The 143,774-nt window shown below is 47.3% G+C and overlaps 1 protein-coding gene across 1 annotated transcript; it reads left to right on the top strand.

The window, feature by feature from the left end:
• Positions 1–49,531: 49,531 nt before the first annotated feature.
• Positions 49,532–122,829, top strand: RTN4R (reticulon 4 receptor; the record flags this gene model as incomplete). Its single annotated transcript, XM_084297443.1, has 3 exons — positions 49,532–49,769; positions 50,185–50,265; positions 121,403–122,829. The coding sequence occupies 3 exons, from the start codon at positions 49,532–49,534 to the stop codon at positions 122,827–122,829; spliced, it is 1,746 nt and encodes a 581-aa protein (XP_084153569.1).
• Positions 122,830–143,774: the final 20,945 nt, after the last annotated feature.

Here is a 143,774-nt window from a genome sequence, read left to right as displayed (position 1 = left end):
TAGCAACATCAAATGTTCCCAGTGCATGTTCACCCCAGATATATCTGGGACACTCTGCACAGCCCAGACACACTGATCACAAGCCAGCTGGTGATTCTCCTCCTGAATGCATCAGCTGCTGCTTCTTTGGTGACTACATCTGTCTCTGTGTGTATTTCTCCCTGCAGCCTTCACTGTTTGGCCAACCACTGCACAGCACCAAGTCAGTGCAAGTCTTGTAAACAACCCTGAATGTATTAAAACAAGGACAATGCCCCATTATTTCCTGTCCCTGCAACTGCTGCATAATTACACCTGAACTTCTGAAGTTTCTCCAATTTCTCCAAAATTAATGAGATAACAGCCACCCCACAGATTATAATAAACCTTTAGGCTGTGAAATAACTTATTCCTGGCTAATTACTGTAGGACTGATTAGATGGAAACTTGCCGTAGCCGGGCTATTCATGGGGCAAGCTCTGCTGCAGGATGGCTCATCACTAAGCAGCATTTCTCCATCTTCTCCCTGTGGCCTGCTTGTCCCCTGCCTGTCCCACCCTGCTTGGTTTTCTTTCTGAGCAAAGGCAAGGCAGAATCTGGGCATGGGATTAGGAAGAGCCCCGTCTAACAGCATCCACAGCATCATGAGGTCCAAATATTTTTTTTCAAAGCAAGCATGATTCAGTCACTAGAGCCCACAGTTGCTGGAAGACAGCAAGCCCCATGAAGAAAACTCTCCTGTGACAGCAGAAATGAGGACACTGGGCGTGCCTGTGGCTCTGCCCGCTCCCCTGCAGCAGTGACAGTGACACTGCTGGCTGTTGATCTGCAGTGTTATAGGGATTAAAATTTCCAGGTGTTCTTGGCATGTATTTCTGACCCATGGTGTGGAAGTACATCGTTGGCACTAAACCTGCACAATTGGAGTGGTCCGGGTGGCACAGGACAAGGATGTTCTGGAAAAAAAAAAGAAAAAAGCACAAAGCAGGAGAATTAGAGAGGAAATGAAAAAAGGAAGAATTGTAGATGAACAGCAGATAAAAGCCCTTGAGCTGAGTAGGGTGCAGTGGGCTATGGAAGAACCCTGTGGAGAAGAAGCCTGCTAGCTCTGCTAGCCAGGAAGATGCTTATTTTAGATGATACAGCATTGCCAGGGAAATGCCTGCTCTTCCCTAGGCAGCAGGAGGAGCTGCTCCATCCTCACTGTTTCACAAAGGTCCTGAATACCTTCAAAGAGCTGTGTCCCCAGGTGCAGCAACTTATATATTGGAGCAGGAGAATCTAGGGTAATTTAGGAGCTCTCTGCCACTGCCCTCAACAGCAATGCCAGCAAAAGATGGGAAAGTCAGTATTTGTGGGCTGAAAAGCTCTTTCCAAATCTAATGAGGATTTTTGAGATTTTTTTAATGTTCAAGCATTTCCTCAGTGAAAACATTCCTAGTTGAAAATAACATTCAGTGCTCTGGCAGCTCTATCTCCTCTAGCACTCAGGCAGCTGGAAAGGCAAGATGAGCAACACCAGCCTGCTCAGGGGCCTGGAGCAGGAGACACGCAGCTTGGCTCCCTTGTCCCTACTCCATTTCCTCCAGTCATTGCTCTTCTAAGGCAGCTGGGCTGGCTGTGATCACCAGGCTCCATGGCTTGGGGTGGGAACAAGCATTTTAATGTTTTGTTGCAGTAAGAGAATATAGACCTTTTTATTTACCTGTAGGAAATTTATCTTGTATTTATGTTTTAGGAAATGACAGTTCTGATTCACATTGGGCTGGGAACATCCCTGATGACCCTGGCTCTGCATGGACAGTCTCAAATTGTTTGCCTGTTGTGCTCAGGGTCACAATGAGAAATTACGGAACAGGGGTTTGGTTCATTTGTAATATTAGCTCATATTGGAACCTCTTCAGGACAATGCTTTCTGTTAAACCAAGGTGATTCACTGAGCCAAGCCTGAAGATGGCCTGAAGAATGAAGCCAGACAAAAATGAATCTCTCAAGACCCCTAGACTAAGAGAGGCTTCTTAATTTGAAAGACCAAAGCCAAGGGCTGATGCAGATACTGCAGAAGGTAAAGGAATAAATAAGGAAACACAGAGCTGAGAAGCAATGTCTTTGTATCAGCCATCCTGGTGGAAATTTGTGTGTCCCTGTGGGATAAGACCTCACTTGCAGTGGTTACTCATACATGTAGTTCAAGGACTCCTATCCTGCTCCCCAGTTCCTGTGTGGCCCTATGGCTGACCACTACAATTTTAAATTTGTCCTTCTTGGGTTTGGTCTAACCAGCCTGTCAAGAGTATTTCTAAAAGGGAATGTAAAAGTCATCATAGAATAGCTTGGCATGGAAGGGACCTTAAAAATCACCCAGTTCCAATGCCCCTGCCATGGGCAGGATGCCACCCACTAGATCAGGTTGCCCAGGGCCTCCTCCAAACAGTCCCTGAACACCTCCAGGAATGGGGCATCCACAGCCTCTCTGGACAACCTGTTCCAGTGCCTCACACCCCCTGAGGGAAGAATTTCCTCTGAACCTCTAACCTATATCTCCCCCCTTTTGGTTTAAAATCGCTCCCCCTTTTCCTGTCATAGGTCCTGGCTGTACTGTGCTGTCCTACTTCCAAGTTGTTTGCAGACACTCATAACAAGGGCACTGGGGTTCCTCTGATCTCCCTTCTTTTGACCCTGTTCATGTGCAGGCATTTTTAGGACGGCTGCTCCTTTTCCAGGCAGGTTCTTGCAGCTCAGCGGCACACTTGGCTGTTAATTGCTTAAGATGAGGAGCAACGATTTTAGAGCTGTGAAACTGTCATGTTTGCAGGAAATTGGGATGTGCTAGATATGAGTGGAGAAATTGTCTTCAGGGTCTTACCTCAGAGGAAGTGTCCCATTTCTCCAAGAAGGGGATTGAACTGGCCCCAGCCATTCAAAACCCAGTTGTGCATGTTTCTTTCTTTTACCAGCCTAGGAGGGTGTATTGAAGACTGGTAACTGAGGTGTTGAAGGATCCCACTCTGGTCAGTAGTTCTCAGTGTCAGGACTTCTGCAGCAGGGGATAGAAGGCCCCACAGGAGTCTGCTCGTCTTGGTAATCTCACCCTAGAAACTACCCAGCAGACCTGCTAGCCTCATGGGCTTACAGGAATTCAGACAAGAACCAAATTGATAATCATTTAAGGTTTCAGGTTCAGTGACACTGAACAAACTTTCTGAATGATATTTTCATTTGAAAAATGGCAATTAAGCAGTAGATCAGCAAACACTACTCCTGCTTCAAATTGTTTGCCATTGTTTTTGTGACTGTTCTTATGGAGATGCATATCAGAGTGGTGTTCAAGTGAATTTTTTGGTAAATATTCTGAAAATTTTTGGTAAGGCATTTATTACAAATATCATCATATCATCAGATATCTTTGTAGACTGGTAAGTTTTAAAAACCTACACCAAATCAGCATTTCATTTTTTTCATAACTTAATTTTTTCCGTGTTTTTAGCGAGTACCAAAGATGAAAGCTGAAGGTCAAGTAGTGACAGGAAGTTTTTTGTTGGGCTGTCTTGCTCAGCTGTCTTCTCGTTGTTGCTTGTACAGAAGTTTGTGCTGGAAGGAGATGCACCAGAGGCAGGTCAGGGCCCTGAGTGCACTGATGGGCTGTCATCACAACGACCAGGCTGCAACCAGCTTTCTGCAACCCCTTCTGCAACCTCATCCCTCTGCCCCAGGGGGTTAGATGCCACCCCATCACCACACTGCTCTGCATGTCAGACGTGAAAAGTTCCTGAGGAATCCTTGCAAAGAAAAAAGCAACTGAAGGCATCTCCTGAAACTGCAGCATGAGATAATTGTGCCAGGCTGGTGTGTTGTGCTTGGCATTAGGGCACCCTGCCTGGGAACATGTGAAGCTTGGGGATTTTTTTTTTTTTTCTGAAGAGAAGGAGAGTTTAACAACAACAACATCTTCCCAGAGTGCTATTGGATATGTTTCAATGTTGTTAGGGACACCTGACCTGCAAAAGAAATTTAAGAAAGAACTGTCATACATGTGTTTGCAAAGTGTAGGATGCTGAAGTGGCTGAAGTCAGTGTAGGAAATCCCCCTGTGGGAGGGCATTGGAAGCCCCGAATTTCAGAATGCCATGGTAGAACAAGTAGACCCAAAGGGCCCATTCCAGAAAGGAAAACAAGCTCCTGATAGCTGGACACAGTGTTCATACTCCAGTTCTCATTACAGGAGCAGTGCTTGCAGCCTGCTGTGACTACAATTACATGACCTATGCTTTGCAGAGCTTTTGCATGGTTGCATCCTGCTTAGACTTCTCCTGGGGAATCAGCCACAGCTACTGCTGCTTCTCTGATTCACCAGGGCCCTCTGGACTTTCCCTAGTACAATGAGAAGCTGTGTTTTGCCTGAAGTCTTATTTTCGCTGTATCAGCTTAATAAAAGGCAGAAACCACTTCTTTATGTGAAGGCCTGAAAACTTTATTTGATCCTTTCCTACCTGACTCTCAGGGTAAGGCTATCTGATTGTCTGGCTTTTCATTATGTTATCTCCCTGGATTTTATTTCTCATTCCAGCAAGAATGTCTAAACTATACTCTTTGGACAATAAATGCTAGTGGAATTAGTCCTCTCTTCACAGTGCTTATTTTGGAGCACTTTTTAAGGGGAGTTTGTCCTTGTTGTTTGAAGCTCCTTCTTTTCCTTGTCATTTTCAGGACGATCCCTGAAAAGAACACATGCAGCCTTATTTCAGAAACTTAATCTGAAACCTTGGCAAGAACATTTTCACCAGGTGCTTTGCTCTTGAAGCTCCACAGTTTTCACTTCACTCCACATCAGCAACACCTTTGCCTTCACTGGGACTCGTGGCAAAGGGCCCAAAGCTTGTGTTCCTCAAGACAGGAGCAGTTTCCTTCCACTCACCAAACTGCAGTGAGATTTTCCTCTCACTCCCAAAATGACAGTTGAAATAGGCAGGAGAGACTGTACCAAGAAGAAAGCCATATTACAGAAAAGCAATGAGTGCAGCAGTCCTCAGACAGGTGGCTGATGGGTTTGGGCAGTTTTTTGTTGTTTGTTTATTTGTTTGTTTTTTCTCCTTTTTTTTTTTTTAGTTATAGCTTACAAAAAGGTGGTAGAAAACTAAAGGCATTTGTACAGGTGGAATATCTTTTGTAGCATATGGATAAAACACCATGCTTTTAGGATTTATATCTTCTGTATAAATTTGGCATCATTATGCTCTAGGAGTTAAATTGGCATTTAAAAGTGCTCCTCAGATCCAGTACTCTCAAGACAAGGACTTCTTCTCTGGGACACTTTGTGTCCCCCACAGCTGTCAGAACCTCCCTGTGCTCCCGCTCCAGCCTCCCAGCAAAACAGTGGGTATGCGGGATTATCCAGTTTCCCTGTGTTTGTTCTCACAGCCTTGAAGGGGAAAGGATGGATTTTACTTTCTGTGTTGTGCCCTGCACGGTAACAGGCCTCCTTGCAAAGGAGGTACTCACCTGGGTAACTCAGGAATACAGACCCAGGGAAGTTCCCAGACTTGTTAGGTGGGATCCAGGAGGTGACACAGCATGCTTTAAATCATACCTTTATTCAGGACATGAAAAGCTCTTGGCAGGAGGTAGGATTCTTCTTACTCCATGGCTTTAGTATAGGGCTGCTTCACATCTTTTAAGCTCCACCTCAAATGTTACCATGACCAAATGGTGCCAGAGGGCACTTGGACCCCAGGAGCCTAAGGATGGACCTTGCCAATTACCCCTGACAGAGCAGTGAGGGGCTCAAGCCTGAGGAAAGTGATGAAGATTCTCCATTTTAGCAGCTGTCTCCCACAGCATCACTCATGATGTGTCAGGGTGCAATGTGGCAGAGGAGCAGTACTAGCTCTCCCTGCCACCACATGCATATAAAGAACAGAGGAGCAATGAGGCTGTACTCTCCCAAGGTGGAAAACTGACTTCCCCCTGGGCTGTGGCTTCAATTTCAGGCCACCTTTTAGTTTTCCTTTTTGGAAAAAACAAACAAACAAACAAACAAACAAAAAAACCTTTGATTTATGTGCTAGACCTCAACTTTAATCACAGGCTGTGGGCATGGATCCTGAGCAATGCACTGATGCTCTACCATGCTGCCATCCTGCTCAGCAGAGAGCCACTCTGTCCTGTGGGAACACGTGCTAAGCCATGGAGTTATTACCATGCTCCCTCTGCCCAGGCTGAGAAATACAGAAATAACATGTGATTCTGGTCATTTGTTCAGAGAGCCGCCTTGTGCAGCAGCTATCCCCCTACTCAACAATGCTCAGGTTTCCTGAGGTGGATGGAGACCCCGTGCTCCCTGCTGAGTGCAAATCCATCTCCCTGTGGGAGGCTTGACTGACACATTACTTGCTTTGCCACCATCTTCTCCTGTGGAAAATGGGACCTCCACAGGGAAGTGCCCCCATTTATCCCCAGGGTGAAACCAGGGAGGGGCTGGGCAAACCAAGCACAGGATCCAGTCAGCACTTCATCTGACCAGCTGGGTGGGGGATGTCTGCTAAATAGAGCCACAAAACTTTTGCACTTTATTTATTTATTTATTTATTTATTTATTTATTTATTTATTTATTTATTTTATTTAAGAGTGTCCCAGGGAGTTCCAGGGAGTCCTACAGCCATCACTGTTTTTTCTTTGGAAACATCTTCAGTCACAGCACGGATGAGCAGGGTCACATCCCTTTTGGGGCAGAAGGCTCATCTCTGCTGGGTTAGTTTTTTGCCAGATCCATTCCCTGCTCAGGTTCCTGCCACAAACAAATGAGTATATGTGCCACAGGGAAGGTGAAAGTAGGATCTGCCCACATAGGAGAATGGCAGGCATCCAGAAGTGCATGCCTACACTGGCTTAAAGTGCACGTGGATCCATTCCTAGGAAGGACCAACTGCCCTTTGCAAGAAGATTAACAGGCCTGCTCAGCCCAGGTCAGACCCTGGTCCTGCTACTGCAGGCACAGAAGGCTTTATCCCATCGTCAGGGTGAACCAGTGCTCTCTCCTGTGCCAGGGTCCCAGACAGGCCCAGGAGGGATGTCAGGAAGCACAGTCCACTCCAATTCCACTCAATGCTGACTCCCTCTATAGGGGTCACCAGGTGGTGTTTTTCCTTGGAAGTCACAAAGCCATTACATTTAACAAAGTGATAATGAATGTCTGAGTCTTGGAAAGCCTTAGGAGGGCAGCCCTGCAGGACACAGCATCAAGAGAGATGACACACCTCAGTGCATGTGAAGGACTTTCTGTGCTGCTTGTTACTGACAATTCAGACTTCAGGAGGGACCACTACAACCACTAGCCCAACCTCTTGCTGAATACAGGCCAGAGGAGCCCAGCCCACGTTGCTGCAACTGGGTCTTACCCAAGCTGACGAGAAAGTGCAGACTTTTCTGAGATGTGCAAACTTAATTTATGAATGCCAATTAATGGGAATTTTAATGTGACCATTGGCAACCAGTCCCAAATCGTCCACTTTCCTCATTGTTATAAATTTTCTCCTTGTGTTCAACTTGTTCTTTCAAGCTCCATGCTACAGCCATCAGATCTTGTTCCGACTTTTCCTTTTGATTTAAAGCAGGAAATCTCCTTTTTTTACTTCTCTCAGAGCTTCTCAGTTAAAAGACTTAATCGAATTAGCAGGTGGCTTCTTCTGAGCTCAACATACTTTGAAATAGCAATTAAAGAATTGGTGGCCGGGTATGCAACCGCACTGCCCTCCTCACCAAGCGTGGTGCCCCAGCCCATTGTGAGGGCTGTGAGCCCTTTGTCATACTTGCTGGGTTCCCAGTGCAGCTTTACTTTGTTCACCATCACTTTCTGGGTCCAGATGTCCAGTCCATTTTTAATCCAGCAGAGTATACCTCTCCAGGCCATGGGCTGCCAACTTCTTCAGGAGAATGAGCAACACCTTGTGCCAGGCACCAGCAGATGGGCTGTGTCAATCCTCTTTCAACCTGACCCTGCAAATTTAAGCTGCTTTACCTGGGGACATGCAGCCCTGGGACATCCAGTGGTCCTCCTGACTTCTTTTACCTTTGGAAATGAGTGATGATGTTCCTGTCTAGAGCTCATCAGCACTTGCTACTCCGCAGATGTGCATCTTCTTGGTGACCAGAGCACTATGCTGACCAGAGCCAGTGCCCAGGTACCTTTCTCTTTCTTGGTGCAAGAAACATTACATGGGCTCAGCTATGTGAGTATTGCTTCTATGCTTCTTCGTGGATGTTCAGACTTGAATTTGCATTTTCAAGCACTTAAGTTCCACACCTCTGCCTCTTATGTGGTAAGTGCATGCCCATGGATGAAAGCATGTGGGATAACAACTGTGCACATTTCATGCTGGGAGAAAGGCAGCATGTTCATCATCTTAAGTGCTGCTTAGTATTTGTGAGATGCTCTGACCTGCCAAGAGAAAATCCTACTGCTTGGGGAGAATGTGGATAAATCCCTGTGGCTTATGCATCATCGCTGGAGGTTATCCAGCAGTCCTAGCAAGCACAACAAGCAAGTCAGTAAAAGGGCTTCCTGGTGAGTTCCCAGGTGTATTTCCACGAAATCAATTATATCCTCTGTTTGAGAGAGGGAAGAAAAGCAAGGAAGAGCCCCTTCCCCCTGCATGTCAACTGTAAGCTATATCACCCTCAGAGCAACATGGTAGGTCTTGTTCTTTTCAAGTCACTGTCCTCATCCTGCACAATGAGATATTCCATGCAGTGGGTGGGCATTTTCTCAGCTGGCACAAGTGTTTTGATAATGCGACAGAAAGGAAATGTTTTGGGGACCAGAAAGGACACAGTAAAAGTATGTTGCAACTCAGAAAGCCACCAAGTTAAGTATAACCAAGCCAGAAGTAAAGACCCACCCATGGGGACACACTGGGAAGGGAAAGAATTGTTTATATGATTTTTTATTTCTGTTCCATCTGGCCTAGCAACTCCGAGTTCCTCCTCTTTTAGAAATGCATTATTCAAGTTTATATTCTAATAAAACCTGGATTTGAAGTTTAAAAGCCCTCTCTGTCTTTGAAGAGAGTTCCCTGGAAGGAAAAGATGTGGGCAGATTTAATTCCTTGCTCCAGCTGGCTCATGGCTCCAATTTGAGGAGTCCATGTGCTCTGCAGAAGCAGGGAAGCACAACACTGTTCCAATGCGGCCACGTTTCAGGTTCCTGCAAGGCTCCCTTGAGAAGGGAAGGCTGGAGCAGGAGTGTGGGGTGGAAGCAATGTACAGATGTATCTGCCTGGCACAGATTGAGGAGAGAGAGGGTAAGGAAGCAGCTGCCGGGAGTGTGATACTCAGGGTTATGAGGGGTCTGCGAGGCTGCGCTGGCTCAGATTAGCTTCTTGATTACTGCACTGTGTTCTCATCAGGAGAGAAGAGGGTTTGATCAAAGGAAGATTACCTCCAAAGGGGAAGAGGAGGTTTCATTAGAGGGGCTTAGATGATGTGAAGTAACTTAACTCATCTTCTGAACAGCTCAGCTTAACTCTCTGGGAAGGGCTGCTCTCCACCCCTGCCTGTCGCAGCCAGCAGCTCTCTGTGCAGGCAGATCCCTGAAGGAGGTCCTGAAACTCAGAGTTGCTCCAGGACTGACACTTGTCCCCACGTCTGGCCTCCCCTTGCAATATGCACAGACTCTGTATCTTCCTACAGTGATTTACCTGGGCAAGAAACCTCTTCTGAATCTAACTCCAAATGTTAGAGGTAGAATGGGAAAAGGGGAATTAAAAGAAAGATGGAGAGAGATTTTTACCAGGGTCTGTAGTGATAGGATAAGACGGAATGGTTTTAAACTAAGAGGGTAGATTTACATTAGACATAAGGAAGAAAATCTTTACTTAGTGGGTGGTGAGGCATTGGACCAGGTTGGAAGCAGTGGGTGCCCCATCCCTGGCAGTGCCCAAGGCCAGGTTAGATGGAGCTTTGAGCAACTTCATCTGGTGGGAGGTGTCCCTGCCCATGGCAGGGGGTTGGAACTGGGTGACCTTTAAGGTTCCTTCCACCCTAAACATTTCTATGATTCTATGATCCTGTGCACTTACCAGTCCAAAACCTGCACAAAGACAGTGTGTGCAGTGCACATCTGACTGCTGCTGAGGTTTGACTGAAGTGGTGAGGCATCTCTCTGGAGAAGGATATATTATTCTCTTACTTCTTGTCCTCTTGGTACATAAGCCTGAAGTATGCCTGCACAAATTGTTCATTTTTAAGCCATCATTTCCAAGAAGATCCAATAACTCTCGTTGGCTTTGACTCTGCAGCCTATCATGTTTAAAAATGTAAATAGTTGGCTAGGTTTCACCTGTCCAAACATAGCTGTGTGCAAAGTAGACGCATCCTATCTTCTCTTGCTCCCCAGAGCTTGTTGTATTGGATGCTTTTGCATTTGTTGGAGACAAATTGGCACGTCTAGGGAACAGGGAATCTCCTACTATGAGAGGTGTCTGAAGTAATGCAGCCGGGCTGCTCCCAGGAGCACCATCTCTCCCTGCTGACAACTGGAGTCCAAACAAGTTGCTCTGAGGAGACAGGAAAGAGGATAGTCTGGTGTTTGCTCTGGGCATCATGTCAAGTTTGCAATTGCAAAGTGCAAGTTATGAAGCCATAGAAAAATGTGAAGCAGTCCTAGACTAGGCCTGACAGCAAAACTTCTCTGTCTCCTCTGAGATTGCTCACTCGGGGTCCCTGAGGTATGTACCAGGCACGAGGGCTGGGCAGCACCCTGCATGACCTTCATCCTTCTGAGCAATATGTCCAGAGTGGGATCCACAGTGAACCAGGGGGGCAGGGATTTGGCTTCCCTGAGCAGCTCAGCCCCTTCACCTTTCCTCTCCATTCAGAGCAGACCCTGTCTCCTCCTCCATGATTTCTTTTATTTATAAACCTGGGTCAAATTGCTGCACAGACAAAAACATACCAATACCTCATCTTGTGGAAGCAATAACTTTGCTGTTCAGAGGGCTCTTAGCCCGTTTCCTTACACTGCAAGCCATAAAAGTACCTGCTGTGAACATGTCCTGTGAAGCAAACAGCTTTAATTTGACTGTACAGAGTATCTTTTGCAGTACTGTCAGCACTGGGGCAGATTTGGTAATAAAAACCTTTGTCCAGGCCACCTCTGGCTTTAAGCATGCAGATCTTTTATGTTCTGCTTTGGAAGAGATCTCAAGGCTACATCCTCATGCATATACACAGGTGAGATGAGGAAAGGGCTCAGGACATGCTGAATTATCGTATTCCTTAGTATCTGAGGTTTTCACTCTGTGGTGTGAATAACACCCTCTGTGATGTCCTATATGGAGAATTCCATGGCTCCATATACGTTTGGCTGACTTTTATTCCTCTGCAGATGCATGGTAAGCAGTCAAGACAAGACAAGGATTTTCCTGGGAAAGGCAGGCTGTGTGAAGATCTGAGCTGCCAAAAGTTGTGATCTCTGCTCTGAGATCACAGAGGGCAAAGTAAGAAAATTGTCAATGGAAACCAATGCACAGACTGACATGTCATAAGGAAGGCATGCCACAAGGTGAATTGCTGGACAAAACGTGGATGTTTGTTGGATGTTTGAAGGGTTCTTTTAAAAGAGACATAATGAAAGATCCTGGTGCCAAGATAATTGACACAGGTGTTACCAGTTTGGCCTTCCACTGCTGGGGTGAAGGAATCCATCCTTCCATCAAACAGCTCCTGAGAAACCTTGCCAGAAATAATAAGTTCAGTCTTCCCCAGTGTACCCTTACGACCCTGGGAGGGTGCACCCTTGTGCCCGTCTTCTCCCCTTTCTCTTCTCTGTGTTTTTCTTTCACTGCTCTGATTCCTCACACTATTATCTTTTCCTTATTTCCTTCTGTGTAGCAAGAGGCTGTCTTACCTTGTAATTACATCCTTTGCAGGACTGCTGGAAGCACTCAACTGACAAGGCAGCTGAAAGGGTTAAGAAACTTCATGGGTGATGTAAGACTGCCAGGTCTCTGAAGAATGGGTTGTTTTAGGTACTGAAGTTGTGTTCCTCCAGCACTGACTTGCAATATGATCTCTCACCAGAGACATATTTTCCCTTTTGCTGTTCTTTTTGGCCATGTTAATGTATTTTGAGCCTTGTTTTTCCCTACAGAAAGCAGTATTAACTTCCAGCAATGACAGCACCTTAACCTAGCATCATTCAATTGATTTATTCCTGCACCCCAGAAAGCACAGTTATTACTTTCCTTAGTAACATCAAAGAGGCTCTCAGACAAGAGACCTTTCTCTATTAAGGTTTTCCTATTGCTAAAGAAAAGTGAGTAAGGGATGCTGTTAAAATGCAAGTCTTACACTACAAATGATTTAAATCCTCTCCCGCTCTCCCCCCCCCCAAATTCCTACCTAAAGTTTACAGTCTCGTGAGTGAGCTCATTGCCCTAAAAATGAGTATACTAAGAATTTTGGTTCAGAGAGCCCCAACCAAAGCCAAACCATCAGATCAGCTGAGAAAGGGACAAGACCCATACAAAACATTGCATGGAAGATCGCTGGATGAAGTTAAGGGACCGGGGCTCATTGGGCTTCCCACCACTGAGCTCCAGCTGCCTTCTGCACCAAGCCTTTCCATTTTTGTACAGAGCAGCCCTTGAACAGACAACAAAGCTCACTCCTAGCACTGGCTTCTGTCTTCTTCACCCTAGCCTGGGCTAGCAGGACTGTTTGATTGCTCTCATACTGGGTGCTTATTGAGTCCTGCAAACATATCCTCTAGAAATTGTAATGTATGAGCAGCCCTGCCAGAGATCAGTTACTGCATTCACATTGGTAATCTCACAGACCGAGTGCAGCGCTGGTGTCTTTTGTGTGCGAATCTCCTCGAAAGATGAAAAGCCAGAGGACGGGGATTTATTAAACGAGCAACGGATAAGGGCTTCAGATTGATCTGTCACCAGCAGGAGTGAAATTGATAGAAGTGGCCGTGCTGTACCAGGGAGAGGATTGCGCTGCCTTTTCTGCATCCTCTGGTTCTGCTGCAGCTCTTTCCCTCAGGCACCTCCTGTCTCATCCAGCAAGGCCAGGACCAATCCCCCTGTTTAGTGGGGACTACGGGAAAGAAGGAGCCCAAAGAGAGGGTAGAGCCTTCTGATAAACACCTTGGCTTTCCTTTCATCCCCACAAATACATAACTATGAAGTGAATGGTTCATGCCTCCTGTCTTGGGACGAATGTGATGATCACAGACCACAGAAGAGCAGCCTGTTATTGCAACATGCCCAAACTCTGACATGCTGCCACTACTGCCTTCTGCTTGTACCTTTGACTCTGCCACTACAGGGACTGGATCTTCAGTTCTCCACAGACAGCACACAAGTCTCAGCGGGTCGCTGTGTGGCCAGATACACAGAGATAAGAAACCTGCAGCTTGATTCCTTTCTGAGGGGTTGCCCATTTTTTTAAGGAAATGATGCTGTCACACACATTTATCACACTGGATAGGTGCCTGGCCTTGGAGGTCTTTGGTACAGCTCAGTTGTTTCCTTTCCTTCAGTAGGTCTCCTGCCTCCTTCCACAGCAATTCCACCATCAGGCACTCTCCAGACTGGATATCATCTCTCTTGTGTCCATTAGTGGCAGGAAAATACAGAGCCCTAAAAAAAGCCCTGGGAAGAGACAGATGGATTTTGTATCTCACTTTGGCATGCTCACATGCTAAAGGCACATGGGACTGCTCTGAAATGCCCAAGGAACCCTTCATGGGACCATGCCTGGGAAAGGCCTTTGCCTTTTTTGTCTTCTTTGGCCTTAACATCCTCTATAGCAGAGGAATGGTTGGGATTTCCTACAGGCTTTTCAGGCAGGAGGATGAGCAGCTACATCTCTATCACTCCACAAGGCGGAGAAAAAAAATCAGAGCACTGTGCATGCATACACCAGAGACCTGGCACAGTCAGGAGTCAAACATCGTTAGCATTACTGCACATTAGAGACAGTCATTGTCTACAAGAAAAGGTATTGCACCCAACATGAGGTAATTTATTTTGGATCTCACTATGATGGATAAAGATGAATTAATCACCATGTTGGAAGTTAGTGGTTGCCTAGGGACCCATGATCATGACCCGATTATCTTTAATATAGGAAAAGAGAGATCAGTCCCAACTAATTCCCTGTATCTATAGACACACACACGTACATTTGGTGCTTTAAAAAGACTTATGTCCCAAAGCTGAGGAGAAGTATGAGTGGATTTAATTTGGAGGGAAATTGTAATCAGAAAAATGTGAATGAAGATGGAAAGTTCTTTAATGAGAACTTATTAGGTCATAATTTCACCTTAAAGAAAAAAGACAATTTTGGCTCAAAGGCCACACTGATTCAGTGGCAAAATTATGTCTGATAAAAATAAAAACACAACATGGAAGGAATGGAGAAAGGAAAAGAAGCCACAGTTAGTGCTAGAAGCAAGAAGAAGCAGGATATTGATAAGGAAAAATGAAGATAATAAAAAAGACCATGGGTGACAAGTCAGAGAAGCATAAGGAGCTTTTGAAGTAGTTTGGAAACAGGAATAAACAAGTAAAAGTAGTCTCCTTCCTATAAGGAGCCATTCAACCTGTAGCAGGTAAAATGGCAAAGCAGAGCTCAGCAAGGAGGATGCCTCTCCCCACACCAGCTGTTTTGCGAGATCTCATCTCTGGCTCTAGCAAAGGAGAGCATCCTGGAGATGTGGTGAGTGTTAATGCCGGACAGCTATGAGAGCTAAGCAAAGTGACAAGGCAGGCTCTAGGCTGGTGACTTCACTTCCAGTGGAAGCAATGGAAATAACCACATAGCTAAAGGAATATGGATAAAACAATATTCACACCTTAGTGAAGATACGAGCTCATTTCCTAAGTAGGGCTTCACTTGAAGATGGCATGAACCAACATTTCTGCTAAAAGAGGTGGTCCTGGCTACCCTGCACCAGCTTCTGGGTTTCAGCCTTGTAGCCTTGTGCCTTCCTTTCTCTGTTGGCACCAGGGTTTGAAACAAACTAGGTCAGTGAGCTGATCCTGTGTGAAGTTCACCTGGGAGTTTGTGTTAAGCCTGTTCAATAGTTCAATTCCCCAGCCCAGGGAACTGCCTTTTTTTTTTTTTTTTTTGGGGGGGGGAGGGCTGGTGTGAGCAGGATGATGCACTTACATGAGCTTAATCTGCTTCTCAAAGTGAAAAGCTTTAATATTTTCTTGGGTGTTTGATTTACTGTCACAGAGTATTCTCTTTTAAAAAACAGCTCCACAGGCAGCAGAAATGATAATGCTTGGTTTCCTGTGGCTGCCTCCTGTGCGTTTCCTCATGTGTCTAGCAATTTGGTTGATCTCAGAAGGAAGCCTTTCTCAGCAGAGCACTAATTTGAGGCTGTTTCCTCTAGCCTGGTTATATACTTTCATGATATTTGTAAGAACACAGTATCTCTGAGCACTCTACCTTTCAGCAGAACTTGAATGAAGGTGGTAACAGCAGGACTGACAAGCAAGTAATAGCACATAATTCCTGCTTCCTTAGGAAACGTGGCTAAAATTAACACTGAACTGCATCAGTTATGCACTTGACAAATGGATTAAGCACTGGCTAACAGATGTCAAGAAAAGAGGTCCTGGAAAATCAGGTTTTCTGCAGATCAGTATATGGATCAGCTTAATAAGTATTTTTCCTCAGGACTGTTGGCAAATAAAAATCACTTCCAGGTAAGTTGATGACAAAATCTGGCCAAGCAATAGGTCATGACAGGATCAGTACAGGCTGATGGGAACTCCTTATTGTTTGTACCCTATTAAGCAAAAATGTGTTTTATTAAGGCCAAGCTCTGCACTCATTGGGAAGGGTGGTGATGTGGTGCTGAGAAAACTGCCATGCAAGAAGAGCTCACATGTTCAAGGTCGTGATGGGGGAAGCTCGAGAGAAGCAGGGAGGAAATTTCCTCTGACAGGGCAGACTAACCCTGAAATACCCCTCTTCTGGCGTGATGTTCTGGAAAACACGCGCCTTTCTGTGGGCTGCAGAGCACACGAATCTGCCCTGAGCAGACCATCAGTCCTCAAAGAGTTTATTAACACTTCTCATTCCCCCTTGCCGACCTTGGTTGTCACAATGACTTAGACATCATCTACATTTCCATGTCTGTCAGACTGTCTGGACTATTTGTACCAGGGCCATCTTCCAGCTGTAGTACCAGAGGGCCACTGCTGTGTAAGGCATCATACTCTGTGTTTGTTCCAATAACACCAATCAATCCATCACAATGTCTCCTATCAATTTCATCTCCTATCTTCTGTGTTGAGGCAAACTTTTCATGTTCCCATTCTGCCAATCTGCAAGTTTCTAACAACTCCAGACCCGTAAGACCACGTGTCCTTTCCAATGTGCCCTTCAAAGTAACAGAACTCCTGCCTACAGTCAAATGACCATAATCTGTGGCCACACTTGTATCGGGGACATGATAGAAGCATGGTTATTGAACCATTTTTGGTTCTTACATTTACTGATCCTTACAGCTTTTCAGCAGAGCCATGCTTCCTGCTGAAGTGACAGCAAGATTTTACTGTGGGAAACTCATGGAGTTCATGCACACAACCAACTCTAGGCCTGTCCCACAGACACCAGTGTTTCCTTGCTCCACAAGCAGCAACCCCAGGATGTTTCAACACAAGCAGTGTTTTGTTCAGCCAAAAGCTTTCCCTTTCCACCAGCTGCAGCGTGGGCTCTGCTGCCAGCCCTGGGCACAGGACCCAGCTCAGTCACTCCAAGCCAAGTTACTCTAGAAATGGCAGAAAGGCACAGCAGGAGTTAGGCTGTAGCACGGAGAGCTGCAAAATGCCTGAGCTGAGCCTGTTGCCAGCTCATGCTGTGGGCTGAGTGGGAAAGGGGCAAGGGTGTGCCGAGGGAGATTTCCCAAGCACACTGGCAGACTGTTGAGTAGAGGTGGTGGAAAAAGTCCTTGCCACCAAAGCATGAAGCTGCCAAGTCCAGGTTGAGACATGGGAGTTCCTGGAAGATATGAGAGCCCTGGGTCATGCTTGTCTTGGCTGATACATTCACACACACAGCTGGGTGCTCGGGGACTGAACACACAAGATTCTCCTGTCCAATCTGGACCGGGTCACTTTCAAATGTGGGAGTATGGGATGACCCAGAGGAGCTAAATCCCAAAACTGGTTGGGACTAATCCTGAAGACCATCTGCAAGCTGCCAGGCTCATTCAGCAGATGGTGTTCATAGCTGCTGCCTAAGCAGGAGCAGGCGAGCTGGTCGGGTTGGGGTTGTTCCTGGCAGCTCTGCAATATTATCTTAGTCAACAGCTGACAAGCATTGGGGGCTGTGAGTTGCCAATACAACATTAATGAGTATGTCAAAAAACACAGGGCTGAATTATTCAAAGTGTGTAGCTGGAGAGACAGCACCCAGGACATGCAGACAGGTACCTGTACCAGCACAGCTCAGGAGCTGTGTGTCTGAGTGCTGGGGGCTGGAGAACAGACCTAGGGGGAGAAACCCTCAAATTCCCCCAGGGCTTAGACTCTGCATCTTCTCTAGGCTACTCTTAGGCCTAAAGAGTAGGGGAAAATAGGACGCTCTAACAGGATGTCCACCACGGCTAGGCTCTGTGATCAGGTGGGGACTCAATTGTTCTTGTGCACACCGAGACATATCAGCTGCACATTTGCTACCCTGAGCCAACGACCTGTCATGTTTTTGACAAAATGCTGTACTCAAGTGAACTTCTGCTCATTATAATATCATTATAATACCAAAACACACCTCCATCCCAAAAGCTCCTTTCCTATAAGATGTGACCACCCGTCACTGAGCATGTGCTCTTCAGAGAATTCATTTCTCAGAGCCTACACTTTTAAACAAAGGTGAGAAAACTTTTCACCAATCATAACTAAGATATGCTCATTTCAAAACCTTTTTGGAACTGTACAATGTTCCACATCTCTCATGTGATAACCTCCAGTTCATTTTCACACGTCACTGAAGACCATTCTCCTGTCCTTTTGACACATTAGAAAGATTGTTTGATGTGAGCTCTGGGATCCAGCATGGCACAGGAGAACTCAGTTTTGTGGGTAACACCTACTGAAGAGGCCTCTCATCCTCCTGCTTGCCCATACATGATATTCAGACAGGAGATGGAGGTTGTGGAATAAGCTCATTTCATGTCAGCATGGCAATCTCTGAGTCATCCCGCTAATTTCTGTCATCTGAGGACATTTACGTGAAGACCTACTAGCTCCAGAGCTACCAGGGATACTCTGGATGTAGTTTCATATTTTCAATGGCATTGGAAAAATTTTCAGTTGTTTCTGCACAGTTTCACATCTGCATTTCTGAATATTATAAATTCCAAGTAACAGGACTTTGAAAGTCCACATGATGTTCAGCCATGCAGGAGGTGGGAGAAGCAATATCAGATATATCTGAGGCATTTCTATTAGAACTAATGTCAGAACTGAGTGGTTAACAGATGTGACTATGCTAATAAATGAGGTGAAGACTTACAGGTATCTTATGATGTCTATATAAATATATGCATTGCCTGTAATCCAGGAATTATGTTGAGCTGGATTATTATATAAAATACATTTTTTGAATATATGAAATCTTATTTTAAGCCTGTTACAGTCAATAGAATGACTTGGCTTTTGTTCAAGCTTTCAAGCCAGAGAAAATCTTGTGGGAACTGTATAGTTGTGAAAAACTGAGGTAAGAGAAGGGCTGCACTTCCTTTTCTATGAACAGGATGCAGTGCCTCATCTGCACAGCTGCTCCTTTGAGATTCTTATGGTCTACTCCAGATGTTCAGTTTGTCCACCACACATCCTAGAAGACAGAGTTGGGACAGATCTGGGGCAGGAGGTGGAATCCTACTGCATCTCTTTGTGAACTAGCTGCAGGTGGGGAGCACACCAGCTCATGACTAAGCAGCTCTTCTCCAGCTCTGCCAGCTCCTGACATGTTCCTCCATGATGTGGAGGGGCAGATGGGGCACTGCACAATGGCCACTCAGTGAGCTTGGCTGAGAGCCAACATATTTATTTCCCCAGACTTAATTTCAGCTTCTGGAATGTCGAGGTGCCACACTTCTTGATTCAACTCCTTCCACAACCTCTTTTTTGGAGATCAAGCAAAAAATCACACTAAGATAAAATAATATGCACTGGCAACATACCAGAAACACTGTCAGGGAACAGGCACTGTGGATGGTGGCTTTGAGACAAGCCTGTCTATAGCTCATTATCTGATTACAATGAATGTGGGCAGCAGAGCACTGAGACACTCCTCATCTCCCTCACCAACTCTGGCATTCAAAACACTTGACTCAGGTCTCTGAAAATATTATGCTGTCCAAAAATAATGAGATTTTAAAAATTAATACACTCCAGCTCTGTTTATTTGCCTTTTTTTTTTTTTTTTTTTTTTGAGCTGTTAGGAATCATGTTTCCAGCTTTTCTGTGCAGTCACAAGTTTGGCTCTGATATGATTTCCATTCAAGACCGAGCATCTCATGTAATCCCCTGACTCTTGCAGCTGGGGCTGTAAGAAAAATAACAGCTCTCTGAGGACTGAATCATCATAGCCGCCAACCCTGGTGAACCTTTTCAGGTTGGTGAAGAAGGGATGGGGATGCTCTTAAGAGCGCTGCTGAATTTGTGTTGGAAACTAGTGTTACTTTACCTGTAAATGCTTCACCTGTGGGATTTATGACCTTTCCTGATATAGGGGTCTTGTTCTGCCCCTCAGCAAAATCCCAAGGCATACCTCCCCGTGCTGGGAGTTGATCAGAACATGGGCACCATCCTGACTTGTTGAGAATAATTTGAAGCTCTCACAGGGGTGTCAGGGAGACCTGTCTGATTGTACCAACCTGCTGTTGCCAGAGAGGGAATGTGCTTTGGGTTATTTGCCATGACACAGCTTGGGTTGGGTAGGTGCTTGGAAACAACCAAAACGACAGATACCCAAAAGATACCCCATCTGCCCAGTGAATCACATCAAATTCATCTTTGTTGCTTGTCCTTTGCACTTTGTCTAATGATAATTCATTTTCTTATCTTGCCAATAATACTACTCTGAAAGCCCTGTGTTTTTCCAAAGAAGTAGGGCAGGACTGGGTCCATAGCTGTCCTGGTTGCCCTTATGCCATGTGTTGTGTCCCAGGTCCACTGTGCTCTAGAGTGCACACCAGCCCAAATGACATTATTCAGTCAAGCATTTCTCTTTCAGCCCCATGTAAGGCAGGTTTGCTGAAGAGCTCAATAAGATAATTGATAGTTTTTTCCTGAAGATTTTTGAAAGTGAGATCAAGGGCTCTGCATTCTTCAGTGATAAAGTGGTGCATGTTGACACTTCCCAGTGCCCATTGTACTTTGCTTGTAATCAAGAAACAAACAGGCTTGGATGGATGAGAGAGTCTGCTTCCTTCACTGAGAGCAGTATTCCTCTAAGGGATAAACAAAGCAGTTCAGTGAAGCCTCAGGGCTCCTGTCCAGTGAGAGGACCACTGCAGACATGCACATTCCCCAGAGCAGGTCTGACTCTCTGGTGTGGATCAGCTCCATGATCTGTCTGCAGTTACTAGAGGAGAGACCTTAAAGAAAATGATCTTCAGTAAGTGTGAACTTTCTGGCACACATTTGTTTCCTGCTTCATATCCCTGTTTGACAAACTAGGCTTGATCCATACTTTGATAGATTAAAGCACTTTATTCATCTTTTACCTGGTGAGAATAATTTCCAGGTAATGTAGATTCCCATATGGCAGCCTGTTCCTTTCAGAGAAGCAAACCCCAACTTCAGAAAGACTGTCTGACTTCTAAGATGCCTGCCAACCCATCACAAGAAAGGCAGCTTTCCAGAGCTGAAGTGCTCAGTCTGGGGTCTTCCAACAAGCAGTACTGGTAAAGTGAGAGTTAATAACTCCCTAAATCTTGCTGCTGTGTGCTGGGGCCAGCTGTGGTGGATGAGCCTCTCGGGTGCTCATGGGAACCTCGCAGAAGGATGCATTTGCATAGGAAGCACTCATTTAAAAGCAGATGAATGTTCAGTGGGTGCATCTCTGGGTATCAGTACGTTGCAGGGCAGGATACAGGTGGGTGACTACTCTGCAGCATGCAGTGCAGGAACAAGTAAACATTTTTTTTAAGATTAATGCTGAATGAGAAAAAAAATGCAAGTTCTGTCATTGTTCAAGTCACAGTCTTAGATGTCATAAACATATGTCTATATGTTTATATAGATGCTTTGGATGAATGACTTGAATGACTGAGAGTCAAGGAGCAGACAGTGAACTTAAAGGGTGGATGAACACAGGAGTCACAGGGTCTTTGCACGAATCCTGCAGAGAGCCTGAAAAAAGGGGTATAAACCCTATGAATGGAGGTTTTAGACAGGCCTGAAGATGGCACTAACACAAGCTGGTGCTGGCCATCACAGGTTGTCTCCTCTGGAGGATGGAGGCATACATCTTCTGACCTGAGCTATGTCACAGCAAGTTTGTAAATTGCTAGTCACCTGGATCTTGGATGTTGTGGGGATGCTGCTGAGGATTTTTTGGCCTTCAGACTGTTATGCCTTATTTTTAATCGACATGTGCACAATGCTGCTGCCAAGGGAAACCTGTAACAAATCAAGAATGACTGTAGAGCTGCGGAGAGGAGAGAGAAGGATCCAGGTGTCCAGATATTGTTCTCTTCAATTCTGCAAAGGAAACAAGAGTGACTTGGGCACAGAAGACTGACCCTGTGAGTTAATGCTTGGTTGCATAGCTGGTGACATAGACAACACTTTGGCTGCTGTTACATGCCCATCTCTTCTGAGCAAGGATTGCTAGGGAAGGATGGGATGACAAACTGAACAGGAGCATCTTTACCAACAGGCTTACCAAGCTGGTGAGGAAAGTTGAGTAAAGGAATGGAGGCTGAGGTAGTTAATACCTGAGATAGATTGATGGGTATGTGAAAGCCCTTGAAGCCCTTCAGAAGTAGGGCCAGAGGAGACCTATATCGTGTGACAAAGGAGGTCTTTGTTACACAAGCACATGAACCCTGGGAAGAAAAAAGCCATAGATTCATGTGTGGACACCGAACTGTGATATTACTGAAATAACTGGTATGTTGTGAGAAAGCTTGCTGTGGAGGACAGGTATGGACAATTAAGGAAAGAGAGTAAGAGAAAAGGAGGGGGAAGTGCTTTGAAGGTCTCCTTCAAACAACTTCAACAGATCTCCAGACTGCGTATGCTCATTCTTAGAGATTTTAGTCTATCAGAAAGGCAATGGAGCAGGGCACAAGCACTCCAGATTTATGGGACAATTCTTAACACAGCTGCTTGGATGGAGAAGCCAGAGATAATGCCCTCCTGGACCTCCTACTCAGACAAGGAACAGTTGATTGGAGATATGATAATTTACGTTGATGTTGCCTGTGGTGACCATGAGACAGGGTTACTATAGGGAGAACAGACTTCTGTATAGGGAACTGGTAAGTGGGATCCCACTGGTGGCAGCTCTGAAGGATAGAGGAACTCAGGAAAACAGGCAGATATTTAAGGACAGTTTCCCCTAAGCATGAGAACAATGAGTACCAATGTAAGAAGGACACACAAGGAGGTGGAAGTGGTGGAGAAGTTACAAAGGTGAAGGAGGAATACAGAAACATTGATCCAGCATGCAAGTAGTGCACCAGAAAAGCCAAAGCTCTTCTTGAATTGAAAGGAACAAGGGATGTCAATTGTTACCATTAAAAGGAAAAGAATAAGCATGGAGAGTGTGGGTAAGCTGTTGAATGGGGTGGATAATTTAGTGTCAGATATGATGGAAATCAATATCTTCTTTGCATTTGTCTCCATTGACTAGGCCTCCCAGGCCTTTGTGTTTAGGGAAGATGTTTGAGGAGAACAACTAGCAGTAGCAGAGGAGGATCAAGTCAGGGATCTCTTGAGAAATCTCAACATACCTGAGTCTATGGGACAAAGCAGAATATATCCAGGGTGCTCAGAGAGATGGTAATGGCAATGTCAGACTACTCTCTACCTTTTTTAAAAGATCATAAAAGTCAAATGAGGTCCCCAATAACTGCAGAAAACCTAGTGTCACACCCAATTTCATAAGAGAGCAAGAAGGAGGACCTGGGAACTGTAGGCTGGTCAGACTCACTTTATTCCCTGGGAAGAGTGAAACAGGACACATACACAGTGGTAGGGCATGGTGAGTTTTGCACAAGCTTTCATCTCTGAGTCAATCCATATCTTTCAGAACTCAAAGAGGTGGGGGAGAACTGAAGAGGGCAGTGTGGAGACAGCAATGAGATGGGGTGAGTGACATCATTGGCTCAGCCTAGCTTTGATGTCAGAAAGAAGAAAGAACGAAGTACAAAGCCTTCAATTTTAAGTACATATGATATCTGTAGGTGATGAAAAAGAACCATCTGGGATTTGTCAGAAACAAATCATTTCAAATCAGACCAATTTTTTTGACAGTAACTGGCCTAGTGGATAAAGAGAAGCAATAGATGAGAAATATATTGGCTTCAAGGCTTTTAACACAGTGCAGCAGGATGTTCTCTGAGTAAACTAGGGAAATAAGCTCTAGATTTCCTAAGAAGACAGGGGTGCGAGTAGGTGAAGGACAATTATCAGAGAGCTCCTCTGTGTCAAAACAGGAGGGGTATTCAGATAGGTCTTTGACAAGGCTGACCTTATTTGAGTTTTGATTCCTGATTTATAGGACAGAATTGAGAGGATGCTTCCACCTCTGTAAATAATGCCCAGCTAGAACAACCTACAGAATCAAAACTATGCTGGCCTTGATAAAAATGCAGAAATGGTCTGAAAACAGGATGGTGAAGTTCACCAAGTGCAACATCCTGGGAAGAGGTACATGAATCTAGTGGATTGAGGGTCCTAGATGTCTCCTTCTCCCTGGCCTGCCAGGGCTAACTTTTCTGGTATCTAAGAACTCTAGTTCCTGCTATCCCAGTCCAACAGTTGAAGGTGGCAGCTGCAGTTGTCATGTCCAGCTGGAAAAGAGGCTGAGCACACAGGCACCCATACCCTGCACACACAGTCACACACAAAGCCAAACAGATCAATATCTTTAAACAATTTTTCCTTTTAGCTTGAAAGATGTTTTTGGGAGCATCCTTTATGAGTTGTTTCAGTGGGTTTCTCAGTACTTTCCCTGGGCGCTCCTAGGGACTAGCTCCATTTTCACTGATTAGGTTACTGGGGTTCCTCTGCATGCCATTGCTCCTCATGTGGATGAGATCTCTGTGGTGGTTTTTGTTTTTTTTTTCTTGCTTGGTTTGTTTGTTTGTTTTTCCAGTCTTCAGTTAACTTTAAAGGGAGAGGATGGAGCCAAACTATTCCCAGAGGTGCATAACGAGGACAATGAGCATGAGCTGCAACTGCAAAAATTCCCACTGAACTTATTGAAAATATTATTCAACTTTAGGACCAGTGAGGTCCTCCATCTCTGAAAATTTTCAAAACGCATCTGTGTGAGGCACTGAGAAAGCTGGTCCAAGCTTGGAGTTAGTCCTGCTTGGAGCAGAATGGGCAAGCAGAGACTTCCAGAGGCCCTGTTCAATGAGTCTGTGAGTCTTTCTAAATCTTTCTGTGATTGTGATTTGTGTCTTTCTATGTTCTTATCCATGTCTGTGACAATGGCTTAGCTCATCATTTGCCAATATCAGCCATTCTGAGCCAAAGTAATGACTTAAATTACGAGAAGCTCAGGGGAGAAAGAGATGGAATACGTAAAAGCCAAAGACACTTCAGAGAAGATAAGAGAGGAAACACCAGTGCACCTTAGAAAGGGCAATCTTTCAGCCCAAGCAGATTTGCTGCAGGTTTTACTTTGCCCTCCAATGGTAATGACCCTGATCATTGCTCTTTAATCAACCTTATACAATATACCTAATGGCACCCTTCATTTAAAAGGCAATGGGTCACTGTAAATGAATTTGTTAACCCAGTAGGAGATATTTTCTAGGGCACTGATTCCTCACTTTCACACTAATTAGTATTTGAAGCTCTTTTACCTGTTTGCATGACAAATATCATAAAGCTTTTTGGAGATGCCCAGCTGTAGTCCTAGATTCCTATTCTCAGGCTGTACATGGCTGGATAGAAAAAATTATCTCCACAGTCCTGCTTCTCCCTGGGGATAAGCAAAGACATTATCAGTAATGGCCAGGTATTGTTCAAGTTTCTTTCTTTCTTTCTTTCTTTCTTTCTTTCTTTCTTTCTTTCTTTCTTTCTTTCTTTCTTTCTTTCTTTCTTTCTTTCTTTCTTTCTTTCCTTTCCTTTCCTTTCCTTTCCTTTCCTTTCCTTTCCTTTCCTTTCCTTTCCTTTCCTTTCCTTTCCTTTCCTTTCCTTTCCTTTCCTTTCCTTTCCTTTCCTTTCCTTTCCTTTCCTTTCCTTTCCTTTCCTTTCCTTTCCTTTCCTTTCCTTTCCTTTCCTTTCCTTTCCTTTCCTTTCCTTTCCTTTCCTTTCCTTTCCTTTCCTTTCCTTTCCTTTCCTTTCCTTTCCTTTCCTTTCCTTCTTTTCTTCATTTCTTTTTTTTTCTTTCCCCCCTCAGCATCTAGGATTGTCCACATGGACCATGTAGGAGGATAGAGGGTTTCTCAATGGGCAGGACCCGCAGGCTACAGCCAGGGTGGCAGAAGCCTCCTGGAAAGCTCTTTTGGACACAGGACCCTGTGAGATGGGCCCTCTGCAACGTGCCCTCAGCAGGTAGGTTAGATAAACATAGATTCAACCATCTGTATTTGACTTTGGGCTATGGAACGTGAGAGAAGCCCTGGAGATGGCCTGAGTGGTAGGAGGTGATGGGTGAGAGCTGTGCTCAGTGCCTCAGGCATAGCAGATCTGGGTGGGCAGCCAGACCTGCCCCTCCAGTGCTCTCCCTTCCACTATCTGATTGTTAATATTTGCCAAGGGGAAAAAGCAGATAAGCTTCTGGTCAGCTGTCATTAAAGTAATCCACATTAGATAATCAGTTTTTTTAGTGGCAGGTTTGGACAGCAATGCCTGAGTCTATGGGATCTATGAGCTGAAGTCAGAGTGATGTCATTGACCCCCAATGCAGAGGGCAGATACATGGGGTAAATCCTCTGATGTGCTCTCAAAAGGCTAATATCCTTGATCCTTTCAGGAATCCATCCCTCCTTCCCACCCTACAGATAGGCTCCAGGTAACCACTGAAGACCTCCTGCCCCATAAATTAACAAACCCCAATTGAATAGTTTTGTTGTTTTTCACTTTCTCTCTTGCATTTGGCTAAATGGACAAATGGCAGTGAGTTCTTCACAGTTCCAAGTCAAGTCTTGGCTGATAGCTTATCTCTATTTCCTTTCCCCATTTAGTAGTGGGGGGCTAAATCCCAGTATCTGCCGTATTCACCAGCAGTAGAAGAGATGTAGCACTGCTCCATCACCAGGCCTGGTCCAAGGGAAGCTTGGGCAACATGTCCCTTGCTAAGGCTTTTAAAGACAGCTCATCCAGGCCAGAGAACACCGGCCCTTGTTTCTGAACTAGAGATTACAAAGGAATCTTGGGAAGGTTTTGCTACAGAAGTTTTTCTAAAGCTTTTGTATTCTGCTCAAATGGTACTTTTCATAGAGCAGAGCAAGTTTCCCCCCCCCCCCCAAAAAAAAAAAAAAAAAAAGGAAAAAAAATGGAAGGAAAAGAAACGAAAGGTCAGGCCAAGCCTCTGCGCGGATGAAATCCCTGAAAGAGCCTGTTTCTTTGTGCAGCTCAAATGCTGCATTTGCTTGACTAAGACACAGCCTTTCCTGCCTGCTTTTTACACTGGTCCCAGGAGCTTACAGTGGTTCGCCACTAACAGCAGGTGCAGTTAGAGAGCCCAAAGTCCTTGAAGGGAGTGTTTCACTAGGGCTGCAGACCAGAGGACACCTCCTTTGCCTTAATTGCTTAATTAATACTCTGCACAGGCATCCAGCAGCATGAAAGCAAGCAGGTGTGAGGTTGTGAGCCGCCCTACGGAGCGACTTCCCATTAACATTCACTTGGCTTTCTGCAGCGGGAAGTGAAAGAGCAGGGCAGATAAAGCGTAATTAAAGGACCATTCATTCAAATGTTACATTTCCATCTCCTCGAGTGCTATCAGGAAGACTCCGGCCAGGCACAGGATGCCAATGATTTGATTAAATTTTCAGTTGTGCCTGTGTGGATAACTCGGCGTGTCTCTGTGTGTTGGGTTGTGCCTCCTCCTGTGTGGACGTGTGGGTCCAGGAATGATGCTGACCCACATGGCCAGGGGTATCCCAGGCAGCACAGGGACAGGGACAATGTGGGAGCAGCCTCCTCCAAACCATCCACAGAGAGGGAATTAGGGGGACAGGAAAGGAAATGTGTGTTCGCAGGGGGGAGTTTTATTTTATTTCATCAGCTCATTAAATCAGTGCTGGTGACAGGAATCGGAGCAGCAGCATGGCCATGCAGGGGTTCCTCTGCTGAGCCGCAGTGGTGATGGACAGCATGGGTTCCCCAGTGCTCCCATCCTTTGTGGTGCTCCCTCTGCATGGAGCCCCACAGTGATGCCCGAGGGGGCTGATTAAAAAGGGAGCACACAGTGGGGGAGGTTATGGGTTTTGCTTTCTCATGCTGTAACCTTACAAGCCTGGCAAATGGAGAGGGACACAACCCCACCATCCTCCATGGGGCAGAAACGGGGCTCGGGCTGGTTCATGCTGTCTTCCCGCTGTTGTCCATTCCTGCTGGCTGCTGGCCCAATTTCAACTCCTGTGAGCACATTCCAGAAACGTCTGCTGATTGCTGTGGTTGCAATAACTGTGTGCAATGCAGTGTCCTGGTGGCATCAGGCTCTGGGTTGCTGAAGAGTAAGTCTGAATTTCTCTTGAGCTGATCTGTCAGGGCATGTGTGCACTGACTGCGTGCCTCATCTTTTTTCAGCTGTGATGGCTCTGCCTGCTCAGGGTCATGGCCTAAAAGATGTCTTTGTGGACGCAGCTGGCAACTGCCAGAGAATCTCCCCAGCTATCAAATCTGAAAGAGGTCCAAAACCAAGAAAGCACCTGCCTGCCTATGTCAGGAGGTGGATTTGTTGATGTTTTCTGCTGAATAAAAGACATTGTGGGAGTTTTCCTACCTAGAGAACATGTTTTCCCACCTACAGGCTATACTGCAGAAATGTAGGCAATGACACATTGCTCCCTTGAGCCTCCGTTGCTCCAAGAAAAGCAGCCCCATGCAGAGCTGGATTAGTGGGAAGTCACCTGTTGGCTTCTACCCTGCTGTCATCAGAGACACTTTCTGATCAGAAGTGGCAACTAGGCATTGGGTCTCTTCCCTGGAGAAATCTGCCATGGGCAAATGCTGCCTGTCCTTTCCCTTCCCCACCTCCTTGGGACCAAAGCACCCCAGAACAGGCACAGAAGTGTGTCCGTGTACAAACTTTCTGGAGGACAGAGGCAGCTTTATTCTCCCTGTCCATGGATGTCACTCCTTGAAAACCAGAACCCCACCTAAAACGGATGGCACTGGGGCTCCACTACCAGCATCAAGGAAAATCAGCCTCTTTCTTGTCAGGAGCCAGGACATTGTGGTACTTGCCCTAACACTCTCGAAAGGGGCTAATAATGGGGCAGATTAGAGAAGCATATGAGAAACAAACAAACAAACTGCCCCCAGCTGCCCCTCAGCCTGTGTGCCTTGTCCTCAAAGCTGGGAGAGGCCTCATTACCCCAGTGATGAACATACACCGTTCCCCTTCCTGTAACACTTGGAGCAAAGAAGTGCCACATCTTTACAAATGCCCTATTTTCGGGAAGGTGAGAGAACTGGCTGCATGTCATGTCATAAGTCCATCTGCAACATATTGATTGAAGCCACAACCCTCCTGCCCCGAACACCACTTAAAATAAATGCAGAAGTGCTTCAAGTGTAAGCACATTCCCTCAAGGACTAAAGCTCTCAACTTGCTCAAGTGATCCCCAAATAAAAAGCAGAGCAATAATGGGATGGATGAGTTTGCATCAGACCCAGTCAGCTTTTTAATGAATACCTAGGGAAGCATGAGAATGTTAAACAGGGCTCGCTTATGCTATATGAGGTCACTATTACATGCCCTTCATTATCGAAAACTTGTAACAGGCAGATGCCTCTACCTAGTGTGAATTTAAAAAAAAAAAAAAAAGAAAAGACATTCATGCTTCTCATGGAACTATCTTTTGCTACCTAAAGAAGCAATCTTTCAGCAAAAACCTACAAAAATAATGAGCAGGTGACTCTCCTTGCAATTTCTTGACTTTTGTTCTGAATGTCCTTAACTACTTCATTTCCCTTTGCTGACAGTAGCTCTCAGCTACTCCAAATGGGTGTATTTCCAAAGCTTTTCTTCCCAGGATCAGACATCCCAGAGAAACCCTCCAAGAATCAGCCTGAATGGGACAAAGATTTCTGTTTTACATGTAGGCAGCTGGACAAGTGCTGTGGCTCTGAGCTGCTCTGCAGAGACACTGGTAGGTAATGCATGCAGCCCAAGGCAGAGCTTGGCTAAGAAAAGCTCAGCCCCAAACTCTGGCAAGTGCTTCAGGTGCTTGGATATCCTCAAGCTCAGCATTATAAAATTTCTGTGGGCATCCAATATATGGAGCCTATATAAGAGAGAAAAGTTAATATGAGAGACACATAAGGCATTTAATTGTGAAAACTTTCTTTGTTTTAAAAGCCATTTTTCTGGCAATATTTAAGTATGGTATTGCACAACTTCATAATGTAAATGGCCGAGAGAGAGCCTCCAGCTCCATCCAGCTCTTTCTTCACCTGTTACTGACACTCAACACAGGCTGTACAATGTATGGCCTCCAGACCCACGTCTTTTCTCAAATATTCTGGCGGTCATTGGCACAAGAGCTTAACTCTCAGCAGTGCACTATTGTTCTGCCCACAGTGTCCCTAGGGCCCTCCTCTTTCCTGTAAATGGATGTAGATATCACCCAGTTTATGCAGCTGGCTGACAGGGAGCTCTCAGCTGGGACATTCCTCCTTGGCCACCCTACCACCCTGCTCACCAGGGTTCAGTCAGTCCCCTCCCCACAGGGACACACCCTGGACTGCTGTCTTGGTGGATCACACACTGGACCTCCTCTCCAAACTCACAGACAATTGCTCCCCATGTTGTGACGATGAATGGTTTGGATTCCTGATGCCTAATTTATTTTAAGAAGGTGGTTGGTGGTGGAATCAGCCCATATCTCTGCTGAGGCCACAGAGTCCCCATTGCTGTTATACAGAGGTGTCACCCTAAAACATAGCCACACAGTGACCACCTCAGCCCCAGTATGTGCAAACTCTAAACTACTTTCCAGCCTGCAGGGCTCCCAAGGCTCTCTGTCAGGTGGGTGCATTAAAATTTCCAACCCAAGAAGTCACCCCAAGTCCTCATGAAGCAAGAGATGACTGACCATCAACTACTCCCACCCTACACCACCCTCCTGTGAAAGCCTGGGCCACCCTCATCACAGACCAGTTGAGGTTAGCAGGGGCCTCTGGAGGTGATGTGCTCCAACCTCCCTGCACAAGCAGGGCCACCTACAGCAGGTTGCCCAGTACCATGTCCATGTCATCCTTGCTTCAAGCTCTTTAAAACACACTCCACCATGATGGTTTGCCCTAAACCACATTGCTCTCCAAATTCAGTCCCCAATGTTTCCCCATCTTGTTGTATGCTTGTAAAAATAAAATGGTCCTCTAGTACTTACAGAACTGTTTTCTGTCAAACTGAAAATGATACTAAAGACTTTGTTCTTATTTAGGCTAGCATTTGTAGAATCACTTTGATGCTAGCTGTGGAATCCACCATTGTGTGCTTGCAAAGATATGGAAGAAGCATAGATTTTGAGAGATAAATCCCATTTTTCTTTGTTACATACAAAATATTTTTCTGTTTCCTCTGTGAAACAACCTGAGAGTTCAAAAATTATAAATTGGCCTTCAGGAATGAGGAAAATGACTTAAAAATTCTTAGGTATTTTTCAGAGACTGTGCCAACTCTCCGTGAGCTTTACAGATATATTTTATCTCTTCTGCCCACTTTTCATCCTTCTTTTCCTGTGATAGAGCTCTGCTAGACAGAAGATAAAGCAACATCCCAGTAGCCACAAACATTTGTAAATTTAACTCCAGGCTGTTTGGACTATTCGTAGGCCTTGTGTTGACCCTCCTGATGGCAGCATCCAGAGCCCTGAAACAGAAAATGAGCAGTGTGTCTGCACCACGCACCAGCTGGGGACTAGCTTCTGTGTAAGCCTGTAGAGGTCCTAAGTCCATCTGGGAAAATGAGGCCAGTAAGTAAAAGCTGCCTATTTGGAGACCATCCTGGATGCTACTCATCTCCTCTCTTGCCAGACTACTTGTTGCTTCTTCTCAAATCAAGATGTCCCCTAAGAGCTGGAGCTTATATTCACACATTAATTTCAATTAATACTGGTTCAATTAGCTTTAAACACAAAGTTGTTATGTTATTGTTGTTGTTTGTTTGTTTATTTTCTGTCCTTATCTGAATTTTCAGAGATGCTTCCAATGGTATAATTTGCTCACAACTCTCTAACTACTGGAAGACATCTGGGGCAATGTAGTCAGTTCTTCCGTCTCCTGAATTGCACAGTAAAAAGGCCATGGTAGTCAGAGTTGACACCGGTACAAGGGAAAATCCTACCAAAGCTTGCTCTGGTAGGCTTGGGCATTTGTTCAGGTGACAGCAGGCAGATGATGCCTGTTGGCAGCAGGGGTGCCAGCTACTGAGTGGAGCTATTTCATAGGAGCCTGGGGTTCACCCAGAGGAGTGGGACACCCCAGTGAGGAGGACATGTCCCCACTGCTGACTTCTTGGCTCTCAGCTGCTGTCTAAACCCAGCCAGGTGCTCCCCTCTTTTGGCCACATGGTCTTCTGAGCCAGAGGGACACACATGTCCATGTCTGACAAATGATGGTAGCAACACCTCCAGCTTTTCTTGGCTTTGACTCTTCTTGCAGGTCTCTGCTCCTAGCACCAGCCCATCAGATGCCAGCAGTCCATAGGGCCTCAAAATCATGTGCTCAGGTGGAGGCAATGCTTGTTTCCACTCACTTGGGTCTCTGCCTTTGCCTCCTGCCATTAGGACATCTGGCAGTTGGGTCTTCAGGGTTTTAATCCCTGTGCTACAGACCAAAACTGTAGAAGCTTAAAAAAAGTGGTGAGATAGCTGACATCCTTTATCTCCAGATGCTGTAACTGCTGTCCAACTGCTGTTCTGGTTCTGTGCTCTTGATGATGCTAGAGGTGTTGGGTGATCTCAGCAGGTTTCAGGTTGGCTGGGTTGTTTACTCTCAGTGCCAGTCTGCTCCTTCCTTTTCTGCCACTCAGAATGTTGAAGCTGGTTGGATTGGCAATGCAGAATTGATTGCCAGTGCAGGGCTGCTGCCTGGCAAAGAGGGGGAGCCAAGAAGAGAAAAGGGAGATGCTCTCGCACCTAGGAATCCAGTCTCACATGGCTTCCGTGGGATGCAGAAGGGAAAATGCAGTCATCAAATCCACTGCTGATGGACATCACAACAAAACAAAGAGTGTCAATGGAGTGTGAGGGCACCACGGGAAAAGACAAGTCTGTGGTTGCTGTAGGTTCAAAAAAGACAGGCCTAGAGAACCCAGAGCTGTTTCTGACCTCTTTCCAATTCACCAAAGGCAATATCTATTTGGCAATATCTGAGATCTTTCATGTGATCAGAGGTGGTTCCTGGACATGCAAACCCATGTGGAGATCTACAAGGAAGAAGGCACATCCCTCAGGTGCAAGGATTGCCCTGTCCAGCTCTCTGCTGCGTTGCAGATCACAAAATGCAGCCTGTTCCTGATGGAGTTGGGGTTACTTTTCTTGCAGGATCACAGGAAATTCATAAAACATTTTTGGTCAGAGGGGCAAAAATTCAGCTTGCAAGAACAGATATGGCCAGAATAAAGCAGTGGCCAAGGTGAAAGGAGAGAGCCATGCAGGATGGAAGAATAAGGGGAGCTTGGCAGGAACTTTGCTTACAAAGCAAGGGGACAACGTATTTTCCTCTCCCTGAGACCTACTCAGCAGAAAGTTCTTCGTGTTCAGCCAGTGACCCACTGGTGACAGTGGGGTGTTTGCTGCAGACCAGCTGCTCTCTGCCATGTCTTGGCTCCTCAGGGCAGAACTGCCTGACCCCATTAGTGGTGTGTGACAGATTGTTTATGGTGCCAGAGGCACTGCTGCTGCTGTGTGCCCATGCACTGTGCCTGAGAGAATCCAGGCGGTCTTCACCACAACAGCTTTCTGTGTTGGAGATATCTGGAGAAACACCAGCTGTGTGGACATGTGGATCGGGCCAGAAGGCAGGTGGCTGGGACCTTCTTCTTGTCCCTGGCAACAGAGATGTCTCCAGTGCTTCTACTGCCTGTGCTTTCTGGTGCTGTCAGTCTGTTGCTGCTCCAGCACTACCTGCAGACTAAGAAATACGGTCTCAGATGCCTCCCTTTTCCTCCCTCATATCAAAGGGGGTCCATAGCAGTCCTGAACCACTAGAGACCTGGTAGGTGAAGGACTGGGAAGGGGGGGAGCTGATCTTATAAACAGTTTAGGATGCAAAGAGGGACAGACAGAAGGCTGAACATGGGGAAGAGGTGAGTGAGCTGGATGGGATCACTTTGGCCTAAGCATCAGATTTCCAGCTGTGCAGGAGATGCTCAGTGCCCAGGAATAGGGTGAAACTATTTTCAGCAGGAGAGAAGGTGGACAAGGAGTAAGACGATGCTCTGCAAACCATGATGCACATGTGGACATGCCCCTCGTACAGGGGTGATGCTGCCCACAAGTCATGCTCACTGCTTTGCTGCTGCCCCACCACCACAGCACCTGGCCCAGTTGCTTAGATCCAGAGAGCAAACGGTGTGGCACACGCCTGCACAAAAACAGCACATGGCCCTGGACACACCATGCATCACTGCTTGTGGCATGGTTGTGGTTAAATGTAGTGAGCTCGTAGCTACAGATTATATTAAGATTATTTGTAAAGACTTTTTTTTTCTTTTTTCCATATGTTTTCCCTTGTGCTGGACAGCTGTGGGCAAAAGCTTTGCTAAGTCTGCTTATCCTCTGCACAGCTGTTTTACTGATGTGCTGTTTCTGCCAGTCAGTTTATCAGTGGCTATTCATTTTCTCTGTTCAAGCCTTCATGCTCTCATCACAGCAGCTCAGAGCATCCTCTTTGCTGCAGTTCACCTCCAGTGAAATGAGCAGAGCTGCCCCCTGAGCCTTCTCTGTTTCCATGCCCTTAGTACAATCCCGTGGGATGAACTCCAGGTGTGTTCTTGGCACATTCTCTCTGGGGTGCATTCTGCAACATGACTGAGAGGAGTTGGAAGGAGACATCCTGTGCTGGGTGCAGATGCTCACATTGAGCTGGATAAACTCTAGTCTCACATTGGTGACTGTCATCTCTTCAGTTAAGTTAGCCATGATTTCTTAGTGATGCTCTGTTAGTTCATAAAGGGCTGTTTCAAATGAAACAGTTATTGCATGCTTAGGATTACGCCTGCCAGCTTTTGGATGGGGTGGTGGTGGGGAGTTGTGTTCTGGTTTAAAAATCAGATGGAAGAAGCCAAGAGTAATTATGATAGAGAAAAAATAAATAAGACTACTTTCCCTAGCCTAATTCCTGTACTTGTTTCCCTTTTCTGAAGCAACTAAGAACACTCCAGAGAAATGATGAGCTCTTTTTAAACTAAATAGGTGATCTTGGTTATTTCTTGCCCAAACATGTGAAGTGTCCTGAGCCTGGAGTCCCTCTTAGGCAGCACAGCCTTGCAGGAAAGCTGTTTTCTGCCTCACAGCTTCTAACATGGGCTGTCTTTGGGGATCAAAAGAGAAGCAGAAACATGGATGATGGTTCCATGCTGGGAACAGGATGCCATTGGGAGCCTGGGAGTGCTACCACCAAAAACCAGCAAGGCTTCTGGCAGGCCAGCACAGGGCCAAACCGCCTCCTTGATTCTATTATCCCAGTCTGCTTTTTATTTATTTATTTTTATCCTTTTTATGGACTGATGCACAGGAAATGTATCTTTTAATAGCTGAAAAGCCATGTTGACACTCTGCCCAAAACTTCAATGAAAGAGGCTCCATCTTTTCACTGTACCATCTTTGACAAATCAATATTGTCTGAGCATTGGAGATCCCAGGTAAATGAAGATGCACTTATTAATAGAATGAAAATCTCTCAGGGTCATAAAGGCCACTCCCCCTCATGGGCAACTACAGCAGTAAGCAGAAAGATAGGCTGACAGAGTTAACATATCATCAAAGAGCTATATCTTAACAGAGTTTTCTGAAAAGGTTGACGGTACCTCTCCATCCTTCTGTGCTTTGGGTGCCGTCTGCATTTGGTTTCTTAGATCCAAAACCTTTCTTGTGAAGCAAAAATTAATTGTGAGGGAGAATGTTAATAGCAAGAATTCAAGTGTGATCTTAAAAATCTGTTTCCTCTCTTCTTGGAAACTCTGTGCAAAAAAATAAAAAAATAAAAAAAAATGAAAAAAAATTGCATCTAGTTGTAGAAACAAAGCTAAGAAATACATTGCTGGGAGTCAGGAAACGAAAGCTAAAAGCTGTGGTATCTTTGTATCTTAATCCAGATGCCCTGGATAAAGTTTCCTTTTCCATTAGTGCATTATTTAGCAGCTAAATTTTAATAGAGGATGTAAGCTGCAATGCCTTATACAGCCTGAGAGAGGCCTGTTCTGGCAGCAGTTACAGCACTGTGTATGCAGACCTGCTATGTGGAAAGCTTTCTCCAGATTTACTGAATCACCAAGAAATAAGGGCATGCCTGAGCATGCAGTTAGAGATTTTGAACACATGGATGGGCTGGGAAGAGAAAGCCCAAGTCTACATATGTATTTAGGCTGGGTAAGTTCTTGGCTATGGATGGTAATGAAACACACAGTGGAATCCCAGCAGCGTTGTCTGTCCTTCCTGCATCCCACACTGCCTGCAGAAGAAACTCTTCCCGGTGATGTTTAAGGTCCTCCTGTGCATGCTGCACTTCTTTTAGGAGTTCTCCTATGAGGTCACCTATGAGATCTGCTGGAAAATCATCCCAGAGCAAAGTACTACCTACCAAACAGAACAGATACCAGTGCTCTGACATGCCTCAGCCATGCTCATCTGGAAGCACCACTGAACAGCCTCCATCCCCACCCATTTCACCTAGCAGGGGCTGTGCAGCCACGTCAGGGTCTAAATGAAGACTAGAGCTCCTCTGCATGGTGTTTATGGCACTTGGCAGCTTCCCAGCTAGCCCAAGTACAATGTTGAGGTTGCCATCAGTGTCTCGATGTGCTAGTAAACTGAGTCACCTGTGCCAAGTAAGAATGTCTGCACTGTAGTGAGGAGACATTGCTGGATTCTACACCCAGCTAGGTAAAAGGAACCAGGATCTCTTTCTTTGTGTATTTATCCTCTGAAATCTCTCTTCCCTATCCTCTGGTCTTCCTATGGGGCTCAGCGTTGCCTGGGTTCTCCCAGAACTGTCAGGCAAATGAGACAGAAGTGGCTGCAGTTGTGGATATTGATGTGTGCCTATATTCATAGCTCCATAAAGCTATTTTATGGTGATATAATAACCCTAAATATGGGACGTATTGGCAACAGAGAGTTAGCAATTCTAAGTGGTCTATCCATAGTGAAATAAATGCCTCCCAGATATCAATAGAGGAGCTTGATGGAGTCAGGTAAACAGCCGCTTTTCAATATCTCTTTCTGCTGCAGATTCACAAGGTATCAATATATCTATTGGAGCCTTTTGTGAACAAGACATAAATCTGGGCATTTGTTTCCTGGGAACAAATGCTTTATTATTAGCAAATTGCAAAGCAGGGTCTAGGCACTTTGCTAACAAGTGCACAATCTGCAATTCTAATGGCAGTTCATCTCCCTTCACACATACAAACGCACACATATACACCCCTCCGGTAAGCACCTCTGTGGGAGTGATTAGTATCTCTTGATGACTGATAGCCAAGCCTTCTCCTCCTGCTTATCCTGCCAGTTCCACTGCTGAAAATAAGCACTGCAATTGCTCCAGGCCTGGCAAGGGAGCACGAAGAGCTGGGCACCGCGCTCTACAGAGAGTGGCAATGCAGCATTTTGACATCTTGCCAGGTTTCCTGAAAAAGGAAAGGGAAAAGAAAATAAAATTCATCAGTCCTGCTCTGCTCATTGTTATTAAAACTGAATGGGGAGCTCTGTTTGACAGGAGCGAGGGCAGCTGTGAGCCAGAAAAGCTGCTCAACATCAATGCCGTGCACAGAACAGACAATAACTGGCTGGGAGATGGCTGCAGATGTCCCTCAGGGATCTCCAATTGTCCAGACAATCGCAGCCCACCTGCCTTCATGTCACCTGCCTGCTGTCTAGACATCCACTGGGAGAACCCACTGGATGATACTTCACACCTGGGTGGTGCTCACCATGAGCTGTCAGCAGTTTCATGGACCTGCCCCTGCCTGACTCTAACTTTACACAAGATCTCAGCTCTGCCTGAGCTTGGTGTCAGAAGGGATCATCACGGAGCAGCAGGGAAACCCACCTGGTCCTTTCTACCCCCCTGACGAGCAGGAGCCAGCCCAGGAGGCTGACACAAGGTCCTGACAGTGGCTGCTGAGAGGGCCCTTCTCTTGGTTTGATGTTTTCCCAAGGAGTCACTGTCCCTGCACTGAGAGGCAACCCAGCCACAAGCTCTGCAGCAGCTCAGCAGATACTCAACGCAATCCAACAAGGAAAAAATGCTGTTGTCACTATGAGTTGGAGGGCTGGTGGGATGATACACAGTCTGGCTTAAAAAAAAATTTCCTTCCTCCTGGAGCTCATCTTCCCTCTCTAGAGGCATGCAGGCTGCAGGGCTGTCGTTTCAGGGATACTTCAGAAGTGTGGTTTGCAAAGCTCTGATATCTACAGCAGCTCCCTGGGAGCACTGGAGAAAGGCACCGACCACTCATTCCTCTAAGAAAAAAAAGCAAATACTCACAGATGTTTGCAAGCTACATTTGTAATGCTCTGATATAGGCTTTCAAGTAAATTTTGTTAAACCTACTGGTGAAGTTCCTCAATCTGAAGCTATTACATATATTTCAGAGCACGTTATCACGCAAGGCCAGAGATTGTTTCTCTGTTGCTCTAACATGACATTAGGTTGTCTGTGTGATTCCCATACCCTCTGTGGCCTGAAGAAGAGAGCAGCACAAAGGTCCTCCAGGCACTGAAGGTCCTTCCACATCCAAGCAGTGATGCAAGAGCTCCCCAGCCAGCAGTTACCTAGTGCATGTGCCTGGCAGCTTTTATCTAGAAAGCATCTGTTGGACCAGATCAAGAAGTTTGCCATGACAACAGCAGTGGAAGTATGAGGGGTGTTTCCCTGAGGCCTTCCCATGCTGCTTTAGTGGGAACTCAGCTGGGATTAGGGTAGGCAAGACAACCAACAGACAAGTAGCCCAACTGCTGGGGAACCTGGTTAGTCCCATGGATTTTTCCTCTTCTAGCTTTGAAGTGATTAATTCACAAGAGGAGTTAAAAGTCAGTGGGGTGCATTCCTGTATGGACTCCTTCACAGCTACACACAGCTATGGGACTGTTGTGGAGCTGGAAAATGGATCCAAATGCCACCAAAGAAAGAAGAGACGGGACTGGGAATGGTGGGACAGCTGTTAAAGTGGGTGCATTAGCCAAAGAGGCAAGATGGACCGCAGTCTTTGGACAGCCCTGAGGAGGAGGACCAAGGAGTCAGCACTGAGTCCCAAGCACTGGGCAGTAGCACAGGACAGAAGTCCACCTCTGTGGTCCCTTGTGTATCCAGCACAAGAAATTCTCCCAGGACAGTTCCTCTCACCAGCAGTGATGTGTGGAAGCAGAGTTAGGCCCTCTCCACAGTGATCAGGGCAGGAGCTTTCTCCTGCTTTGAAATGCTGAGGCTTTTCACAGTGCAATGCTGCACTTTGAGGGAACAGAGGCAAAGAGTGAAGAAAGCAATGTTCTCCTGCCTTTTCTGCGGCTCTGGAAGACCTCATGCAATTCCTGTTTTCACCACATAGATGGCCCTAAGCTTTACTCTGCTGTTTGCTGTGTATCTGTGCACTTCGCAGCACACCCATGTGTGCATGGGTTTGTGAGACCGGATATAAATATATATATACACATATTTGAAAATGTTAAGTTTTAATAGGGAATGTCTGGTGGTGACTTGAACGATTTCTCTCTGCCTCTTGATCAGCTGTGCAGTGTTTAAGATCTACTTCACTGCTGTCACTCAGGATCTTGTTCTGCTGCTTTATGTCTTTCATTTACAGCCCCTAATAAAGGGACTATCATTTGTACCTCCATCCCCTGCTTGAGATGAGTGCAGTGATGCACCTCGCCTTTGTGCTGCCCAAAAGTCATGCCCATACTGATGCTCTCTTTCTCTGGGGCAGCATGGTTGGATCACCAACACCCTGCCAGGATCGATTTTCTCTGCCAGCTCCCCAAGGTCTGCCCTGCTGTTTCCTTGAAACTTGTCCTGTACTTTACTTTGAATGCAGCAGGGAGTCAGAATTACGCCCACTGTTCCCTTCTATTCTTGGCCCTCCGCTTCCCTCACCTCCCAACCAAAATCTGTTCGCCTTCTGAAAATGGCTTGTATTTTCTGTGTGCTAGAAAGCCTCTCTCCCACGGGGTTGCAGTACTGTTGGTTGTCACACTTCAGAGCGGAGCAGTCTGGGGCAGGGCTCTGCCCCCTGCCCCCTTCAATGACCCCTCTCTCCAGCCCTGCCTATGTGGCAAGTGTCTGAGCTGCCTTGTGGCAGCAGGTTTTGTGGATCCTCCAATTGCTGTTTCTTTCATTTATTGCTTGCTTTATGCCAGAGAAGCTAAATTTTGGGGAGTTGTCGCTAGGAATTATCAGTGTGTCCATATTTATCTCCTTTAATGCCTGTGATTGTTGGGTGAGGCAGCACATGCTATTTGTCCCCCTTCCAAACAATCTCTCTGTCAAATCAACAAGAACAGATTATTCATCTGCTGCAGGAGGCTAATTGCAAACAATTGTAAAACAAAATATTATTTCATTGTGAAGTAATGGACAGCACTGTCTCTGCACCATATGGCACTCTGGTTTGAACAGAGCCTGGTTTGGCCACCTGAACGTAGTCCCTGTGCTAGCGCTCTTCCATTTGCTTAAGGGCTATCTATCTAACAGAATGCTTTCTTCAGCAAGGCAGCAGCAGGGCACAGACATTCCCACTCCAAGGAGAGCACTAGCAATGCCAGAGCAGGGTGACTTGACCCAGGGAGATGTAACAAGCCACAAGCTCACATTAAGGCACATCTAGCATCTAGGTCCCCAGAATTTCTCTGGAAACTACAGCAAGGGAAACTGAGGCTCTCTCTAGTGCTTTGAGATCTCTGGGGAAAAATAAATAAATAGAGAGAAGAAAAGAAAAAAAGAAAAAAAAAGAAAAAAAAAAAAAGGAAAGAAAGAAAGGCAAATCAAGATCCTTGAGTAACCCATTACAACATACTTAGGTAGATGCTGGGCACAAACATCAGCACCCAGGAGGATGGATGGATAAGGGGAAAATCACGGAGACAACCATGGAGACCCTTTAGTTTGGAAATACTGCTGCAGTATTTTGCTGGTGAAGAGGTTGGTGTTTTTCATTCTCATGGTTTCCTCCAGTGTTTATGGTCAGACTGCACCTCTGATGACACACTGTGGCACTTGCCCTTGATGAGTGGCTAGCAAGGTGTGAGCATCCTGGTGTGTCTTCGCCTGCTCTATAACTGGTCAGCATGACCTCAAGGAGTCCTGATTTTAAAAGATATGGGAACAAGAGATAAGATACTGGGCTTACTCTTACTGCTGCTGCTAGGTCTCTAAATCGAGCAGCTGGTTTTCAGATAGTCAAATTTTCAATGAAAAGAACTAATTTCCATGGGATGCTGAGTCTTCCCACAGAGAAGCATTATGTTTACCTCCAGCCTTCTGTCTTTTCCTGAAAACCACTTTCTTTAGGAAACTACGTGGGCACTTTATTTTTTCCTGGGGATGCACTAAGCAAGAACAGGCTTTTAGTCATCTCTTCAGCCTCTTAACTGTAACATAAAAAGACCGATGACCGAGTAGTCACTTACGAACTGGTGTGATTTATGAGGTGGCCTAACCACATGAGGTCTGCTAAGGTCAGGCCATTGCTAAGACTACCATCTCTCTCTCACCAAATGTGGCAGCATTTTTTGCTCAAACGCTCAGTTCTATGAGTTCTACTTGCCATTTGCCAGTTTACATCTGTGAATCAGGTGTCCAAACGTTCACCTGCCTTTTGTCAACATAGCAAAGAAATTGTCTTGAATGAAATACTTGTAAAGTCTTTGTTAAGAGCTGATTGAACAACTTGGACAGTATTTTCTTGGTGTTACTTCTTAAAGGTAAAATGTTGCCTGGGAGCCTCAATATTTTCAGTACACATCTTCCTGAAAAAAACATTGTGGTCCAGAGTGGCAATAATGCAACATGTAGCCTGGTGATTAGTGTTGGTGGCTGTGAGACGGTCAGCTCCAAAAGGCCAAACATTGGCATTTGGGGAGATCACAGGAGCTTGGGACAATAATTGTCAAAATAGATAAGAACAAATCCAAAAGATCTGAGCTCACTGTTTGAGTATTACTTTACTCCCCTGAATAAAGAGCAACCTCTAGGACAGAAAATAAGGTTTGAAAAAGTCCAACTATCCAAAAACTTTCTCCAGGTGATGGCTGGAGTCATTGTAAAACCTTCTTATATTGTGACCAATACCTTGTTCCTCAAAACTTATGCCTGGTTTGGCATGATAAAGGATGGAAAACTCTGCTCCAAACCTGACATTTCCATAGTTCAGCTCAATGTCTCCCATGTTATGCTTTCAGGAAAACATGCACAAGAATCTTGTTTAGTTCAAATGGAGGGAAGACAATAGTTCCCAGCTTTCTGTGAAAAAATCTTAACATGCTCCAGTCCAGTCTGCTGTTTTGCAAAAGGTTGTTGTTAAGACTTTGAGCGCAGTTCAGTTTCTAAAAAACAAAGAGCCATACTGTGAAATTTGGAGAGCTGTGGGACATCGACAGTCAAAGTGGTCAAGCTACTCAAACCTGGTCTGTCCCAGCTGGAGGTACTGCACAGGGGGAACCATAAACTGCTTAAGACACTTGAGAGGGAGCAGTCTTTTCAGATGACTGAACAAATAGTCACTGCAAAATACTGGCTTCCTATTTTGCACCTTCCTCCGGCTCCATATGTTTCTTTTTACCATGTATAGTTTCTCTGCTCTTTAGCCAGTTTCTCACGTATCAAGCCATGCCAAGTCCTAAACTCGTCAGAAAGATTACATTGGAGTGACTGAATCACTCACATCATTCAAACACAGCCTGATCATAGTCCTCATCTCCTGGACAGTCATCCCAAGGTCAGTAGCATTTGTCAGGTCAAATGTGCCTTCAGGAAGCCTGAAGTTACTCTTAAGGAACTCGCTTTTCTTAGGGGCCAACTTCTTCTCCTAAGGCTGCTTAGAAAGTTTCCAAAGGATGGCTGGGTGCAGTTCCTGGTTCATCACACTGGTGGGCTACAGCATCTAGCACTGCCATGCCATCGTGCCTTACAACTTGCCTCCATCTGTCCTGTTCCTCTGCCCCTGAGCTGTGTACTCTCCTTCCCTCCCCTTTCCTCATCTCACCTGTTTCAGTTCCTGCTCCAGGGTGGTTCCCTTTCATCCATCTCCCGCTAATGATGGCAGCAGAGAGAGGGGAAGAGTCCCCAGTTTTTGGCTTTCAATAGCTTTACCTTCACCATCTATGGACAATCCTTGGAGTTGGTTCATGCTTGGTAGCAAATCAACGTCATTTGGGAGGGATAAGTCTTGGCCAAGGAGTGACAAGACAGCTATCGCGTCTGAACCCCCTCCCCCCCAGCTGCACTGCATAAGATATAGGAGCATCCCTGGAAATATCTGCAGGCCCTGGAGGGTTTCAAGTTAAGACATGAGCTAAGAGAGTAATCTAAAATGAATAATTTATTTTGGTGAATTTTGCTTCCCTCTGTTTACAGATTGTCTAGGAGCAGATTGCAGCTTTCGCACCTCAATTCATTATTGGAAACTATTTGCAGATAGTTCCCGGTCTGCAACTCATTTGCTAACTCTGTTGGGAGTACTGCAGATCTGAAATCAGAGCTGTTTTGAATGGTCATGTGGTACTGCTATGCTCTCATTCCTCCATGAAATATATGTGACGTTTAGAATCAGGCTTTAAGGGCAGATGCTCCTAATCACGAATTAGGTGTTCATTTTCTGCCAGTGCTCTCTGGTGGCCCTTCTGCATGTCCCTACAACTGCCTCTGCCTGGACATCCATCAATATCAAGGGAGTAGGAGTCAGTCTCAAAAAAAAAAAAGAAAAGTAAAAAAAAAAAAAAAAAGTAAACTGGAAACAAAACAAACAACCAAACAACAACAACAACAAAAACACTGGAAGAAAGCATATCTCACTATCTCAAGGCAGAGAAACAATATGCAGCAAGCTTGAAGGAAAAACAAAAGGCTGACCCACTTACTGAACATATGAGCTACAGCCCACACTGTCAACATTGTGGAGTTGGGAACAGCAGAGCTCCTGAAATTCTGACTTGCGAGCAGTTACAGGACCTGGGGGCTGACCCCAGCTGAATCATACTGGAGTGGCTGTGATGGAGCTGCTATATTTCAATTACTGCTCTCAGGAATGCTCCTACACCCTGGCACTGTGTCCAGCACAGGTCCTGGTGGTTCAGGTATGGCCATGGAGTATGTACAGGATCTGGTTACCAGGCCTGATTGAAGAGGCATGGAGATAGGTTTCCATGCACCACAACTTGCTTGTTTTGGAAGCTTTGTCCTCTGGAGATTTGGCATTCATATGGCTGTGGGTAAGAATCTCCACAGAGCAACAGTGCAGAAATGGGGAAGCTAATGCTCTGCTGGGCTCCCATGGATGAGGACACCGTGTGGGCCTGTGGGAAAAAGAGCCACACCAGTAAAACTCAGCCCTCCTTCACTCTGCAGTCAAGATGCATGGAGTGCACAGGACTGCCTTGGCTCAGCTCCACTTATCCTTCATCCATGTTTGGAATTTGGTTGCTCTTCTCTCTGCTCCCCTTGGCTCACTTTGTACACGATGATGAGCGTCTCTTCCCTTTTTTTGGTCCCTGCAGTCATGAATTGTATCCAGTCCAGTATTTTGAAGGAAAAGAAACTACACCCTGCCCAGAAATCCAGGGGAGCGATCTACCCCTCAAGTAATTGATAAGGCCATCAGCACGGGATGTGGAGCCTTACTCAGCAGAGCACACAAGTACCCAGATGGAGGCCCTGCTCGAAATCAAGAGTCTGGCCAGAAAGTCACTGGATGACACCTCTTAGGGCTTTGTGTTTCCCCTTCTCCAAAGTCTTCCACTGTTCTCTGTTGTTTCACAGTCAGGACATAGCAAGCTTAGGGCAGCTCCAAGCCATGTGCAAACTCTCGGCTAAAGTTCCCCTAACACCTTAAACCAAGCAGCTTTCTATGAGAGATGCCTGGATGAATCTCCCTTCATTGTCCTAAAGATGCTCTGAAGGGTTCCAGTCTTTGCAGTGCTGCCAGGACCAGGTAGGAACTGTTTGCTGCATGACAAGAAGGGATTGAAGTGTCAGGCTGAAGCGAGTGCTGAGATGATTTACAGGAGTGACTCGTCCAACCTGACCCTATTGCTCACGCAGAAGAGGCCTGAAATCTGAGAGAAATCACGAAGCAGAAGCTATGAGGCTAATAATTCACCTTCCTGGGAGAGGCAGCATCCGTGGGGAATCACTGGCTATGCAGGGGTTGGATGCACTGAGAGAAGGGAAGGTTTTTTCACTCTGCTTTGCCCATCCAGGCACTCCAAGGCTCTAGTGCATTTTCTCATGGCAATAGGAAAAAAAAACAAAAACAAAAACAACAACAACAACAACAACAACAACAACAAAAAACAGCACATAAGAACAATACAGATATTCAGTGCTTTTTTCTGAACTAACATGATACACTGCTGGGCTGAGATAACTGACACAGACAGTCTCCTGCCTGCAGTAGGAGGTTGGTCTGAGCCAAGTGAAGCTCACACCAGGGCCCAGGACCCAGGAAGCTGGTCTTAAGCCACGTCTGGGTGCCTGAGGAATGGCAGAGGGGGTCAGAAGAAAGAACAATAGGATGAGTTTCTACCCATCCCAAAAGGGATGAGCAGGACGTGGAACTTCACAGTTCTTCTCCTGTTGGGAGGTCAGAGCATCCTTGCTCCACCTGAGACACTGGTCCTGCTCCCACACAAGCGAATGTGGCAATCAGTGCTCACTGCAAAGGCAAAACTCACCTGCTGCTGCCTGTATTGTTCCCTCACAGAGGACACACAGCCGACCAGAGAGCTGCCTGCCTGAATGGTTCCCTGTTGCACATGAGTACAGGGCCCAGTGCTAGGGACCTCTTGGGATGTAGATGACTTCACTGCACAGGCGGCAACATGCATGTACTGTATAGGTCCCACACTCCCCTAGTGCATGTGTGAAGCTGTGATTCTCCCTTTCTGTCTCCCCTCTGCCTTCTCCTTAGCATTCTTAGACCCAGAAATGTGCCCCAAACGTGTCAGAGCCACTCTGCTCACAAAAAAGGACAAAGAAAACAAATGAGCAGTTGAAGCCTTGCAAACAAGAGCCACAATCTAAAGGAAGAGAATTGATCTAAGTGTGATTAAGACTTAGGTAGAGACGATCATGTAATTATCCAGTCAAAGCAAGGTGTCTCTTGATCTCAGTGAATGTTGGCTCCTCTCCAAGCTGCAAATGAGCTGCACAGAACTACTCATGCTGTAATTGCAAGCCACCTCAGGTCTCCCAGGAGATCTCCTGCTTGGGAGAATCTTTCTCCTTGCCAGACAATGCTTAGTTAGCCATGCTGGGAAATGGACAGTGCAAATGTCCCACATACAGGCACGGGGGAGAACCAGTCTCTTCTAACATGAGCTTGGAGAGCCAGCTCGCATTAGGGTTGGGACCAGCACAGACACCACCATACTGTGGTGCACCGCTTTGCATGCCAGGGTCACAGCCACCTTGTTACTTCACAGTGACCTCTGTGCTGCAAAACGCTGGGTCTCAAACCTGCCCAAAGTGGTGCAGGAATCTGCAAGAAAAGTCAGGCCCAGCCCTCTGCGGATGTGCTCTCTCCATTTCGAGATTAACCTTTCAGAAATGTCAGCCAAACAGCCACACACAGGCTGCTGCCTCTGTGGTAGAACCTGTAATTTTTGGCCTTGTGACTACAGCTTCAGTTAACTCCTTCAGTGCTCTTATTCACCTTCCCATCCTCTCCCAGATGATCCCAGCTCCAAGGTCCTTTTATCTACAGTGCTCTTCATGCTCTGCATGTAGGTGACCTCTCTTTCCTAATGCACCACTTGGGATGGCAATGTCAGAGAGCACTACTCAAACATCAGTGCTTGAAGGTATGTTCAAAAGTGAGGAGTGGCACATTCGTAACGTGCAGTAGCTAGGCTGTCACAGCAGACAGAGCAGGGCAGGATAGGATCATCCTCCCTCCCTTCCCCAGAAGATGTCCAAAAACCAACAAAGCGTGCTACCAGCAGATTGTACAGGAACACTCCTTGTCTATCCCCAGACCTCACCTTTCCTTCACACGTTAAACTCCCAGACATCTCTCCTGCTTTTTCAGAGCAGAGCTGTAACCTGTCACAGACTGGCCTGAGCACCCAAAGGAGACAGCAAATAGCATTGAAACCATGGTCCCATCCAGCCAGGAGAGCTTGACCTTGTGAGGGCATAGTTCTCCCTTGGCAGTTCTCTCCTTCATTTAATGTTTTGGGCAGTGTGTGCAGGACCAGCAGAGAAGAGAGGGGATGTATGGTGCCAAGCTGCACGCAGTATGTGAAGGGTAGGGTAGGACAGCACCCACTGGATGGGGTGCAGGTTGAAATAAAGGATGGGCAGAGGTACGGCTGGAGGTTGCCCTTGCACAGAATGAGTAGAGGGAACTGAGAACACAAAGACAAGTGTGCCCTGCCATCGGTCCCCAGGGAGCAGAGGTTGGTGCCTCGCTCTGTACTTCCCCTCCCCAGGGAGCTGCAGGGAGCAGTGAGGCTGCCTCTGTGCCTCCTCTTCTCCAGCTTGGACAATCCAGGTGTCCTCAGCCTCCCCTCACAGGACGTGCCTTCAGCCCTTCTGCCAGCTTCGTTGCCCTCCTCTGGATGCTTTCAAGGATCCAGACAATGAAAAGACAATGCTCAGAGCAACAGGCATCCCCTACCTTCCCCAGCTGTCATCTCCCATCTCCAGGGAAGAGAGAATGGGGTCTCAAGGCACTGGGCTATACCTTCACATTTGGACCATGCTAGCGGGTGTCTGGGTGGTTACAGTTCTCCTGGCTCATCTTTTGGTGGGTTTTCAAAGGTGAACTGGAAGTGAAAATTGCAGCTGGGAAAGAAAGAGCTGGTGGCTCAGGAGACTGATGTAGGGGAAGGTTCTCTGACTGACAGATGAGAAAATGTTAATAAGGTTTGTAAGGCAAGGTAGCTATGTATGTGAGACATATTGGACAGGGTTATTTGCACCTTTCTTAGTTATCTGAACCCACGTATCTTAACTGAATAGAAGACAACACCTCACAGTCCTCCTGTCTCACCCTTCATGCTTCTTCCCCAGCCTGGCTCCTGGTACCACAGTGCCCTGCCTCTGAGCCAGGCTCTGAAGGTAGATGTCCCCAGTCTCCCCCCACACCCAGTCCTGACACAACTGCTTGTGCAGAGATTTCACAAGGGCAACACATCCCTTAAAACACATCCTGCTTCCAGATGTTCCCAGAAAGTCCCCAAAACATAGGTCTCCAACAATGAGTGTTACTGCATGAGAACGTGGCTGCATTTACATGTGGCAGGCTTTGCTCTGTCCTGAGAAAAGCCAAGTTCATCTCTGTTCTGGTGCCACTGAAAGTCCTGTGATGACACAGTGCAAAAAAACCCCAAACACCATGGGACAAAAACCTACATTCAGCCAGGTCAGCCAAGACACTGCTGCTGTGCTCAGCAGTTCCTGATCCCACCTGAGGGCCCCTTCCAGAGCTCTGCCAGCTGCAGCCCTCCTGGTCTGGTCCCGCTTCTGATGATCCTCCCCTATATCCCAAAGAAAGCCATTCCCCAGCTCTGTATTTACACTTTGGTTGTGGATGATGGGTAAAACATCAGCAAAGGGGATCTGGAGGCCATCCAGAAGACATACCTCCCAGGAATCTTTGGACAGATTAGGTTGTTTGCATAGTTAAAGCCCACACTTGATAAACTACCTCCATCTGGCTCAAGTGCACAGCTGGGCCTTCCTTTGGTTGCATTTTTTTCTCCTTTTTTTTTTTTTTTTTTTTTTTTTAAGATGACTGTGCACATTGAAGTACCCACAGGTCTTTGGTTGTGATGAGATGAGGCATTGTACAAAGGAGAACCAGCTTCCTGGCTCATTTTGGGGCCATCTCTACGCAGATACTGTAGGGCTATGGGTGCTATGGTCACAACACAAACACTGCATGCAAGCAGCTCTGGAGGTGGTCAAGATAAGGGTGAGAAATCGTAAGAGAGCAGTGAATACTCAATAGCATGTATACCTATATGTACATGCACACATATGTATATACATATCTGGTAGTTTGAAACCTCTCACTAGCAGGGCCAGAGCCACTGTATCGTCATGCTCAAAATGTCTTGCTTTTTCTGGCACCATCCTTCTCTCTTCCTTTGCCCACTGAGCAAATGAGTTCAACTTCATGAGACGTGTCTTTCTGCTACCCTGGACTACTGCAGATGGGAGCTGCCCATGCAGTAAGCGTTTGTATGTTCCAGGACAGGGAAGCTAGGAGGAGGGATGAGGATGGAAAAGCCAGCTTCACCCTGCCTTGTCTACAACCAGTGTAAACATCATGCTTTGTAGGTAAACTGAGGTAAGCTGCTGTCCCGGCTGCACATGGGAGAACGGTCCCACAAACACGGGGGTGGGACGGGATGAGAGGGGAAGAGCTCTCCCTTTCGGATGGGATCTGTGCCCACGGGCTCTGCCTCTACCGGGCCTCTCCGGGGAACGCAGCGGCCCCGCACCAGCAGCAGCAACGCCCGGCCACGGGGCCCTGCAGCGCAGCGGGTGCGGGCGCTGCGGTTTCCGCCGTCTCTTGGAGCCTCCCCAGAGCGGAGCCCGGTTGCAGAAAAAGCCCCCGCCGGGGCTTCCAGCAGCCGGGGCTCCGCCTGCCACGAGCTTTCAGTGCGAGCCGAGCCGAGCCGAGCGGCTGCGGGCGGCTCCCAGCGCCGCTCCGGAGGCTGCCTGCGGGCGGCGAGGGGGGGAAGCTCAGGGAAGGGGGGCAGCGGGCCGGCCCGATGCCGGCATCCTCCCGACCGGCCCTATCCGCGGCCTCCTTTAGGGGGCACCTCTCCTCCAGGAATGAGCCGCCGGCCGCCCTGCCCGGCCCGCGGCCGCGCACCGCGGGCACCCGTGGCGGAGCCGCCGCCGCCGCCGCCGTCGGAGCGGGCCCTGCGCGCTCCGGCTGCCCCCGGCGCGGCCCCTCCCTCCATCCCGTGCCCGTCTCCCCCGTCCTCCCTCTCACTCCTCCAGCCAGTAAATCCGATCTAGGCTGATTCCTCTCACGTCAAACCACATGATCCCATAAAACATTCATCGCCTCTCCAGCCCCGCGCCCCGCTCGCTCGCTCGCTCCCGGGATACAGTGCAGCAGGCTCCGCGCTCCCCGCCGCCGCCGCCGCCGCCGGCTCTGCCTCCGCGGGATCCGCCGCAGCCCCGGCCCCGTGCGTGCGGCGGGCGGGAGGGAGGACGGAGGGAGGAGGCAGGCAGGCAGGCAGGCAGGCAGGGAGGGAGGGAGGGGGAGCCTCGCCTGGATGCTGACTCCAGCTCGGGGGCTGCTCATTCCCCCGATGAGCGAGGGCAGCGGCACAGGGAGAGCCCCCTCCCCGCGCGCCGCCGCTCCGCGCTCGGGCTGAAGTTTTTGCACGAGGATCTGCCCCGCTCTCGCAAGGATTGTACCGGCTGCCGCTCGACTTTGCGCCTCCAGACGTGCCTTCCCCGACCCCTAAGATGAAGAGGGCGATAGCTGAAGGTAGGTGCGTCCCCTCGTATCCCTCCCTCCCCCCACCCTCCCCTTCCCCTCCCGCCGCCGGGGCTCCCCCGTTCCCCGGGGGGGTGGCAGGGCAGTGCAGGGCGAGGCGGGCGCGTCCCCAACTTCGCACCGCACCGGGAACTTCCCTCCTTGCAACTTTCTTCGGCGGAGCGTTCAGGTCCCGCCGCGGGGGAGAGGGGCCGGACCCCGGGGGCCCGGCGACGCTTCTACCCCTAGCAGCGCTGCCCGAGCCCGGCCGGGGAGAGGCGGCGGGGGGAGCGGAGGAGAGACCGGGGCTGGATGGGGGACACGGCTGGCTCCATCCCCGGAGCGGGGCTACAGGCTGAGGTCCCTCCTGCCCCGGACTCCCCCCTCTTCCCCCTCCTCGGCCCGGCCCTGGGGTGGCCAGGCTCCCCCCGAGGTTGGGGTAGGCAAAGTGTTAAGGAGGCCGGGCCGGGGGAAGCGGCGACCTGCGCTCTCAAGGCTGCCTCCCAGAGGGGCACAGCCCGTGCTGGGGGAGGTGGCCGGAACCGCGGCGCCTGCGAGGAGGGCGGGGGCAGCCCGGCTTTCCCTCCGCTCCCCTCCCGGCCGACGAGGAGCGGGGCTCCGCTCCCGAACCTCCAGCGGAGGCTGAGCGCCGGCCCCGGCCTCCTGCGGGTGCCTCCGGCCGGGGAAGTTCGCGGAGGCTCCGGGAGCCCCGGCACCGGCAGCGCGGCGGAGGACGGCGATTACCGGGGCTCGGCAGGGATGCGCTCAGGGCCCCTCCCTCAGGGCCCCCCCGCCCTGCTCCGTCTCAGCTCGGTGCCCACTAGCGAGAGGAGCTCGGGGTGCAGCGGGGGACCCCACGTCGGGGGGGTGGGGGAGAGGCCTGGCAGAACCTCCTCCTCCCGCAGAAAATCGCCCTTTTTCATCTGCTCGGGCAGCCCTGGAGACAGCTTTTCCGTTCCATCTCCTGGTGTGGACGGATGGGGCTGGGGCTCTGCCGGCAGCAGCAGCCGGGGGCTGCGGCTGCTCTTGGGGGTGCCCCGCTGTGCACTCGTGGCTTTGCCCATTCGCAGTCTCTCCGGGCAGAACCCGAAATAAAGACCTATGTCTGGAGGAACACACGCTCTCACTCTGCAGGTTCGGGCCGCTTGGAGAAGCGTGTGCCAGCCAGGTGTGCTTTTGGAAAGCCAGTCCTCCAGGGGTTGCAATTTTTTAACTAGAGCGATCAGCCTCGCATAGGAGCTCCACTGCTGTCCAAGCTGCTGGACAAGGGAGTGTTTGACATGCAGAGCCTCTTGCTGTGTGGAGTCTCTTCCCGTGTGTGCCATCTTCTGCTTGCTTCCTTTTTCCATCACTGACACAAATAGATTTTTTTTTTTTTGAGAGCTTTCTGGCTAATATATTTGTGATGATCAAGGGATATCCCCAAGCGCTGATCCAAATGGCACCCTATCTCTTTCGGATAATTGCAATCATTTTTAGTTCTGAAACTGTCAATTTATTTCTGTTTCGAAAACACCCTGGGGGCAGGCTGCAGTGATGGCTTCTCCTGTGGGCCCTTAGCGGATACTGGTATTTCAGCATCCATTTGCTGTGCGCTGTGCCATAGGTGTATGGGTTACCCGTTAGATTTGCACGCAGTGGTTTTGTGAGTGTACACGAAGTACCAAGCTGGGGGTGTGGGCTGATTGCCTGCCGTGATGCTGTAGGGAGGTTGTCAGCCATGCAGAGTGGTACCCAGGTGATGGGTGTGGTACGGGTGCCCAGGACAGCCTCCTGCCTCACACCGTTTGTGATCCTGCTGCAGCACAGCCCTTCCTCTGCGCTGTGACTTTCCCTGTGCTTCCGGCTGCTACCAGCATAATGTGAAAAAAACACTGAAGATAATGAAATACAGAAACTGTGTTACAATGGTTTTATTTATAGAACAAGGCTTTGAGGGTTTGGGTTTGAGTTTGAGTTTTTTTTTTTCCTCTGTTGTTTTTGAGTTGCTTGGGTTGCCTGGATTTCTGAGTTGTGACTGTAAAGTCCTTGTGAACCTTGGAAGATTATGTTTAGGTGAATGACCACTATGGCATCTGGACTACATTTCCCACCGTGGGCTGCCTGGATGCTTCAAGTGCACTGTAAGCCAGAAATAGCCACCAGGGGCAGTTAGAGGCAGAGCTTTCACCTGGTGTTCTCAGCACTTACTGCTTTATTAACACAATTTATTTATATTGAAAGAGGTTTTTCCATGCTTATTCTTTATACAATTTCTTATAAAAATAAAAGCCTATAATATGAGAACCTACACCCAACTCAGAGAATATCTATTCACTGATGTGAGAACAGCTTTCTTTTTATTGAGAGAAGACACCATTCATCAGGGTATTATTTCATGTTTCCTTTCTGTACAATATTCATTCATATCAAGGATACTCATTATTTTGGGAGCTTTGTCCCCTCATTCCCCACTGGACAGAACAATACCTTAGTCCTATATTCTGTGGGACCATCCAAGGATATGTTTGGAGAGGCTTTTTAAAGAGAAGTATCGAGGCAAAAAGGCTGAGGTGCCATTGTGTTGCTCCATGCGGTAGGGTTGTATCAGTGCAGATGTGGTTGTGTCCCTGCTGTTTTTGTGATGTCTAAGATATTTTTTTTGTGACCTCTAAGAGCACCAGAGAAAGATGATCCAGAAAATAAGTAAATTAGGCTGCCATCTCCACTGCTGTGACTTGTGGGCAGCAGGTGCCCAAGCTGCTGACCACCAGCATAGGGAATAGGGCAGTTCTGTCCTTACAAGCCACGTCCTTCATTAATGACCTGCTTCCTGTGCTCAGATTCTTTGAGCATAACCAGAGCGAAATCCTACTGGGAACCTGTGCAGGAGACTGTTTATAAAGTGCAAAGGTGACAGCAGTGGGAAGGAGCATGGGGAAGAAGGGAGCAATTTGCTGCACCACCGAGGTGCCTCCCTCTGTTTTGGTCTGCTACCTGCCCTGCTCAGAAGCAGGTGCTCAGAAGGGGCAGTGGGAATGGTTGTGTGTCCAGATGCTCAGCCTGGTGGCTCACCATTGAGCTGGAAGCTGGTTGGAGGTCTGTGTGGGTCCACAATTCACATCCCCACAAACGTCTCCCATAACACTTCAGTGCACTAGCGATGATGGTCTCATTCCTCTGTAAGCATCTACTGACACCAATGATAATTTCAGCCATTTAGCCTTTGAAAACAATAAGCAAAATCTGCGAATCCAGCAGCACCTCTGTGAATTTTCCGCCTTTTCTGGCTCAGAAGCAGCACAGGAAAATAAAATAGGGGCAGGGAAGGGGAAGGATGTTCCAAAGCCCGGCTCTCAGGCTCGCTGCCACACACCCTGCAGGCATGGTAATACTGCTGTGGGAGCCCTGAACAGCACAGCGTCCTCCTCCCCTTTCCACCCTGAGCCTTGAAGGAGAGGAGGAGGGAAAGGGAAAATCAGTTGAGCCAGAGCCTGAGCACAAAGCAGGACAAGGAAGATTGCAAAGAGCTGAGCTCTAATCTCCATGCTGAGCCTTCCTGTGGCTGCTGTGCCCATTGCTTGTGTACCTCAGCCCTGCCGTGCCGTATGGTGCATCCTGGAGGAGAGGCTGAAGCTGCAGCCCGAGTGCAGGATTCACCCTGCACAACCAGCCGGAGGCGGAACTGAAGGGAGAAGAAAGGAGATGCTCTAATTAGGTGTGCGTTCTCTTCCCCTTGGATTTGCAATGCTTTCTGCTGCTGTCACCTTCATTAAGACATATCTCTGAGTGCCAAGTGCTTCTTTTGATGTTTGTAAAGGGGTTTATTTATCCAAGAGACATGTGTACAGTGGAGCAGGAGTATCCTGTGCCACTGCAAAGAGGAGCCGTAAGAGGCAGCATCACAGTATGGTGCCTGCAAGGGCTGGGAATTGCACTAGGGCTTCTCCTTCCTGTCCACATGAAAGCTCCGTGCTGTGTCCTGGAGCCACTTGGATCTGTCTGGGATTTGTGAGTAACTGGGCTTCAGGGCAAACACGTTACAGACACACACAAGTGTGGGAGGGAGGAGGGAGCTTGTGATGTGCAGAGCCCGGCCTCTCCTTCCCTTTCATGCTTATGGTTGCAACTCCTGGAGGTTTCCAGAGACTGAAGGAAAAGAGAGGCAATTGTGCTGAAAAGTCACAGTCAGCAAAAAGAAGCAAAGGGTGGATCCTCCCATGTTTGCATAGAGATGCCCAGCCAACTCATACTGACTTTGCTAAAATGTGCAAACTCACCTCAGCTTGCGCTGGTGTCTTCTTATGGTGACAGGGACATGCAGCAGCATGAGTTTTGTGTGGCTGATTATCCATGATGGTGGTGTACAGGGATGATACATGGACTCAGAGCAGGGTGGCATCAAAGTGACAGATATTTCATTTGGTGTGTGCACAGCATGCATAGAAACGTCCCACCCGGGTTTAAGGCACAAAGCGTTGTCATGTGGTGTGCATGGGTTTTGTCCCTATTCACTTTGCCTTTAGAAAGCTCCTGGAAATCCGGGCTTCTGGCGTCTGCTTTTGACTTCCCTGTATCCTTGAGCAGGTCAGCCAGATTTTCTGTAATTTAGTTTCTGTTTTTCCAGCTCTAACACTGGGAGAGTGATGCTGAGTTATCTCCCAGTGGACCCAGAATGTGCGTAAAGGTCAGCCCAGAGCTAAAACGTGCAGGTCTGTGCTGTTGCCAGTCGCTTCTTCAGCAGTGACACAGTGGCAGGCAACAAGACTGATGATGTTCTCCTTAGGGGTGTTGCTGCATCAACAGCAGGTTTGTCTCTCTGGTCTGGGCTGCCTTCCCCACAACCTTTGCATTGCAGCTTGGAGCTGAACAATAGCGCCAGCAGATTTTATGGTATTTACTCTCTCTCTTAGGTCTCTGCTCCTGGAATCAAGGGATTAGAAAAGTACTTCAGTTTTATTTTGCAGCCTTCCTGCTTGTCAAGAAAAGCCAAATCATTACACAAGCATGTGCAAAACACTCAGAATTTTGAAAGCAAGAAAATACTTGCATACTGTGATTTTTAGTATAGTTTCTTGGGAGCTCAACAGTATGGGGCTGACATCAGCCTGAAAACTGGCAAGCAGCAGGCTGCAGCCTTTCCCCCCAGCAGTGATAGGGTCTTTTCTACATGGGTCAGGCAGGGTGGGGGTTACAGGAGATATGCTTTCAAAAAATTTGTAGAACACTTTGAAAGAGGTGTCTGAAGGTCTCTAATTAGCCTGCTCCTACAACAGCTAATGTCAAAGCTTGATCAGGTTGCTCAAGGGCTTGTCCTGTCAACTTCTGAGTACCACCAAGGATGGAGTTGTCCTCTTCTCACCCATAGCTCAGACTTGTTCAACTTCTGGGCTAAGGCTGCTCAAACCCTTCTCCACCCGGCCTGCATCAGGACTATGTCCCATGTCCCTTTGGCATGGTCAAGGTATTTCTTTGACTGTCACTGGATACAGCAGTGGTGGAGCTGTCAGAGCAGGAGTGATGGTGCATGTAGTGCTTGGGACCATGCTTGATGGGAGTGAGTGATTGTCCTTGTGGTGTCAGGAGAAGGCATGGAGCTTGATCACAGAATAACAGAATGGCTCAGGTTAGAAGGAACCACAAAGATCACCCAGTTCCAACCCCTTGCCATAGGCAGGGATGCCACCCACTAGATCAGGTTACCCAGGGCCTCATCTAACCTGGTCTTGAACACCTGCAGGGATGGAGCACCCACAATCTTTCTGGGCAACCTGTTCCAGTGCCTCACCACCCTCTGAGGGAAGAACTTCCTCCTAAACTCTAATCTAAATCTTCCTGTTTTGAGTTTAAAACCATTACCCTTGTCCTGTTGTTATCTGATTGAGCAAAGAGTTGCTCTCCATCTTTTTTATAAGTCCTCTAAATTGATACTAAGAAGGAGCTGAGAGTGGGGTCGCAGTCTGGGCAAGACAGAAGGCATTTCCTTACATTTTGGTCTCGGATGTGTCCACTTTTCTGGCTGCATTTTGGAGGTGGAGCACTTGGAGGTATTTTTTATGAACTAGTTACAGCTCTCCCAGCATGGTCTCCCACACCGATGTTAGTTAAAGCAATTTCTCAGATTTCATTTGCTAAAAGCCTCAAAAATGCAACAATACCCTCTGTTACTCCATCCGGTTTTATGCAGTAGAGAACAAAAGAAAAAAAAATAGTGCAATTTCCCATTTTCTGGAGCTGGCAGTGCCTCCCTCTCAGACTGGGCAGCACTCAAGTACTCCAGGCTGCTGCACTGTTTTCTAGTATAAAGCAAAAATAGTATTTTCTCACCTCGTGTAGGCACACGTTGTTGATCTTGTCTAGCAATGGGGACTAGGCAGCACCATGTCTGCTGCCAGTCCTCCCTATAGACCTCAAACCCAGTGTTTGCTGGAAACCTTTCCTGGATGTTGTGCAGTGGCAGTAACCTCTCTGAGGACAAACCTCACATTCCTGGAGGTGCAGGTGGGAAGGGCTCTCTGGTGCTTGTAGCACAGCCTCCCCGTCTGAGCACGGCTGTTGCCAGTGGCAGCTTCAGTCAGCGGGGTCTTTCCCTACCTGAGTCTTTGAAATCTCCAACGACAGAGGCTTTCTGGCCTTTCCCAGTGCAGGAGTGGATTAAGAAGCTTTTCCTGATGTCCAAACTGAATCTCCCAAACTGCAGTTCTTGGCCACGGCTCCTTGCTGTGTCACCTGGCCTCACAAGGGAGTGTTCAGCTCCAACATTACTGCTTCCTCAGTAGTTGTAGGCCACTATATGATTATCCCTTCACATCCTCTTTGCCTGACTCAGCCACCTTGACTCCCTCTACCTGACCTTGCAGGATGTGTGCTATAGGCTCCTGACCACCTAAGTAAGCCTCCACTAGATCACTTTGGTTTCTCCATGTCTGTTTTGGGCTCAGCAGCCCACAGCTGGACACAGGGTTCAAGCTGCAGCTCCCCAGTCCTGAACAGAGTGGGACAATAACTGCCCTCACTCTGCTGTCCACACACCCATTGACACAGCCCGGGATGTAGTTGCTGTATTCACAGTTAGAACCACCATTTGCTCATATTCATCTTGGGAAGCACCACAGCCCCCAGGCCTCCCCTCTGCTGGTTGGTTCCCCTTGTTTCTGCCCAAATTCCAGCATAGATAGCTAAGAAACCAACCCTTGACATGGCATCCCTTCTTCCTTCCCCCCCCCACCATCCTTAGATGGTCAAAGTCCTTTTGCTAAATGATCCTTGTTTTGCTGTTTGCTTCCTTGCAGAAAAGCTTACTTGCACTGCATGTTTCTGTACGTTATCTACAGAGGTCTCCACGAAAGTCTGGAGTATCTTTATTGTTAGCTATGTTTTGATACCCATCTACAGCTATCATTCCACATGGAGATAAAAAAAAAGAGAAAGCAAACACATCACACCAGTGTAGTGAGGTTCACCGCCTGCATGGAAGTTTCCAGCCAGTCACAGCTTTGCTCCATCTCGGGAGAATTCAACCTTCCCTCGGATGGCTCTTTGAATCTTGATGCCTTTTTAACAATTGTGGTTTCTTTCATCTCTTTGTGTTACACCTTCCTTTGGAAACTAAGGAATGTTTGCATTCAAATTTGATGCTGTCTTTCCTTTCCTGAGTGCACAGGATAATTATAGTGCCTAGCATGGATGTGTACTAACTGATCAGTTATTAGTAATAATTATAATTTACATGATGGTCTAGGAAGACAGGGCACTAATACAGTAGAAGTGATGCTCTGAGATAGCAGCTCAGAATTGCTTACTGATTTGTCAGATCCTCTCCCGTGTGCTGCTCATTGGGGAAACTAGTTAACTTTTTTGTTGTTGTTGTTAAGAACAAATCTTTTGCAGGAACCATCTGGCTGCTAAATTCTTCTCCTGAAGCTGTGCAGTTTGCTGGGAGTTCATTTGCGTCTTTAGCTACTAAAGAGAAAGTAAAAGTGACTGATTAGTCTAAGACTGGGACCATTCACATCAAAGTGACAGATTTTGTGAGCTGGATTTGGGAAAGTGCTTAAAAATGGTGTGTTTTCATTAAATTTTGAAGACTGTGGGCAGAACTGTGCTCTCGGCACTCCAGCACAGCTCTCGACTCTGCACCCTGCGTCGTTATGTCAGAGTGAATTGTGTGGCTGTTAAAATTTGTGTGTGCTTGTTTGATGACTTTAAATATTGATTTTAATTGTGCGTCTTTCTTAAGGCCGTGAGTGATGATCAGAGCCACGTACAATACACCACGCGCATAACACAGCAACGTGCGCAGTAAAGATGCGAACCCAGCCTGACTCTCAAATAGATGGGAGGAGGGAGAGGAAAGGAAAAATCTTTGGAGGCCCAAGATCCAGTTTTCTTTGCTTCCAGGCACCACAGGGGGCTTTGTCAGAGACATGCCATCGGCTGCCACGCAAGCCAGGATTTCAGAAGCCTTTTGCAAGTGCTGGTGTCAGGCTATGAAGGCTCCTCTGTCAGAAGGTGTCTTTTGAAATCATAATAACAAATGCATAGTTTGTTAACATTGTCTGCAGAGCAAAATGATCGCTTGAAAGCCAGCAGCACATCTCCATGGCAGCATCCTGCTTTTAGGGGTGATGGAAGAAGCAGTGATGGGGAGCAAAGCCCCCTCCCTGGCACAGATTCCTTCCCAAGTGTGCGTGTCCGGCACGGGGCTGGCCATGATTGATGCTTGACGGTTCCCATGCTTGTACAAACATGGTTAGCATTGGCTTTACACTAGAGGGCTGTCTGTCCCTTTCCCTTCAGAGGAAAGGCATTAGTCTGTGCGCTGTGAATGCTCTTGTTGTTCACAGTCTCCAAACAATTTGACAGCGGCCTGTTTTGTCAGGAGGGTAATGTGAAGCGGGCTTTTACTTACTGTTCCCCGCCTCCCTTTGTGCTGCATAAGAACATCCAAGTCCTGGTCTGGAGCGTGCTGTGGAGCTGTTTGTCTGGAGTGACATGAAACCTCTCTGGTTATATTGCAAGGCACTCTCGCCTCCTCCACCGAGCGAGTGCAGCCACAGGTCAGCAGCCTCGCTGCAGAACCAGCAGGCTTCAAACAGGTGGGGACTTTCCCCTTTGTTCTTTCAGGCCATTTCTGCTCTCAGCAGTGAGGTCTCCAAATGTTAGCACAGGGGCTCACTCTGCTCTTCCAGTCATATCCTACGGCTGCCTTGTGCTTGTGAGGGGATGAAGCCCTGGACGTCACCAGATGCACTCTGCAAGTTGTGGGGTGCACCAGGTTTGAGATGCTTTGGAAATGGCTGTCCTGGGGGCTGGCAAGGGTCTTCAGGGCCCCTCAGTCTGAGAGACGTTTGGCAGCCTTCTTTCCATAACCTCAGGTGGGACAGCTTCCTCTGACTGCTGGCAGTGGGGCTGGGACCTCTGTGGAACCACTAGACCTTGGCCACTACCAAGGACAATTGCTTTGGGTCCGTGCAGGCACTCGTATCACTAATTTGTTTAATTCTGTTCCCAGTCACTTTCATCCAACCTGGCTTTAATTTGGGCGAAGGTGAAACCACATGAGGTTTGGAATAGCTTAACAGATCCGGTTTGAATTCAGGACTTTTCCACAGAGTGGTGTGACACAAACACAAGCCCCTCAGTGCCTTCCAAGCGCATTGTACCAACTGCCTTTGACACCTTTGTTTCTGTTCCTGCATGCCTCTGCAGGTAACGTTTGGCTCGCTCAGGGCAAACGTGGTGTTAATTGAGAGCAGCCAAATCCCTCGGCCCTGGCTAACGAGGGTCTGCTTCAGCGAGCAGGGCTGGAGCTGGGGCCCTGGGTGGGCTGGGAGCCAGTGGGGGGAGGCGCTGGGCTGCGGGCTGGGGCTGCACCATGCGTGCACCAAGGTGCAGGCATCGCTTCTCCACCAGCAGCTGATTTATCAAGTCCAGGGACTCCTGTCGCTCCCTCCCTTCCTCCCTCCCCCGTTTCTCAATTTGCAGTTAATACATCCTGAAGGGAGGGGAGAATTAATAATGGTAATTACAGCAGCTCACGGTCCTGAGTGCTGGCGATGGATGGTGGCAGAGCGCTGTGCCATGGGGGAGCTGGGTGCTGCCTGCTGGGACCTGCTCTCCACCACCACCACCCCACGGCAGGGGGCTGCCAGAAGGTGGATTGGGAGCAGGCTGAGCTTTGCCATCACCTCAGCCTGGGACAAGGCTGCTCCTGGGCTGGGCATGCAGGATTTTGACACCCGTTGGCTGTCTGTGTGTCAGCTGCTGCAGGCAGGCATTGCTTTGCTGTCTCTGCTCCTGGCCTAGTTGCCTGCTGCAGGAGGGAATCGCCTGACTTCTGATGTTGCACTTCTGCCTTGCCTCTTGGCTTTGGCTTTGCTCCTTTGGCTAACACCGCCCTGCAGACCTGGCCCTGGGGCACATAAAGGTCTGCAAAGTAGCCCGTTTTGCTGTGGGGAAGGCAGCCTGCCCGTGGTGTGGGATGTTCCCTGCCCAAGCACCCAGAGCTCTGGCAAAGCACTGGGGCCACACCACTCTTCCCCACCCATGGAGACCGGCAGCTGCGGAATCCCTTGCTTGGCTAGTTCAATTTAAATGAATTTTAGGGCCACTGGGTGAAACAGCGTTAGCAGAGAGCAAAGGGATTCTGTCAGTCAAACCTGTCGGGGTGGTGTCAGTCTCACAGGCTTTGAGGTGTCATTTTCAAGCCTCAGTTTCTGACATTGTGCAATGAAGTGAGCCTTAATGCCTGGCCAAAGCCCTGTGGCTTGCACCTAACACTGGAAGGGGTAATATCTTTGGGTGCAGTGTTACCCACAGGATGAACCATCTCTTCTGGTCATTATAACGCTAACCTTTCCTCATGTGGCATGCTGTTCGTTGCCTAGAGCTCACTGTGCTCTGACTGAAATGCTGTGCCTGGAAATTAGGCAGTGGCTATTTAAACGGCAGCCCCAGGTCAGCAGTCACTATTCTGACTTTACTGAGGCTGCATCCTCTCCGGTGTGCAAACAGGAAGAGGCTGGGGTTGGGGGTGCTGCTGGGGCTCTGCTTTCCTCCTCGACAAGCGGCTCTGGGTCTGAATAACGGACCCTTGTTCTCCTAGGTTGGAAGAAAGCACCAAGGGAGCAGCTCAGCCAAAGAGAGACATTTATATGAGTGGCAGAATAAATGAATCTGAGCTGCCTCCTGGGAATCAGCCCAGAAGAGACTGACTTTACTTGGCCATGGCTTTCCAGTGTGAAATGCTTTTCTTTCTCTGTATTTATTTTTGGCTTTCCTAGTGTTTTGCTAGGCTTACAATTAATCCTAAGCTTCTGGGTGGCCAGCTGGGCTGCAGGGAACACAGTCTTCCTCAAAGCAGTTCACTTGGTCATTTCCTGAGGACTTTGGATAAATTTTCCTGAGGACCTCCCATAAATACGGGGAGTCCAGGAGTTCCTGACCCATGCCCACCTTGGACTGATGGAGAAGAGGAACCTGTACCTCCAGCCTTTGTGGGAAGGGGGTGAACAAGTTGCTTGGCACACTCATATCACATGCATGGGGGATTTTCTCTTTCTGGGAGGAGGTGAGAGCAGGGCTGGGCTGCAGGAAGGCAGGATGTGCTGCTGTCACAGCATGTGTGAGTTGGTGGCAAGTCGGTGTGTTTGCATGGGTATTAGGGCTGGGCTCACCTCTCTCACCCAGGTGCACCTGGCATGTTTTTATTGTCGTGAGCATCCCGCAGAGCATATATTGCCAGCTCCAGCCTGGCCACCGATGTGAAATGTTGGCTGTGGGGTCGTGTGGTGGGCTGCAGGGCTGGCAAACCCTGGGAGGAGCTGGGGCTCCCCAGCGCTCCCTGTGCTGCTGCTCTCTGTCTTTGGTGCTGTAGGGGCATCCCAATCCCCTGATGTATTTGGTGCCTGCCTTCTGCACGTGTTCTCCAGCAAACACAGAGCAGGTGCCCACTAAGGCAGCTCTCTGCATGTTGTGGGCTCATTTCCCTGTGCAGACCTTCTTCCCTCCTCTTGCTGCAGCTGAGATGGACATGTCTGTGCTATGTCAGCTTTGGTTTCTGAGCCTTTTTATCTTGTTCCTGTATTCCTAAAATGAAGGCTTTGCTGCTGTTCATCTGAGTATGACACCCTCGCCACAGACCTTTGTGCCCCGATTCCTGCTTTTAAAGCCCTAGGTTCAATGAAGGGAAAGCACTGATGCCAAAACTCCTAAAACAAAATATAGTGGTGAGGGTGTTGTTTTTTTCTGCTCGTTGTGCTGGTGGGAGACAGGCGTAGATGCGCTTGGGCACCTGCTGCTGTCTGCTGCAATGCAGGCAAGGCACAGGCCAGTGAGCAGAGTGAGGGGCCGGGGTGCAAGGTCCAGCTCTGCTGGCGACCTGCTGTCAGACGGATCATTTAGCCCATGACATGCAGAGGCCATGGGCCAGTGGCCCCCCGCTGCCTCGGTGTGTGGCAGCAGCACAAGCCCCTCCTGATACACCCGCATCGGCATGTTGCTGTCCTCCTATCTGGAGAGGAGGGGGACAGTAGTCACCTCTGCTTGTCCCCACATCCCCAGGGTTCAGAAGAGACCAGGTGCATGGTGAATGTCCCCAGGGGAGGAGATAAGACATTCTGACAGTCCTGTTGCCCTGAGCTTGGGGAACGCAGTGCTGGACTGCTAAAGAAGACATATGAGCTCTCCCTGTGTGCCAGGCTGGAGCAGCTCAGGCATTTACTGCTCTCTGTAAAACTGAGAATCCTGTGAATTAAAGGAAGGAGCCTGACACTTGGCACCAGCAGAGGTGGGAAGTGATAATTGGAGACGATGAAGGCACAGGAATCTCTCAACATGATGGAAGCTAAATGACACGGTAAGGAAAATTGCGCCTTGTTGTGAGTGTCAAAACTGACACGGAGGCAAAGGAGATGAGCAGTGTTTGCAAGTGCACCCCGACAGCTCCTGTGAGAGGGCCTTGGCCAAGCTTTGGCTCAGCCTGCCTGAGCAGTTCGCGTGATCCACAGCTCCCTCTGCTGCATTCCCCCGCACCTCTCATGCTTGGGAAGGGAGAGGTGATGGGCAAGATGGGGTGTTTGTGCCAAGTGCAGCCTTGTGCTGCCTTGCAGTGGCCCTCCAGGCCCTTCTGGATCGTGAGGCTGGATGCATACATGTAGTTGTAAGACCAAGATGTCCATTAGAGAGTGTGTGTGTGTCTGGATGCATATGCACATGCATACTGAGCTGTGTGAACAGAACGCATGTGTTTGGAGGAGTGAGCAGGTCCTGGAAAGTGATGCAGGGAAGGCTGCCTTCATTTCTGTCATGGGACAGGGGTGAAAATATTCCTGGGATGAGGCCACCGTTCATCACATGCGGGGGAAGGGTCTGCAGCTTGCTTGGCACCCCAAAGAGACAGAAAAATCAGAGATGCAGAACAGAAATAGTTAAACAAATGGCTGTGCTGAATACAGGCTGATGACAGGCTCTGTTGGGCGCCTGGTCTGCACTGCTGCCTGCTGCAGGGGCAGGGTGTGTGTTGGGGCAAGCTGGAAAAGCCCTGCCTGACCTGGTGGTTTGGACCTGGTGGTTTTGGAGGCTCCTGTACACAGGTGATAGCACAGTGACAAGCGGCATGGGGCCGGTAGCTCGGCTGTTCTCTGTAGTGCAACAGCCAGATGGCAACACGCTGAGAAGCGTAGGAGGAGAGTGTTTCACTAGCAAGAGAGTCCTATGGAGCTGCCTCCCTCGAGGTCCTGCTGAAAGGCCACTGAAGGTCCCAGCAGGGGCCAAGTATTTATATTTTCAAGAAAACATCCAGCAATGCCAGCCTGCAGGCTCTCCTGCTGCTGGCCAAGGTGGCGGAGAGCTGAGGCTGTGAGACAGCCCTGCTGCCTGCTTCCTGCAAGGAGGGGACATCACCAGAGCCAGCCGGGTGGCTCCTTCAGGAAACAAGCAGTGGGTGCCACCAGCCTCAGCACTGTCCATCTTTCTCCTCAGCCCAGAGCTGTGGGTGCAGGTGCATCCTTGAGACCTTCTCCCTCTTCAGCATCTCCACTTTGGTTTCTTGCTTTAGAGGAACTTGCTAAGCAGATGAGAGAGTGAGTTGTTATTCTTCTAAGCTTGACACAAAGGTCCAGAGGAGCATAAACAGATCTTGGGAAGAAAAGGTAGAAGGTAAAGCTGAATATTGAATGCACGTTTATCAGTGGTGGATACGCATTGCTCAGCATTACCAAAAGGCTGATGCTGAGCCACCCAGCCTTGCTGAGCTGGGAAACTGGTGCTGCCGGGTGGTCCTGTGCCCACGCTCAGGGGGAGGCCCTCTGCTTCTCCCACCATGTGTGCTGCAGGAGTTTCTCGCTATGTTTCAGAAGCCTGTGGCTGAGCCTGAGCCCTATCCCACTGAGAGCCCTCCCTGGCTGCTGCTTTGCTCCTTCTCAGCTGAAGCCAACCCTCCCCTGTTGTGTGATTCACTCCCGGCTTGTTCATTTGAATTTTCAATGGTCCTCCTGCATGCACTGTAAAGGGTATTTAATGTGAAGCGTTTTGCTGAGCCTGTAGCCCTTGGAGCTTTTTGCAGAGACTCTTTGTGGCCTCCCTGGGTGCATTATTGGAGAGATGCAGTCCCAGGCACACTGTTGAAAGCAGATGTCGTGCTTGTTAATACAGAATTGCCTTCATTGCTTCTTCCTAGGACACATCCAGTCCTGGTTGTTCCCAGGAGGTATCCTCCTCCATGGCCTGGGGTGTTCTACAGATGCATGGGCAAAACTTCATCCTCTCCACTGCTCGTGGTCCTTTGTTTTTGTGCCTCTCAGAACCAGAGGCCCCTGCAGAGGCTGCACGGTGCCACTTGAAAGGATCCCTCAGCCCTGGTGGGCACAGGGTGCTGGCGCTCCCTGTGCAGCAGTCTGGCAGCAGTCCATCTCCAACAGCTGCCTGGCTCTTTTGAGCAGCACCAGGAAATATGCAAATTTAACCTTTGAATTTACTGTGCTGTTCTCTTCCTGGGAAATGTCACTCTGGGCATCAAGCTGGGACCTCTGGGAGAGGAGTGGGCATCGGTGGCGTATGCTCATGCTCCATCTCTGGGAACGCAGCTGAGAAGCTGGATCCTCCGGGGAGTCTTGAGATGCTCCCTGAAGGCAGCAGCTCCTTGCTGTCATCACAAGCTGCCCTGTGCCCCAAATCTGCCCCTGTCAGCAGGGACACATCTCGGCAAGAGCTGCTCACAGTGCTGGGGACAGGCACAGTCCTGTACCTCGGGGAGAGCAGCTTGGCAAGGCCTGATCCGGATGGTGCTGCAGGAGGGAGCCCCCTGCCCAGCTGCATGTGCAGCAGATGAGGAGCTGAAGGGAATCCCGTGTGCTGAGGCTGTCAGTGACTGATGGGACTATCCTAGCTCGGGCTAGAGACTAAGATGAAGGGCTGAGTTTACAGGCTGCCCCTGGGAGGTGTCTACGGAGCAAAATAAAGGTGTGATTACAGCGTGGGCAGGAGTGACAGTGCAAAGAAGATGGATTTCAGCATGGCTGAATAACCAAGGACCATATCCACATCCCAGGAGGGCCCTGCTGTGGTTGCTGGCCCATCCGTGCTGCAGCCTTCCCCGTCATGTCAGATCTGTTACTGTCACGAGCTGCAGCCTGTGTGGCTGTGCCTCTCTCTGCAGTGTTCCCACCACACCTGTGATGGCTGAGCCACCTGCAGAGCTTGGCAGCTTCACGGGTGGCTTTGGGAAGGCAGAACACACCTGGGGAGCACTGTCAATGGCTCTAGTTGTGTGGCCCCAGTGCAGGGTGTCCCCCGCTGCTTTTTGCAGTTATTACAGTTCTCAGCGTGCATCTGCCTCTGTGTAAGACAAATGTTTTGGGCTCAGCAGTGCAGGAGCTCTCAAAGAATGAGACAAGGCATGCATCTGGGCTCTCCTCCAGGACCCCCCAGTAACAGTCAGCACGGGCAGTTCCAGGCTAGCAAGACCCTGAAATAACAGAGCAGGGTGCAGCCTACCTTCACAAGCATCCCTAAAAATAGCAAGACAGGATGTCCATGTGATGGGCTTTGGTAGGAAAATAGATTCATTTCCCAGCTCCCAGAGGGTTTTTTGGAAACAGCAGAGAGTAAATAAGGGTTTTGAAAGTGATGACAAATACCTTGGAGGTGCCCTTCCAAGCAGCCTTAACTGTTTGAAATTACACTCACATCTCCAGTGGCTCTGAGACAGCAAGCTTGAGGCCCTGAAGATCTCCAGATCTAGCATACTCTTATTTGCTTGGGTGCTAATTAAGAGAATGTCGAAACTCTGATATGTATTCTATAACTCCCTGTAAATTCTGATAAAAGCCATTACAAATCCATCACAGGTGTATTAAAATCACCTTAATTAATAAACTATAAACATAACAGTCTTCTGGAGAACGACTGTGAGCACTGAAAGGGACCATGGGACAGGGATGGACACCAAGTTGCAGAGCAATGAGGTGAGGTGGGGAGGATGCTGCCCATGCAGTCTTTATTCCCCAGTACCAAGGCAGCACAGCAAAGCTTTTCTGCACAGGAAAGCTGCTGGTCTCAGATCTGGTAATTAAGCACTTGAGCTACTACAGAATAACTTGGTTTGGCCAGACGTTTCACAGTGGCTGCTCGGGGACCGAAAAGGCATCATGGTCTTCGTCTCCCCGGTATGGTTGGAAAGATCAGAGCAGTGCAGGAATGGGTTTCCCTGTCCTGTGCAATGTGAGAGTGTGTGGCCAATAGTTGTGTCACCCAAGGGACACTGGTTTAAACCCCTGTGGCAGAAGAGGGCCCTGTACCAGATTAACCACAAGAGTCAGCCTGCCTCGAAGCTTTGCAAGCATTCTGGACCGAAAGATGCCAAATTATGTACACAAAGAAGAATAGATCCAAAGAGATGGAGATTAGGTTGTTATCCCCTCGCAGCAATGGTTTGCTTACAGCATGCTTTGAACCCAGTGGCAAACTGGGATCTATTGCCTGGGGAACTGCTGTGACCACTAGGGCATCTCTGGACTTTGTGTGCTCCTTGACCAGGAGTAGCGTCCTGGCCTACAGACAGCCTAATCCTGACCAAGTTTTCTTGAAACCAGTCCTAATAGATCGAGTTTCCACCATATTCATGTTTTCTGATGAAAAATGCCTCTCAGAAAGGGAATACTCACTTGCCTGAAGAGAAAGGATGCTGGAGTTAGAGCTGCAGGTGTGGTTAATACACAGATGCAAGAAGGAGGTGGATTCCTGGATGGAGAGCTCACATCCAGAGCTATGGTGAGTTTATGTCCCTGAAAAGCTATGAACAGAAATGCCCTACTTCCAGATGGAACAGTTCAGGGAAATCCCATGAGTTGTCCTGCAAAGGAACTTAGGCTCAGAAAACAGGGGCTTTATCATCCGCTTGTCTTCCAGGAGACAGCAGGAAGGTCCAAAGGCTTTCTGGGTGATGGGGCAGTTTTGTTTCTTCTGTCCCTGACTCCTTTTGCAATAGCTCAATGAAGAATATTTCCATTTCACCAAGTATTTCCTCTGCTGGATCTGGATGGCTGTGCAGGTGTCGCCCACCAGCATGCCCCAGGGAATGTGACATTTCAATTCACGTTACCACATGGGTACTTTGGGGGGAAGCATCAAATTGAGAGACCTGCACCTCTGCCTGTCTTCTCCGTCTTGCTTTTTACCAGACAGGCTGGGCTTTCCTGGTCTCTCTGACCAAGGGCAATAGCTGACATGGGAAACAAGCCAGTGAGAGGAGGTCACCTTTTTTTATTAAAGCTATCTCAATTTGCACTTTGGCAATGATGGTGCAGTTTCTTCAGGAGCAAGAAAGCAGCTGTGTCCCCTGCTTTGTTGGTTCAGAAGTCTGAATGTCCCTCACAAGGTTTATTGCTCGGCCCACCTTGATAACATGATGTTTGAGCACACTGTGAAGTGTGCCTTCCCCAAGTGCCTTTTACTCCCAGCAGTACTCCCAATCTGTGCCAGCTGAGGGTTGACAAGGTGATGTGTGTGACAACTGTCTGGGTGCTGAACTCACAAATCAGCATGGCTAAAGGAGAGCTCACCATGCAATGATGCAGCATCTACATATTCCTCATATAGCATCTCCAAGCCCTGACAGGCTCCAGACAGCTGCTGTCTATAATAGACTCTATTCCTCACCTGCCCTGGGGCTGAAATGCTGATCTGTCATCCACTGGCAGACTGTTCAGCCCCTCCTAAACCCACGATGTCCATTTGTGGTACCTGCATCCTCTCCTGGTTATTCACCCCCTGGGTGAGGAGGACCTCCCTGGTCTCCTGGCCCTGCAGCGCCTTGCAGGGCAGCTCCAGACAGCCATGAGATTGCCCCTCTGGGACACTGGAGGTTGGGACCTTGGAGCCCGGCCTGAGAATAGCAGTACAACTGCTGTCTCTCTGTGAGAAAGTCTCCCTGTTTTCAGGCTGCTCTGTCTGGACAGAGAGCAGGTGGTTTGGGAAGGAGCAGAGGAACTTTGTGTGGTGATGGCACCTACAAGGACCACTCTAGCTGTGTCTGAGGCAGCTCTGCAATATGTGGAGTAGCCGTGTCCTCTGTCCCCAGCAAGGGGACTCTTGGGGGTCACCCCAGCCCACCTCCTTGAGAACTCAGGATAAAGTTTTCCAGGCACTGCTGAACTGTAACTCCCTTTCCACGGAGGGTGACAAGTCTGGTTACTGTGGTTCAGGGCTGTAACCAGGCCATACCTCTGGCACCGTCAGTGGTCATCTGTTCCTGGTTAGGCAGCAGAGCTTGGCTCACACCTCTTGCTTGATAGCTGCATTGCTTGGGGCCTGCCTCTTGGGAGCCTGGAGAGCAGTTCAAGCAGTTCAAACCTTCAGGAACTGCCCTACATCTAGAGGACTCTGAAGGTGCCTAATACGGCCTGTTGGAGCTGGTGGGGCAGGGCACCATTCTGCGTTTCAGGCTTTGTGTTCCTCCTGCATATCTTGGCCCTGGGACACCCCTGGAGTCCCAGTCCTCATACTGCTTGGTGCCTGGGGATTCCCTGCTCTGCTGGAGAGCTGTGCTGTGGCTTTGGTGTACCCGTGGCAGCACTGAAGGTCTAGGGAGGTGTGGCAACAGGCTTTGCATAGAGGATGCACATCCTGATGTGTCTTTCATGGCTGACCAGGTTAAAGCATCCCAGCATGTATCCTAGCACTCTGTAACACTTCTACACTGTCTTCTCTGCCATCTAAGATGTTATTTGAGCAGGCTATGGCCAGCCTGGCATGTAGGAACAGCTCCTGCTCCAGCTCAACGCAGGAGCTCTTTGACCAGCACTGGGGCAACAACTGCATGGTCACCCCTGGGGCAGAGGAGGATGCATGGGCTGGAGCAGAGAATGTGGGGCCCTACTGGAGAGCTTTGCCTCCTGGATGTGCCTCAGGCTGGTGGGGGCTGGTTGTCCTCCAGAGCATGGGGAGGTGATGCAGGTCCTGTGCAGGGCCAGAGGTCCTCCGTACCAGTGCTCTTGGTTGACTGAAGAGACTGTATAGTCTGCTTTTCAGAGGAGCCACAAAGTCTCCCTATGAGGTGGATGGTCCACTGTGTGTCCTCAGTGGTTGGTCCTGCCACCAGCTACAGCCTGTACAAACCGAGATGGTTTCCCTTAAATGCATCTTGCCTCAAAAGCTATGGGTTGCAGGGACAAAGGGGTCTGTCCCCTTTACTGTTTTCCTCACACTGCTTTGCTTGGCTCTGGAGACAGTCTGCCCTGTGATATCTTATCTGTGTGCAGTGTCTGCAGGTCCCCTGCTGTCTGAGGAGAGATGGGGCTGCTTGGTTAAAACCACAAAAGCTAATTACTTTTCCTTATTGCACTGCTGAGATCACATCCATCTGAATCCCCACCAACATCTCCAGAGATAAGGGATCTCAGTGGGGACTAACCTACACGTGAGACAATCTGGTCCCAGGGGAGAGTGAGTTAACCCCTGCGCAGCCGAGGAGATGTGGGCTGGGTGGGACTGGGAGTCCAGATGTCCTGCCCTGGGGCTGGGTCACAGTGTGCTGTGCCTGCTGCCATGCTTGTGAGCTGCTGAGCTTGGCTAGCTGGAATGGATGGGCTAATCCTCCTGCCACTCACCTGGCGAGGAGGGAGGCGTGATGGGGGAGCCAGCTCCTGGCTTGTCTGCATAGAGGCACTTCTGTGGAGACCTCAGCTGTGAAGTTCTAGCACACATTGCATCCTGCGGCATGGATACAGACACGTTTATGGCTTCCTTGCCATGGCCCATGTGTGCACGGCAGGACTGATGCATCTCCCATATTTGACAATATCTGTGCATCAAGGCTGCACACAGCCAGAGCTGGAAGACATTTTGGGAGAGAGTGGCAACTACAGCAGAGCTGCCTGTGCTCTGGGTTAGGGGGGTTTATTCCCAAATGCCTTCAGGAGCTAACATGTGAGCTGCTTGTACACATGTCTAACTGCAACTGTAAAGGAAAGCAGCAGAGATTTCAAATGGCACTGCCTGTTTTACCATTTCAGGAAGAAGAGTGTCTTATTATAATTGCCTTGCTTATTTGGAAGAAAAAGCCCACTGTAGTTACTAGAAATTCAATATAGAAATTACTGGTTACTACCCTCTGTAGACTAATTTTGAGGGTAGCAGAAGAATGAGGAATTTAATGCACACTATAATGAATGTCAATCTTCTCTCTTAATGAATAGGAATCACAGTTTGCTGCACATTGTAGGGAAATGAAAAGCATCCAAAGTTCAATTCACTTTTTTCTTTTTTTATCCTTTCTATTTTTTGAGAGAGAGAGAGAGAATACGTTGCACAGCAGATGGGTACATTCATTTGTGAACGCTAAGGATTTTTATCTTGCACCATACGAGTCAAGGTTTTCCTTCAACAGAGCTTTGTAAAATTTCCTATACAAGTAGAGGCATAATGCCATTTACAGAGCTGAATCCTTGAGAGAAAAGTGATTTTTTTTTTTTTTTTTTTTTTTTTTACCCTTCCCTCCTGTAGCAAACCATGCAGACAATTAAAAGCAGCGATGACCCACTCCTTGTTTGATGTGTACTTGCTGTTCTCAGCTATGGCTTTGCTTGCTGGATACACAGAGGAGCATTTCTGCGTGCATGTGTGACAACTGTGCCATTAGGTCCCTGAGAGGGGACACAAAACCACATCCTACTGCTGCACACCAGAGTGGTGCCGCTGCCTGCTCCTGTTGCCAGCAGGGATCCCCCACCGCGAGCCAAAGGACAAGTTTGCAGCAAGAGCTTTACATCTGAAAAGGCAGACATAGTTAGCACGGGCAGCATTGTTCCTAGCTGAGGAGGCTGTGCAGGAATTTGTGTTTAACAGCAGGGAGAGGGTGGACAACTCAGCAACCTAGCTCCGTGGTCCGCAGGATCTTGGTCTGCTAGAAATGTCTTTGTTTGTGTGATGCAGGATCTCTGGAGGAACAGAGCTTCTCAAACCCATGAATGAGAGGATGCCTGTGGAGCAGCAGAAACTGTTAACGTGTGTCAGGAGCCCATCCTAGTGCCTGCTTGTCCCCACTGGTGCTGTTCCTTGGCAGCTTTGTCACTGTGGGAGAACCACCGCCTGGAGTGGTTTAAGGGCTGTGCTGGAAGCTGCTGAGCTCCTGGGCATGGTCACAGTGAAGCTGGGCTGGACAAGGAGAAGGTCCCAGGCTGACAGCATATTTTCTGCCTAGACTGGATTGTGTGTAGACAAAAAGCAAACAGAAAGAAGGAAGTCACCTGCACCTAGCTTCCTTGGGGGGCATCTCTGAAGTCTGATGTCAGGCTGATGTCTGGTATGGTTTAGCAGGTCTTGCTTATCCTTCTCTTTAAACAGTGGCAAGTCATTGCTAATGCCCTGCTGTTCCCCTGGCCCAAGCCATTCCCCTGTGCCCATGCAGCCTGTGGTGTGCCAAGCTGGGCCAATGCAGCCAGTGCAGCCCACCTGCTGAGCTAGTGCTAACTGCACTCTGGAGACATTTCCATGAGAAAATCCTGCCCTTGTGGAGTAGTGTCTCTGTGTTACAGTTGGACCACAGTCCTGGGCAGCAGCTCATGAGATGCACACTCTGTAAAAGACGGTGGCTCAGGTGCACTGTTCAGCTTGGTCTGTGCTAGAGGACATGCAGGTCTTTCTAGAGCCTGTTCATCCATTTTGTCTGTCCCTCTCTGGATGGTTCATGTGAGCATGGCTCTCTGTGCTGTGGATTTCTTCTTGCGTGCTGCGAGTTTGTGCTCGTGAAAGCGTTTTCAAGGCTTGCACTAAAAACTGGTCACAAGCTGGTAGGCCTGAGATGGTCCTTAACTCAGTGAAGGTCTGTTCCACAGACTGTCATGATGTCTCTGTCTCCTGCTCATTTTGTGACCCCCTCAGGCTTGAGCAAAGACAGAGCTAAACCTATTTTCTGGAGCTAATTCTGTCTGTCTGATTCTCTAAGCTTGTGATTTCCTTGCTGTACCCATGCAGCTGCTCCGTGATCTGAGGCTTTGGGGTGAATGTGAGGGTTTGGGGTACGAGGGTCCTACACAGATGATCAGGCATCTAGCACCAGGGCTCAGGTGTAAAAGGGTGTGGGATGAATGGGTGCAGCAGGATGGCTTCCGAGGCCACTGCTTTGTGAGGTGGAGGAGGGGGAATTTCTCCCCCCTGGCAGAGAAGCTCCAGCATGGGGCTGGAGAGTTTCCTTGCTGATGTGGTCCTGGGGATCCGGAAGGTGTTTTTCCATCTGTTCTCTCTCATGTGCAAAAGCTTGCTCCAGCTGAGCAGATGCCGGCTTTGTGCCAGAGGAGTTTAGAGTTCCACTGTTTTAAAATATTTATTAATGTGAAGATGTAGTTAGCACTTAAGCTGAGGCAATACAGTAGAAGTCTTTTTGTTGGAATGGAAGTTAGTGATGCTGAAAAGCCATTAAGCTGTAAATATAAACTATATTAAGTGCTCAGTAGCAACCTTAAATATCCCTTTGTTGGTTGCTTTCCCTCTTCGAGGCTGAGTGTCTCTTGCAGGGATTACTCGCTTCTATCACTACAGCATGCCCAGTTCTGCCCGACAGCTCTAAGAGGGCCATGAATGGCTTTGCAGGCAGCATTTCCTGAGCAGCACAGTCAGGTTGGTGCTTTGGCTTTCAGTGACTGATGACTCTTCAGCCACATGAATGCTCAGTGGGAGTGAGGTGAGGTGGCCGAGCATCTCCTCTGCACCTCTGCCTGGTGAGGTGGTGCTGGGATCCCATGGTTCCCAAACCACAGCCAGTGCCTCATTACTCTCACTTCAGCCACTGGGATGTCGCAGAAGCTTGTTGCTTGCCCTTGGATCTGGCAGGTTCGGGGCTGCATTCCCGTCTAGTCTAAGAGGACTACCACCAGGATGGGGTAAGTCCGGGGCAGAAGGGACATTCTGAGTGAGATGCAGAGCGGATAAGTGCTGTCCACTGATGTGGCTCACAGCCTTCTGCATTTGGCCCCTGATGAGGAGCTTTCTCCCAGCCAGATGGGCTTTTTGCCCAGTATGGGATCAAGCCTGATCCTCTCGTCCTTGCAGATCAGGCAAAAGAGATGGACTTTTCTCAGAAACTGCTGCCAGAGCTCAAAGTGAGTGTCAGCGGGTCTCTTCTAATCATACTGCCTCTGAGTTCTTCCCTCTCCATCCCTCTGTGCAGGCTTCTCGGGAGAGTAAGAAAGGTAAGAGGGGGCTGCTGGCCATCCTTAGTGGTCTGCAGGTTGGTGGCTCTGCTCCTAAAGCGCTTGCTCAGCACAGGGTAAAGCAGAGCAGAAGCAGCCCTTTTGGCACCCTGCACCCTCCACATCCCTCCCAGAGCCACGCAGGGTGATGGATGCTCTGGGAGCAAAGAGAGGCACCTGGCCATGCAGACCCTGCTGGTACCCACTGCTGTGTGTCCTCCTGTGCTCCCAGCCCAGTAGTGGAGCTTCATTTAGTAAACTTCCTTACCCAGGAGAGCTCATATTTCAATCTTTAAAACCAACCTGAATAAAGACTGGAAAAAAAAAAAAAAAAAAGAATAGGAAAAAAAAGAAACCCTACTCTGGCTGCTGAGAGCATGAAGCTGTATGGATTTCTTAGGCAATTAAATTTTACATAATAGAGTAACTAGACTGTACAAATTTAAAGAGCACCTGGAATATGCAGGCATATTCTAAAATATCTAATCTCGTATTTCAGCCCTAGCCCATTAATCTGTCATGTTTCTTGCTTCTATTTTTTTCCTATCCACACTGCTTCGTAGTCAGGATACCGCTGGTAAAGCACTTCTCCCATGTTAGCCTCTAGCCCCTCCTGTTCTGTTGTACTCTCCTCCCATAAGCTGTGGACACGAGCATCTTCTTGTCTTCAGACCCTGTGCTCAGCGTGGTGATTTTCTGGAGAAGAGCCTAGCATCACCTCTGAACACACCTCCTATCTCTGCCTCTACCTTGCTGGGTTGCAGTTCTGCTGTGTATCTGGGCTAAGTGCTTTGGGATGGGAGCACAGAGACAGCGCAAACCTCCCTGGGAAAGGGGATGCAGCCTCATGGCAGCACCACACATGCTGGTGGGGTGCTGGTGGGGAACACCCGCTGGGTGGGTGATGAAGTGAGGATGGGTAAGTTGCTGGAGAGCCCATATCACAGAAATCTCTGGGGAAACCTATCTGGTCACATCCTGCCACCTCTGCTGCCCCACTGCCTGACAGAATGTCATCAGTGTGCATCTCCAGGTCGTATACCCCTCCTGTGACTTTCCGAGCTCCCTCAACACCCTGCGAACCTCTGGGTGTTGTAAGCAAAGGTGTTTGCCTCCCCTTGTGATTGCAGACTTCTACCTGGGCTGTGCTCTGGGCCTTTGCACTGATCCCTGCGTAGCGGCTGCCGCCTGCCAGCAGCATCTGAGCTGGGATGATGCCACAGGGCCCCATCATCCCCAGCCTCCACTTCCCTGACTTCTTTATTCCTCCCATCCCCAGTAGCTCTTGCCTGCCAGCCCCGGCTGCTGGCCTGTCCCCAGGACATGCCAAAGCATGTAATCCCCTTTCCATCGGGCAGCTAATTCTGGCATGCTGTCTCCTTCCCTGCTACTCTCATCTGCATGCTTACCCCTAAGCTGCTTTTCCAGGTCAGATGGATGGCAGTGATATTTCTCTTCCTGAGCGGGAGGATGCTCTATGTCTGTGAGCGTGAGCTGATTGCAGAAATCTGAGCTGTTGGTTATTCTTGGTTATTTAAAGCCTGAGACGCAGCCAGTGGGATGGGGCCTTTGAGCCCAGGGGGAAGCTGGGGGAACATCTGGATGATTTCTGCTTCCCGCGGTGCACGTAGCGGCTGTGGCTGTGGCTCACCTTCACAGGGACCTTTCCTGCCCTGAGTTACAACCTCCTTGTCAACAAGCAGCTGTAAAAGGCCCAGATGTATGAATCCTGCAGCTCTGCAGGCTCAGCAGGCTGCGTGTCAGGTGAGGAGACTGCTCTGGCAGGCTGATGCCCTTGGGACAGCCTGGATTTATTTGGCCTGCTGCAGGTTTTCTCCCCACTGCTTGCTGGGTCAGTGTGTAACAGGGGGGATTTTTCCCTTTAGCCACCACAAGAGCATCCCAGCTCTCCAGATGGACACTTTCAGTCTTGCTCGGGGTTGCAGATGCCCGGATCTGTCTGAGACAGCAGATGGTGAAGTTTCGTGCATTGCTTGCAGGAAATCATCGGGCACTCCATTCAGTAAATCACCTTTGACTTCACTTTATGCACTACAGATGAAAGCAGCAGGCTGTTCTAGCCAAGCCAAGGGCTGAGGTCTTGGTTATAACACTGGAAACTTTGTCAGAAGAGGGTAAAATAAACACGAAAGGTCATATTTATTGCTAAATATCATCCCTTGCTCCTCCCATGCCTCTGAGAGCTGGACAAGCTGGTCATCTCACCCCTATGCCACCCAGCACAGCAGCTGCCCTCAGAGTTTTTGCTATTGCAGCACTGCAGTGCAGCTCCTGTGAGCCTTGGGGCTGCCTCCACCCCCTCTTCCTGGGATAAATCCAGCTCTATTTGACAGGGATTGTGTCAGATGGAGCACTGAACATGACGGGGGCCTGACTTTGGCCTGGGACTCTGTCTGCTTGCGAAGTACTGGTGATACTTAAACATGGAGCTCCTGTTGATGACTAAGGTTGTTCTGACCCTGCTCAGCTCCATCAAAAATAGGGCATGGGTTGAAATGATCATTCAATGACCCTTCTACCCGTTTCTGGGAAAGCACCCAGAAGCCTCAGTGAGCTGAAGGTCTTCCCAGCTGCAATGCAGCTTCATTCAGCCTCAGCTGAAACTGCAGCTGCCTCTGGGAGCTCATATGAAATCCATCTGGAGGGAAAAAGAAATATATTGACCTGTTTTTGTTTGCCTATGTGTACAAACCAGGCTTCATGGCTGCTTTAAACTCGTGGCCTAGATTAGTAAAATATAGATTATTTTCACATGGAATTGTTCAGAAATACAGATCTAGGATGTTTCTAATTTGGTCTTTGTCGTCGCTGAAAGAAGCAAAGAGTTTTGGAGCCTGGTTACTTTGTGGGCATGGCAAGGAAGGTTTGTGTGGTTTTGTTTGTGAGACAAAGTTGGAGGAATCTACTTTGCAGAGCAAAATGAGCAAGAATGGAAGAAAAGATGTGAATGCCATCTCTGGAGAGCTTTAAAAGTCTGAGTACCTCTGAGATACTTTAGAAATTCAGAGTTGACCCCACTCACTTTGTTTTAAAAAATAAATAAATAAATAAAATACTCTTGCCCTTTGTCTCTGGCATTCTTTGTGAGGACTTCTGAAAGACTGCAAAATGTGCTGGCTGCTGAATAAATTATAAATAGGTTTCCTCTGGTAGAGCGTTTGTTTCAGGCTGCACATCCAATAGTAAATTAAGTGCTTTGGTGTAAATTTGAGTGGAGCTGTTTGGTTCATTTTGAAGATTGGATATTCAAATTATTTCTGTTTTTTCTCCAGCTACATGGGAGGGAGCTGCCTCTGGTTGAGAGCCTGAGTGTGCAGTGGGCTGGAAGGTGGTGAGGTGGGAGATGGTCCCTGCTGCTCCTGTTCCTGCTGGGTATGCTTGCAGGGGGCTCAGGAGGCAAATGTTTAAATCATGCTGCCTTTCCAAGCAAGCAAAGCACAGGCCGGGTTGTCCCATGTGTGGGCTGTGGGAGGGCTTCCCAGGATTTGCCTTGCAAGCAGGAATGGTGCTGGGCCTTGTGGACAGGGATTTAGCTATAAGGAATCAGGATTTCTCCTCTGGTTTTATGAGACCCATTAAACAAACTCTTCTTGGCCACTGTGCTTTGAGAAGAGGCTGGAAGTGGCTCAGCAAAGAATTGTGCAGGTCTTGGCAGAGTGGTTCGCAAGCAGCATCACCAGAAGAATGTTTCTCAGCCTGACACTCTCTCCAAAAGTGACACAAAGTCCCCAGGATGAGATACTCTCAGGAATGGAGGTGTATGCTGAGGATGGTAGGGTGATGCTGTCCCTCTGCTTGCTCAGGGTCCCAGACCTCCCAGAGCTGTATGGGAAGGTGATCCTCCAGCTGTGAGAGTTTGCTGCGTGCCAGCAGAGCTCCAGCACCTCCACCTCTGAGCCATCATGTGAGCCCTCTGCTGAGCCCAGGAGCATGAAATGCAGGGAGAAAAGTCGGTCCAGGGCCGCTCTAACTGCTTTAATTCTCCACAGGTGATGGGAGAGGCAATAGCTGAACATTTATACATTAAGTTTTGTAAGAATATAATAGCACTTTATGTTGTAGAGCAATCCAAACTGCGCTTCATCACCCCTTCTGCTGGCTTCCTGCCTGCCAGCTGGATGCATGAGATGTCAGGTCCAACCAGCATCAGTCCCCAGTCTGAGTTATCAGCTCCATTTCAGAAAGGGCTTTAAGTATATTTGGAACACAAAGGGGAACAGAATCCCCCTGTATCTTCTCCATGAGCAGAGTCCAGTCAGAAATATTACAGATTGATCAGTATTTTATCTGGGAAGGAGGACAGCTCCTTAACATCATTAAGTGGTGACCTTTAAAACTCATATTCTCCTGCCAGCCAGATCTGGCAATGGATAGAGCAGAGACGGATGGCGACAGTGGGGAATAAAATCAATTGTTTGCTGAGATCAGTGCGTGTGTGTTTTCAGTGGCATGGAGGTCCCTGGGCTGCTGTTCACTGTCTCTTTCAGCACATTTCTTTTTTACAGCAGAATAAATTCTGTTTGGGGCCCAAGATGAATTTTCAGAGTCATATGTCATGTTTTACAAGGGGCTGACAGCACAAATTGGGGGAGAATAATGGTGCCCAGCCCTAACTCACCTCAATGACTTTATTAGATTTCTCATCCAGAAGCAGATGAGCAGGCTGGGTTCTTGGGGGTGTTTTCTGTTGGGAAGCTGATCTGCTTAGTTTCAGGTTTAGATTTAGCTTGGGAATGAGACTCTCACCAGGTGTCAATCCCAAGTGGATCTGGGCAAGTTTGTGTTGAACCCTCCCAGTTTGTGACAGCCCATGGCAATATGGCAGTGGAAATCCTCTCTGTAGTGCCCTGCATGTGGTCCTGTGTGTTTTTAAATCATGTATGCACATGCTGGTGCTGTGAAAACAAGATCTTATCAAGGCACAAAGCTGGGTAATGTCTGGCAAGTGCCGTCCCGTGTGAAAGAGACCCTTGGCAATATCTTTGTGCTCTTGCTTGTCACCTTCCAACTCTTGTGTCCTCTGTGGCTTCATTCGGCATCTTGCAGGCAGGAGAGATACAAGGAGAAGCAAGGAGCAAAGTGAACAGGAGATAGGTGAACGCCTCCTGTAGAAGGAAGATAACACCTTGAGGGAATTCTGCTGCCCCAGGGGTATTGGCGGGTCCTGTTCTCCTGGGGCTGCATTGGTCCTGATTTGTGCTACCAGCAGCCTGGGGCTGGACCCAGGGAGGTAGATTCCAGTTTCATTCCTGGAGCTCCCAAAACATCCTGGAGCATGTGTGGGCAGTGGGGCAGGTTGAGACAAGGCAGAGTGAGTTTGGGCAGTCTTGGAGAGGCAGCGGTGGGGCCAGATCCTGAGCACAGACACACGGTGTAAGGCTACAGTGACCCACTTATGTGTAGGGGAGGTGGGAAGGAACAGGCTCTGTGCTGGTCTGGAGCTGTCTCAGCTCCTGCCAAGTTGCAGTGCAGACTCATCACAGGGTAGCGTGCTTTCAGAGATGAGCAGGGAAGCGTTGCATCTGTTTTACAGTCCTTTTCTTTGACCTCTGAGAGGCGATGCTGAAGACTCATTCCCATGCATTCGGTGTAGGAGAGCGAGACAGTCGCTCACCCAAACCAGAGTCAGGGGACAGTGGCAGGGAGCAGCTGTGTCTCCTGGGAGGAAAGAGCAAGGAGGGGTGACAGATCGTAATGGCAGAAGGAGTGGGATGACCCGTCAGTTCCTGCAGAAATACAGCAGTTGGCATGGCTTTGCTGTGCCCCTGGGCTGGGCGTGTTTGCTTCTTGCCCCAGGGCCACCGTCCCCCAGGGAAATGAGGACAAAGTACGGGTGTCTTCAGCGAGGATCTGCCTGACTTTGGGATGTCTTTGCAGAGCTCAGACAGCCCTTAAAGCAGAAGGTTACCCTAATTTATAGTCCCTGGATTTATGGGAGGTGTATATCAAGGAAGAGTGTAATAGCTTTCATGTAGTCCATCGGCAGAGGGGGGGACCATCCTGAAGACCGGGAGCAGGGACAGCAGCTGCTGGCTCATTCACAAAGGTAGCTGCCTTAACTCTTTCACTTCAGGAGCAGGGAGGAGGCAACCCTGCCACTGCCTTGCACTGGTGTTGCAGCCTGCTCCAAGCACTGCTTGCAGCAAACCTTGAATCCATGTCAGGAAAGAACTGGAGGAGGTATCCAAAGCCCCTCAGCTTCTGGCAGTGAATAGGGAGCTCGAGAAGGTTTCCTGAAGCTCATCCAACCTAGCATGAAGAGCGAGAGGCCTCACAGATTCTCACTGATTGGGAAGCTGATCTGCTTAGTTTCAGGTTTCAATTTTGGTGTGTGGAATTGCTCCAGCTCCGTCTGCTTTACCTAGAGGGGTTGCAGGGTCCTGAGGCCCACACCAGATATTCACAGCTGGAAGTTAGTTTGGGGTCTGAAGATCACAGCAGTGGCATCCCAACAGGAGCTGCTGGGCAAGCCCTGAGCAGCAGAGGGGCGAGAAATGCTCCTCTGGGTTCAGTTGCTGCATCCATCAGCAGCAGCAGCAGCACACAGGCTAGCAAGCATGAGCCTTCTCACACCTCCCAAAAAGCATAAATATCCAGAGCACCTCAGCACCCTGGGCCTTTGCTCTCCCCATCCCTTTTGCAGTTCATCTGACTCCACCACCTGCAGCTGTACTTGTGGGGTTGGGCCAGAGCTCTTTTGCTGTGGGCATGGGAGGGTGGTAGTTGAAAAGCTGCTGTTCCTGGGGCCCAGGTTCTTGCATCCTTCCTTCTCCTCTGCAGTCTGCTGTGTGGAAATGGCTGTTCCCTGCTCCAGAAGCTGGCATTGCTGCTAGAAGATGTTCTGCTTCTTTAGCAGTTCAAGAGCCTCAGCAGTTACAAAAACTTCTCTTTAAAAATTCATGCTGTTCTGTATCATGTTAAATATTTATTCTTAAGGAACAATGTGTTCCCCCTCCCCCATCCTGCTATGATACCTATTTTGCATATGAACTGATTAATAATTAAGGGTCTACATTTTATTTTCACTAACAGAAGATGTGCTCCAGCCAGCTGGACGTTTGTTGTGTTCTGCTGAGCCGTGAATTCACCTTCCCTCTCCAGACCAAAGGATCCTCTCTGGTTGTGTCTTGCAGCTTTTCCACACCGGGAGTCCAAGCTGGCCGTGACCAGTCTGGGACAACCTTTGTACCTGTAACACTGCAGGGCCAGGACTGGCCTTGCCATGGGGAGGGCTGTAGGATTGCTCCTTCGCTTTTCATGCAGTATCTGAGACCCAGAGTGAGAGCCTGCAGCAAAGGCAGGGAACCTGGCCTGGTGACACAGGCAGGGCTGCTTCGTCCCTGAGCCCTACTGGATGTGCACTCCTTTGGAAGTGGTCAGCAGGTTCAGCTCTATGGCTTAAGCCTCCCTGAATATGAAAGAGGGAAACACGGTGTCCATAGGTTAGTGGGACTGGCACGCAGCACCTGGACCTCAGCAAATACGTGCAGGTGCTTAGCATGCATCTCCTGACAGTCGGGTGGGGTCTTTTCAGTATATAAAGCCAATGCAAGTAGACAAGGGACAACTGGAGAAAAAGGTCTCTTGGTTGACTGGGACCCAGTTCTGCTCAGGGACAACTCCTGGCAACACTACTCTTGACACTGCAAAGCTCAGGATCTGTGGCTGAAAAAAGAGCTGACACAAGGGCAAGCTGCACCCTGGGATTATAAGGAATTAGTCCTGCTAAAAAGACAGGATGATCATTCAGGAGAAATGCTGAGAAAACTGCATTTGTATTCTGTGGAAAATTTCAGCATTAGCCCCCCTCATCTCCCTTTCATATTTCCTATGGAAAACACCCTCCCCCCCCCCCATTTTCTTATGGATAGGAAATGCAATCCCAGCTGCTTTGCAAACATGGAAGCATCTTACTTTCTGCAATTCTCAGGCATTACAAGTATTATTTTTTTCCACCAATAAAAATGAAACTACAGGATCCATTTTAGAATAGAGGTTTGAGGGTTCAGAAAACAAGGAAATTAAAGCAAATTGTGTTGGGGTGTTTGAGCTGTGGAGCTCTGTCAGAATAGTTGTGATACCTCAGGGTGGTCCTTTAAAAGCACTGCATTTTCTAAATGCTCCAAAAAAAAAACAAACAAAAAAAAAAAAAACAAAAAAGAAAACACCTCAGCTGGCTCTATCCTTTAGACTGGAATTACAAAACGAAGAGACTGTGCAAAACTGATATTTACTAACATTCTTGGTACAGATTCGCGTGAAATCTTTGTCTCAGGCTGAGTTTTAACAGCCTGGATTGTAAGCACTGTCATAAAGAGCAAAGATTGCCTGGAGGACTGTAAACGGAGGGAAGGGATGGGTAATGGCAGAAGGCAGGAATGGGGTGCTACGGCTGTGCGTGGGGTAGAAGGGACATGCACTGCAATTGGCGTTTCTTATTTAACAGCTTCATTAGTGAGCTGGAGGCAGGCAGAGGCAGCATGGGAATGGATGTTGCAGATGGTGTTAAACCAGGAGGTGCTGCAAGCAGCAGCTCTGTGTCTGATGCCAAGCAGTGGGGAGAGGCTTGAAAATCTGGCACAAGAAGGTGATGCTCAGCTCACGAGCAAATGGCCCAGGACAAAGATGTCAGAGTGCTAAGTACAGCCTGAGGCTGCCACACTGCAGGGACTGGCTGCTGCATCTCTCAGATCACTCCTTCCAGGCTTTTTCTTGTGGAGTGTCATTGGAGGAGGGATGGTGCAAGGGACCAGCAGCGGACTGCCCTTGTCATGCTTCAAGAGAACAGGAAATCCTTGCAAAGTATTACACTTGCAAAGGTCCAGGGCCTTGCCTGCTTCTGTGCAGGCAGTGTGCCATAGCAAGGGCTCTCTAAGAGGGCAACATCTTTTATTTCCCATCGGTAACATTTTACAGCAGGGATGCGAGACATGCACTGTGGGCTGGTACAGCTCTTTGGCCCTGCTGGACCTGCAAGATTAGGAGTGGGAATGCAGCTTGCATTTGGACAGTCTGGCTTTGAAGGCATCAGAAGACAGAGGAGCTGCTATTTCCCTCTATTGCTCGTCATTGTGGCTAATCACTGTGACTCATTTCTGATTTTATTTCTCTGTCTGTGACCTTAAACTGCTGGGTCTTACTTTGCCATCCTCTCCTGGATTAAAGAGGCTCTGACTACCCTCTAGTTTTCTTCCCTGAAAATGCTTAGATGCGTTTATCAGGTCACCTATTTTAGTTTCTCTTTAGGGGAGAGGCAGATCACGTGCCTTCCATCTCACACTTTTTTTCCTAGCCGTTGCTATCATTTTAGGTTCTTTGCAGCTGCTCCTGGTCATCAGTGGGGAGGGGAACACCAGGGCTCCCCCTGGCTGTGAGCGGTCTTGTACTTTTCTCCCCACTCACTTGGGATGGTCTTAGACTGGGGCAATACTCTCACCCTGCTTTCCCTGTGCTGCAGCATGGGCCAGTTCCCTTTTGGACTTGCAGAAGACCACTGCTGTGTGCTACATTTACTGCAGGCGTTCAATCCGAGCACTGTGACTTTAGCTACGACACCGGCTGGGTGCTGCATTTGTGATGAGCAGTTATTGCTTTCAGACATGCCCTGGCAGATTCACAGATCTGGGGAAAAGGCAGGGTTGGATGTGGTGCATTTGGACATGGGCAATGATGTTTCATTTTATTTTATTCCTCTCTGTGTGAAGCTGGCTGGCCTCATGCCAACCTTTCCCTCTCCTCGGAAAGCAGCCGCCTCTCTCCCTCCTTCCTCTGCATTTACCTGCTGTTCAGGGCTAGCATCCACTCTCTCACTGCAGGTTTCAAGCTGTGGTGAATGCCTGGGCCCAGTTTAAAATGGAGGCAAGATGGCTTTGCCCATTCCAGGGTGATGGTTGGACCAGATGATCTTGGAGGTCTCTTCCAACCTTAATGATTCTGTGATTCTATGATTTGGACCATAGCCAAGACCAGACCCATGGGCTAGCAGATCCCCCTGTTTTGTTCCAGCACTGGGAGCTGTGGTGGGTCCAGGAGAAGATGCCAGCAGCCTGCTGGATATGGTTCACCTGGGATGCTGAGCTAGAACCAGTGGAGTCCTTCAGTGGTCCTGCCCTCAGGTCAGTGACAGTTTAAATTGACAATTTGAGGTTTGAAGAAAAAATAGATGGTGTCTAAGTTGGAGGGACATAGGGAGCTGCAGGTGCATGTGCACAACAGGCACTTGTGGCATGCAGAAAATGCAGGTGTACAGGAGCACTGAGGTTTCTCCCCTCTTCTTTCCCTGTCCTGCAACTCTGTCTGGTGGAAACTCCCCCACTTCCTCCTCCTATGTTCACATTGAGCTCTGTGAGTTTTGCAGAAATACTCCTTTTCACTGCAAAAAATAAAAATAAAAAAAATGTGCAGAGTGAAAAATCATAATTTTCTCAGCACTCAGAAGGGGAGAAACATGAATAGGGCTTAGGGTGGCCCAGGATCCTTGCTAACAGAGGTTAGCACCTCTTCTTCATATCAGGACCTTTTCCTTAGATTGCAGGTGCTTCCCATATACATATATATATATATATATATATATGTTCATAGTGAATGTCTTCAGCAATTGGATGGCTTTGCCTTGGGCTCCCAGGACATCCAGGCCCTGCCTGTCCCTTTGCCTGCTGCTGTCCTCCTCGCTGGTCCCCAGAGAGGCTGCAGAGGGTGAGCAGAGGCACAAGGGTGTGGAAACGATAACTTTGCAGGTGTCTGAGGAGAGACAAAACTCAGGGAGCTGGGCAGGTGTCCTTCATTTTAGGCAGAACAGGCTCAGATCCTACAAAGCCTCCCTCCTGGGTTGGATGACACCCATACAACCATGGTCCAGAAACAGGTCCTGCTAGCCTCCTACACTGATCTTCTTGGTGTCTGTCTCCTTCCTAAGGTATATGGTGACCCTCAGCTTCACTTGTCACATTGTCCCTGTCGCTGCAGGGCTGGTTTTGTACTGAGTTCTCCCTGTTGTCCCCATGAGAAGCCATGGCCAGAGGCACCAGCAACATCACAGCTGGAGCAGGAAGCAGCATGAGCCCCAGCTCAGCTCTGGAAGCTCAGGTCCATAACTCCATTAGGAGCTTGGTCCTGCTCCAGCTGACAGCCAGGGAGCTGTACTTGGCTCTGCACTATGCTTCTAAGCTGGCTCTGTAGCCCTTGCCTATTCTCCTCCTTTTCCATGCTCAGCTGTGCTTCCTGCAGGAGTTCCCTGCTTCGTGTTTTCTGCAACACCCATTCCAGGCATTTCCATGGGTTTCAGGTGAAGTCAGGCCAGGGCTATGCTAGCAGCAAAGCTTTCCTAGACAATGTAATAGCAAGGCTAATAACTTCTTCCTTTCCTACTGTCTGTGTCAAGCTCGTCTCCTGGGAAAATACCCTCTTTAAATAGCAAGATGAGTGTTTTCAGGTTGCAGAGTGGCTTTGCAACAAATCGCATCAAGGACTCTCAGTTCTTGACCTTTCCCATCTTGTTGCAATTTCTGAGTGTGTGGCTCAGGCTGTGAAGTGGCACCAGCCCCACACAGTCTGATCCTGGCAGAGACTGAAGCTCGTGAAGAGCAGGGCCAGCCTTTGCACGGATGGTGTTAGTGAAAAGTGCCGTGCCCCTGGGAGTGCTGTCAGGTCACAGCCTCAGCACGTGGTTCCTGCCATGTGTGCTGTGCCTGCACCGCTCCTGCTCTCGGACACAGCGTGGCGGTGCCAACTGGAGCATGCTGCTGTTTTAAGTGTTGGGTCTATAAGCTCCTCTGTCTGGAGCTAGTTGAGCTAAGTGGCACCCGAAGGGCCAGCAGCATGAGCTGGGGGAGGCTGAAGGCACCCAAGCTCTGCACAAGAGCAGATCTGGGAGACCTGTGAGCCTCCATGCTGGACAAGAAGGTGACACCAGCACCGCGCCAGAGGTAGGACCTGTATGGGGCAGGCTTCCTTCACAGGAGGCAAGAGGAGCAGTCAGCAGGCTCTTGCACAGAGCTGTGGGTCGCACGCCTAGTGTGGCTGCACCAACCCCAGTTCAGATACATCTGCTTGAGCTGGCTGCCTGCTGGAGAGGCGCCCAGCTGCTAAGGCACTGTTCAGGAGAGATCTGAGTAAAAAGGGCTCTCCAGACTAGCAGGCAAAGGATAGATGAGGGTTGGTGTCAGGAGCTGGAGATAAAGCACATGTACTTTACCAGGAACAGGAGCTGTGCCCAGGTGGGTAGCAGGTTTGGTGTCACTGGCAGGTTCAGGTCACAGATTTTACATTTCCCCCTAGATCAGCTCCGAGTTTGAAGCAGAGTTGAATCCAGGCAGCCTTAGTGCTTCTGCAATGCAGGAGGACAGAAAGCATGGTTGTCTCCTAGGGCTTACCAGCAAGTGACTGTGGGCCATACGTGACTACTGCTCCTGACCTGGCTGGAGAAGAACCTGGAGATCTGGATGAGCACAGGTCTGCTTCAAACCCAGCTTTGCAGGCAATGTATGTGTGAAATGGTGATAGCTGAGCTGTGGCCATGGGCTGTTATGTGCAGGGAAATCAGGGTAGGCACAAAGCAATAAGAAAAAAAATGTTTTTAAAATTCAAATCAGCTTTTTTTTCTTTTCATGTTGTGGGTCTGCATTTTCTTTTCGACTTACAGGCTTGGGTTGCTAAAATGGCTGTTTTGTGCTTGTTTCTTTAATTAGTTTCTTAGCAGTTTCCCAGTTTTTCCATAGAGACTTTTACTTCTAAAGAAGGCTGTTTCTTAAGGTTAGTTCTTAAAATGCTCATCTGTACTGAAAAAAAATGGTGCTAAAGCCCAAGGAAAACCTTTACTGTAGGAGAGGTACAGATATTTGCTGAGCAAAAAATTCTACTTTCTGATGCGCTGAGTTTTCCATTAAGGAAGCCAAGGGGTTTTGGTTTGACCATATCCCACCATCACAGTTTGCCAGTTGAATTTAAGGGGACTTTCGCATCTCAAGTCAAATGCTTTAGAAAAACCCTCCTAATTCCCTGCAGATGGGAGTATGAGTCTAATTTTAGACTAGCTTGTTTGGAAATGTCAACTCGTGTGTACAACAATTTTACAGCAACTTTGTTCGTGCATTGAAAACTGAAATCCCTTTTTAATGTTAACAAGGAATCAATGTGTTTTGAATGTGCAAAGATTTTATGCCACTAGGAGAGAAGATTTTTTTATATGTATATAATAAGTCCATGGTGTGTCCACGTTTCAAATAATCCATATCTTTCTTATTGTCCAGCCTCAGAAAGGATGCTGTAGTAATGGAAAAACTTGTGAGATGGGCAGTCAGAATGATCAGAGATATGAAATAGGTCTTGGACAGGGAAGGACCCACACGGAGGTTTTCATGCTTAGGGAAGAAGCAACATCACAGCTAGTGGCAAAGGCCTCCAAAGATGAAAGATGAAATGCTCTGATGATCTTTGTTATGGTTACGCAGGTTCTTGTATTTAAAATAAAAAATAAATAATAAAAAAAATAAAATAAAAGGGTTTGCAGGAGCAGCTAAGACTCTGATTTAGAGCTGCTTAAGTGTTGCAGAAACATGGATTTAACTTCTAGAAGATTGAGATTTCTTTCTCTATATCTGTCCCTTTTTATCAGTTTTCTAAAATTATGGGAAAGCATCCCACAGATACGTTTTTTTTTGGTCGATTCATTCTGTGTGTGTGCATGTGTGTGTCTGTGTGAAAACCCACAGTACATTGGTGCTAACTGCTTAGTTTTCAAAGACAGACCATGCAAATGCTTGGTAAAAGCTATCTAAATCACACAGTGAACATAAGTAGCGTAAAACATTGGAGATGTTCTGAAACAGTATGAATTATTTTTAAGCAAAAGCTCCCAAATAATAATTGTTTTGGCTTTTCTATCTTGTTGGTGTCTGATCTAATTAGATTGAAGCTTTGCAGTGAGAGCAACGGGACTGTTAACTCACCTTCCCAAGATGTCTCCAAGCTGGAGTGGATGTTTCTTTTCATAGTCAGGACATTTGATGTTACCAATTCACAGATAGCCTTTGGTGACAAGTGGTTCTCCCAGATTCTCAGGCTCTCATGGTGCCTGCTGGTGGGGTAGTCACCCTGGCTGGACCACTGGGCACCTTTAGCAAGATGTGGCCACCATGGGACTGCTGTCCTGCATGTGTTTCAAATTGGCCTGTAGACCACATCTACCTCTTGACTGAGGTAAAAGAAAAAGTAAATTTGGCTGATTTCACTAAAGTCAAAGTCATCCTCCTAGTGACAGCCTGTGTAAACAGGTTACAATAAATTAACACATGGGTAAAGCCAACCAGCAAGCCCAGCTCCACTCTCAGCTCTCAATCTGGATTGTTCCCTCTGGCTTCTGCTCAGCCCCCACCAACCCTCCTAGCCTTTCTCTGCTGGGCAAGAGGAGACTGGAGAGAGCAGGTACCTGTTTGGGGCCTGGCTAACTGCTTGGATGTGTCCTTGGTGGGGCAAACAGAGTTCAGAAGGAGGTTGCAAAAGATGTCCTGAGGGCTCTGGAGTCCTCTTGAAAATCACAAAATCACAGAATAGCTGATCTTGGAGGGGACTTCTGAAGATCCTTCATCTCAAAGATCTTTTTATTCTACTGCTGTTGGAGCGTGCTTATATCATGGTCTCGTGGCTAGCCTTTGAGCATCTGCTAGTCTGTTAATGGAATGCTCTTAAACTGATTTGAGAAGAAATCTCTTTGATGAACAAAAAGGAACCCTCAAGTGCTGATTTTCTACCCATTTACCTCTTTGTGCAAGAGGTAATTGAACCGTAGTCATAAGAACATATTGTAACAGTTTGCAAATTACATGCTATAGGAGGTCCTTGGTGTCCTCTTGTAGTTTGAACTGGTTTTTCCCTCTCCTTACCAGCACACCTTGCAATAGGAACCTTTTCACGGCTCCACAAGGAACCTGCAATAAGAGTATTTCAGAAATCATTGTTTATTCAACGTTTATGACAACCCTGGAATTCAAATTAACTTGTGTCAAACTAGCACAAGGGTGGTTACTGTGCTATTACACAATTTCTAAATTACCTTTCTGGAACCCTTATTTTCATAGCTCTGTGGTCCCCTTGTTGCAAAGCTCTGATGTTGCCTAACAGCTCTGTGCTTCAGCACTCACCCTGACTTTACTTCACCCCTTTCCCTAGTCCCTCCAGCAACAGCACAAGTTGTCCTCCTGACCTGGACTTGATACTTTGAGTAGAAGGATGACATGCTGATCTTTCTCAGGTTTCTGACCTAGGTCAGCAAGTAGCTTGACATCTCTAACATCTTGGAGTTCCTCAGGATTAAGTAACTGGTCTACAACAGCCAGTGAAATTTGATATTTGAATTCAAAGTACCATGGGCCTTACTTGGGATGGGTGTATGGGTATCTGTATTAGCAATCTCAATGAGTTCTTGCTCTAAATACCACCTTCATAAACCCCAGGCCCAGCAAAGTCTGATGTCGATGTCATGCCCTCCTCTCATCTGTCCTTCCCTGTTGACTTGTTAGCAGCTGCCATCTTGCAGCAATGTCTATGGGTTTCTCCTTCTGTTCTCCTTCCCAACCCTAAACACACCAGATTAGACATGAGCATTTCCTTTAAGGCTTTCTGAAGGACCACTTAGCAATGGAGGTGGCATCCTATGATGTCAGCGTTTGCATTCCCCAAACCAGCTCTTTCATCATGACGCTCAAGCCTCATGCTCAGTTGAGAGGTGTGTTAACAGATTCATTTCTAGTCTCCCTGCAGGAAGAGTGGTTTACATGTGCTAGTTCCTGGAATAAGTCTAGCCCAACATTCTCCAAAAAGAAAAGGCAAAACATGAGCTGTTAGGCTTAGCACAAAAGCAAAAGACATGTTTGTAGCACCAAAGCTTTGCTACTTCTTCCAGGTTTCTATTCTCTTCCACCCAGAATGATACACAACAAAGCACAACATCAAGATTTAACTTAGCACAAAGATTAGGCGTGGTCTCTGTAACTCATCCTGCAGCTCTTCCCCTTCTCCAGGCAGGCCCCAGAAGCCAGTGACACATTTACCCCAAGCCATTTGTCACCCCTGTGTGCATCTCAGTATGGGCTAAATTCCAGGTAGCTGCATGTGGTGGAATGGCTGCCCAGGCAGCAGCCATGTCCTGATTATGTTTGTAATGGCTGAACACGCATTTGTTCCATCAGGCGGTATGGAAAGGGAGCACCTGCAACGTCACCCTGTCCCCAGTCGCACCGTGCTTCTCTGGATGAAAGGTGCTCTCCCAGGGTTACAACGTGGGTGGAGGTGTCCCAGCCAAGAGCTCTGAATGTCTCCCTCTGCTCTCAGTCAAGCTGGGATGACATTTTTGCACTCCCCCATGCTTGCACTTAAATCATTTATAGATTACCGACACATTTATACGTGCTATGTCACCTCCCAAACACAGCTTGCTTTCTGCCTTGACGGAGCATAACGAAGCACACACATCAGCAAGTAGGTCGGGGTTGCCACCTCGGGCTGCTTTCAGGGAATCTGTGATGTCACCACTTTATCCCTTGAGCAAAACTCTCTTGGAGTGCCTGAAGGCTCACCTGCCAGGCAGCTCTATGTCCCACCTCAGAAACCTTCCCTTGCGGTTAGCACTGGGCTTGCAGGGGTGTGGATCCTGGGCATAGTGGGGCAACAGGAGCTCCCTGGAAGGCAGTAGAAGCCAAGGGGAAGCATTCCCCTCTCTGCTGGTGTATTTCCTTGTGGAGCAGCCTCTCCTGGCACTGAACCTTGTCCTTGGGTATGAATGGCTCAGCTCAACACGCTAGCATCGCTGCACCCAGCTTACCGTGTTGACACAGGCTCCTGGGAGAACAGCATCAATACTAGGAGAATATTAATACTAGCGGAAGGCAGAACCATTGTTTACCCTGCTTTTGTTAATCAGTTTGTTTCCATTCGTGATCCCAAAATGAAATTAAAAGGCTCTGTTTACATTGCTGAATTATCATCTGCTCCAACAGGTAAAGCACTTTGGCAGAGAATTAGTGGAGCTACGGACAGATTTGTGTTAAAAATATGTGCATATTTTCCCACTGAAGGATTTGTTTTGAAATGAGCTGGAATCTCATGCCTTTGTGTTTAAATAAAACATCATCCACCAACCACCCACACATGCTGCTGGGATGCGGTGGCCCTGAAACGAGTTCACCTTTAAAACAGCTGAGTTGAAAGCTTCTTCTGTGCCGGATTCAAAGGTGATTTTTCAAGATGGCCTTGGAAGGTAGCTTAAGGACTCAGAATGTGCTTGAAGGAAAAGTGCAAAACTGATGCCAAAGAGAGACTGGAGAGTGTGTGCACATGGCTTCAGTCCTCAAGAGCTTGAACTGAATTGTGCTGGGGGAGGGGGTAGGGAGGGCAGTACTTCTATTGCAGCAACAGGAGCCAAATTATCTTCTCTTGTGCTGCAGTGTAACCCAGCATAGAATGGGGCCCTTGCACCTGCCTCAGAAGGATGAAAAATCTAGTTCTGATCATTTCTGTTCAAGCAGCACTAAATTTATAACTCAGCACAAGGAAGACAAGATCTAAAAACTAATTTAGCAAAAAATAGCCTTTGCAACTAAAAATTAATGCTTCGAATGGCCTAAATGAAGCTTGAAAATAGCTTTTATTCTGTTCCAACCGATGATTCACGTGCCTATTTGCAAACAATTCAAATGCAGTAAATTGAGAGGAAATATAAATCAGGTTCCTAAGTGAAGCTGCATAAATCCAATAAATGATTGATGAGAGATTCCTGTTTTAAGATGCTGCTGTCTGTCTTCAGTGCTGAGGCAAAAAATAATGGGGCTGTCGCCTTGTTGGGCTGTGCTGAATACCTCGAGCTTACACCAACCTCTGTTCCTCATTCAAGGTCAGAGCTTTCTCTTGCCACTTGGCCAAGATGCCCAAAAAGAGCTGCAAAATAAGACTATGGCACAGATCTTTGAAGTCTCTCCTCCAAGAAGACAGGAATGGACTCATCATCTATGAGTCAGATGTTGCAGTGCTACCCTGCAAAGGGTTCAGTGGTCCCACCAGCATGGACCTTGGTGCTGCATGTATTAAAAGCATGGGCAGAGGGGGACAATCCCCTCCCTCACCCTGCTGCCATGCTGCTTTTGGTGCAGCCCAGGATATGGTTGGCTTTCTGGTCTGCAAGCACACATTGCTGGCTCATGTGGAGCTTCTCATCCACCAACACCCCAAGGTCCTTCTCCTCTGAGCTGCTCTCAATCCATTCTCTTCCTAGCCTGTATTTGTGCTTGGGATTGCCGCAGAGATTTTTCCCAGCTTGGAGGTTCAGGTGATAACCCACAGTATAGGGGAGCTATTTTCTAGGAAGGGTGTTGTGGCCCAAATACATTTCTCATATGTATGTCTTCTCCTTCTTTCCTTGTTCTCCATGTGACCAGAAGCCCCATGTGCCTGGGATTCTGGGAGAGATGCATGCTCCTGCACAGCTCTGTTCCTGGCACAGAGTCTCCCATGCTGTGGCTCTGGGACCCTGCACTTCCAAGACAGCAGCTTCTGACCCAGGGACTGCCGTGAACACCCAGCAGCAATTAGCAACCCCTTAATGCAATGCTGTGTGAGAAAGGGAGGGCTCTGGCCACTCCATCCATCTGCCAGGATCCTGCCTCCAGCCCAAAGCTGGTGCTAGAATATCCCGAGTGCCCTGAAGGGCCATTTGCCCGTCCTGCTCAGATTGAACATCTCTGCAAGCTTTGGCAGACTGCCTTGTGTCACATGCTGCTTCTGCCCCGAGGGCTGACAGTCACCAGCAGATTTTTCCATCCACAGAGTGGATGGGTGCTCTGGGACAGGGACAAACCTCATACAAGTTGTTCTGAAGCCTTAGAGCAGAAGAAAACAGTTCTGGGGTGCAACCTCCCCAATCTCTTCTGGGCATGGAGAACCTGAGGAACCATGGGCTCCTGGGGACCTCATGCTGCTGGGCTGTGCCCCACTGTCTTACCTGTTTCAGCTTGGGTTGTAGCTGACCACATCACCCTGAAAAGATCTTTCTTCTCCTCAACCTACTGCCTTCATCCTTCCCCACCATCAGGCGGCCTGTAAGTGAAGGGAGGGACTAGAAGGTTCAACAAATTTTTCCAGAGCCTGACAGCTCAAGACAGCTGCCACCAGCTCCTGCTCCCAGGCAGCCTGGCATAAATCAGCATCAGTGGAACAAGGTGGCTTGTCTTTGCTCCAGGTTGTTGGATTTGGCTCTGACACAGTTTTCATGAAAAATTTATTTTGTGAGAAAATGGATTTTTGATCAAACCAGGCATTTCTGCATAAAATATTGTTTGGGCTGACATTTTCCCATTTTTTTTTCCATGATACAGTTCCCTTCCTTTCTTCTCCCACCCTCTTCCAAAGATACAAGCACAAAAATAATTCAGAGGCAGTGTTAATTTTTCAGTGAAAGTGTCTGGGTTTGGGTAACAGAGGGCTGCATATTTTTAGAGGAAATCAAATATCAAAAGTAAAGAAAAGTCAGTTTTCAGAAATAAAACCAACGACTCTTAATGTAGAAATGACAGCTATCTGGTAAATACTTTGTAGGAGAGTACATGTGGTCTCTACATGGCTGGTCTGCAGCACAGCTCATCTGGAAGGCTAAGCTCCTTCTGGGGCCCTTGCTGGCCCCATGGGGACATTAGAGTGCTTGGTCGTCAATCCCCAAGGCCAGTAGCCCAAACTCATCAAGCCAGCCAGCCTGCAGCCCCAGACCTTTTCCCCACTGAGTTCTTTGACTCATCCTTCCTACCCACCCCCTTCCTTCACGCCCACCTCTCCCAGTTTCCCCGGTCCTGTTGCTTTTCTTTCCCACCCCACAAACTGCTCGCTCTGAGGACCACGAGGAGAGGAGCCAGTGCTGTGAGCAGAGCTCAGATGTCTGCAGAGGAGGACACTGTGTCCCCACCTGGTCCCTCAGCTCTACGGCCCTGACATTGCAGAGCCATGGGTGGGGTGAAGACAACAGTGCTAGCGGCCTTCCTCCCTCCTCTTACTTAAGGCCTTACTTATACCCTTCTTCTCAGTGGGATTCACTGTGACGGTCCTCATTCTCTAAGTAGTCCTGCTTTGGGTCCAAATGAGGCCAGACAGGACACAAAATTAATCCACCCCAGTGGCAAACAGCATGTTGGGCATAAGAAGAAGGAAGCAGTGCCTGAGGTCCTGGAGGATGCCTGCTCTGCAGTGGAGCTGATTTCCATGTGGTGGGCTGGCTTCTGATGGGAAGATGACATCCCCTAATGCCCCAGATTCAGCTTCTTTCTGCCCTATTTCTGCCTGGTCGACTGACAGGCCAAGAAAATCTTGGATTTCCAAAAGATCCATGTGGCAAAGGTCTCGCTCAAAGGCAAAGGCTTTGTTTCATCAAGCCACGTTTCCCCTGGCACAAGTGAGGATCTTTCAACAGGTGACCGCAGGTCCTCTGTCCTCTGGGCTGTGGCCACAGAAACACAACACAGGAGCAAGCAGAGAGATGCAGAAGAAAGTACCCCATGTGTTTTGGGGGTTTGGGGACCGCTTCTCCCCACACAACTCTGCTTTTGTCAAACTGAGCTAATCAGAGCGATGTGTCACCTGGGGCTCCCCAGCTGTCCTTGCTGAAGTTGTCTGATGTTTGTGACCACCACTACCACAGTCAGCCCACTTGCAGCTACAGCAGTCCCAGTACTCCCCTCCCTGAATCAGCTGACACTGGGAACAAAGGGTGCTGGTGCAACAGCAGGGCTGGGGCTGAGGCCAGGGGTTTGTAGCTTGGCTGAAACTCTCAAGGCGTGTTATGGGGGATCCTTCTGGCTGCCCTTGAAAAGAGCAGAGCTGGCTCTGGAGAGACCCTGGTGAGATTCCCCCTGCCAGCTGTGGCTGGCAGCTGGCTAGGCACACGGCCTTGAGAAATTCTTGCCATTTTCCAGCTCTTGCTCTTTTGCACGACTAGCAGAATTTCTCAGTGTAGATACATTTGTCAATTTGCATAATTAAAGCACTGCAAACTCATCCAGATTCACAGATCCCTGCGCTGGCTCCCCTGAGACTCACCACTTCACTCCCATGAATTATTTATTGGCAGTGCTGTTTCAAATGGGCCCCTTTGTCTGCTGTGTTTGCTCCAGATTTCATTTCTCCAAAGCAGAGACAATGCTGCGGTCCTCTGAGGCAGAGTGTGGGGAAAGGAACAACTCCATTTGCCACAGCCCTTGCTTTTACTCTGTCCATCAGGCGAAAGCCAGGGAACTCCCTTGGAACGATGCGGCCAGCACAGCCTGTGCTTTCCTCAGCACAGAGCTGGGACCCAGGAGCTCAGGGCACCCCAGCTCCTTGTGCAGGGTGCTCTCCCTGCAGGATGCTGCTGGGGTACCACAAAGGGCACCCTGTTCCTCTCAAAGCAGAATTGCTTTGCCTCTAGTGAACAGGCTCACCTGCCAGCCACCTGTCTCATGTTTGGACACACAGAATATAATAGGTAACATAAGAGAGAGACAGAGAGACAGAGGAGGGCAGCAGCAAGCGGGAGGTACACAGAGACCTCGCTCATATTTGCAGGCATTCCCTGACAGAGTTGAGTGTGTGCTTGTAAATCCCACATCAGAAGAATACAAATATTTGTGCTGCAGAAACCCTTCTGATGAAGTCCTGGAGCTCGCCTTCTCAATTCACCGTAGCCTTTCAGAGGTCTGTTTGGTTTTGAGCCCTATGGCCATGACAGCTGCAGCACCGGGAGCCCAGCTAAGTCCCCACTGCTTTCCCTGCATCTTCCATGCGTCTTCAGAGCAGAGTGGGGATGTGGCAGCCAGGTTAGGAGGCCAGCATGAAATAAAAATGCAGTGGTCCCAGTGCTCAGTTAGTCAGAGTGAGTCCAGGTGCCAGAGGCTGCATGCAGCTTTGCTAATAGTGGTGCAAAAAGCTGAAAATTGAGCACGGGAAGGTTTGGGGCAAGGAGTGGTTCAGCAAAACAAGGGATGCTCATCCCTGTCCAATTTACCATGCTGACCTTTGGTCCTGGACCAGGACCTGGTGAGGGAGTTTGCAGTTGCGAATTCAGCTCCAGAAGGTTGCAAGTTGCCAAAATTGCAGATGCCTGTGCAGCACTCCTTCTCTCCCCATCCATGAATATGCATGGACAACGACGTGACCTTTCACGGCCCACGGAGCAGGACCATGGGGGCTCCTGGCAGTGTCAATGGTGGGCTTGGCTGGATGTACAGTGGAGGGCTTTGCACTGGGAACCCAGAGCATTTAGTTCCCACAGCCCCAGCTCTCACCACACTCATCAGAAGGTGCAATCACACCTGCAGTGCTGAGGCCCACATGTGTAATTTTCAGCTCCTATCCCCTTCGTTAAATTAGACGAGGCGAGAAATGGTACAATGCAGTTGGGGGCTATTGTGAAAAAAACTCTGCAAAGGATTTTCACAGTGTGATGGAAGCTAAAAGTATTCATCTGGGCTTCTCAGTTTTTATTTTTATTTATTTATTTCTTTTTTCCTGGAGACTGCTGTTGCTGATGTATTATTTATACGGCAGGAAATTAGACTCTGAGGACTCAAGTATTCTTCAAATAAGCTTCCTAATTCTGTCAATTAAGAATGCACAGGCTGCTGGGTCTCTGGCTTGGGAAGAGGCACAAAGGAGTGAAGGCTGCCCCTGGTCATTGCTCTGATGTGCTGCATCGCCGGCATGCTGCAGACATTTCAGCTGGAGGAAAAAAGATCTCTGTCCCAAAATCAAACGTGTGAGTTCCCTCCCTAGGAGCTTTATATAAAGACGCTCTTGCAGATTTCAATGGGACTAATAACTTTCTCATGCTCTGGAGGGGGAATACTGAAGCCCTGAACGTGTGGTCTCTCTTTGTTGCACTCTGAAATGAAATCTGGTGCTTTTCATTACCATTAACAAACGGCTGCCAATGCTGGAAGACCACTGTTATGAGTTAGGGGTCGTTTACTCTCTAATTAATTCTGTAATTCTTCCTGTGCTCCCAGTGTTATTCTAGAGCAAATGAGTTGACATGTAATTAATACATAAAAGAGCATCTTCCCTCCTTCACAGCCTTCTCTTAACCAACTTGCACCTTTAAATGGGTTTGGAAGTCTATTCCTCCACCAGGACTTGTGTGTGTGTTGGGGGGGTGAGCCTGACCATGGAAGAGGGCTTGGTTGGAGAACTGCAGGACTGGCTGTTCTTATCTCCCACAGCACAAGTTGTGTCCCAGAATAGAGAAAAGAAGCAAATAGACCATCCCAAAACACAGCTGGACATGGGGCTTCACCATGAGATGCTGGCACCAAGCTGGGAGACAGCGTGTTTCCTTCTACCTGCAAAATGCTCAGCACTGGTCTCTTGCTGAAGAAATTCAATTTTTAGCCAGGAAAAAGCAACAGGGGCTGAGGCAATGTTTGCCAACACATTTACAAATTCTTTGGTGCTTTTTCTGCACAAGGTGTAAGGCACAGAAAGATGCTAAATGGTTGTGCTCCCTTCAGTGTTATTATGAGAAAGGTGAGACCTCTCAGAGGACAAGCCCTTTGTCCCTTCTTATAGGTTGGACAGCATCCCTTCAACCACCCCAAAAGCACACTGCTGAGGGAAGGAGGTTGATGGCCGCAGCACAGTTTTTCTTTTTTTTTTTTTTTTATCTCTTTTTTTTTTTTTTTCCTTGCTCTGAATTTAATGTCCACTGCAAATGCAGATCTCTCCATCTGGAGGAGGAATAAACGCCTGCACTGTCTGCTCTGCATAGACATGATAACTCATTCTGGAGGACAGGGCTGCATCACTCTGTGCAGCACTTGAACAAGTCCTGCCAAAGGACCCTGAGGACAGGACTGCCACTAAGGGTGACTACCCTCCCTGCTCTGGGTAAGAGCTGGACGGGTGATGACTCTGTCCCTGGGGTGCTGGTCACAGGTGGCATTGGCATGTAAGGCCACAGCTGGATGCACGCTGGGGAAGGGGCTTGCAGAGATTGTTTAAGCCCTGCTAGCAGACAGACTTCAATGCATCTGCTTTGCCACAATACTTCCAGTAGATAGTTTTGTCAGCAAATCCAAGTCCGAAATAGCAATGCTTAGAAAAGCTCTTCAGTAGTGCATGCCAAGGATCCATCCAGTACAAGATCAAGTACTGTGTGCCCTTGGGAGCATGGTCCCTGTGCAGACAGTGATGCTCCCACCACCTTCCAGTTCTTCCCTGTCCCCAAAGCCTTGCAAATAACACCATGGTGACCAGTGGCTCACTTCTCTGACAGTTGCTCCCCAGCCTGTGTGAAATGAGCTGTGGAACTCTAATCAAGATGATTTCTATCAGCTACTGCAGATATAGCCTCATATTCACGGCTTGATGCCGTGTGAAGACTCTGAAGTAAAGGAGAATGGGATGGGAAGGCTTGGCTCAGCAAAGTCTTGGTAGACAGGGAAAAGTGCAGCAAACTGTGGTCTTGCCAGGTGAATTGTGCTAGGATTTCCCAGCAATTGCTGGAGTGGAGGAGCCCCCAGTAGAGCAGGTGATGTTGCCTGAAGGAGGCTGCGGCCCATGGAGAGCCCCCGCAGGAGCAGGCCCCGGGCTGGAGCTGCAGCCCATGGACAGGATCCCATGCAGGAGCAAGGGGTCTGGGGGGGGCTGCTGCCTGTGGGGGACTCGTGCTGGAGCAGTTTGCTCCTGGGGGATGGACCCTGTGGGATGGAGCTGTGTGGGAGCAGTTCTTGAAGAGCTGTGGCCTGTGGGCAGCCCATGAGAGATCAGTTCGAGAAGAACGGCATCCCATGGGAGGGACCCCACGGGGAGCAGGGGCAGAGAGTGACCGAGAAGGAGCAGCAGAGATGAAACATTAGGGACTGACCTCAGCACCTCTTCCCTATACCCCTTGGCTGCTTGTTGTGGAGGAGGTAAAAGAAGATGGATGGTCGGGAAGGAGTTTTTAGTTTGCTTTTATTTCTCATTGCTCTAGTCTGTTACCAATAAGCAATGAATTACATTAATCTCCCTTACTCTACGTCTGTTTTGTCCATGATGGTAATTGGTGAGTGATCTCCCTGTCCTTTTCTCTGCCGACAAGCTTTTTTTTCTTTTTCATTGTACTTTCTCCACCTGTTCTGTTGAGGAGAGAGAGTGACAGAGCTATGTGGTAGTGCTGACCAGCTCATTGGTGTTAAACCACCAAAAGGACAAAACAGAAGCCAACCAAAATGTATCTGGTGGGCAGGACATCTCTTGTGCAATGTGGTGAGGAGATGATGACACGGACTGGTTGCATTCAGCTCATTGGACTACTAAGCAGTTTGGTGTCAGCATATGTGGGTTTAATTATCTCCTTCTCCCATCTGCTGGGGGTGCCAAGTTTTGGCTGAAAAGACTTCCAGGCAGAAATTAGCTAGGTACAGGCTTAAGCACCGAGTCTTGCATGAGCCACGTGGACAAGCATGTGATAGGCGTTGGGAGGGGAAACTGGGAGCAGCAGAACTTTCTGGGGTGCCCAGATGGGTAAGAACCATCTCCCTTGGTGCTCTGTGTCCAAGGACCTCACAGTTGGCATTGCCATGGAACAGGAACCCTGTGGTCCAGGAAGGTCTCCATCCACACTGTGGTGCTGGAAAACACATCCCATGGCTTCTGGCTGATTTCTTCTTAATTTTTTACCAGCTGCATCTGGAAAAGAGGGACCATGACCTCAACCTCCAGCTTCTTCTGCACCACACCCCTTGCAAAACCTCTCAAATGCAATTTCTGTGCTGATGCACAGACTCGTATGCTTGGATTCTGTGCCTCTAACCCAGCCATCAAGATGCTCCCTCAGTGCTTTATTCTGAAGTTTACGCTCAATCTGTAAACAGCAGGATGTCCTTAGTCAGACAAGTCTTCACTGCGTACAAGTACCTACAAGCCAGGGCCACATCCCAAGCATCTTCTGAGGCTTCCAGGTCTGGCTTAGCCTGCTTGAGCAGCTGTGCTGCAGGAACTGATGCTATAGAGAACCTCATAGCTGTGGTCTCCTCTGCTCCCACCTGCTCTGGAGGAGGAGCTCTCTTGGTTTATTCCTGCTTTTCTACTTCTTGTCAGGCAATAGCATTTTGCAGGGACCTGCTAGCAGACTCCTGGGGATGACTGTTCTCCGCAGCTGGATATGGGTGCAAACGAAGAGCAGGAAAGTCCTGGAGGGCATTTGCCTCATGTTCTCAGACATCTCTTTCATAGGCATGATGCTCAGCACAGATGCTGTGCAATAAGAAGGAGCAGAGGATGCCATCAGCTACCTGCACAAATGACTCAACTCTGCCTCTGCTTTTGAGGCTGCCCATAGCCAAAGCAGCTGTCTGCAGGGTCAGGAGACATCAGAGAGGAAGGGCTGCAAAGCAGCACAGTGTCTTATGGGACAAGACCTACAAAGTTTAGGGCCCACACAAGTTCTTACTGAAGGAGGTGTCACTTCAAAAAAGACGGATCAGATGAGCATGGATGTGTAAATCTAAGCTGGTGCTCCAGTGACATATATTTGACCAAACATGGGTATCTATGTCTAATCAAGTCATCTTTACTCCCCAGAGTGATGTTTCTCCTTCTAAATGCTTGCACCTGCTCAACTAAATTGTGTCCCAGAGTCTGTTACCCAAACTGGTCAGCTCCCCTCCCCCAAATTAGAAATAATGAAATGCAGCTGCAAATGTCATCTAATCTCTAGGATCTGTGGTGCACAGCAAAACCATGTCCAGATCACAACTGGGCTATAAAGAAAGGGAAACAGAACCTCCTAAGATTTATAACTACTACTGATTGTCTCCAGGACTATTTGTGGGATCCCAGGCCTTCACACTCTCCATAGTAACCCCCAGCCAGCCCCCAGCATTGCTGCTGCAGATGGGAGAACTTCTGCTGCTTCTGCAGCTGGCACCAGGTCTGTAAATCACAGCACCCCCTCCTGCCTGCCTGGCCTCCCTAAGAGTACTTAAATCAACCCTAAATGAGCTCTTTTAAGAAAATGTAGGCAATCAGCAATGAATTATTGTGAGGCACAAGGGCTTTCTTAAAAGCAATGAGCACTTATTGGTCATCTGGACTGCAGAAGGCACAGTCCTTTAAATCAAAACTTGTAGGTCAGACAAAGCAATGCTTCTTTCTGTGCTTCCTTAAGCAGAGGTTGCCTCAGTGGGTTGTCAGCATTTTCCTTCTTCCCCTCTGTCCTTTCAAACCATCCTCTTCAATATGATTCCTGTGTGTTCCTCTTCCATTTATCAAATGTGCTTTTATTAGCTGATTTTTAGTCTGAAGCTACTCTGGCTTTGGCTCATTTACAGAGACCTTCTGAAGGGCTTTACACTTTGCCCCGTTTAGAGCCACAGTGAGGCCAGCTACAGCTAGGAAAGTCTGAAAAATAGTGCCCTGTTGCTGGACGAAGTGGTGCTGCTTGCTTCAGAGGTGCTGCAGTTCAGTAGCCTGGCATTGAGCCTTTCCTCATCCACTACACTTGCAAACAACAGCTACAAATCTCAGCTTGGAGATGGACCTAAATTCCCAGAAAACAGACTGTTTGGGACCTTTTAATTTGCCCCCTTCTCTATAAGGTTATGGGAGATAGATAAATGAGTTAATGTTTTCATCTTCTTTGCCAGAAAGAAAAAAAAAAAAAAAAAAAAAAAGCCTTCAGAAAAAAAAATCCACTGAACTCCTGAACACAGAGGGCTACAAAGATTGTTAAATGACTGGAGCACCCGTCGTACAATGATAGGCTGAAGGAACTGGGTCTGTTTAGCCTGGAAAAGAGGAGACTGAGGGGAGAGCTCATTAATGTATATAAATATCTGAGGGCAGGGTGTTAAGAGAATGGAATCGGTCTCTTTTCAGTTATGCCCAGCAACAGGACAAGAGGCAAGGGGCACAAAATGAAGCACAGGAGGTTCCAGCTCAATGTGAGGGGGCACTTCTTTACTGTAAGGGTGATAGAGCACTGGAACAGATAGCCCAGAGAGGATGTGCAGTCTCCTTTTCCAGAGATATTCAAAACCCGCCTGGATGCCATCCTGCCCAAGGTGCTCTGGCTGATCCTGCTCTGTGGGGCGGTCGGACTAGATGGTCTTCAGAGGTTCCTTCCAACCCTGCCCATTCTGTGTTTCTGTGATTCTGTGATCTTAAGATCAGTGGTAAAACTTGAAAATCAGCAAGAGTTCACAGAGACCTCCCTGTCTTGATGTCTAGGCAGAGGCTTGGGGGGGAGCACCTTCCCCTTCCCCTCCCTCCATTTGCCTTCCCTGAGCTGTACAAGTGAGGGGGGCGATAGGATCAGAGCAGTCTAAGTGTAACACGAAGGCAACACATTCATCATCAGCCTGATCTGCTCATTTCCATGTTGTGTGGTGGCAGTGACAGCTCTGTAATCTCACTTTAGAAAGTCATTGTTATGGGTCATATTCTGTCAAGGAAACCACAGGTAATGTTTTGACTTCCTTATTTGAATTTCCCTAGTTTAAAAGCATGTCAGAGTTCTCCCTTATTTTGTATGCAATGTTAATGTCAAGAGAGTCGTGATAAAATGTCATCCCTCCCCAAAATATTTTTCCTGCAAGAGAGAGAGCAGCTTAGTTTCTGAACAAGACTGGGGCAGTTTTAGGGTGAATAAAAGTGGAGCAAAGGCTGGAGTTTAGTATGGGAGAGAGGCTGCAGTAGCAGTGGTAGCACACAGTGTTATGACAGCTGCTTGGAAAACAATGTCTTGGGAGAAAAGGATGTCAGGAGTTTCCTCCGCAGCCCTCAACTACCTCTCTCTCTGACATCTTTTCAACAAAGCATTTATTAATTTTTCTGCAACATGAAGTCAGCCATATTTGGTGGCGGACTTTGAAGATATTTCTCCAGCCTCAGTCACTCCAGCAGCACCAAGTCCTCCCACCTGCAATGCTCAGAACCGTATGATATGTGATAAATAGGGTAGACAAGCTATCCCTGCTGGTCACAAGTTCTTCTTGACTCCGCTTGGATGAAGTTCTCATTTTGAGGGTTCAGGTGCCTGAAACTGCCCCAGTTTCTTTGGACTCTTCCCCAAACCATGAAGACACCATTTAGCAACACACAAGTATAGCTTTAAGCTTGTGAATTTGACAGTGAGGTGCAGTTAGACATGTTTGAGTTATGCAGGGCGCCAGGTCTATGAGGAGACATACTATGATGCTCCTACATCATCATTATCATTATCAAATGACAGCAGTGGTGTTTTTTGCCAGAATTTGATGATTTTAAACCTGTACATGGGATCTCATGGCTCTGCCCAAGATATATGTGCCTTGGACCAGTCCTGAGGAATGGCTCCTCACTTGTGGCAGATGTGTGAGACCACCATTTTGCTCTGGGATCTCACCAGTTTTCAGAGCATGCTGAGTGTAGGCAGGTTGTGTGAAAAGCATTTTTGTGTGATCCCATGATGAGAGCTTCAGCTGGTAATCTAAAGAGTGGTCTTCTTGGCTGTTGAGAGATCACATTTTTTATGCAAAGGCTTTGCATTCTACTTTTTAAATAGTCTTTCTCTTTTCCTAGGCTCCCCCTCATGCTCTGTCCACAGTTTGTATTAAATGTATCAAAAAATATTTTGTACTACTTAAATACAAGAATACTTCAGTTCACTTCTTCATTTCTGCAATAGCAGTCAATCCATCAGCATCTACTTTTTTTGGAGAGTGACATGTTTCACCATCCTCTCTAACTCATTTCTTCCAGAGTCCTCCTGGTATACCAATGCTGTGATCATGACTAGCATGGCACTGATAGCATTGACTTGTTGTTTCTGGTCAGCCTGGATTTCTGGAGCTGGTGTAAACTCTTCTTGTAGTCTAAAGCTTTTTCTATTTCTAATGTCAGAGTCACTGGAGAGGCCGTGTTCTAAAATGTCAAAGTATTTGTACTTTCTTTTGGGGATAACGGGTCAGTGACTTCATCAGGTGTTCAGCTCAGACCATTTCTCTTAAAGGTTGGTCCTTCTCAGTGCCATGATGGTGCATTCATTATTTCAAATTTCATGCAAATATGATTTGAAATGTTCATACTGATCTTAGACAAATCTGTGATACCTTTGCTTTACTTTGCATATTATTTCAGACAGTCCACAGAGAAAGGGTGATGGATGGTAGTTTTACACCAGGGCCCCGCTGACCGATCAAGGGAAGGGTGGGTGAAGCAGATACAGAAGAGACAGAGGTGACGATGTATTCCTTTAGAGGATATGTCACAGGTGTGGAAGATGACATGGAATCTTCCATTCCATCAAAGCCAATTCAGTATGTGCTTTAAAATACCACACATTTTCAGAATCTTCTGTAACCATCAAAGCCTTTTGTTTTATCCTCTGGGAGATTCTTCTCTTGGATTAGGTAGTTTATAGTAACTCAGACGTTAAAATGCTGATTTTGCAGCTATTGTATGTCATTTGTTTCCTTTGCTAGGTTGTTTGTTTCTAGATATGATCTGATCAATGTCTGTAGAATGTAAATTTAAATGAGTGGTCTCATGTCTTATGGTAGCTGACATCTATTTATTTATATATGTGTTTAACTCTTAAATCAGCATCGTATATTAATTTATTAATTTCTATGGACAACTTGCAAGGCTGTGAAAATCTCAGATGCACCAAAGCTTATGAACATCTTATCAGAAGGCTTAGTTGCAAGTGTTTTTTGATTTCTTTCTCATTTAGATTCCTCCCCCTCTTCCCCCCCCCCAGTGTCTTTCAGCCATAGACTTCCCTTGTGACTGTTGGGAATGGCTGAACTTCCTTCTAGGCATGTGGGATTTGTGTGGTTCTGAAAGCTGTAGGTCTGCTCCTCCTGATATTGCAGAAATTATTTTGCCAGCATTAGAAAAATTGCTTTTTTTTTTTTTTTTTTTTTTTGGTGCAATAATTCTGCTATCAAATATTGGCTTCTTTTTTTTTTATTATTTTTTTATTTTTTATTTTTTTTCCAGAAGTTGCAGTGTTGCCTTGTCTGTTTTCAGTTGCTGTTTTAAGTAGTCAGGCTTCCACATTTGCCTTGAATTATCTTCTCCCTGTTTTTTGAAGGTGCTCACTTTAGAAATGATTTTAAGTGCACTTAGTCTCTCTCTTTCTCAGAGTTTTGTCTCACACTTGCTTCTCCTCTGGAGAGAGATTTTCAGTGCGTCATGGGACCTGACTTTCATTGTTGTTATTTCACAGACTTCTCGGACTGCAGCTGGTTTACATTGGCAAATTTCAATGAAGTTCTAACTCGTGTGGAGCAGAGCTGGGGGGGACCTTTATTACAATCTGTCATGGCATGAGATTATTTTTACCTCTAAAAGGTAATGTTTTGATGTCCCTTTTTTCCAAACATTTCTTTGATCTCTGGAAAATCTCTTTTTGTGGAACACCACATCCTTCCCTTCCCTTGAATAAGGATGACAAAAAGGAGGCACAAGAAAATTCACCTCTGGTACTGTGCTGGTCTGAGTGATGGCTTCAAATCCAGATGCTCTGTCCCAATTTGAGGCAGAAATTGAGCTGGGAGTATTATGTGCAAAAGTTTCTGGTTTTATTTTGTCCAGCTCTTTGCAAACAACCTGCCTAGGATTGATCTAGGGTTTTGGTTTACTTCCTAATTTCAGCTCTGTCTTGATGTGGGTACCAGATTGACTGCATTGGGTAGCTTGCCATTGCACAGCTCATTTTTGGGGTTCAAATTTGAACTAGAGAGGAGGAACAATATATTTATCTCTGTGGTCTTCCCATGTCTGCTTGTTGGTTAGCCTTGCTGTAGTGACTGGTGGGACAGTCCTTCTTCTTCCACTCAATTAATTTACCATGCTACACTGCTTCTTCCTGTGTTTTTCCAGGATTCTGCAGCCCTAAGGACACACAATTAAGACATTTCAGCCTATGGACATAACTGGTCCTCCAAGTTCACCTATGGATATGGATTCTCCTTCTTTTGCCACTTCTATAACTTTCATGTTGTTTTGGTTAAGCAAAAACATCACACCTGTTGTAACTGCGATCAATAATAACAAACATATTCTTTCTGATAGTCTCTTTGAGCCCCAGGCAAGAACTAACATTAGGCAATGCAAGCACAGAGCACAAATTCAGTCCCAAGTAAACCATCTTCCCTTCAGTCATTATCAGCCATCATCTTGCAACTCTGTCAGTTCTTCAGATATGGCTCTTTTTTTATCTACAGCCTTTCCCCCTTCACTCTGATTAGTTGGAAGGCTGATCATTTCCCCAGAAGTAGCTGCATTTTTTTAGCCTATATCAATATTCCACTTCTTCCACAAATGTCCTATCATTTTTCTAACCCCACTAAAGCTGAAAGTCTCTCCAGCTTAGCAGGGGCAAATTTAATTAACCCACTATTTTCTCCCTCCTACATCTAGATCATTCATGAAAGTGTCTAGTGAGTCTGGGTCTAATGGTGGCCCTGATTGCCTAGCACAGCACACATCCTCCTCTGGATACATCAACCAGTTAACATTAAGCTTCAGTTAGGATCATTCAGGCAGTAGTAGTCATTCCTTCAATCTAGTATAAATGCCTATTTCATGTGACATGTAAGGAGTGAGTCAGTTGATCCTGTAATGCGTCGTCCCTCTGCCTGCTGTGCCCAGCTAACTGAGGACGAAGGTACAGGTCTCTGCCTCAGGTCAGTCATCGTGGAACTGTGACAACCAGCTCCCTCAACACACTGGCTTTGTGGGTGAAATAGGGGTACACCAGCAGGCCCCCTTCCAAACCTCTCCATGTGTATTTGGCCAGGAGATCCCCTGGTTGCTGAAGTCCATTAACACCTGCAGATAGATGCATGTGCTCTCACACTGGTAAGAGGTAAGAAAATGTATGTGCCATCAGCTTTGCAGGCAGGTGAGAGGAATTTTGAGAGCTGGTGTGGCCGTTACATTTTAGGTGATGACAGCTCTTGGGGAGGTTTGTTCCTATGCCAGCTACCCTTGTTTCAGAGACCGTCCACTGCTGCTGTTTCACATACATCACTGCTCTCTGTCCAGCTGGAGAGGAGGGGATGCTGCGCTGTGGAAACAGGACAGAGTCCTAGGGAAGGTGAAGAGGAGGACACTGAACTTGTTTGATTTCACTTCAGGCCATGGTTTTGAACAAACCGAATCATCAGGCTCCCCCACCCCCAATCCCATCACAGGAAAGCCCAGAAGGACCTTCCAAATCTAGGATTAGCCTGTTCCCTGATAATAGCCTCTGGGCACCAGCAGCTAACATGAGGGTAAAGAGACATGTGTCACCTTCAGCAGGATTTAAACACATATGAGGAGAGAAGAAAGAAATAGCTACTGGATTTTAACATTAGCAAATGTCAAGCCATACATTTGGGAATGGAAAAAACTTAAGTTGACCTCTAGACTGCTGGGAAAGGAGCTGGAGTATTTTGATAATGAAGTGGATTTAGGGATTTGGAAAGTATTATCTCGAGGGTGGAGAACACATGATGGCTTCACTAAAGGAAGCCAGCAGGACCCCAGGCACCATCCATCCTAGGAATAATAGTGATCCAGAAGATTTTTTTTTAATGTAGAAGCCATGTACAGTTCTGCCACCAGCAGAACCTAGCAGTGCACTCAGCAGCTGACACGGGGACCATGGACTTTTCTGGGGCAGGACACAGACCTTCCTCACAGATGGACCCTGCAGACAACAAACAGTGAGCAAAGAGAAGTGCAAGGCTTTTCTCAAGGCACAGGAAGACTTACATTTGTGGCAGTGTGAAGAAGAAAGGTTGATGACTAGGAGAGGGATGCAGGCAGGAGACATTTGCTGCGTATAGACAACAGCAGAGATGAGGACAAGGCTGTTACAGAGTCAAGAGGAGATTGCCCTCCTTTGGAAAGGTTCTTGAAGAGCTGGGAAGACACCTTTGCTTGAGGTGATATAAGTTAAGAATTTGACCACAATTTACTCTATTCTGAACCCGAGTGAGCCATGGCTTTTCAGTCTGTTCTGTATGCTTTCCCCAGGTGCTTTGTTTGTCAGGTTGCTGCAGCTTTTTATGCCATGCTATTGCATGGTCCTCTTGACCAAGCTATCCAGCACAGGAAACCATCTTAGACTGTTTTCTCAGTGAAAGGCGGGGGTGAGAAGGTGTCACCCCAGATAATAACTTAAAAGGAAAACAGTAAGTCAGATGCCAAGTTTGGTGAGGAGAAATGGCAGCATCCGAATTGTGAGTGGAAAGAGGCTTCCATGGAGTTGCAGAAGCCTTTCTGACTCTAATCAAGCAGTGTTTGAATCAGTTTACCTCTCTGACAAAGTCCCTAGGGAAAGGAAGGCAAAGACAGAGGTGCCAGAAATTCTAAAATTCCTACATTTTCTCAGAAGAATTCATGTTTTCCCTGTGTGGGATCCGTGCCCAGATTCCCCACGCAGGGCTGCAAGGGATTTGCTGAGCTGAGCAGCTTTTTTGGAGCATTGCTACTGGGAGATGGTGGTACTTTGAAAGGTTTATATGGTGAGGCTGGTGCAAAGAGCACTTTTTGAAGCATGTTGGCTGGATAGTGCCCTCTGGAACTGTTAGGGTTTGCTCTCCTTGTCCTTACTGCTGTCAGAAGCTGCACAAGCTGTTTCTCCAAAGAAAGAAGAGCTTGCTTCCACTTTGGCGTGGGATAAGAGAGCAGGAAAAGATTAGAAGATATCTTTTTCTGTCTTCAAATCCTCCAAATATGAATCTCAACCTCTGCTACTGTGACTGTTCATACGCACATGGGTTTTAGTGCAGAAAAGTGGTGGATGAAACCTCATTAGTCTGTTTTGTTTAATTGCAAGTCCAAGAAAGGTTCTGAAAGTGTCAGAACTCCTACTATATGTCTCTTTGATCAGTGAATCCCTTCAAACAATAGCCAAGCCAGCTCCAAATGAACTTGATCTGGGAATCCGGGGGTGTAAATGTAGTTACATCAGCTCCCAAGACAGGATCATGGCTGTTGCTGGTGTACCAGAGAGCAGGCACTTGTCTGATTTACTCTTCTGCCTTGAATTGCATCAGGTTTAAGAAATCCCAAAGAAGGCAACAGTGTCAGAACCTTTTCTGACTCTTTTTTCTCCTCTTTCTTTTTTTTTTTTTTTTTTTTTTTTCCTCTAGGTTGTAAGACTTGAGATGTTTTGCTTGTAAATGTATATATTTCTCATCAGATGCCATTTTGGTGCCTGATGTTATTGCTTTTAACATCAGATATATCCTGTAGGTTTTATTTTTCCAGGTGCATTTTTTTTTTTTAATTCTGATATAATTTCTATTTTGCCTATTCCTAATTTGACCAACTTCATCTCTTTTTTTTTTTTTTTTTTTTTTTTTTCATTTGTTTCCACTTCAGTTAATTCCTTTGATGTCATGATTCCTTTTTCCCCTAAAATAGCACTTGGTCCTTGGTCTCCATCCTAGTGCTGAGGAAATGAATTAAACAAATAAAGATGGCAAATGAAATAGAAAAAAATGTTCACTTAGTATCATGAAATATTAATAGCCACTTAATATTAGGGGAAATTAGTCCTGCTGCACTAAAACTGCTATGCATGGAGTGACTGAACTGCAGGGTGTAAAGTTTGTGTCCCCATGGAGATTTCCAGGTCCCAGCCATAGGATGAAGGTTGTCTTCAATAAGCTTCATGGTTTGGTTCTTTTAATTAAGTAATATGCTTCAGGGCCTGAAGCAAAATGTGCTTCTACAACCTCCCTTTCTAAGACAAGCCTGGCAGTGGGAAAGCAATGTCTCCCTAGCCTGGCATGGGAGAGAAATGCCTTCCCTGCCCGCTGTGGAAGGCAAAGTTTATCGCTTTGACGGAGGGATGGTAAAGTGGTGGTAGAGTGGCAGGAATACCCATTCCTGGAGAAAAAAATGGCTCTTACAGAGTCAGCAGTAAGGAAATCTTCTATTTTCTCTGAAATTATGCTAAATGACTAAGCAAATTGCTGTGAAGTAGCACCTCTGGAGAGGGATGCCCAGCTGAGGTGAGACATCCATCATCCATTAGGAGTGGTTGGTGGAGAGTGACAGTAATCCAGCCATGGATTGATGTGCAAGCCTCCTCCTAAGGACAGTGTAAGAGCACTGTAAAAATTAGCTGACAAGGCCCCATTTCTAATTTCTTATGAATATCAGAAAACCAGGGAAGCCCCAAAGGCAGGAAAGGCCAGTCCCACACTGCTGGTAAAAGCCAGCAAGCTGGAAAACCCAGGAGGAAAGGAAAGGCTGGGCAGGTTGATCTCAGTGCTGTGTGAGAAAAAGGAAATGTTAACATAGGTAGAGATCAAAGGCATAGAAATGCCATCAGTTTTAACCTGCAGATTTCCCAGAAAATATTCTTAAACCAGAGCTTTCTTTTTTTTTTTTTTCTTTTCTTTTCTTTTTTTTTTTCCTTTTTTTTTTTTTTCCTTTTTTTTTTTTTTTTTCTTTTTCCCTTTTTCTCATTTCCTGGGATTGTTTCTAGGGATATTGCTATTGCATGGACTAATGTCCTGGTGTTTTAGATGTGGACAAGAAAAATATTCTTTGCTCATCTATCTGTATTTTCATTATATATTTAGACTTATGTCAGGCACTTGATTTACTTGGTCAAAAATACACTCTATTGAATCAATGGACAGTTATTAAATGGATTAAGAAACAGGCAGCTAAAAGCTCTCAAAATGCAATTGTTGTAGGAGGATCATTGACAAACAGGCAGCTTGCACAGTATCTTTGCAGGCTTCTGCTTTCCCCCCAGTGTATTTCACTATTTTTATGAATGATCTAGAAAATATATATAAATTAGTTGCCCGTAAAGTTTGTAGCTGACTCAAATTTTGCCATGATAAATAATGATGAAGGCAAGTCTCTAATGCAGAGCAATTGCAATTGCTTGGTAGACTGGCAACAGTGAAACAACATGAATTTTAATACAGCTAAATGCTTGGTCATCCATCTCTGAGAGCAGAATGTAGGGCACTCCGTCAGGCTGGGAGACTGCCTGCTCCAGAGCAGTGACTCTAAAATTGATTTAAGGGCTATATTGGATAACAGGTGATTATGAACATTTAATGCCCTGTAGTGGCAAAATGGATGAACATGATCGCTGGATGAAGAGGGGAAGCTGAAAACAGAACAGGGAGTTTTTATCCACCTTGATTAAAAAACTGGAGGATGTTGTCATCTACTGTAGCTGTAATGAAACCTAATGGCTGAATTGAGGGCTTTTGGCAAGGAAATCTAGTGCAAATTCCTAATGTTATATATGAGGTCTTTGAACTCAGTGTGGATATCTGTTGTAGGAGAAGTGGGTAACTCAGCCAAGCTCCAAGGGCTGGTGGCAGGATCCGCTGCCTCTCATGAGACTGAAGGCTGCAGGCTGGGATCGTTTCCCCATTGTTTGCTTCCTGATTTCCATGCAAACAGGAAGGTGTATCATTAGCATCCTATTGTACTCTTGTTTAGCTTGGCTTCACAGACTCTGCACATCTCAGGGAAATATGTTTATAGAGTTGTGGGTGTCGTGTTTCTTATCTGGCGAGAGTGAATGAGAGAGCTGCATGAGGGCAGGCAAGCATGTCTAATACCGAAACTGCAAAGGAAACAAAGCCAACTCCTGATAAAGACAGCGGCAGTTGAATTTGCACACTTATTAAAAATCAGTCCTGGCTTTTATTTGCGAATGAAAGAATGAGCTATATTACTGTGTGGGAATGTGTGCCAGGGAGCTGGGGAGAGCAGCAAGAAGGGATGCCAAGAGAGACAAGATAAAGGAGGCGGTCTATGGCTAGCCTGGGCTGGTTTCCCTGTGCACCAGTGGAGGGTCCAGGTGACCAGGGAATGCTGAGAAAAGTCCTGTGTTTGCATCACAGAGTCTTCTTTAAGACAGCTCGTATTTGATTGCATGGCTCTGATACTCTACCATTCGAGGTGATGACTCATGGGATGGGATGCAAAAGTTTGGTCTTCCAGGCTCAGAAAGGAAAAGGATATAGAAATATGATCCTCAGCCACCCACAACTACCGCTCACATGTTTTCATTTCTAGCTGTTGCTCAAAAAAGTGTTTGTGTTGAAAGTTGAAATTAAAGTGTTCTCTCCATCCCACATTTGCTCCTGAGCACTTTCTTCAGCTGCAAAGGTTGTCTGTGTCCCTGCAGACAATAAAACTGAGGTTATGGGCAATTTTCAGATTATCTGGAGCTACATTTCCTTCCAGTCTTTCCAAAACTTCCTTCTTTCGTTCCACATTATCTGCAGATGCTGGGTCTGTAGCAAAAGTTGACATAGCTGTTATTTTAGGAGAAAACTGAGAAAAATACTGCCTAGTGCAATGGGGCACTTCCAGTGCTGAAGATGTGGGGGTGGGAGTTCCAGCTGCCAGGTGGGGAGCAGTCCCAGATGGCTGGGGGGAGCAGGTGTAAATGCCATCTGCAGCTTTACCTCTCCTGTTCTGAGTCACTCACACACAGTGCTTCCACTAGTGCTGGGTTGATGTGCAGGAAATTCTGCTTCTTTAGTAACAATATTTTGAAGCATTTCTGATATACTTTGAGTTCCGTGAGAGATATAAGTCATCTCAAGAACAGGAGTATACTTCTTTTGGACACCCATTTGTCCCTGATTTCTGACAAATATGACACAGATAACACCAACTTCTGTAGGCCCTGTTATGATTCACGGCGCTTGTTTTCTCACTTAATTCCTCACAGTGTGAGGATTGCATGGTGGGGATGTCATAGATAGTCCTGGTCATGAAGTATGCTCAGTGCATTCCTTCCATATAGGACTGAAATGAGGGTCTTGGCCATTTTTAAAGCCCTCAGCCAACCTGGGGTTTGCTAGGATTTACTGGGCTGGGTATGGATTTGGTCATAAGACACTTAGCAAAAAACACATGACGTTTCTCCCAGGCCGTGAGGAAGGAGCCCACTTCCTCTCCTACTTGCTGTGCTCAGTCTGGCCAAGCTTTGCAATAAATGCACCATTGTGGTTTTGTGTGGTGGTTCAGGACCACAGCAGTTACTCAGCATCCATGACATATGATCAGGTGGATTTGGAGAGTTCAGGTTGTTCCCACAGATTTTCATGAGCATCTGTCTACAGTTGCTCAGTGAGCCTTCCTTCTGATCCTCTTCCTCTTTCCTCCTGCATGCTTGTTTTTTCCTGGGGGTGCCACAGTCATCGTGTCTGCTCCAAATGCCCTTTGCAGTCCATGTGCTTTCACCTTGCCTTTGGACACTTGTAGCCAGGCTTTTTTCTGGCCTCTTGCCTCTCATCTGTCTTCAACATCAAGTATTTGCCTTGGACTTCTCCTTTGTCACAAACTGTCCCCTGCGCTGGATATCTGGAGGTTTTTGCCTTTCCTCCAGCTATTAACATAGAATCTAATAACCAGCATGGCATCCAGCAGGTGGTCAATGTCACCTGCTCAGAGCCAGATCTCTACAGATCATATGTGTTCTGCTGAATACTGATGCTGGTGTTGTGACTGGCCCCAGGGGAAGCTGTGATGCAGGCACCTTTACAGTCTCACACTGGTGGAGGCACTAGAGGGCCAAGAGCAAGGCAGGGCCAAGGCTTTGTGATAAGTCTTCAGGAGAGTGGAATATGGCTTTTTTTTTTTTTTTTAATATATAATTCTGGGCCAAACTGATCCCTGCATGCACTGACGGTGTTTGGAGACTGTTGAAGTGAGATGTGCTCACTTAACTATCTAGAGATTTTGCCTCTAGATATGGGACAGAAGGGGAAAATAGAGCTGGAAACAGGACAGGTGGAAAAAACACAGGTTTATTACATCCCATGTGAGAACAGATGAAAATTCTGTTTCTGCAGACTTAGTCCCATGAGGTGAGGTGGCAGAGCGTAGGGGTGTAAGGAGTCCTCACTGAATCATGGCCTAGAATATCTATGGGATGTTCCTATGCCTATCCATAGGGAAAAAAAAAAAAAAAGAAAAAAAAAAAAAAGTGGTAACTAGATCAGCTTTTTAATGCATAAAAGAGAAACCCCATATTAAAAGTATGAGGAAAGTTTATTCTTTTTAAGTAAACCATTTTTGAGAAACATCTTTAGCCTGTGTTGGTAGGTAGGGGTTACTGGCTCCTTATTTTTGTGGACCAGTGCTGCAGATTGGCTTCTGGATCATGGAAGATGATGGAAGATGTCACTGCTTACAACCAACTTGCATTTTAAGATTTGGGAACAACTGTGAACAATGATAATATTTCTGCTCGAAGGAAAGTGGATATTTTGGGTACATGATTTGTTGCAGCAGGGAGTTACATGGTAAAATACATAACCACAGACTAGATGGCAGATGCAATTCAGCATTTATAAATACAAAGTAATGTACACTGGCAAACAGCCCAGATCCTTACCTAAACAAACACAAATATGGGTTCTAAATGAGCTATTGCCACTCAGCAAAGTGATCTTGGGGACTTTGTGGAGGGCTCTCTGAAAACTTCAGCCTAATGCTGAATGATAGTTAAATAGACAACAGAGTGCAGGAACTGCGAGGGACGGAAAAGGACATCTAAAGCTCTGTAGTAAGTCCGTGCTGCAGTTGCATCCTGAGTCCTGTCCTCCTACCCCAACAGTGAAGAAAACCTGGAAAAGATGCAGAGAAGTGAAGCAAAAATGTCTGGAGCAGCATTGATGCAATGACCTATGGCTTAGTGAAAACCTGAAAGAATAGAAAGGTTTCAAGGTCTGCTAAAGAGAAGTGAAAGTGGCTCAAGCAGGTCCTGGGCCACTGTTTTTCAATGAAAAGATGCCAAGGCAATGCTCACACCATTTTGTGAGCCTTTCCATCTCCATCTACTCCTGACCGCTTTCTCAGACCAACCCAAATGCCTCTTTGTCTGAGTCAGTGCAGCTTTTCTCATGTTACTGTGTTATAATGAACAGGGCTTTTCTCCTTCTCATTTCCTGGCCTCACAGGGAATTACTAGGCTATAATAATTGGTACAAGTGTTATTGTTATACTGGGACCTAATGACTCCTGTATTTAAATCCCTTGATATTTTCCCCTATAAAGGATTCTCATGACCTTTTCTTTGTGAATCTCTCACACCTCCATGGCTTGCAGCAAATCTTTGAAATTCAGCAGGAGGAAAACCCTCTGGCTATAGGAGACTTTTTTTTTTTTTCTTTTTCCTCCTCATGAAATTCATATTCAGATTGGCTGAAATATAAACTGTTAAGTATCACCTTTTCCTTCCTTCTCTGATGTTGCTGAGAGAAACACTGGCAAACCACCAAAAGAATAACCCTGCCCAAATGTCAGCTTGAGCCAATGCCGCTGCCAAAATGCTGGGAGCACTGGAGAGCCCCTGGCAGGGATGGGGAGCACCAGCAGCCAGGAGCTGCTTTGGCACCTGCCTGTGAATGGATGGAGCTGCCCTGGTTGGAATTTGTGCTGCACACAGCTCACGTAACAAGTCTCGCAGTTCAGCCCTAAGCAGTGCTGAAGAATCAGTATTCAAACCCCTCTGGAGATTGGTGAGGTGGGAATCTAAGAATTGCACATGATATAGCTCACTTTTACCGTTTCCCCTTAAAAATGTCCCTGCAATATTAAGTCTGAAAATCACATTAAGGGAGTATGATTTAGGTGGAAAAGATGAACACCTAGAAGTTAGGAAATGGCACATCTATTGCCTGGATGCATTACGGAAATGACCTTTCATTCCTGACCATATTGTATTTTTTTCCACTGAAATTCTGTCTTATTCAGGGTAGAGACTGGATATACCAATGAGCAGAACTGAAGTCGCACTGACAAAGAGAATACAGAGTACCACAGTCCCAAAGGTTCATGGATCAAGACGCAATTCCAGAGTGTGTGGGATCAGAGACTGTACCTGTAGAAGATTCTGATGCCTAAATACTGCTGCTTGGTGCCATTTATGTCACAGCTGGCTGCAGCTGCTGAGCATGGGTCTCCCAGAGGAGCTGTGCCCAATCTTCCAGCTCTCCTGTTGGCATATCATACCCTCAGGTGTGCCTAAGAGGGAATTAGCCACCTATTTTTAGACAGCTGTGATTCAGTACTGGAACAAGGTGTATGCATTTTCGTAGAATCATAGAATGGTTTGAGTTGGAAGGGACCTTAAAGAGCACCTAGTTCTAATGCCCTGCCATGGGCAGGGAGACCTTCCAGCAGATCAGGTTGCTGAAAACCCCATTTAACCTGGCTTTGAGCAATTCCAGGGATGGGGCATCCGCAGCTTTTCAGGGCAGCCTATGCCAGTAGTGGTGTGAGCAGGGACATTGAGCTCCAGCATCATCCCAAGGAGATCAAACTGACTCAGTCACCTGAGCCTGGAGAGCAATTGAGCATACTGGATTAGACATAGAGCTTCGGTGACCCATGGACTGTTCCCCTCCACAGGGGTGCCTGACACTCCAACATCCCCACAGAGCTGCAGATGCCACAGGACCTGCAGCAACCCCACAATGTCCTGCTGCCAGGTGGCTGCCCGCGGGCGCTTGCCAGCAGAGACCTGTTCTGTCAGTACTTGCTTCAAGTCCTTGGTTCCCCAGAGCTGTAACACTGCTTACTTCTCCCAGGTGGGAGTGATGGCACAGCCCTTCCCTTTTCCCCCCCTCCTCACCTTGCAGCCACTCCAGCTGCACCATCACAAAGTTTGTGATCCTCTCTGCAGCAGAGTGAGGAGGCAGCAACTGGGAGGGAAAATCCAGCCTGGGGTGAGACTCATCTAAATCAATTCTCCTACCTCTTTCACTTCTTAACTCAACTTCAACTTGAAATGAATAAAAGTGCTGCCCTCTTCCTTTTGGCGCACATGCACTCACACTCACTCACGCACATGCAGACCCACCTTTGGCTACAGGGCAGAGCGGAAGACACTGAAGCTGCTTTAGAGAGTGTCTTTCAAAGCCATGCGCTGAATTTCAAACAATACCAGTTGAGAACAGGGAATTAAGCAGCCAAGGTGTTTCTGTACTATAAACAAAGGCAAAATGCTGCGTGCATCAGCAAAAGGCTTTGTATTGTAAAGCACTCCCTTTATGCCCAACCAGGAGAGAATTCAAATGATTATTGACCCTCCACTGTAGGAAAGCCGCATTATAATATCTCCAAATCAATAGAGACAAGTGCAGAGCGGCAGAGAAAGGCCACGGCTCTGCAAACTGCAGAAAATTGCATTTTGCTTTGGCCTCTTAAAAAGTTTGCAAAGCATCTATTACAGGCCCCCGGAGCCTTTTCTTTCTAATTGCCATGTTTGACAATGCGATCGCACAGGGGACTAGCGGAAAGACAGATAATGGACCCACTTTAATTGCTTCCCAGTTCCATGAGTCATAACACTTCTGAGATGGCAAAGGGGAAGTACAGCAGTTTGACTGAAGGAGGTTTCTGGCTTTTAAGAAAGCTCTGGAGGAACAAATGCTAAGCTCAAAGCCAAACTCTTGGAGGGACTGAAGGTTCCAGGTACTGGATTTTCTTTCATCTTCTGCTTTTGACTGGAACTATCCAGTTAAGTTTTAATCATAATCTGGAATGGGTAGGAATGGCTTTTCATTTAAGAGGCATGTTATTCCAAGATTCTTTTCCTCAGGGGCAAGCAGAGCTTAACCCAACATTCCAGGAAAATGAATGATGGTGTTTGCCCATGCCAGCCAGGCTGAGGCATAGTGGGGGTTTTCCTGCCACAGCCCCCTGGATTCCTGTTTTCTTATGCCCTCAGCCAGGGCTCTGCCTATCTGGTGACCTTCATACTCAGAGTAGCACCCACTGGAATCCCTCAGCATCACAAATCCTTGGTCTGTCTCAGGAAGAGCAGGAGCCCACGGCATTCACTCTACTCCTGGCAAGTTTTAAGCTGAGTCTATGTGGTCTTTGCTTGACCACCCTCTGAAGAGCCTCATCCTTCCCCTCCATTTTTTGCCAAGGGAAAAAATGCAGTGTGATATGCAGGACAGTGTTCAGGCTCTGGGCACTGTCAGGCTGTGTCCCTTCCAGAGTGTCTTTGGGGAATATTTCTCAGCAGGAAGAGGCTTGGGTCTGTGATCTGTATTATGACATTGTGCCCCAAAATAGGGGCATGTTTCAGGCTGATAGACTTCAGCCCCAGCAGTGCCAGTTGGCGTAATTCAGTCTTGCAGGACTTGATCTAAAGCAAGAGATTACCTGAAAATACATGGGTGTAGTCCAGGCAGACAGTAAAAAGCTCTGCTGTGCTCCAAGCCATCCTAAATCTGTGTGGCTTAATTACCATGTTCTGATGTCAAGTCTTAGCAATCTTCTTGTCCCAGGACCCTGCCCTGTGCTCATCCCATTCCTAAAGTAGTCACTCACTTAGCAACTGGGCAGTCAGACCCAGGTAATATTTGCTTGGAATGGGACAGGTGAAACTATCCTGGTGCAAAGTCTTCATGCCTCACAGCACTTGGTGGGTTCCGCAGATGGGGCACGCTGAGCATGAGGAAGTTACCCGTTTGGACCTTGAAACGCCAGTGATGGAGAAGCTCCTTGGAGTAGCAGGGACAGGCCAAGGCACAGTCTCTCCAGTCTCTGCTACAGGACTGGGAATAAGGGGACTGCAGCATCGCCTTCACTTCCCAAAGCTGCTTGTGGTCTGCACCCACACCTGTGCTTGCTTCAAGCCTTGCACTGGCTGGACACTCTGGTGCCTGCTGGGCACTGAACTTCAGCGCGGCTCAGCCAGGACACAGCTGAGCTGCACAGCAGGAGGGAAACTGGAAAAAAGCTTTAGGGGGTGATTGACAGCAACTGTCTCTGGTGGAAAGAGCTCATCCGAGCAGCTCATGAACACCAGGTCCCTAATTAAAGCACACAGGCTAGCCCTGACTGTAATTAATTTCCCTGTGCTGCTCCACTGGCAGCCAGCTATCAGTGCCACTGACTCACAGCTCCCGACAGCTGCAGAGGCAGCAGCAGCAATGGAAGAAAAAAAGGGAGAAGGATTTGCTCCTTTCCTTCTGTTCCTTTGTGCTGGGGAGAAGCTGTAGCATGTCTTGAGCTCTGCACACACCCAAAAGCTGAGACAAAACTTGGCTACTTAGCCCTGGAAGCTCTGCCTGTAAGAAAGGGGCACACTCTGCGTACAACCATCAAGTGATGCAGAAGGTGGAGGAAGAGGAGAGCGTGGTTGTCTGGAAGGGCTAGCACAGGGCAGAGTGGTATTCACATGCATCCCTTGTTCTCTGCTGGCTGCTTCATGTTCTCTCTTTCTCTCCCCATGTATACATATATTTGTTATGCACTTGCCTCCCTTGTCTGGAACTAGACCAGGAGTACTGTCACTGTGATTCTTCTCCCATAGGAATAGTGCTTTATATCCATTCTGCTGTGAACATGTCACATGTTTAAGGTGTGTGGATGCATCTGGGTTGTGGTTGGATATTCCCTGAGTAGGCTGCAGCTCCTGTGGTATTACCAGGAGCAGCTGGGAAGAGCCACGGAGTCTGCAGTGGTGCCCACAGGCCAAAAGTGGTTCTGCTGGAGCATGTCACATAGCTGCAGTACCACCTGGGTCTCCATCATCTGAATCATGGAAGAGGCTCCGGAAAGGTGTGTTTCTCTGGCTGCAGTTTTTCATTATCAGCTGGAGAGGAATTGTGCTGGTCAGGGGGATGCTGACATTGTTTTAATTTCCCAGGAAGCTCCTCTTGGTGTGACATGTCTCCAGCGGGGGATTTCAGTTGTCTCGTGTTACTTTACTCCATACAGTGGGACATGATATGTCAAAACATGACAGCCAGAATGTGTCATAATACTGCTCTCAACACACTGCCTTCCAGGGATGCTCAGCAGCTAATAATATCAGGCTCAAATTATCTCAGCATGCTGAGCTGTTATTTTTTCTCCCATGTGAACGATGATGTATAGGAGTCTCCTGTCTATATTGGACTGTTGGATCTCCACAGATTTATTAGCTGCGCTTGATGAATTATTTTTACTAGAAGGAATCTCAGGCCTAGATCCCAGCCTTTCGTGACAGAAAAGTGACTTTACTATCTTGTCTTCTCTTCTTTTTCCTGGATTTCTGAACTCTGCTATTCTACCTTAAAGTGTAATGAGGCATCAAAATGCCTGAACAAACATTTTCAGTCTTTCAAGGAAGAGAAAACCTCCCACAGCTGCTGTTTGTGCTTGGGCTGGGGCTCCCCAGTGACTGGGAGGAGTGTATCCCTTTGCCAGAGGTGCTGTAATGAGCTGGGAAGGAGACACACACATCCCTGGTCACACATGGTGTTACACAAATGGAGCATCCCGCTGCTATGGCTGCTGCCCATTTGTTTTAGCTTCAGTATGTGGTTTAGAGGCAGAGATTTAATTACTTGCTGCTAATTGCTGGTAAAGCATTGTTGAAACCGGCTTCATTCACACCAACTCTTTCCCAGGTCCCCTTTCAGAAGCTGGTGTTGGCTGCACGCCTCTGCCCTACCTCTGCCCATCTTGCAGGCCCCTCCCAAACATGCCTCAGATGTGAGGAATCCAAATACTTCACTGTGATTCGAGGCCCCATGGTCCCTTGCAGTCCAGCTCCTGGGAAAGCAGGTGGTTGTCACCATGAAAAAATGTTCCTCTCGGGGGCTCTTTAACCCCACTGGGTTGCCTGAGCTCTTGGGATGCACAAAACCTGCTTCTGCCTTGTAAGCTTTGAGGAATCTCTGAATCAAGGCTTGTACATGATTTCCTCCAAGAACAGCACTGCCCTCTGGAAAACTCTCTCTTTTCTCCTCTTCCTCAGTGGCACAGATTCAGAGGGCAGAAGAGGAGAGAGGAAGGGAAGCCCAAATGTGTGGTGTAAAGGTCTGACTACTGAAGGATGCTCTTGGCTCCAAGGCCTTTGCAGGCAGGTCTGACCTGTAAGTTATTCTGAGAATCCCTTGCAGTTATTTCTTGCAGAAAGACTGGATCAATCAGAAATTGTTCATGGAAAGTCACAGAAGCCTTATCTTACATTTTGAGTGCAGGCAGGCAAGGAGCTGGTCGCACTGGATGGGACACAGAGTTGCCTAGCACAGCTCTGCCACTGCAGGTGCTTTCTCACAGCCCGGACTGTGCTAAAGGTGCCTGTGACAGAGACAAATGGCCCCTGAGGAGACAGCCCCTTTGCTCAGAGGTAAGCTCCTTAGAACCAGGCTTATTTTAGACATGCATTCAAGACCTATGATGCAAATACATAATGACTATCACTTACTTTTGTGACCAAAGTCAGAGGTCTCCCAAGTGCAAAAGGCCAAGGAAGTGCTCAGGATTTCTCTCTCTGAGTGTGTATTGCTTTTAACTATTGTGCTAAGCGGTAGAACATTTTTAATTCTTCATTTTAACTGTTTGGCTCCCCTGGCATATGTTGTTTGTGGTTAATGTCAATGCATTTAGAAGGTTGATATTCATGCTCATCTATTAGTTGCAGAGAAAAGTGCTCTCCCGTGACCCTGGCTAATTTGCATACTATTTTTGTTGTCCTTTAGGAAGCAAACTGCTGATTTTGGTGCTTTGCTTGAACATCCAGTCAGAAGTGGAGTCTTGCCCTGGGGCGTGTGTATGCTACAGCGAACCGAAGATTACAATAAGTTGTCAGCAGCAAGGACTGACAGCAATCCCCACAGAGATACCCATCCAGAGCCAGCGCATCTTCTTGCACAACAACAAGATAACCCTTGTGAGGTCCACCAGCTTCACCTCCTGTCGCAACATGACGATTCTTTGGATCCACTCCAACAACATCAGCCTCATTGAGCCTGGAGCTTTCTATGGACTCAGCAAACTGGAGGAGTTAGATCTCAGTGACAACACAAACCTGAAGTCTATCAATCCTGTCACATTCCGTGGTCTTGTTCACCTCCACACCTTACATCTGGACCGATGTGGGCTCCTGGAGCTCTCCACAGGGCTTTTTCGGGGATTGTTTTCCTTGCAATATCTCTACCTTCAGGATAATAATCTACAGAACCTGCTGGATGACACTTTCATAGATCTCGCAAACCTCACCTACCTGTTTTTGCATGGTAACAAAATCAAGAGCTTGTCAGAGAACGTCTTTCGTGGGCTAATCAACCTTGACCGTCTGCTTCTGCACCAGAACAGAGTCAGCCTGGTTCACCGCCGGTCTTTCCATGACCTTGGGAAAGTGATGACCTTATATCTATTTAACAACAACCTGACCGTGCTCACAGGGGAAACCATGGCTCCTCTGGTGTCCCTCCAGTACCTGCGCTTAAATGGCAACCAGTGGATCTGCGACTGCCAGGCTCGATCCCTCTGGAATTGGTTTAGGCAGTTTAAAGGATCGTCCTCGGAGCTAGAGTGCCACCTTCCCCCCCATCTGGCAGGCAGAGACCTCAAAAGGCTGCAGAGCTCTGATTTGGATGGATGCGTCGACTCTTTCAACCAGATTCGAACAAGTGTTTTTAGCACTAAGACCAGGTCTGGTAAACTGCCCACTGGGAACCCCCCTCTCAGCTCCCATGATGGCTCTGTGAAGTGCTGCCAGCCAGAAATGGATAAATCTTTTATATATGAAGCTAAAGGCAAGTCAGGTCCTTCCCACAGCAGCCGACCATCCTCCAACAACCCTCTCAAGGATAAGGAGAATATGTCCAAAACCAAGTACATTGAGACAGACCGTTCCAAAAACAGCAGCAACAAGCAGATAAATGATTCCCCTTTTGGGACCTTCCCCAGCATTGTAGACCCTCCAATGACCAAGTTGAAACCGGAGTTTCTAGAGCCTATTGAACCTTCCACAGTCCCAACCAAAAAGAGGCAGGGCTGCTCTAAAAAGAACAAATCAAAGGCCCAGTGCCGCCTCACCCAGCAAGGAAACAGCTCCACGTTACAGCTCAGCCTAAGCCTTTTGATCCCTCCCTTGGTGTGGAGCTTACTGTTATTCTGCTAAAATTAACTCTTTTCCTGGGTTGATGACACTTTAATACAAGACTTTTGCTGACCTCCATAAATGTTACAAACAAAAGCAAACTACCATCCACCCTGAGAAAGCTTTGTTACACAAAAGTTAACTGGATGCCTTTATAAAAAACAAACAAACAAACAAAAAACAAGACAAAAAAAAACCACAAAAGACAGACACCGAGATGTACATAATTTATTTGTCCTGAAACCTGTGAATTATACCTTTGATCTTCGGAACTGCACTTGCCCACAAAGCAGCTTTTGCTACAGCAGATGATAAAGAAATATGGTTTATTTACAGGAAAAAAAATGTGTAAGAAATGCTCTGAAAAGAATGTCTAAAATTTGTTTGTAACTTGACATCACACTGAACAATATTGCAGGTTCCCATTTGCAGAGGTAATGAATTTGATGCTGTTTTAATCCTATGTTTATGAATATTGCAGTTTTTCTGTATTCATTCCATCACACCATGTTTACGGGCAGCATTTGTTAAAGAATGCTACCTTTTCCTTCACAAGATTGCAGTATATATAGATATGCATTTTATTTTACTTGTGTACAAGTATACAAAAAATATAAAATAAAGATTTCTTTTTCCTAAGTGGTTGTCTTCTGCAAGGGATGAAGTATGCTAACTGACTAAAAAGCTGAAAAATTAAAAGGGTGTTGAGTAATCCCTGATCTGAAGGCAGGCTGAGCATTTAACATGACAGTAATAAATAAGATATACCCAGCACAGTTATGCAAGCTTTAATTGGTGCCAACAAAGGGTTTCTTTGCACAAAACATGCTCTGCTGATGCTCCTGCTTCCCTTTGAACTGTCCAACATGCTCCCCCAACACCATTCATATTTCAAGATGCTAGGAATAGCAGGAAATGTTAGCCCAGCCCCTCGAAGCTGAGGGCTCCAGGTTGCAGGTGGAGGTAAACTGTCCCAAGAAGTCAGACAGGGACATTTTTCTTCTGCCTGCACAGATGACTAGACTAAGCTCTGTGAGTAATGAATCAGAAGGTGGTTGCAGAGAACAGCAGCGCTCGGGCATGGATTTATGAAATGAGGTGTGACTCCAGACATGCAGCTCCTAGCCTGGCAGCTCAGGCCACGCTGTCTGTGCCAGAGAGCTTGCATTCATTTGTGGCTGTGCCCACAGTGGTGCTTCATGTGATCGCTGTGCAAGTGACTTCATCTTCTATATGACTCCCATCTTTGACCTCAGCATGTTATGAAAATAAATCATCTGATGTCTGGGTGTCCCCATATCACATCCTGGGCCATGAAGGACCTGTTTAGGTCTAGCTGTGTGCTCCATGCACAGAAGACAGCCCACTGTGCACTCCGTAGGTACGCAAGCTTATGGCAGGGTTGTGCAGAGAGTGTGCCAGAAGTTCACGTTCCTTATTAAACTGTGGCTTTTGTTCTGTGCTCCTCTCTCCAGGAAGAGTGTTGTGGTATTGTTCTCTATACATGCAAGACCAATCTGTCATGCACATGCTATGCTAAACAAGAATACTTCGTTCTCACATGTTAACCAGATAAGAGCAAGAGCTGCGTCAAGGTCCTAGAAACATGTGCTAGAGGACTCTGTGTGTAAGTGAAGATGAGGGTCTCCAAGCTGCCTGGGCTGCACTGAGGTTTGCAGCACGGGGACTGGTGCTCAGTTTCCTAGAACAACTGCACATGGAAGAGGGAGGGACCATCACAAGCCAGGAGAGAAGGACAACAGTACAGCTAGCACTTAGTTCAAGCCCTGCTCTAGTCATGAGTAGTCACAAGGAGGGGAGATAAACCATGGGAAGGAGCAAGGGTGGCTGTCATGGTGCATGCTGTTAAGCTGGCATGACAGTGTCTGAGACCCACCTGCAACAACTTCACAGGGTTTTGCTGGGTACCTTCACTGTCTGCCACAGCCAGTTTCCACCCCTGTGAGTGACAGGAAGATCAATGCCCAAATAGTTGCAGTTGTGATCTGTCTCTTCCAAATCCATCACCGGGCCTGCCAAAAAGATGTGGCAGAGACCCATGCTGGTCAGCAGCTCATTCTTGGCACTGAGACGGGGACTGATCTGCCAGTACTAGGTGTATCACTGGGCAAGAGATGCTCTGGAGCATGGCCCTGGGATCACAGCAGATCTGCTGCCATACCAGCTCCATGACCTTATTTCTTCAGATAAGCCAGGTGGTTTTCTGTTCAAATGCATTGTTCAACCCGAAGGATGAAGCAAGAAGTCAGTGCCCTGTGCTGGGATCCCCAAGTGCCTTGACAAACTAGATATGGCCTTGACAATCCCTGTGCTTGCATGCTTGTCCAGTGTTCATACACATGGGTGAGTGATCATTACATCACCAATTTCACTCTGCCAAACTATGTTGGATTTCTCCCCTTCACACCAGTATTGGATGTTTTCTGGGGGTCCTGCATGCCCAAAGCAGGTTCTATCCTCTCCTACACATCCAAAGCATCTTTCAGAGTACCGAGGGGTTCAAATTTACAGCTGAAGTGGAAGCACAGTAGCAGAGAGCAGCTCAGCCTGGCTTGGCCACAGGATCAGCAGCACTTCAAAGCCCAAAAGCCAGAAGAACTGCCAGATGCTGTGACAGGTTATTGTAGAAACTTCCATTTTGGTCACAGCCTCAGGTTCCACCACAGTTCTTTTTGAAATAGTTTGTAAACGGTGAGTCTTGTCGTCAAAATGCTTGGATGGATACCTAAAGATCTATGGGCATGGCGAAAACAGATGAAGTGGCAAAAGCCAGAATGAACCTGAGCTAGAAAGGACAATGGCTGCACGTAGTGGCGTTTCCCCATGACAAATAAATGGGCCCTGAACAGAACTGAGATTTGGGGTTGTCTGTGCCCAAATCAGTATAATGGGTACTTCAGTTTTAATGCTCCCTGTGGTTAACACAAAGCAGACAAGCACATTACTATTGCTTACCCTGCATGGACTGGGAGTTCCTTTATGCCAACCCAGTAACACTCTTCCTGCTTTCTAGAGCCTGACTCTGCCATGCTTTCAGCGGCTCATAGGACTATACATTGGCCATAAGCCCAGAAGAATCCCTTGTGCTCATTTCCTAGATTTCCTACTGTCCAGATGCCAATTTCTCTGTTTACAGACACCAGAAGGCCATTTGAAAGACATTTTATTGAAGAAGGGGGTGCAGTGGACAGCAGGAATACCTGTAGGATGTTTGAAGAGTGAGAGGGTGAGCTCTGACTTAGGTGAGGGTGGGGTGTGTGTGAAGAGGGCAGTCTCCCTTTTTTTTTTCTTTTTTTGTGCTTTGCTGGGGCTGGCACAAGACTTCCAGATGTGCCTAGATCTATTTTATACTTAGATGTCACTGACTTAAGTGGAATTTACCCATCAGGGCTTGGGAACTTGTTGACTGTTCCCCATATCATGAGGCCTTCTCTCTCTTCCTTTCTTGCTGTTCAAGTCACAGTCAATTTTCTGCTCAAGTCCTTGAATGCCAGGGGTGAAATCTAATCGACAAAGTCACATTTGAACAGAGAGAAGCCAGGCAGGCTCTGAGTGCGTAAGGAATGAAGTCTAGGCTGTCCTGGAAAGAGTGGGCTCCTCATCATAGAGTCGCACAGCTCTGCACACAGTGTCCTCTATGCCTTACCATTGCACAGACCCTCGATAATGCAGATCCCACTGTAAAAACACAGTGGTGGAAAGACATTGTGTTCATGCTCGCTTCTCTGACAGCATTTGACGACCCAGCTCCACACTCATCCTTTGCTGCCTGCTCCACATTTCTCCTTGCAACAAGCAGTACTAGAAGAAAACTCCCTTTTCCACATTTTCAGATCCATCTGCAAGCAACACTGGGCTCCAAGCCAGTCAGAGACATGCTTCTTCTTCCCCTTCTCATGGTAACAAGAAAAGTGCTTTTATTTTCTGCCCCTGCCCTCCCATCCTTATGTGGAGGGTGGGAAGATGAGAGTGTACCTTTGCCTATGGATAGGGAAGTGGCATCCAATAACACGTCTTTAGGTGGTAATTTGTCCCATCCTAGTGCAGGTATGGTGAGCCACACTCCAGAGGCCCCCATCTCTCTTTCCCATCCTGCCAAGTTGCAGCATCTGACATGGACACATTTCATGTAAAAGTGATTTCATCAAACTGTTTTGGAAAGCTTTCATTTTTCTTTTTATTTCTGGGTAACTGTGATTCACCAAGATCAAAACTTTGCACAGGGCTTCTGTGGCTTTGACATCATTTCCATCTGCAAGACTTTTTTGATCAAAGCTATAGAGAAGAGAGGTGTAATGTGGTGTCAAAGAAACCCACCAATGGTCTGGTTCATAAAAAATACTAGGTGTTGATTGGAAAGGGCTTAGATGCTCTGATCCATGGAATTCAAGTGGTTCTACTGTAAGCTGGGGTATCCTGAGGATTCCTCACTTTCCCAGTCCAATGTGCCTCCAAGCCCTCAAAAGATGATCTTGCTGTGCAATCCCCCTCCTAGGGCTGGGTCTGATCCTCAGTGCTATAGCTGCTGCAGTGAGCTTGCTGAAAACACACCATCAAATAACCAGGAGAGGCTGGGACCATGGCCAGGCACTGGATCTTGGATAGTTTGTTCTCTGCCTGCTGCACACAGCAGATTGCTTTTCCCAGCAGTGTTTCAGGAATGGTCATTCTGCTGCATGCAGGGATCTGTACGAGCAGCGCCCTGAGGTAGGCAGGCTCAGGCTGAGCTGGTCACTCCTGGCTTCAGATTTTATGAGTCTACAGCTGGTGGGTTCATGGCAGCCGCTTCCCTCATCTCTTGCCCAGGACATCACTGGATGTGCGAGGACAAAAAAATCACCTTTCCTGCCCTTCCACTGAACCAGAGGACTCCCATTTTCAGGCTGGACCTCCAGACAGCAGCGCACTGCATAGGTCCCCGGACTGAAGTCAGCATAAATTCCTAGGGCTTCTTAATGAAGTGCCTCTGGGTTCTGCTTTACCATATACAGGTTTTAAAGATCATGTTTCAAAGCTTTTCTCAGCTGATACTGAAGTTCCCATGCAACTCCTTTGTCTCTGGTGATCATCAGGGAAACACAAAATCTCACAATGCTCACGACAGTGCTGTGAGGGCTGGCAATGTTGGGCCAGGGACTGGAAACTGCTCCTGGTACTAGTCCCTGGTTACTAACAGGCTGCAAGGACTGAGAGTCTGCAAGCACCTGCTTGTAACCCTGGCCGTGGGTTGCAGGCAGATACAGAAAATGCTGAGCATTTCTGCCCCGTTCTTCTCCAGTAGATCACAGAAGATCTTGGGGCCAGTTGCCCCATTGTCTGTGACTGAAGGGCTGATGGCACCACTGTTACATAGGATCTGCTAACTGTCTCTAGCAGCTGGGGTTTCCTCATCTCTCTGCTCTGAATTTATTATTTCTTCTAGATGCAAACTTGGTGCATAGAAATAATAAAGGGTGGAAGGTTTTCTAAGTCCAATCTGTGTTTCTGGATTAGTTCCCTGTCGTTAGGTTGTGAGGGAGAAGGGCTATTACCTTCTGTCTCCCGCTCCAAATCAGAAGAGAATACAAAAAGCAGAGTCATTGCAAGATAGGGGTGGGCATGAGAAGAGGGAGGACAGGCAAAAGAGGAGGAAGTTTCTTAGGGCTGATAGCAGATCACTGTGTCATGGTTGCAGATGGGAGACAGCACAGACTCTGGGTATAGCTACAGGAAGGACAAGGAGTATGAAATTATGCAGAGACATTCCTTATAAAGCCAGGCCCAAAATTTGAGTCTGGGTAGGGACAGAAACACTAACTAGAGAATCTCTGATTTGATCCATAACTAGAGCACCTCACGGAGAGATGCTGATGCAGGTGAGACTTAACAGATTTGCTTCCCAGGGCATCTATAAATAGGGAAAACTGGGACTTGGCAAAGGAGAGGCATGACAGAATATAAAGTATGCACTGCCCACTCACTAAACAATGAGGCACTGCAAATGACCCACCTTCAGTACAGCCTGGGAGACTTGTTCTAGGTCAGCAGGTACCAAAAAGGCCCAGCTGTCATCAAGGATAAAAACAGCGCATCTTTGGGGATGAAATCATAGATTTGATAGGCTGCTGCTCTCTACATGGCACCGACACAGGCGTGCTAGCTCAGATGAGTCACAGGGCTGGGTTTCTTTGCAGTATTTCAGTTGTGGGTGGCTCCATCTGCAGTGGTTTACTTGTGTCAGGGTCCATCTGCAGTGGTTTATTTGTGGGCCGGGTCTGTTGGCGGTGGTTTGCTCATGGCTCAGCTCCTTCGTGGTGCTGTGGTTGGGGCTGGCTCCCACTCGCATTTGTTGGTCAGTGGCTGGTTTTGAGCATTATAGCTTGGGTTTAAAACAGAAAAGGAAAGACTGCAAAATCTATTACAGGAAGGGTGTGCCATGTGAGAGGACAGATAACATTTTAAAACAGTGAAGCTGCACCTACTGGCTGGTTATGGCCAGTGGGATTTAATCTGACACTCCCGCAGCTCACTGCGTGTGTGTCTCCTGCAACACGAGCAGTAAGATCTGCTCAGCTTTCTGCACAAACTTGTCTGGTGCAATACCTCTAGAGAAAGATAATGAGCTCCACAGTGTGCACAACTGACGTGGACCTGCCTGTCCCCACGGTCAGCTGCCAGCAGTACTGTGACATCTGTCACCAGGTCTTCTGCGTGATCCTTCCCAATACCCCAACAGGCCAGGGATCCTCCCTGCTGCCTGCCGCAAGATGCCCTAGTCACCGGTGTGTCCACGTCTGGGACGAGTGACAGGATGTCTTTCTTTTGAAGCACGCACCATGGACAGTCCCCAGATACAACGGAGCTGCCCCCCAGCTTCTCTGACATCAGCATCCCCATCACTGTCTTACACGGGTTGAGGAGCCCTGTGTTTAGCATCTGAGCCTTGGGGTAAAGCAGTGGAGACGACTCCTTCAGAAGTGTCACTGGTACATGTGCCATGTGGTTGAGTGTCATTCGGTGAGTATGTGGCCTCGGGCAAGCCATTTAACACCCTGCCCAGTGCCCGTCTGGGTGCAGAGGGGCTGGTGGTAGGGGACTGTTCCCTTGCATCCGAGCTTCTCCATCAGCAAGAGAAGGACACAATGCTCAACTGTGTTTTGTTTTTGCTTGGAGCAAACCCTAGAGTGGGCTGACTGAGGACTCTTATTTAGCTGCACGCTTCCTAAATAAGGGCAGAGCTGCTCTTTTCTTCCCCTGGTATTTCCATTCAGACCGCAACAACAGCGGCAGCAGGAGCAGCCGCTCCCATGGAATATTTATAAGTTGTTTGCAGAAATGTCAAGAAGAGCCAGTGGTTGTATTAACACACTCTCAGAGCAGCAGTCTTGGAAAGTTATCTTATGTGATTCTTAGTCAAAGTGCTTTATGTAATAGTTACAAGTGCTTACAAATCCCAGTGACATTTTCTTGTTTCTTGACAAACAGCCGTGCAGTGTCCTGACACTGAGACAGGAATCAATCACTTTTGCTAGTTCATTAGTTGTCACTATCCTCCCCTCCATCCCGCAGTGCAATTAACACCAGGTTACTTGCAAGGCTCAATCCCTTTCTGCATGACAATTAGAGACCAAGCTCAAATAAGATGCAACAGCAATGGATAACAGGCATGCTCATCACCTGGCTGTGTCAGACTTCAGGATGCCGGGACTAAATGTTTCAATTCACTCTGTGCAGAAAAAGTTGAAACTTTATCAAGGCTTCCAAGTGAGACTATTAAATACTGCATTTTGCTAAATGCTGTTTTGTTCCTCACTGTCTCTCCCTTGCAGTCCAGTTGGCTTCACTGGGATGGGTCTGCTGGGGATGAGGGTTTTTGAAAGGAAAGCAAAGGGAAATCACCTCAGGGGCTGGAACAATGCATATATGTATAAGGGGTGTCCATTCAAGATTTATACTTTCCAGGTCCCTTCTGGTTTGCTTAAAATCACCCCACCAAGGAGATCTGAGAACGATCGCATAATTTCTAGGAGATAGGGATGGAAGGTAGACTGGGGTGTTTAATTTTACTTTGCATGTTTTGAGGTTGTTTTTAGGAGTGTTTCCAACAGCTACAGCTCACTGTAGGGGTTGAAGTACTAAGGTCCTCTGGACTCAGTGGGTAAGTCCTTGTGGCAGGATTAATTTGGTTGGACTTGGGGGGCTCTTTGGTAAACAACTTTTGTAAACTGGAGGGGTCAGGAATATTTATGTGTAGTCAGAGGATCATTTGACTTCTGATTTGCTTCTGCCCTTGGAGTCTATTACTTATTCCTATGACACCTGTGGGTTTTAAACAACCTGAATAGATCATTTCCAAAGCACAACATGAACCAGAGGATGTCCCAGAAGAAATGGAGGTTTGTGGGAAAAAACAATTGCTTTCCCCTACCAGAATAGTCTAACAGTTCTGGAAAGAAGAATACTGTAACACATGGCAATCCCATTTTTCTTTGTATGCTTTTATATTACTGGTGCAGCTCATATGTTTTGCTAGAGTCCTGAGTCAGCTAATAGGCTGAATGGCCCTGACTAGCCTTACTCGGGGTCTTCACCCAAACCATGGTCCCAGAAACTCTGTTTCAGCTCAGCCTGGTGCTTTCAGTCCCTACCTGAGATATGCTGGAGGAGGGCTGGTCTCCAGCTCAGCCATAATGCCTCAGCCTGGCTATGTAGCCCTGCTCCTCTGGAGCTCAACAGCAGGCAGATTTCCTGGCTTGACCTTAGATCTACTTCATCATTATGGACCTGCCTGGTGATCACTCATCCTGGTCCTGATCAGTGGATGAATTCCTGGCTTGAGCTTGGCGTTGTCTCATTGCTATGGAATTGCCTTATGATGTGGACTCTTGACTGGACACCTGACACCATCGCATGGTCTTTTCTTCCTCGCTTAGTACAGGCTGTGGCTGGTGGGTTCCCTGAAAACCAGTGGATCTCCCTCAGCCCCTGTCTTGCCTTCACTGAGGGAGCAGCCTTGCTCTTGCTGCTCTCTGACACATCTCAACAAATCATAAACTTTACAGACTCCAACCTGTGTGACAAGGACCAGCAGGACAAAAGGGAACCCAGGTGGCCTGAAGCTTTTTTAAGGTATGACCCCAGCCTCCTCCAGAGTCACTCCATTTTCTTGCTTGCAAAACCTTTGTGGGGCTGGAACAATGCATAGATATATAAGGGGTGTCCATTCAAGCTTTACATTTTCCAGGCCCTTTCTGGTTTGCTTGAAAAAAAAAAAAAAAAAAAAGGTGGGTCCCAAACCATGTATCAAAAACTGGAAAGAAAGCATCTGCTGTACGCAGGGGTTGTCATAGCAAAGCTGAGTGACACATAATAATGATGAATTCAGAAACTTTCACCTTGATTTCCCTGTCTATTCGAGCTTTGAAGTGAGCCTCTAATATTATGTTAGCAGTTTATTGTGTGTGCTTCATTAAAAATACATCACAGACTTTTTTGAGCTAGAAGGGACGCAAATTAGGTCATCTAGTCCACCCTCCTGCTGTTCTGCCAGGACTCTGATCTTGCTAATGACTTCAGCCCAGCCCTGACAGGTGCTCGTCTGGCTGCCAATTGAAGCTCTCAGCTGACAGAGGGGAACTAGGCTCAATGCGAGACAATTTCACTTTTAAAAAAGTTTCTGGCTTCTTGTTAAATGAGGTTTTATCTCATGTTCCAGTCCCCCTGCCTGGCCAGTGCCTGAGCTGTGAGGAGACCAGCTTTGTCTCTTCTGATGCTGTGCAGTTCCCCTTGTTCTTTGACTTGTGAAGCAATGCAGGTGTAGGCAGGTGTGACACAGGAGCTGCTCACCAGTGGGAGGTTTTCTTGACTGCATCTGTTCTGCTTTAGTGGCAAGAAAATGTGCAGAACAGGCAGGGTAGCTCCTGGACCCCTACTGCAGTAGCCTGTCCTCATGGTCTGTCCACAGCCCTTTCCCAGCTTTAGCTTTCCTCCATGCCCATCTCCTGGTCACTCCTCTGGGGCAGTGTCAGAAGCACAGGTGTAAGCCTCAGTACTATGGAGGGAATAAGAATATATTTTTATGGAGTTCTGCAAAGTAGAAACATGGAGTTTGCCTCTTTGTGAGCCCCAGTTCCAGGACACAAGGCTCTTGAGATTTGGTAAGTTCTCAGCATCACATTGCCAGCTTCCAGACTGGGCAGCTGATTGCTGTGACTGAGCCCCATGAAGCCCTTTGTCTTCCTGCCAAGGGAAGACTCAATAAAGCTGAACTAAATGCTCAATAGTGCTAGCTAGCATGGACAACCAGGGAGACTGGCCCCCATGTGAACTGAAGAACAAGCTCACCCAGTGCTACAGGCATGTGCGTGGCAGAGCAATAGGATCCATCAACTGCCCAAGTCTTCTGTGGGCAGCCTGGGAGCTGCGTGTGTACTTCTGAACAAGTGAGACAGACTGGAACTCCTGGGTCCACCTTGGAGTTGGTGTGTGCCAGCTCTCAGCATCCTGGGATTGAGGGGAGACACAGCATGAAGGCATGGGAGGAACCAGGTATATTTTCACCCTGAAAGACCATCAGGACACAGTGTTGTGTGCTCTGGTCTACAAGTATGGTCTCAGCTCATGCAAAGATCTGAGCACAAGTGTCACTGGGGAGCATGGGGACCCTCCAGTCACCCCCTGTGCACCAGGAACTGGAAATTCTAAGTGTCTTGAGCTGGTCTTTAAAGTCTTAACTGGACTTTAAGGCAGAAGGGACTGATTCCAGTCTGAAGATTCTCCTGGGGTTTTCTCAAGCTCTGTGCCTCCTCCATAGGAAGGAGAGCATAGCCCTTCGTCAGCTGTAATGACTGTCTGTTTTGAGTCAGGGCCACAGGCTCTGGGCTTTGCACTGCTTGGCAGAGTGCTGTGCTGAGCAGTCTAGATGACCTAGAAAAACCTCTTAATGTGTTGTTCATTTTGAAAGGGGCAATGGTCTTATCTAATCACAAACCACATCCTTCAGCACCAGAGCCACTGCAGCCAAGTTAACTCAATCAGTAAATCACCATGCTGAGCTATTTAGAGACAGTTTTTAACGGCTGTAGCAACAGGAGGATGATAATAATAATAATATAGAAACAAAATGCACTAATATGCTGTGATGCGATAACTGGCATCCCTCCCCACCCTGCAGGGCCTTTCAAAGCAGTGCTGCTCTGTGGGGCTTTCTCCTTTCAATTGAGCACTCTTCCTAGAGCTCCTTTTTCCCTGGAACTCCTTGTTTGTCATCTCTGCAGCCTCAGGGAAACTCACACATTTCAAAAGCATGTGAGTTTGAGAGGGCGTGTGTGTCTTTCTTTTTTTTTTTGCTTTCCCCAACAATCTTATTTTAAGTCTGTCCTCCCCCTCTTCCCTCCTCCAGGTCTGTTTTGCCTTGTGTTAGCCCACTTGGGATCCACACTTGGAGGTGATGGCTCCTGCCTGGGGGGGCTGCAGGGACATGCAGACCAGGCTGCTCCTGCCCTGGGACCAAGTACCTGCAGAAGCAGAGTCCTACTGCTTTGTTGGCTATAGAAGGTTTAGCAGGGAAGGGGCCAGTCCCAGGAAGAGTGCTTGCATCCTGAGACCCAGGACCATGCTGCTGTGCAGGCAGGCTGTAACTTTAGGACTTCAGGGACCTTTCCCATCCTTTGCCCTGGCCTGCAATGGGAAAGATAAGCAAAGCATAGAGGTCAGCAGAGTCACTAGTCCCCTGTGTCACAAGAATTATGAAGAATGGTAGAGCTCCTATGAAGTACTTCTCTTCCACAGGCCTCACTTTCTCTAGGAAGGGCTCAGCCTATTATTACTGATGGGAGAAATGGAAGCTCTGAGAGGGGAAAATGTCCCAGGTGGCCTTAACAGGTGATGGTAGGAGTGGGTTTTGGACTGTCAGGGCTCAAAGAAGAAATATGAAGAGAATTTAAATTCTTACCTGAGCAACAATCAGCATCATCCCTAAATAAGTCTGAAAACTGTTTTTCACTTATATATTGTTTGCTCTTTTGCATTTAGTCTCACGTTTCAGCAACGGTGGACTTTGGCAGGTCGGAGTCAATTTTGGCATTGGTCCTATCCCCATACACAGTATGGGCAGCTGTAGCTCACTAGCCTGGCCTTGCAGTAATGATGCTATGGAGTTGGGAACACCAGGGCTGCATCTCCATGCAGTCTTGCCATGAAATCATTGTGAGCATGATCCCTGCAGTCCTTTGGATGATGAACTAAATGATCTCATGGTTTTCTCACAAGGTTTCACCTTGCTCAGCCTGGGGTGCAGTGACTGCTGTCTTCTTTCTACAGGCATTGTTTAATGTGTGGCCTGTTTTACCTTGCTCTGAATATAGCACTATAAATGGCCTGGTGCTTATTGCTATGGTACCTGAGTGCTTCCCCACTGGTTCTAAACATTTCTAGGACCTTTGTAAAATAGGGAAATTGTTTTAACACTGTCGTAGGCAGTGCTCTCCAGGTGCTTGCAGAGCAAGGCATTTGGAGAGCAGAATGTGGTGCTACTTCCTTCTCATCAGGTCAAAACACACATGGGATTTGGCATATCAAAACCAAAAGCTGCCAGAAAGTTTCTCCCCTTTAACAAACAGAATTTCTTTGTTTTGTCTGTTTCGAGGATGCCAAACAGGTTAAAAATATTTTCTTTAAATGTTACTTTTCCTTTCTGTTTAGCTTTCCTTGCCCAGAATTGCCCATACACCTTTACTGAGAAAGGTATAAATGTAAATCATTGAGGGATTAAGAGGTAAAAAGAAGGAAAACTTTGGACCCAAGACAAATGTCAGTGTTTTTCCTTAAACAAATAATAATAATAATAAAAAAAAAAAACACCACCACCAACAAAGAAAACTTCAGTCAGACTGAAAAGAATAAAACTGTGTGGTCTGTTCAACAAAAAATCTGTTAAACTGATCCTATTTTTCTATTTCAGGTTTCTACAGTGGAAGCAAAAGCTTGGAAAATAGCAACCTGAACTTAGGCACTGGTCCCTGAGCAAGTCAGGCAGTGGCTATCTCCTCCTATCAGCCCACTCCTGGGAGCTCTGCCAAGGATGAGGAATGCAGGTCTGACTCCCTCCTTGATAGAGGTTTGTACAATTGCCCCTCGGTAGAGCAATCTCACCAGTGGCCAACCAGGGAAGAGGAAGAAAGGTACCATTAAGTGCCCATTTTTCCTTCTCCTGCTGTGCTGTTTTGTTGTTTGCTGTGCTGAAAGCCCTCCCAGATGGATCTTGCTGTCCCTAGGCTACAGCACCAAAACATATTTCCCCATGAAAATGTGCTGATACATTTTGCTGCAGCTGATGGTCTCTGGGAGACTTGGAAGTGCTGTAGCACCTTGCCCCACTATTCCTTTTATAAGTGAGTAGGTGGCTGCAGTCCTTCCACAGGGTGCAAGCATGGATCTGGCACCCATATCCCATAGTGATGCCATATGCCACACTGACTCCCTGGTTCTGAGGTGCTGTTTTATTCTTCTGCACTTGGACGCCACACCTCTACCTTCAGCATTTTCAGAGCCACCATTTTCTGATGCATGCCTGTTCCTTGAAGCTGAGCAAACTTTTTCCCCCGCAATGTCACCCCTTGGGGCAGATTGGAAAGCTTGGCACTCCAACATCAGTCTTGAGGAATTGAGTCACAAGAAGTCTAAACTCAATGATTACCAAAACATCTCAATGACTTTTACAAGCTTCTATTTTTTCAGCTTAAGAGTATGGATTTTTCAAGGCTGGAGATGTATATCAAAAACAGCCTGGGTGCCTCATGCCTGAAATCAATGGCTTTTTGATCAAGATGGAGCTGAGTCAAATAGTCTCCCCCGAAAAATGGCTTTTTGCCCAAAATGCCTGTGTATGTCTGTATCTGTGCAGATATCAGTTTGCTTTCCTTTTCCTTAAGTTTTCACTGAAAACATTGAAACAGGAACATGTTCCATAGCATGCTAGCTTTCACAAACACAGACACACAGACACACAGACACACACAAGCCAACGGTTTTTAAAAACTGTAAATTTTAGTGGAAAAGTGAAATTACTGGGTGGTTTCCTTTTCCAGTGCTAAGGGGAAATTTTGTGAAGAGTTGATTTTTTCCAGCAAAGAAGTGTGAGCTGTGCTATTTTGCAAGCAGCTGTAGCATGAGCTCATATAGGCAAAATAGAAATGTAGCCTGTGCACTGGGGGCGAGAGGCATCTGGTAAAGAAGAGCAGATTGTTACACCAGTAGAAGACATTAAGATTCAACAAGTGAAAACTGACAGTCTTGAGAAAGGAGCATGGAGGGAGAGGATCAGGTTAATTAGCCTCCCAAAAGAATTGGAGGCCACAAGCTCAGCAGAACTTTGTAGAGGAATTAATTAAAGGTTTGTTTGTAGCTGAGCTTGATGATAAAATAAAATAAATAAAAAAAAGTAAACAAAAATCCCCGCTGCAAGTGCCTATTGCATTCTGACAAACAGAGCTGCTCCTGGGCTGCTGCCAAGCACTCGCACAGCCCAGTGTTTACACCTTTAAAGAGTCAGTGGACAGGAGGGAGAATTAATTATGAGACCAACCTGCAGAGCTGCTGCTCCCCTTCATCCTGGTGGGTGGGCAAGGATGGCAAGAGCTGGTGGACTCCCTCTCAAGTGGAGCTGTGCAGAGGGAGGGGACCAGGCAGGGCACTATACGGCTGGAGGCATCACCTCAAGCCTCACTTGATGCTGCATTGCTCTCTGGTCAGAGCCAGGATGATAAGGATGCAGGACAACAATAAGCCTGGTGATCTGAAAAGCTGCTTTCCCATCTCCTGGTGGGTGCCCATAGCATCACTGGGGTGTGCTGAGAAAAGCAGCCGAATTAGGTCTGCATCTTGCAGGCAGGTTGGGTTATTGCTGGAGTTTGCTGAGACTTCCTTCAGAGGAGCAGCGACAGGGAATATGGGAACTCTGCTTCAGCAGGGCCAGTCCTCAGGACAGAGCTAATTCCTCTTTGGACTGACGTTCCTGGAACCTTGAAGTCTGAATTTTCGTTCTGTGCTGATATGGCACCAGGTTCATTGTATACTGCCTGATTAAAACAGGACACACTGATGAAATACTCAGGCTTTATGGCAGTGAAGTCCCCCTCAGCATGCAGCTGACAGATATAGCCCAAAGAAGGGTTTTGCAAGTGATCTGACATCATATTCTGTTTTTAAATATTAGTATTGGGCATTACCTAATCCATGTTAAATGGGTTGGGAAATGACCACAAGCTACAAAACACAAATCTGTCACTGAATGGGAACATTCTGTTGGGATCTCAAGGAAGCAGTGAAGCCTTGGTGCTTTTCAACGTTTCTATCAATTATCTAAAAATAAATCTAAAATTTGCAGATGGCATCAACTGGCAGAGTTGCATATAGAGACAAGAGCAAGCAGCTTTACAGACTTAGCTAAATTCCTGGGTGAGCAGGACCACTCAATTAAAATGTGTTTTCACACAGGCAGATGAGTGTTTGCTGGTTTGGTGCAGGGCAGACATGAGCTGTCAAAGGCACCAGCTCTGAAAGGGACATGTTGAAAGCAAGCAGGCTGGCTGTCATTCCCATGGTGGCAAATTTGGGTAAGCTTGTAGTGGCTTTGGTAGCAGGGGTGCCATAGGGGTGGTTTCTATGAGGAGAATCCAGAAGCTGCTCCATGTTAGATAAGGGCCTTGCTGCCAGCCAGATCCAGGCCAATGAGCAGTATTGTTTGTGCCTCTGTGAGAGCAGATTTAAGACAGGGAAAAAAAAACTGCTGGGAAACAACAGCTGGGAGAGAGAGAGGAGTGAGAAAAGTCTTGCAGGCGCCAAGGTCAGTTAAGAAGGAGGAGTCTGTGGTCTTATAAGTACATAAGGGAATAATTATGCCATGGGTAGCTTTGCCAATAAAAGTATGGCTTTGTATCCAGACCCCTAACATAAAGGTTTGTTTGGTTTTTTTGCTTGTTTTTCTTGTTTGTTTGTTCATTTTTCCATGACTGGGAATAACAGGACAATGACCCAACTCCATGGGAGCAGGCCAGTACCCAATACACCCAAGCTTGCTGTTACTTTGTTTGGGGTGGGCTCAAGGACTGTAACATCCTTTGGAGTCAGTGCTTCAGCATCATCTCACTGACACCCATCATGGCTGTTACAGAATTAGCCTTGAAGGCTTTCGTGCTGTCTGTTTTGTCTCAGCTCTCTTACATTTAGGTCTTTTGATTTTGCACCTGAGCAAGAACTTCCTGGCCAAAGATGTGCAACAGGGCACCTGGCCTCCCTGCAATATTGTGGGGGTGTTTTAACCTGCTTCTGCTCCATGGGAGTTATAAATGTCCCATGAGGGACTTTATGTCCCACCAGGCACAACTTGCTTAGCTGTGAGGCTAGAGCTGGATTATCACACTCTCTGATTAGCACATGAATCAAAAGAAACTGTATTTAGTGCCGCAGACTTAGGTCTTCAGTACAGGCAAGGGCAGATGACTACATGGAAAGGAAATAGTGCAGGTTCCTCTGAAAGAGAACCCTCAGTAGAAATCTTGTGTTTTACAGGATCTGTGCATGCAGGGCTCAGAGGACATAACCTCCCTCATGTATGGAGGTGCAGGAGGAAAGGGGTCTTGGCTGCAACCACCGCAATGGAGGTAGCTTAGTAAAATGAGTGTGTGACATCTTTTGCAAGCTACTGAGATTAAAAAAAAAAAAAAAAAAAGGATTCTGAGGCCAGAGGAGAAGAAGATGGAAATGTTCTCTCTGGGGTATTGGCACTGGGATGGTTTCAGAGGCAAAGCTTTGCAAGAAGGCTTTTCTCAGTGATCTGTGCAGAACTAATGATACAGCTAAAGAGGGAGATGAAACGTTTTATTGCTCCTGAGATCTGAAGAAAGATAAACAGATGTAAACATCTCAAATGCCTACAATAGCAGGATTTTTTTTTTTCTGAAGGTGATGAAGAGAAACAAATCTTAACAACAGAATTGAAGCTGATTGGAGGTGAGACAGCAGCCCCAAGCCTCCTGAGATAGGGGGATTTATTTAGAAGACGACCACAGGCAAATATGCTTTTTTTTTTTTTTTTTTTTTTTCTCTTGCTTTTTGATGAGGAATATTGCTGGAGTCAGCTCAAGGAGGGAGGAAAGGAAGCTTTGATCCTGCTTTTGTGGAGCAAGAAAAGCAGCTTTGAATTCTGGTAGAAACCAAATCCCAGGAGGGAGTGCATGCAGTGTTCACACTGGTGTAGAGACGCCTGTTCAGAAAATGGAGATTATTTACCTGTCCAGAGACAGTAACTATACCCTCTCACATTCCACAGCTGAAATATCTGTGCATGAGCAGTGGAGCACTGCTGCCTCACAGTTATCCTGCTGACAATCTGAGAGTTAAAGGCAGCTACACAAACCTGAACTGGCCTCTGCAGAGGAACCCAGAGAATCAGGAACTTCCAGAGGACATGGTGTATGGACCTTCTTAGTACCTATTTTAAGATAAAAGTACTGCTTGCAGGCAGTGTCTCAAAGTCAGCATAAAGGAACTCAAGGTCAAACTGCAAATACCATCTGGTGTTGTAAGAACCAAGGCTTCCTCCAATTTTGCTTCTAGGGCTCTACAGCAAAACCATTGTCCAGATAAAGTCCTCAGTTTGGCGTGGAACAAATCCATGGCAGGAGCTGTTAAACCTATATCTACTGACCATGTCAAGAAAAGTAGTGAGATCAGCAGATGCCTAAGAAGAAAGTATTTTCTGCATTGAAGTGTGTCATTAAATATGCTTCTCCCAAGAAAATTGCCATTGAAATGTTTAAATAACGACATTTGATTTGTTAGAAGACAGGAAAGATCTATATCCAGAGCCATAGCAATGTGGTAAGAACAATATGTGGGGATTTGACTAGGTTTGGCATATACTCAGAAGCAAGAGTGTTTGTTTAGATGGTAATAACTGGAATAGCATGAAAATTTCCAAAAATATGTACATTTTTGTTGCTATTTTTCTTTTGATATATATGTATATCAGGAAAGAGTTTTGCTATCAAGGACATTGCTCTTCAAGGACTGGCACTAATTTTCAATTATTTATTCATTTTCCACTTTTATAAAGCAAAATATTTGAGAAGCAGAAATTCTTTACAAGATTTTGGACGTGCACTGGGTTGAGTGTGTGGATTTTTCCTCTCTTCAGTCACTGAAATGCCAGTGAGAATGGAGAAAACTTAGCTTCTCCCCAGTGGATATTGGCTTCCAGTTCATGGTAGTTGAAAAAATTTGATTTTTTTCCAAGATGGCTTTCTCTCCAAAAACACAAAGAATTAGATGAAGAAAAGAAGAAGGAGAACAAGAACAAGAAGAACAAGAAGAACAAGAAACAAATACAAAATCAAAACCAAAATCTTTGCCTTTTTAAAATAAGAAGATCTCTTCTACCTGCCCAAGGTTTTCTTTCTCTTTCTGAGCTGGAGAAAGATGTAATGAGAGGAAAAATCACAAACTCTGTGTGGAGAACCAGAATCTTCCCATGACAGTAATTCTAAAGAGATTTATTTTTATTTTTATTTTTATTTTTTCCTGAAAATCCAGTAATTGAGAAAACAATCACTTAGTTTTCTTAGCAGTTTTAATGTAATTATTTTGCTGAGGTATTTTGGAAGATTTTCTCAGACGGGTAATGAAGACGAACCAAGTTAAATCTATTCCCCGTACCTGTACAACATGGCAAAGATCTGTACATTCCCTAATTGCTATGGCACTCTTTCTTTTTAGTACAAGCCTGCTGTAGCACAGTAGCTTTCATCATGAAAATACATTTCACTCCCCCTGTGCAGCAGAGCCAGCCATGTGCAGCTCCATACATTCACCACGTGGGTCCTCCAGCATCAGAGCCAGCTGGGCTGAACCACCAACTTCTCCTTCCTCATCTTTCCAGAACGTCCTGTGTATACCAAATCCAATATTGGATGCATGTTGTGGTTTGAAGGTGTGAGAAGAGAAGAAATCATGTAAGTGCAAGAAGCCCAAGGAGCATGGCTTCAGGGATGCTCTGTACTCACTCCAAGCTGACACTCTCTCTTCTCTCCATACTCAGCTCTTCCACATACAATCTGATGCATTTCTCAATTCTCCTCCAACTGGCCTTTCTGCCAGGACCTCCTATGTCCCCAGGCTGCCCATCCCCAAGGTCTTGTCCCTCAAAGCGCTTGGCTTTGCATTTGGCTACTGGCTTTGTTCTCCTTTCATCTTCTCTTCATCATTTACAGTTCTCATTTGTAGCCAGCCAGTGCTTCCAGCCTGACAATTAACGGCTGCAATTAAGAGTTGCAGAGGTAGGTGTTTCCCCTCCAAAGGGACCTGATGTTTTCCATGCTGAACATGAGAGAGATTCCCACTGAGGGAGCTAATTTGTGCTGCTAAATCAATGCAGCTGAATATTGTCCTTGTTGTAATCTAGGTAGCTATATTTGGGTAGAAGTCTAAAAAGTTGCACAACATTAAAAAGTCAGCATGTTTACCTACTTACTGACATCCCAAATTCCTGTCAGGTGTGAATATTAGATGATTGGAGCACTGTCTCTACTTTTCGGAGTTCCTAAGTGGTTCAGAAAATCAGGTAAACAATGGGGAAGGACAGTAGTTACCTAGTAAAGGATTTTTTAAGGTAAGGAATGTTAGCTGAAAGGTAGGGATATTAGGGTTGTCCACAGAATACAGCCATAGATGTAACAATACTAAGTAGATAGTACATTAAAATGCTTCTGTTGAACTCTCAAATCTTTTAGTGAATGATGAAATGGTAGAAGCTGGGAAATAATGGGAAAAGATTATCTGGACCTGGATGGAAAAAGAATATCTGCAAAAATCAAAACAAACTCCCAATGACACAATGTATTTTCCCCGATTTTTAACTCCTGAATTCAGAAACGCTACTGGTGTCCTATAATGGCATTTTATGCTTAATGCAGTGAATGCCAGTATGAAATTAAGGGTGGAAATACTTATTTTACAAATATGACTGTGTCTCAGCATCCTTAGGGAAAAATATGTTTAGATGGTTCTGCTTGTTGCTAAATGTGATCTAATGTTGTAAGTGAAACAAGAAAAGCCTCCAACAATGTCTGTCTGGTGATGAGAAATGATTAATATAATACCTGCTGGAATAGCTTTGTAGGCATCCCCAGGACAGCTGGATGGATTGTACACGACACAGAGATCTAGCAGTGTGCAAATAAAACAATGAAGAAATACGGAAATGTTATTGATAGAGATTATTCCTCCCTTTACTTGATCATAACAGTTTTATATCTGTGTAAAAATGAATTCATGTTTGTAATGTGGTCTCTGGGAGTTGTATTTATTCTGTTTATTGGTATTAGGAACTTATTATTTTGCATAAATTATTCATGTGAATTAAACGTGCTTGTGATACTCACATTATTTGTGTTTGGAGAGATGGGTAGAAGGAAGCCACCAAAATGCATTTTTTTTTTTTTCTGAGAAAGTGATTGGAAATCATGAGGCATGAGAAAATACCAGCACGAATATCATCATCCTGTGCACCCTGCACACCACAAATTGCTCCTGGCCATACAAACAACAAGAACATAGAGCCTCCCTATGCTGGACTTGATTGTCCTCCATGGTTCTCTGTGGTGGCACAGCAAGGGCCCTCAAAGTGTCACAGTCACAACCATGCAGGGAAGAATGGCTTTCCAGTATTTTTTTTTACTCTCTCAGAGTAGTTTACCTGACTGAGTCATGGTATTGTCGTGTTTGGCAATGACAATGGTCTTGTCCATGTCAAAAATACAACACATGCTACTTCCTCAGACAGAACTGCTTTTAACTTACAATGGGTTGTATATACCTTGGTTTCACCCAATTCATTCTCAAAAGAACTATTAACTACTCGTCAACCTATCATCTTCTATGTGATTACAGGTATTTTCTTGGCTTATTCA

Source organism: Netta rufina, assembly GCF_964035555.1.
Source record: "Netta rufina genome assembly, chromosome: 17".
Lineage (NCBI taxonomy): Eukaryota > Metazoa > Chordata > Aves > Anseriformes > Anatidae > Netta > Netta rufina.
This window is presented reverse-complemented; position numbering and strand designations above follow the sequence as displayed.